The sequence below is a fragment of the Chlorocebus sabaeus genome, chromosome 22 (genome assembly GCF_047675955.1).
Source record: "Chlorocebus sabaeus isolate Y175 chromosome 22, mChlSab1.0.hap1, whole genome shotgun sequence".
NCBI lineage: Eukaryota > Metazoa > Chordata > Mammalia > Primates > Cercopithecidae > Chlorocebus > Chlorocebus sabaeus.
In genome coordinates this window covers 96,795,128-96,919,138 of record NC_132925.1, presented here as the reverse complement: position 1 = coordinate 96,919,138, position 124,011 = coordinate 96,795,128, and the positions used below count along the sequence as shown (strand labels likewise).

The 124,011-nt window shown below is 44.9% G+C and overlaps 1 protein-coding gene across 1 annotated transcript; it reads left to right on the top strand.

Annotated features, from left to right (window-relative positions):
• Positions 1 to 32,835: 32,835 nt before the first annotated feature.
• GASK1A (golgi associated kinase 1A) lies at positions 32,836 to 112,416 on the top strand. The gene is made up of 5 exons (XM_007983838.3): positions 32,836 to 33,205; positions 85,445 to 86,731; positions 108,124 to 108,246; positions 109,998 to 110,101; positions 110,742 to 112,416. The coding sequence occupies exons 1-5, from the start codon at positions 33,203 to 33,205 to the stop codon at positions 110,950 to 110,952; spliced, it is 1,728 nt and encodes a 575-aa protein (XP_007982029.1). The 5' UTR covers positions 32,836 to 33,202; the 3' UTR covers positions 110,953 to 112,416.
• Positions 112,417 to 124,011: the final 11,595 nt, after the last annotated feature.

The following is a 124,011-nucleotide window of genomic DNA, read 5'->3' as shown; positions in this document are numbered from 1 at the left end:
TTGTCTACCTTTTTGGCTGTAGGCATCCTGGTGATGTGAAGTGCTGTCTCATCGAAGTTTTTATTTGCATTTCTCCAGTGACTAATGACATTGAGAGTCTTTCAATGTGCTTATTGGCCATTTATGTATCCTCTTTGGAGAAATGTCTTTTCAAACTGTGCACATTTTAAAATTGGTTACTTTTCCTTTTATTTTTGTGTTTTAAGAGTTTTGACATCTGGATACTAAATCCCTGTCAGATACATGGTTTACAAATATTTCATCCCATCTGGTGAATTGTCTTTTCACTTTCCTAATACTGTCCTTTGAAGCACAACAGTTTTGAATTTTGGTGAATTTCTTTGTATTTTCTGTATACAAAATTATGTCATCTGCAAATAGAGTTTTACGAACTCTTCCTTTCTAATCTGAATGCCTTTTACTTTTTTTCTTGCCTAATTACTCTGGCTAGAACCTTTAGCACAATGTTGGATACAAGTTGCAAGAGTGGACGTTCTTGTCTTATTCTTGATCTTATGGGGAAAGCATTCAATCTTTTACCAGTAAGTATGATGTTAGCTATGATTTTCTTGTAAATGCTCTTTATCAAGTTATCAAGTTGCTAATTTGTTGAGTTTTTGTCGTGGAAGAGTGTTAAAGTTTGTGAAATGATATTCTGTGACTGATAAATTTGGTTCTTTCCTGTATTCTATTAATGTGGTATACATTACATTGATTGATTTTGGTGTGTTGAACCCCACCCTCCATTCCTTGGGTAAATCATAGTCAGGAATGTACAATCCTTATACTGCTGGATTTCATTGGCTAGTCTTTGGCAAAGACTTAGTGACATTATGATTCATGAGTGGTTATTTTGGGTGGTGGGTTAGATATGCATTCTCCAAATCCAATACTATGTTCTCTAACTATAGTATGTATATTATCTTTCCCAAGGAAGTTACAGGCTTTCTGACAGCAGGAATAATATAATACTTTTCTCATTTATGCCATAACACTTTATGCAGAGTTATTTGATGTTCTTTGTTTTTCACTTAATTAAGAGATTCTCTCCTAACTTTATGCCTCCCAATTATGTCTCCATTCTTTCCCTACTGTATCTGAGTCCTCTGTTTCATGTTCCCATCCTTGTTTGTTGTTGGTATTTTTACACTACCGCTCATTCCCACAGCCCATGACCTTCCCTTTTTGATTTCTCCTATCTTCTTAGCTATCTTCTCATCTTGAACTCTCTTTGGACTTCTAAACTCTGATAAGGCTTTCTCTTCCCTCTCGGGATTCAGAACTTTTCCTTTTCTCACTTTATTCCCTAAATGCTCTAAAGGCATTTCAGGTGTGATGGCTTATATCTGTAACCCCTGCTACTTGGAAGGCTGTGGCGGGAGGATTGCTTGAAGGTAGAAGTTTGAGACCAGCATGGGCAACATAGTAAGACCCCCATCTCTGAAAACACACCATTAGCCAGGTGTGGTGTTACATGCCTGTAGTTCCAGCTGCCCAAGAGGCTAAGGCAGGAGGATTGCTTGAGCCCAGGAGTTCAAGGCTTCAGTGGGCTGTGATCACCCTACTGTACTTAGTCCTGGGTGACAGAGTGACACCTTGTGTCTTTAAAGAAAAGCATTTTATAAGGACACAAAAGCTGTTTAATAATAGGACATACTAATCTTACTTGCTGATTAGTTCAGGCAAACTATGGCCCATAGGCCAAAATCTGGCCTACCACTGGTCTTTTTGTAGATGACCTGTGAAATAAGAATGGTTGAAGTTTTAGTGGCTGAAAGAAATCAAAAGAAGAAAATTTTGTAACACATGAAAATGATTTGAAATTCAAATTTCAGTGTCTATAAATGAAGTTTTATTGAAATACAGTTATGTTCATTCATTATGTTTTGTCTGTGTCTGCATTCACATTACAATGATAGGGTTGAGTACTTGCAACAGAAGTTGTATGGCCTGAAGAGCCTAAAACATTTACTATCTAGTGGTTTACAAGAAATGTTTGCTAACTTCTGGTATACTTCCCTCTAGCATTGCTGAGAGGTGAGTATTTGTATTCCTTCTTCTCTAATCAGGTGGAAAAACCTCGGCTGAGAATGAGCATCTGAGGTCAAAACAAATACTTTCTGATAAACACAAATCTTGTGGCATGGTATCAGGTGAATATCTGAGAGGGGGACCTGATATTCAAGATAATTTGCAGATCAAAGGGCAAGTTAGCGAGACATAAAAGAGATATCACAGGGGATGAATTGAATAAAAACGAGAAAAGTTCTGTGAAGGAGATAATCAGTAATGAGAAACTTCATATAGAAAATACAAACCATCTACAAAAGAAATCAGAAAGAAATACTAGTGTTAGTTCTCAGCATGAAACGCATCTGCAAGGACCAGGTATACAGATAAATCTGTATTTTCTATAAATTTGATGTATAGGATAAACATTGCAGTCACAGTTGAGACTTTTTTCAGTGTCAGAAGAACTACACTAGAGCTCCCCCAAATGCCGTCTTCACTTCTCTCCTCCTTTCTGTGATCTTTCCTGGACTTACATAGGCCCTTTGCCCTTTGTAAATTTCATACTGCCTTTTACATTCAGTCTTACTTGCACCCTCCTCCATTTTGCATTTTTACCTTTCTGTAGATGGTCACAGCATGCTTGCTGCTCAATTTTATACCCTGTGGTGGACATAGGTTTCTGTTTTTGTCTGTTGTAGCAAGGGCAAGAAGCAACGATTAGGTGAAAAAAGGCCAGGAAATATGAATATATTTCCACTGTAAATGAATATATAGCATGATCATTTGAGTACATTATAAGAATGGCAGAAGTGAGTGAGTTCACTCAGGAAGAGAAGGATTCAAATAGAAACTGAAGATATTACTGCCAGAAATGGACTTTTTAGAGAGGTGTTTATGCCTTGACCTTATCGGAGGCTGTAACATAGTAGTAAATGGGAACCGGTCCTCAGTTTTACTTTTTCAGGGTTGATTTCATCTGGGGTGCAACAGTCAATGAATACTAGCCACTGGGTTCATTTGACATTTCACAGGAGACTGAATTGTTAAACAAAAAGTCAGTTTGTGACTGGGCATGGTGGCTCAGACCTGTAATCCCAGCACTTTGGGAGGCTGAGGCAGGAGGATCACTGGAGGCCAGGAGTTCAAGACCAGCTTGGGCAACATAGCAAGACCTCCATCTCTACAAAAAATTAAGAAATGAGATGGGTGTGGTGGTGCACACCTATAGTCCTAGCTACTCAGGAGGCTGAGGCAGGAGGACCACTTGAGCCCAGGAGTTTGAGGCTGCACTGAGCCATCATCATGCCATTGCTCTCCAGCTTGGGTGACAGAGCAAGACCCTGTCTCCAAAAAGTCAGTTTGTTATTTTCCATATGGGGACATCTTTTCTAGGTCCAAAAGAATAATTTACTGTCTACTTTTCATGTGTCTGTCTTGTCTTCCCTCCATAACTGGGTCAAGCAGTGTTATTTATGAAAAAGGTATATAAGCCTTTGTAGGTTGACTGCTTCTAGATGACATTTTCAGGAACAGAGTGATGAATTACCTCCCTTTCCCTTGTCTCCCCTTTGCAAATGTTACCCTTTGTTGTAGGCAAAGGTTGTGCTTTGCAAAGGTTACCCTTTGTTATAGTCAAAGGTTACCCTTTGTTATAGTCAAAGGCTATGCTTGGCCAGAAGCTACAGTTTAGAAAAATGTAAGCGAGCTAGATGTTGGTGACTTTGAGCCAGAATAGTCACAACCTACTTAGAGACCATTTTATCCAAGGTTAGAAAGTATGAACTCAGAACAAGGTCTTGTAGCTGAAAGCAGCATTGTCACTTAGAGAAATGGTTTAGAGGAGACATACTGTGAGCTGAGAAAAGAAAGAACCTCAGTTAATGGAGTCCACAGATTTATTCAAACAGCAAAGAGGTTTGGGAACCGCAGGATGAGGAGCATCAATCCAGAGAACAAGAAGAAACATCCCTGGAGGTCCAGGCTATGGTATTTATGGCCTGAGTGCATTATTGGTAACTACATTGCATATGATGGATGATGGGTAATGCATCCATGGACTGTTTCTAGATATCTGACAAAAAGGGAACTTGTCCTTGAGATCCGTTCAGAAGATTGAGAGGTTACCAGGCCAAAAAGAAGATAAAGGAGACTTGAGTACTCGCATGAAGCAGTCTCCCCCACCTGTATATTAAGCTCAGACCAACTGGATTATGTTAATCTCATATTTGTAATTACCAGCCTACATGGAACTCCTTGTGTCTGGGGCATATTGGGCCATCCAGACATAGTAGGGAGCTGAAAGTATTTAGTGTGATGTTGAGGGTTACTCTAAGAATTAATGTTGAAGAGGTGAACAACATTTAAATTACTAAGAAGCTGGTATGTCATGCTAATGAGATTGACTTTATTCTTGCCAGGGGAAGCTGATCAGGAGTTTAAAGCAGGGCTATATGTATAGTCGATCTGCTTTCTAGCAAGGTCATTGACAGCATGGGAAGAATTAAGGGTTGGTGAAATAGGAGCCAGGCAAAATAGACCAGCAGTTCCAAAATGGGAGTCTGTGGACTAGGGGAGTCTGTGATAAAATTTCCACTAATTTGAAGATAGAAAATAAAGGAAATGTGGTAGAAATCTATGCATATATGAGGCTTATATGTATACATAAGATGACCCACAGTTCTTGGAAACTTACACATTGTTGTTCTTTCTCTTTTTGGCATAAAAATTATCTTTTTTGAAGTAATCATGAGCCTTGTATGCTTTTGTTACAGTTACGCATTTGTTTTTGATGTCCTTTATTGGAAAATAAGAAGATGACGATGCCATTTTTCTGTTCCTTCTGTCCACCATTCATGTTTTAAAAACTGTTTTGTGAAATAGAAAAGATAGCTAACCAGTCTTGTATTAGTCAGGATTCTCCAGAGGGACAGAACTAGTAGGATATATATATATATGTGTGTGTGTGTGTGTGTGTGTGTGTGTGTGTGTATAGACACACATGGAAGGGAGTTTATTAGGGAGAATTGGCTCACACAATCACAAAGTGAAGTCTCACAGTAGGTAGTCTGCCAGCTCTAGGGAAGAAAGAAGCCAGTAGTGGCTTAGTCTGAGTCTGAAAACCTCAAAAGCGGGGAAATTGACAGTGCAGCCTTCATTCTGTGGCCAAAGGCCCAAGAGCCCCCAGCAAACCACTGGTGTAAATCCAAGAGTCTAAAGGCCAAAGAACCTAGAGTCTGATGTTATAGGGCAGGAGGAACAGAGGAAAGCATCCAGCACAGGAGAACAATGAAAGCCAGGAGACTCAGTAGGCAAAGATCCTACATTGTCCCCCCTGGTATGTTTTAGTTGTGCTGGTAGCCAGTTGGATGGTGCTCACCCACATTGAGGCTGGGTCTTCCTCTCCCAGTCCACTGACTCAAATGTCAGACTCCTCTGGCAACACCCTCACAGACACACCCAGAAACAGTACTTTACCAGCTACGTAGGCATCCTTCAATCCAATAAAGTTGACACCTAATATTAACTATCATAAGTCTGCTAAGCTTTTCTGGATCATCTTTGGAAAATTGAGTGGAGGTTAAACCAGAACTTTCCATACTGCTTCTGGTTAAGGATTAGTCTCCCACTCCCCCCACCAATCTTTCAGAGACAAGTAAATGCTTCTGTTGCACATGACTAACACATAGTTCATGCCTCATGTGACCCATTGATGGGTTCCAAACTGGTATAAACCTTGTGTGAAATGAGTTCGCTGATCGTATGCTTGGATGTTCTGGCAATGTAAAATGCTATATACATTTTTAAACATTTATTCTCAATTTCTGGACTTAGAGGCCAGTGAGAAAGAGTCCACAGATGGACACTAGCCCACAAACCACCCTTTGAATTGTAGGGCATTAGATTGTCTTTATGGATCAAATCAGGAGTCTGTCAGGTTAGTGGGTTGAACAATTGAAGAGAATTTGTTGGCCCTACAGTCAGAGTACCTTGGGGCAAAAGGCACTGCTTTTCCTGAGATCTTTGGGAGCTAAAGGGAACTCCATTAAGCCCTGGAGAGATAAGTAGTGTGATTGGACAAGAACTTGGGAGTGTAAAATTCTCAGAAGAATGACTGGAACCACCAAGAACCCTTCTTAAATAACATTTTTGCTTGTTTGATTGTTTTGATACTGAGTCTTGCTTTGTGGCCTAGGCTGGAGTACAGTCGCACAATCTCTGCTTACTGCAACCTCTGCCTTCTGGGTTCAAGCGATTCTCCTGCGTCAGCCTCCCAGGTAGCTGGAATTACAGGCACCCACCACCATGCCCTGCTAATTATTGTATTTTTAGTAGAGATAGGGTTTCACCATGTTGGCCAGGCTGGTCTTGAACTCCTGACCTCAGGTGATCCACCCACCTCGAGCTCCCAAAGTGTGGGGATTACAGGCGTGAGCCACCGCACCCAGCCTTAAATAAGGGTTTTTATCATGTAATTGTGTTTTATGTGAACTGTAATTTGTATTTCCCAGGTTGTTGCACTGTAGTAAAGATAGGCTCTTAAATGAACCTGGAACATGTTGTGTAAGGGCTGCTGTGAAGAAAGTCTACAGAGTGAATTAAGGCAAAGTTGGCTAGGAGTCAAGCTTAGAAATCTCCAGTTTGGTACCCCTGCTCCCCGCTGGAGTGTCCAATTTGGTTTCATGGCTGAAATCTCGATGTCCAGTTGTGATAGCATTAGTAACTCTGCCTGCTGCTGGCAACCTTGAGTATCCTTAATGGGGTGCAGTGCACAATAGGCAAATGGTGGTGGGAGGCAGATTGTAGCGAATGTTCAGAGTAAATTGCTGGCATGGCCTGCCATTTGCTACTGAGACCCAGATGTTTCGACTCCTCCTTTATGTGAGCAGTAGGCCTGTTTTAAGGAACAGGGCTGTCCAGAAAATCCTCAATAATAGAAATAACACACAGTTACACTACCATTTATTACATCCTTACCATGAACCAGGTCCTGCGATACAGACTTTATATGCTTTATGTCAGTCCTACAATAAGTATGAGGTAAGGGGTTATTACTGTCATCATTTTACAGATGCATAGTGGGTATGAGCGGTCAGAATTCAAACCCAGAGAACGATGCCATGATTCACATGCTATTGTGATTGCATCACCTTTCTCATTCAGGTACCCCTATTGATGCTTTGTAACCTAAACTAGGCTCTTTGAGGTCAGGGATCCCAAGCTTCTTGTTTCTCCTTCTGTCCCTGCACTGCTGAAAGATATCCCAAGATCCTGCTCCCACACATGTATGGGCTATAGCCAGCTACAGTTTCTGTCTTCCCATGCTCAAGATTGGGAGTGGCTGAAGATCTGGCTCCTGAGCCTCTCTGCTGAGAGGTCAGAAACTGAAAGAAAAAATGGGGGTGAGAGAGAGAGGGCTTGGGGAGAACAACTGCAGCCTTGATCACAGCTCAGGGTGGGGAAGAGGGTTAGCGTCCAGCCATGTTTGTTGGGAATGGGTGGTACCTAAATGAATGTATGTGTGAGGATCACATTGTATATGTAGCAGAGTCAAGTGTTGAGATATGCAGGTGTGCGAAGAAGGTGGTAACCACTTGGACTTCCTAAAACTTGAATTAGTTTTAAGCAATACAGTTGGATCTCAGTTTCATTTGATTATGACACTGGTATTTTGTAGGCTGAGACTACATAATTCATAGTGTGTTCATGTATTATGAATCTTATAGCACAGTGAAAAATTTATCACAGTATTGTACCAATAAATAATAACTAAGCAAGATTTAAAGAAAAATTTACCTCCATACCTCCAATTCTGATACTCCAGTATATCCCCATTTTTATTTCTCTATGTCCATTGCTAACCCTTGTCCATATGTATACATAATTTAATCGTAACAGATAAAATGTTACATGTCTTTTTCTTTTCATTACTATTATCTTAAGTATCCTCCCTTTCCCCCAATTCTTTATACCCTATAATTACTGTTTGTGATAACCCTTCTTGATAACCCGTGTGAGTACGTTTCTTTAGTCCCTTCTCCAAACTGTGAATTGCTTTTAGGGTAGATACTGTGTCCTTTTTTTTTTTTTTTTAGACAGAGTCTCGCTCTTTTGCCCAGGCTGGAGTTGGAGTGCAGTGGCAAGATCTGGCTCACTGCTGCCTCGACCTCCCAGGCTCAAGCACTCATCCCACTCAGCCTCTCCATTAGCTGGGACTACAGGCATGCACCACCACACCTGATTTAATTTTTGTATTTTTTGCAGAGATGAGATTTTGCCTTGTTGCCCAGGCTGATCTTGAACTCCTGAGCTCAAGCAATCCATCCATCTCGCCTTCCAAGGTACTGGGATTGCAGGCATGAGCCACTGTGCCCGGGTGAGACTGTGTCTTAATCACATTCCCCGCCCCAATATCCATCCAGTTGGTGTTAGTTCATTTTTATTAAAATGCATTGATGGGCATTAGGACATTTCTATCTGTGAGCTATTGCAAATAGTGGTGTTGTCAACAATGTCATGAATATAGTGTTTTTTTCCCTTTCTTTTGAATGATTTGCTTGAAATAAATTCCCAAGAATGAGATTAACCAAATCCAAAAATGTAATTATTTTATGTTTTAAAAACATGCTGCAATATTGCCTTTTTAAAAGATTGTACCAATTTACTCTGCTATTAGAAATGTATGAATACAGTACTTAATTTCAATCTTATCAACAATAATATTAATTTAAAATTTTAAAAGTTAATTGGTATGATTGTTTTTATTTATATTTCTTTTTTTTTTTTTTTTTGAGATGGAGTCTCTCTCTGTCGCCTAGGCTGGAGTGCAGTGGTGTGATCTCGGCTCACTGCAATCTCCACCTCCCAGGTTCATGCATTCTCCTACCTCAGCCTCCCAGGTAGCTGGGACTACAGGCGCCCGCCACCATGCCTGGCTAATTTTTTGTATTTTTAGTAGAGACAGGGTTTCACCGTGTTAGCCAGGATGGTCTCGATCTCCTGACCTTGTGATCTGCCCACCTCGGCCTCCCAAAGTGCAGGGATTACAGGCATGAGCCACCTCACCCAGCCTTATGGTTCTTTGCTATAATTAGTGAGGTTGAATTTATTGTTAGTTTACTAATTTTAATTCCACAGTGAAAAATTTCTCTTTGTGTCATGTGCCTTTTAATATAGTAAATTGTTAATGTTATACTGAAGAATTTGAGATATTTAATGCAATATATAAAAACTCATTGTTGGCCAGGTGTGGTGGCTCACAGCTGTAATCCCAGCACTTTGGAAGGCCAAGGTGGGTGGATCACCTGAGGGCAGGAGTTTGAGACCAGCCTGGCCAATGTGGTGAAACCCCATCTCTTCTAAAAATACACACAGACACACACACACACACACACACGCACACTAGCTGGGCTTGGTGGCATGTGCCTGTAACCCCAGCTACTTGGGAGGCTGAGGCAGGAGAATCGCTTGCACTGAGCTGTGGAGGTGGCAGTGAGCCGAGATTGCGCCACTGCACTCCAGCCTGGGTGACAGAGCGAGACTCCATCTAAAAAAGGAAAAAAAAAAAAAACCCCAAAAACCCATTGTTAATCAATCTTCAGAAAAGTGATACCTACTCATTTCTACTTTATGCTATATTTAGCAAATATAACTTGATTTAAAAGCATCTAACCACCTGGAATTTTTTTTTAAATACGTAGAAGTATTCCCGTAAGTAAGTATTCTGAGACCCGTTGATTTATGATGGTCCTCATAATCATGTGTTTAAATTCTAACATAAAATAGGATTGATTTCCAGGCTTTCTATTTTGCTCCATTAATCACTGAATCTTTTTTTCTTTCTTCACAGCAGTATGTTAAACTATTAATTATTAGTTGCTTAGAGATTGTTTTAATTTCTGGTGCGACTATTATCCATTCATTGAGTGTATTTCAAGTACATTTGTTTCAACATTCCCTGTACTTTCTTAAATATTTAAAATACTTCATAATTTTAAAGTATAAGAATACATACCGTGTAACCATCACCCAGATTTCAAAAAATGTTAATCTGTTAGGCACTCATTTATTTTGCCACACTCTTTTTCTTTTTTCCAAATACTTAAACATTTTTAGAGCACTTTTAGGTTCACAGCAAAATTGAGAGGAAAACACAGAGATTTCCTGTATATCCGTTACTCCAACACCTGCGTAGCTTCCCCAGTTATTAACATCTCTTACCCGAGGGTACACTTACGGCAATTGATGACCCTACATTGACACATCATTATCACCCAATGTCTATAGTTCACCTTAGTGTTTGCTTAGCTCTGTCGCCCCGCCTGGAGTGCAGTGTCACGATCTTGGCTCACTGCAACCTCCGCCTCCTGGTTTCAAGTGAGTCTTCCACCTCAGCCTCCCCAGGAGCTGGGACTACAGGCACGCACCACCATGCCTGGTGAATTTTTTGTATTTTAGTAGAGATGGGGTTTCACCATGTTGCCCAGGCTGGTCTCGAACTCCTGAGCTCAGGCAATCCACCTACCTCGGGCTTCGAAAGTGCTAGGATTATAGGTGTGAGCCACTGTGCCCAGCCTTGTTATAATCATTATTATATATGTATAAATTTTAGTACCATACAGAATATTTTCACTACCCTAAAAAAAAATCCTCTGTCCGTACGCATTTCTCATGGTTATATTGAGCTTATCAAATCTTAACATTGAAAAAGTGAGAGGGAACATTGTGTAACAGCATGAATATGAAGCATTATTGTGAAGTTCTTTTTCTCCCTATTTTACTGACTGACTTCTCCTTTACTTCATCTTTTGTTAAAGCCAAGAATCATGTTGATTACTATGGGGATAGATCTCCACTGAGGAAAGAGCACAAAGACCCTGCCTCACAATTATGAAGCTCAAAGAGCACTTGCCAGTTGTGAGGTCAAATTTGTGACCCAAAAAACTAGTTTCTTCTTCCATCCAAACAGAGGTAGATTTATAAAGTGGATTGGAGGGAGAGTTTGGGGAAAATGATCCCTGCTACCTCTCTCCCTTCCTGGATAATTCTGGGGAAGAAGTGGGATGGGAGACCTAATCCTGTCATGTCCTCAAGTGAGGTGACTGAACTGAGGGCCAAGTTCCCACATCTTTGGAGTTTGCTTATTATGAGCATCAGAACCAGGCTACGCTTCTGCAAAGATGTTGGGAAGGAATGGCAGGAGAGGCTTTTTGTTGTTGTTGTTGTTGTTGTTGTTGTTGTTTTTGTTTGAGACGGAGTCTTGTTCTGTTGCAAGGCTGAAGTGCAGTGGCACAATGTCGGATCACTGCAGCCTCCACCTCTCAGGTTCAAGTGATTCTTCTGCCTCAGCTTCCTGAATAGCCTGTAATAATACAGGCACCCGTTACCACGGCCAGCTAATTTTTGTATTTTTAGTAGAGATGGAGTTTAACCATGTTGGCCAGGCTGGTCTCGAACTCCTGACCTCAGGTCATCCACCCGCTTCAACCTCCCAAAGTGCTGGGATTACAGGCAGGAGCCACTGTGCCCAGCTATGAGAGACCATTCTTTGCCTGCCATGTCTTAGCCATGATTGTTTCTGCTAAGTGGAGCTTGGCATGGCGGGGTTACAGTGTTTCCAGTAGGCATAAGGTAGGCTTTGGAAACAGGATCCTAAAGTGGTTTGGAAGACCCACAGACTTCTCTGTAGTGAGAGGAATCTATTAGAGCTGTTGGAGTAGTGAGAACGAGCGGCTTGCCTCAGTAGTATTGCCTATGCCAAGAAACTGTGCAGATCTAATTGGGACGTGAGTCTAATAAGCCACACCACAAAAGAATCTGCATTGCAGGCCATATTAGTCTGTTTTCACACTGCTGATAAAGACATACCTGAGACTGAGTAATTTATAAAGAAAAGAGATTTAGTGGAGTCACAGTTATATGTGGCTGGGGAGGCCTCACAATCATGGCAGAAGGCTAAAGGCATGTCTTACATGGCAGCAGCCAAGAGAAAATGAGGACCAAGCAAAAGGGTTTTCCCCTTATAACACTATCAGATCTTGTGAGACTTATTCACTACCATGAGAACAGTATGGGAAAAACCACCCCCATGATTAAATTATCTCCCACTGTGTCCCTCCCATAACACGTGGGAATTACGGGAGCTATAATTCAAGATGAGATTTGGGTGGGGACACAGCCAAACCATATCACAGGCCATCCATGCCAAGGAGCCAGCCACCAGACCAACAACTTGAAGGAAGGAGAAGCCCTGAAATACAGTTTGAGCTGGAGAGTTATTGAGATGATACATAAAACAATTTCTTGAGAGCACCATATTTACTGGATTAGACTTCAATAAAGTTTTTTTTTTTTTTTCCTCCAGGCAGAATGAGATCTCAGAAGTGTCTATGCAGTTATAACAAAAATGGTAGTTTACTTTTACTGAGTTTTGTAGCACAATGGGAACTGAAACAACATTAATAGCAATGCTAGGAAGTGAGTTACGTTTTTATGAACTTCACTTCACCCCAAAGTTGCAGATAATAGGGATGTAATAGACCAGTTCTGTGTTTTAAAATACCATTCAGAATGTTTCAGCTTAAGATGATGAGTTGAGCACAGACATCCAACTCTCTAACTCCCCACCCTTGTGGCCTGTTGTTGACCTGAAAAGAATAAAAGACTACGTAAAGAGGAGAGTGAATCTCAATATACCACTTGTCTGAATCTGTTAGTGCTGCTATAACAGAATACCTGAGACTGAGTAATTTATAAAGAACAGAAATTTTATTTCTCACAATCATGGAGGCTTGGAAGTCCACTAAGGGCACTAGAAGTTTTGGTATCTGGTAAGGGTGTGGTCTTTGCTTCAAAGATAGTACCTTAACACTGCATCCTCTGGAGGGAAGAAATGCCGTCTACTCAGAAGGTGGAAGGGCAAAAGGGAACCAAACTTCTTCCATCAAGCCTCTTTATAATAGCATTAATCAATTCCCTCATGACCTACACACCTCCCAAAAGACCCCACCCCAGCATTGTTCCTTTGGGGATTAAATTTCCAACACATGAATTTGTGGGACACATTCAGACCATAGCACCACCTTATTGCTTCTAATTAATGACTTTCTTCAGGCTGGTGTAGATGGGTCTGGACTGAAGTCTTCTTTGAGAAAGACTCAAGACCTTTGCTGAGGAAGTTTACAGTAATTAGAGTATATCCACGCAAGATTTTACGAATGTCCCTGAGTTTGGAGGCACTAGATAGAGCATGCTAAGTTACTGTGGAGGAATCAAATGAGAGTGTCAATATTTGTTGCAAAAGCCCGCTAGCAATAGAAGCTCTGCTAAACAAAGCCTAAGAAGGTTAGGCCTTTTCTCTAACATGGAGCAATAGTAAAAGGAAAGAAACTACATGCAACAAGGCCTGAGGTCAGTATGTGGTGGATCGGTGGCCTCAAATACAAGAGAAACCACTGTGCTTCCTCGGTGACAGTTTTTACCAAATTCTTTTTTTCCTGGGAGTGGGCCAGATTTCTTTGTATGCTTTGTAATTTTGTTGTTGTTGCTGTTGAGAACAAGACATTCTGAATATTAACTCCAGAGTGGTAACTCTGGAAATTTGATTCTTTTACTACTTAAGAATTGTTTATTTTTGCTTGTTGAGTGCTGCAGCCATCCATTTGTGTCTTTTCTGAACTATTTTTGCAAGATGTGTATTCCTTATTTGTGGTCACTGAAGTTTCTGATCCATTATCGGTGGTCAACCAGTCACCAAAACAAGACTGCTTACCCACCCCCCAACCCCCAGGCAGTCTGTTCCTTCACTGAGCAACCTGGTTGTTTTAAGTATCTGATCAGGTTCCAGATTTCTGAATTAGTTGATTCCAGTTGCTCTTTCCAGCCCAGTGTTTGCTTTGGCGGAAAGACCAACTCCTAGAGCTTCCTATGCCTCCATTTTGTGTGGTCACTTGTCCCCAATAATGTTTTATAGTTTTATGTGTAGCATTTTAAAGATCTTTTGATGGATTTATTCCTAGACACTTGACATTTTAATGCTATTATATATTGCACTGTGATAGGCAGAATAATGCCTCCCCCCAAATATATCCTTGCCCTAATCTCTAGAATCCATGAATATATTGCCTTATACATATTATACATGGCAAAAGAGACTTTGCAGATTTGGTTAAGGCTAAGAACCTCAAGATGGGGAGATTATCCTGGATTATCTGCATAGACCCAGTCTAATCACCTGAGACCTTGAAACTGGAAATCCTTTCCTGACTATAGTCAGAAAGGTATGTGACTTCGGAAGAAGACGAAAGTGATGCAATGTTACTGGTTCTAAGAACGAAGGAAGAGAATCACAAGCCAGAAAAGGTAAGAAAATAGATCCTCCACTAGAGGCTCCAGAGATCAATACAGCCCTGCTGATATCTTGATTTTAGCCTGATGATACCTGTGTCAGACTTCTGATTTATTGAACAGTAAGATAATAAATTTGTCTATACATTAAAAAAATTTAAAGCAGTAAATTTGTTATAATTTGTTACGGCAGTGACAGAAAATAAATACAAGTAGATTTTTAAAAATTTAATTTGGCCAATATTACTGTTATGTAGAAATATAATTGCCATTTTTATATTGAGTTTATATCCATCTATCTTACTAAATACTAATTCTCATAATTAATTTGTAGATTACTTTAGATTTATATCATTTGTAAATCACAGTTCTGTTTCTGTCTTTTAAATCCTCATACTTTTTATTTGTTTCTCTTATTAAACTAGCTAGAACCTCTGTTACCATGCTGAATAGCAGTGATGATAGTGAGCTTTCTTGCCTTATTCCCAATCTCAATAATTTCATTATTAAGTATGATCTTTACTGTAACTTTTCATTATTATTATTATACTTTAAGTTCTAGGGTACATGTGTACAACATGCAGGGTTGATACATAGGTATACATGTGCCTTGTTGGTTTGCTGCACCCATCAACTCGTCATTTACATTAGGTATTTCTCCCAATACTATCCCTCCCCCAGCCCTACTGCAACTTTTAATAGATATTCTTTATAAGATGAAGGAATCCCTCTGCTTCTAGTTTTAGCAAGGTTTTCCCTCCCTCCCTCCCTCCCTCCCTCCCTCCCTCCCTCCCTTCCTTCCTTCCTTCCTTCCTTCCTTCCTTCCTTCCTTCCTTCCTTCCTTCCTTCCTTCTGTTTTCTTCTCTTCTCTTTTTTTGAAACAGAGTCTTATTCTATAGCCCAGGCTGGAGTGCAGTGGTACAATCACAGCTCACTGCAGCTTCAGTTTCCCAGGCTCAAGCAGTCCTCCTGCCCCAGCCTCCCAAAAGTTGGAACTATGGATACGTGTAACCATGCCCAGCTAATTTTTTATATATATATATTTTTAGTGGAGATGAAGTCTCACTATGTTTGTTGTCCAGGTTGGTCTTGAACTCCTGAGCCCAAGTGATCCTTCCTCCTTGGCCTCCCAAAGTGCTGGGATTAGAGGTGTGATCCACTGTGCCCAGCCAGTAAGGTTTTTGCCTTCATTTATAATTAGGAAAGAGAAGAAGGTTGAATTTTATCGAACTCTCTTGTGATGAACATAGGATTTTTATCCTTTAATCTATTAATGTAGCCGATTACATTGATTGATTTGTTATGTTAAATCTTTCATCCCTGAAATAAACTAATATTTGTAATGATATATTAGCTCCCTCTCCCCTTTTTAAAAATTGATGTCTGATTTACTATTTGTAAATATGTATACTGTATAGTATTAGATAGCAAACTTCCCTGTATTTACTACTTTATCTGCATCTCCAAATTTTGTTACCTTCATAACAGATATGTATACTATATTGTATACTATAGAGTATTTTGGCATCCAGGCTCACGAATGATATTGGGCTCTAAATTTTCTTTTTATACTGTCCTCATAGGGTTTTGTGCTATCAAGATTGTGATAGCCTCATACAATGAGTTGGGGAGGATATACCTTTTTCTTTCTTTCTCTGGAAGACTTTATATAAGATTGGCATTGTTTCTTCCATGTTAATTTTGTGGAAGCCCAGTTGAATGCTCCTGGGGATGGAGATTTCTTTGTAGGAAGATTTTAATTATTGATGCAGTCTATTTCATAGGACGATTTCAGATTTTTAAAATCTCTTTCTATTGTATTTTTCTGAAAAAATTTTCATTTCTTGTTTAAATTATAAATGTAGTGACATAAAGTTATTCATATCATCTTATTTTCTTTTTAATTATTGTAGAATCTGCAGTTATGTCTTTTTCATTCATGATATAGGTTATTTGTGACCTCTCATTTTTCTTGATCAATCTCATTAGAAGTTTATCCATGTTATTAGTCTTTTCAAAGGACTTTAAATTTCACTTTAATCTTCTTTATTGTATGTTTGTTTTCCCTTTTATTAATTTTTTGCTCTCATCTTTACTAACTTCTTCCTTTTATCCTTTGTTTTTGCTTTTCTTTTTATAACTTCTTGGGCTAGTGTTTAACTCTTTTTCCACCTTTTTATTTTTTAATATATGAATTTAGGCTGTTAACTTCTCTGTATTTACTACTTTGTCTGCATCTCCAAATGTTGTTATCTTCATTTTCATTCAGTTCCAGAAATTTTCTAATTTATATTATGAATATATTCTTTGATCCATTTGTTATTTAAAAGTGTATTTCTTAATTTCCAAATATATGAGGATTTTCTAGTTATTTTCTGTAACTGATTTCTAGCTTGGCTGAATACTTTGTAAATAATATACTCTTATGATTTCAATCCTTTGAAATATGTTGAGACTGTGCAATGGATGCTTAATTTTAAGAAATGTTCCATACTTTAAAATAACATATGTATTTTGCAATTTTTGGTTGCAGTATTCTATAAAGATCCATTAGGCCAACTTTGTTTTATATTCTTCTCATCTCTTATACCTTGACTCAATATTTGTCTGGTTGTTCTATCTGTTATTTTAACCTCTCCTATTGATTCTGGGTGTGTCCATGTTTCCTTGTTTGCTTGGTAAACTTGGAGGCCATGTTTTCAAGTCTGTAGAGGGCCTAATGAGTTGGAGCTGTCATGACTGAAATGTCAGTAGATGGGTAGGCTTCATGCCACTGTCTGTGGTCCTGAAATGTGCTCAAGATCCGTTTTTAATTTTTTCTCTTAACCTGGGGCAGCAGTGCTTCCTATGGATTCTTGCAGGGATTCTGAGACTGGGTAGGGGAAAGGTAACAAGTTGGGGAGAAAGGAGAGAGGAGAGAAACAGACAAGGGGTCAGGAAAGCAGAGTTGCCAAAGGATTACCAGGGAGGAAAAAGAGAGATCATTATTTTGAAATGTTTTCAAATATTCCTGGTTGCCAAAAAGGGAATTATTACTTTTGCGGAGAAGGTTTTGAGGGCTTTGCCCTATTGCTTCCCACCATGCCTTCAAATGCTGTCCTTTTGAAGATGGGTATTTTGTATTCCTCAAACACAGCGGAAAACTCAGCCTCTTGCTCTGTGAAGTCCAGAGGTGACCCTGCTCAGACTCCATGCACAGCATCCTGTTCTCTTTGACTAGAATTCCTCTCTCCAACCCCCAATTTATAGTCCATCTGGAGAACTACTCATCCTAAACACTCTTTTGACTAGAAGCCCTGGAGGCCTTAGCTCATTAACTCAGGCAAGTTGAATTCCTCTTTCTCCTCCAGGTATCAAGAGAAGCCTACTAATTCCTTTCTTATAGCTCTGGTTATATTATTCATGTTCATAACTGTCTATTGCCCACCTAGAGATACTTGCGGGCAGAGGACTGGTGTTCTAGTCATCTTTGTCACCCTAGCCCCATACACAATTATTGGCACATAGGAGGTACTTAATACGTATTGAATCAAGGAGTGAGTGAAATGATTTCTGAAGTCAGTAGATATATCATATATTGAATAGTTGAATCACTTTTTAGTTTGCTCAAAAACATTTATTAAGCTCATTCTCCATGCCAAGCATCATGATTGGTGCTAAGATTACATCTTTGAATAAACTGTCCTCATATTGTTCAGGAAAACCCATAAGTAGATAAGCAGCCATATATGGTAGAAGACAGGAACTGTGGCAAGAAATATGTTTTTATAAACCCCACATTGAGAGTTCAGCTGGCAGTAAATCGGAGTAGGGTGGGGTTTGTACAGGTTAAAGTATATAAAATGCCATGACAAGAGGTTGAATTAGAGCCTCATTATGAAATTAGGAGGCCCAAAATACAATGGGCACATATCCACAGATCTTGTTGAGGAACAGATGGAGGGATCAACTGTGCTCACTGTCCTTATTTATCTTATTTCTCTCTTCACCCCTCTGAAGCCAGGACATTATACAGTAGCTAAGACTGACTCACAGCTGAATCCAGGCATAGAATGACTTCCATATGGAATGTTGGCCACTTGGTGGTGCTATTTGCTTCTTCAAATTCTCGTTATATTTCTTTCTTTTACCCTTGATTCTGGGATTAGCCTGGATGTGTCAGACCCTGCCTGCCAGGCTTAGAGCTCAGTGCATTTCTTCCCTTTTATTCCTGCTGACGGGATTGCTGGCCATGACTGGTGAAAAGAGATATCAAGGAACCCATTACTATGAGTTCTCAGGATTCATCTTCAAATCTCAAATGATGTGGTCAGTTAAACCAAATTAAAAAAGAGCTCTTGTTAAAAGCAAGTTAAAAACAAGCTCTTGACCTTGCGAAGAAATGATTGGTATTAGGAAGACTGTTGAGCTGATACTGCCTTTCATTCATTCTCTACCCTGGTGCTTGGATACAGGAGCAAAGTAAGAAAATAATCATAGCTTTATTGAGGGCTCTATGAGCAAGGCTTGGTGAGGATGGAAGAGAAAGGGGCTATCATTTGATTAGAACCTACTAGGTGTTGAGCTCCTTACATTCATTGCCTATTTAAAACTTTCTAGCAACTTCATGTATAGGCGTTATCCTGATTTAAAAAAAATAGATGTGGAAACTGAACCTGGAGAAGGTGTGTAATTTGTCCAAGGTTGCAGAGGCAAAGGGGCAAAATTCAGCTTTAAACCCAGGACTGTTTCCACAGCTCCAAGTTCCCTTTCTTCATGGGATTTGTAAGCTGGAGCCCCTGCCACTGTAGCATTTGTAATTTACTTTGGAGAACAAGATTCCTGAAAGTATGTTTAATAAAAAAAAGATGTCCAGCTCTGTGCGGCGGCTCATGCCTATAATCCCAGCACTTTGAAAGGTCAGAGCGGGAGGATAGCTTGAGGCTAGGAGTTTGAGACTAACCTGGACAACATGGCAAGACCGTGCCTCTAAAAAAACAAAATTAGCCTGGCGTGGTGGCATGCACCTGTAGTCCAAGCTACTCAGGAGGCTAAGGTGGAGGATCGCTTGAGCCCAGGAGTTTGAGGCTGCAGTGAGCTGTGATGGCGCCACTGCACTCCAGCCTGGGCTTATACAGACTGAGACCCTGTCACAAAAAAAGAAAAGAAAAAAGACATCAACAACTTAATATTAATGAAAGAGATATCTTTGCTGACATGTAAATGGTCACAATATATTGTTAAGTGAGAAAAAGCAAGCTTGAGACTAGCAAGGTAGTATTTAGCAGAGGCAAATAGTGAGATTTATTGTACCCTCCACCCAGATCAAGGTAGCACAGATGGCTTCCTCAAAGTTTTCTTACAGTCAGTCTCCTCCCAAGGGTTAGTTACCATTATGATTTCTATTACTATAGGTTAGTATTATCTATTCTACATATAAATAAAATCATTTAATATATACTCTTTTATGTTTAGATGCTTTCACCACAATATATCTGTGAGAGTTATCCATGTTGTTGTATGTAGCAGAGGCTTTTTAAAATTGCTGAATACTCTTCCATTGACTGAATATACCACAAGTTGATGGATATTTAGTTGGTTTTAGATTTGGAACTATTGTGAATAAAGCTCATATGGACATCCTTTTATATGCCTTTGGGATAACTTATTCAGTACTCCTTTTTGGAGATATATATATGTATATGTAAATTTATACATATACACAATATATGTATATGTATGCTAAACATATGCCTACACTATAATAAAACAATTCCATTCCCATATATATGTATGTGTATATATGTAAATATATAGCCTGTATGAAAAAGCAAGCTTGAGACTAGCATAATCAATTTGGTCATAATATACACTTTTTTTGATCATAATATATGCATATGTAATATACACATACATATATATGGGAATGGAACTGTTACAGGGTAGGCAATTGCATTTTTTACATTTTAAAGGGTTGTGACAACCCTGCATTGAGCAAGCCTATCAGTGCCATTTTTCCAACATCATGTTCTCACTTTGTATCTCTGTATCACATTTTGGTAATTCTTGCAGTATTTTAAAGTCCTTCATTGTTATTAAATCTGTTATTACAATCTGTGATCAATGATCTTAGTTGTTAGTATTGTAATTGTTTTGGAGCACCGTGACCTTCACCCATATAAGATGGCAAACATATTCAGTAAATGTTGGTGTGCTCCACCAAGCAGCCATTTTCTCCATCACTCTCCCACTCCTCAGACCTTAATCATATTTAAATTAGGCCAACTAATAACTATGAAATGGCCTCTAAGTGTTCTGGTGAAAGGAAGAGTCACACATCTCTTACTTCTAATTAAAAGCTAGAAATGATTAAGCTTAGTGGAGATGGCATGTGAAAAGTCAAGACAGGCCAAAAGTTGGGCCCCTTGCCCCAAACAGCCAATTTGTGAATGCAAAGAAAAAGTTATTGAAGGAAATTAGAAATGCTACCCTAGTGAATTCACGGAAGTGAAATAACCTTAAGTTTTAGTGGTCTGGGTAGAGGATTAAACGAGACACAAAATTCCCTTAAGCCAAAGCCGAATCCAGAGCAAGATCCTGACTCTCTCCAGTTCTATGAAGGCTGAGAGATGAGGAAGCTGCAGAAGAACAGTTTGAAGCTAGCAGAGGTTGGTTTGTGAGGTTTAAGGAACGAAGCTGTCTTCATAACATAAAAGAGCAAGATGAAGCAGCAAGTGCTGACAGAGAAGCTGCAGCAAGTTACCCAGATCTAGCTAAGATAATTGATGAAGATGTCTACACTAAACAACAGATTTTCAATGCAGATGATACAGCCTTATGTTGGAAGAAGAGGACTTTCATAGCTAGAGAGGAGAAGTCAATGTCTAGCTTTAAAGCTTCAAAGTGCAGGCTGACTCTCTTGATGAGCTGATGCTGCAGGTGACTTTAAGTTGAAACCAGTGCTCATTTACCATTCAAAAACAATCCTAGGGCCCTTCAGAATTAAGTGAAATCTGCTCTGCCTGTGCTCTGTAAATGGAACAACACCTAGATGACAGCACATCTGTTTACTGAATATTGGTTTACTGAATATTTTAAGCCTGCTTTGATATCTGTTACTCAGAGAAAAAAGATTTCTTTCAAAATATTACTGCTCATTGAAAATGCACCTAGTCATCCAGGAGCTCTGATGGAGATGCACAAGGAGATGAATTCATGTTGTTTTCATGCTTGCTAACAAAACATCCATTCTGCAGCCCATGGACCAAGGAGTAATTTCAACTTTCAAGTCTTATTATTTCAGACATACATTTTGTAGGACCATAGCTGCCATGGATGGTGATTCCTCTGATGGATTTGGACAAAGTAAATTGAAAACCTCCTAAAAAGGATTCAACGTTCTAGATGCCATTAAGAACATTCATGACTCATGGGAGGAGGTTAAAATATCAACATTAAGAAGAGTTTGGAAGAAGTTGATTCCAACTCTCATGGATGATTTTGCAGGGGCTCAAGCCTTCAATGGAGGAAGTCACTACATATATGTGTGTGTATACATATTGCTGGATTTATTTGTTCATACTTTGTTTTAAGACTTTTGTGTCTATGTTCCTGAGAGGTAAGGGCTTATAATTTTTCCTCCTTGTAATGTTATTGTTAGGTTTTGGTATCAGGGCCTCATCAAATGAATTGGAAAGTGTTCCTACTTTTCTTTCGTCCTCTGATAAGGTTTGTATTATTTCTTTCTTAAATATTTGGAAGAATTAACCAGTGAAGCCACCTGGGACTAGAGTTTTCTTTGTGGGAAGGCTTTTAATTTTGAATTCGATATCTTTAATTATATTCAAAATTTCTATTATTCTTTTGCTACTTTTGATAAGTCGTGTTTTTCAGAGTATTTGTTCATTTCACCTATCAAATTTATTGGCATGAAGTTGTTCATAATACCCTTTTATGTTTTTAATGTCTGTTGTAAATCACTCTGCCAGGTGGGATGGAACCATTCACCCACCCATGCATCCAAAATTGGATTGGGTATCAAAACTGATGGTGCCACACATGTACAAAGAGGATATGAGGGAATTTTTACTTAAATATTGAGGCTTTCTGGGGAGGGCCGGGAAGGCACCCAAGTCAGTCTGAAAGTAGGTTAAAAGAACAAGGAAGGGAGAGTGGCTTGAAGTTTAATTGTGGTTATGGGGTAGAATTGGGGTGAGGGTTCCCAGTGTGCCTGCAGGGGCTTACATGGTTTCAACTTGCTGCTAGCACCAAGGGAGGAAGCCCACAGGCATTCTAATAGGCTTGTCCAGGTGTGGGCAAGAGGGTAAGAGGAAGAGGTGGGAATCAAAAGTGTTGGCTGTCAAACGTCAATAGTGGAGTTAGACTATTACAGTGTCTGTAAGATCTGTAGTGGTGAGGAGATAATAAATGTTTATATTCACGGGAATAATACTTACCTAGTTGCCTGCACTTGGAACACAAGACAAATAAGGATAAAAATGAGATACTGATATCTTAACTCTTTGGGCTTGGCCAGTGAATTAGTCTTTAAATGTGATATATCTTTTCTGGTTATGCTGTGACTGTTTGCAAGTGAGAACTAGTGTTAGAATTCCAGAAAAAGTATAATTATTTATACTATTCAGTTATAAATAAGTAATAAGCTTAAATAATATGTTTTATCTAAATTCTTCTAATTGCTTGAAAAAGTGGAGAGAGAGAGTCATTTTGTATTTTCTTTGATAAGAAGCTTATAAATGATAAATGGCTTGCCCACAGTACAACCTTCTGAAGCAGTAATTTTAGACCTAAGATTTTGAAACACAGTGTCAGAAATATATTTAAAATATTTAAATAATAATTTAATTATTTTAACATTAAAATAATTGCACATGTATATAGGGGATTGGTGTGAAAGAATTTCATGCTAGCTGTGAGGTAATGGTCATGTGCCTTGGGGTCTGAATTTTCTCTGGTTTGACAGAGTCTTTTACTCTTGTCTCTCAGGCTGGAGTGCGATGGTGCAATCTCGGCTCATTGCAATTTCCACTCCGCCTCCCAGGTTCAAGAGATTCTCCTGCCTTAGCCTCCTGAGTATCTGGGATTACAGGCAACTGCCACTGCGCCCAGCTAATTTTTGTATTTTTCAGTAGAGACAGTGTTTTGCCATGTTGGCCAGGCTGATTTCAAACTCTTGACCTGAGGTGATCCACCCGCCTCGGCCTCCCAAAGTGCTAGGATTGCAGGCACAAGCCACCACACCTGGCCAGGGATGCCACTGTGTTTTTTTTGTTTTTTGTTTTTTTTTTCTGACAGAGTTTTGCTCTGTTGCCCAGGCTGGAGTGCAGCGGTGCGATCTCGCTCATGGCAACCTCCACCTCCTGGGTTCAAGCGATTCTCCTGCCTCAGCCTCCCGAGTAGCTGGGACTACAGGTACCCGCCACCACGCCCAGCTAATTTTTGTATTTTTAGTAGAGACGGGGTTTCACGATATTGGCCAGGCTGGTCTTGAACTCCTGACCTTGTGATCCACCTGCCTCAACAACTCTTAAACAAGGTCCCAATCTTCCAGGAACAAGGTAAGTCACCAGGAGAAGTAAAGAATAGTGGGATTATGAGGCCCTAATTCATTCACCTATAATTTGCTGTCCTTTCCTTAGAGTTCTCCAATTTGCTCCTCTTTGCCAGTGTGTCTGATCTTTGGTTGACTCAGATATGATTCCTCTCTAGCCAAGGAAAGGACAAAAATCCATTTTCCTCTTTCCCCTAGTCCATAAGTGATGGAGTCTAAATTTTTAGCCTCAGTTTATCCATCTATAAAATGGAGAATGTAATAAAATGGAAAATATAACAGCTACTTAATGGGGCTGTTAAATATATTTAAAAAATTAAATGTACATGAAAATACCTTGCACTATACTTGGTGCATTGTGGATGCTCAGTAAGTGTATCAGTTGCTAGTTGAATCCATCTGTTCTGAAAGTGGATATGACTGATATATCCAGTGGGCTTCCTTTAATCTAGGGTGACCAACTGTCCTGGTTTGCTCAGTACTGTTCCAGTTTAGCATTGAAAGTTCCACGTCCCAGGGAACTCCTGCTTGGGACATGAAAAGTTCCAGTTTTTGGTGCTGGTTGGGGAAGACTGGGAGAAAAGTACATAAACTACATTGCTGACCAAAAAATAGGGGCTGAAAGCAATACTAGTTTTAGTGTCAAATAGATAAGGTGTAGATTATCTGCCTTTTGTAGCTGCTCTTTCTTATTTTTCCTTTGACCACCGATGTTGACAACCATGATTTGTGGTTCACAATAATGGAGTATTCATTGTAGCTTCACTCCAAGTGATGTGACCTAAGGGTCCATCTTAAGTGTGTTGTAATTGTGAGTGTTAACAGTCTGTTTGATTTTGTCTGGATCAGCTGTTGAACTTTGTGTTGTGATAGTGCTGGTTTAATTTTTAACATTGTGAATATTATGGCCATGTTTTCTAAGAGTTCAGATATTGAAAATAAGAATTATTATTATACTATTGCCAGCATGACCCAGATATCACTGCAAAAAAAGACTAAATAACTTATTTTAATGATAGATGGAAGGGCACATCCAGCCAGATCAGGGAGGTGAATAACGGAAACAAAGCATATTGTACCCTGTTACGGAAAGAATTTGGGATTGGGTGTGGTGGAGAAGGAGATAATGAAAATGCAGATAGAGACTGAATCTCACAAGTCTAGGATAAGAAATTCAAATACTTCTAAATCAATCAAAAGTATTTTTTCCCTTCTCTTGCCCAAAAGACATCAATGTTCAGTCGAACATAGAGGCCACTGAATTAGCTTGGGCATACCACATGAATGAACAAACATGCATTATTTTATTGTTCCTTTGATTGCTCTATGAAACCGAGTAAGGTTTTTTCCCTGATTATAGAAGTTGCAACTAAAAAGTCCTGTGGGCTCTTAGAGGGGGAAACTGCTGTGTTAGCCCCCTAACATATAGAGCTGATTCTGTCAAATCTTACCAATGATCATACTTTCTACCATACATTAAGTGATGTGTCAAATCATAGCAACAAAAAATGTCCCTACCTGTTAGGTAGTTTGATTTGAAAAATGAGGTTTCAAATCATTTTCTTGATTTCTATTAAGATCTTAATAAAACTACAGAAAACATAAAAGACAATTGGTATTGTGTTCAACTACAAACTAGACTTTACTCAGCAATCTGCCTATTCAGCACACAGTGCAAATACAAATTTTGGCAAATTCCATTCAGTCTATAAATTTCTTACCAAAGAAAGAAAAAGAAAACACCTTACCTACTAAATAACCTGCATATCTTATATGCAATACTGCTAAAAAGGCATATAATTTGCTTACTTGACATTGAACCTTTTATAATGAAAATTTTTGGCCACTTAAAAATTCCTCAAAACCTGCAGAAACACTTAATAAGATTTTCGACTATATAGAAGTGGAAAACACCTCTTTAGACATGGCTGTCATTGTTGTCAACCATAGAAAAGATACTAAAATGTTGGCCTGCCATAAAATAATATTTTCCAAGTGTGGGACAAAAGGATGTCTGTTTTAGTAGGCTTGGGCTGCCTTAGCATAGACTGGATGGCTTAAAAAGAGAAGACTGGAAAGCAAAAGAGAAGCAGATAAGCGATAAGCCTGCCTTTCTTCATGGTCCAGGACATGTAGCCTTCTTGCGTCCAAGGATCACCAGACACCTGCAAGTTAGCTCACTGCAACCTTGGTGTTATCAGTACTGCACAAAGCCCTCTTCAGCATAAACACTATTGTATGAAATCTCCAGCAAGCCCTTTTTCTTTGCAGTCAGCTCTTCTCATGTTGATTTACTCATTGCTTTCTTGGAATGTATTTTCATACTTTCTCTAACAAATCTGTCTTTGTTTATTTAAAACTGTCTTGGTGAATTCTTTTCCCTCTCCATGTCATGGGCCCAGCTAGTCATTGCCCACCCATGACACAAGAGAAATTTATTTTCTCATGGTTCTGGAGACTGGAAGTCCAAAATCAAGGTGACAGCAGGGTTAGTGTCTTGGCGAGGGCTCCCTGGGTTTGCAGTCCATAACAATGTTCTTCTTCAATTTGGAAATATATTGAGGATGAGAATGGAGAAAAGATTATAGTAAACACGTTTATACACCTTTATATGCTGTTTCTCCAAAACTGTTTGATGCTCTTTGAAGAGACCAACAAGGAGCCTGAAAAAGGATGAACTGACTACACCTGAGTCGTTCGATGGGTATGCGTAGGTTGTTTCAAAAACTTAAGTAGCAAAAAATGACTTGAGCTTTAGAAGATGATTTCAGAATTTCAAAAACTGTCACCAGGAAAGGGCAGCCAAGATAAATAGGATTTAAAAATTTTCGTTATTAAAGACTGTAACTTATTTAGAATACAACTTTAATTTCAAAATATAAAATTACCTTTGTGCTTGTTCTTCACATGATGCATCATCAGAATGTAAAGCCAAGCAATACTGCACAAGCACACACAGTGCTTCTGTTTGCTCACGTCTTATTGGTCAGAGTTAGTCCATGGCCAACCCCAACAACAGTGCAGTAAAGATATATGCTCTGCTCGCAGCAGGGGGAAGGGGAGTAAAATGGTTTGGCTGTGTCCCCACCCAGATCTCATCTTGAATTCCCACATGTTGTGGGAGCGACCCTGTGGAAGATAATTGAATCATGGTCTTTCGCATGCTGTCCTCCCCAGCCATGTGGAACTGTACGTCCAGTTAAACCTCTTTTTCCTTCCAGTCACGGGTATGTGTTTGTCAGCAGCGTGAAAATGAACTAATACATTAAATTGGCACTAGTAGTCTGGGGTGCTGCTGAAAAGATACCTGAAAATGTGGAGGCAACTTTGGAACTGGGTAACAGGAAGAGGTTGGAACAGTTTGGAGGGCTCAGAAGAAGACAGGAGAATGTGGGAAAGTTTGGAACTTCCTAGAGACTTGTTGAATGGCTTTGCCCAAAATGTTGATAGTGATATGGACAATAAGGTCCAGGCTGAGGTGGTCTCAGATGGAGATGAGGAACTTCTTGGGAACTGGAGCAAAGGTAACTCTTGTTATGTTTTAGCAAAGAGACTGGCAGCATTTTGCGCCTGCTGTAGAGATTTGTGGAACTTTGAACTTGAGAGAGATGATATAGGGTATCTGGCAGAAGAAATTTCTAAGCAGCAAAGCATTCAAGAGGTGACTTGGGTGCTATTAAAGGCAATTTCATAAGGGATGCAGATCATAAAAGTTTGGAAAATTTGCAGCCCAATAATGGGAGAGAAAAGAAAATCCCATTTTCTGAGGAGAAATTCAAGCCAGCTGCAGAAATTTTCATAAGCAACGAGGAGCTGAATGTTAATCCCGAAGACAATGAAGAAAATGTCACCAGGGCATCTCAGAGGTCTTCACAGCAGCCCCTCCCATCACAGGCCCTGAGGCTTAGGAGGAAAGAGTGAATTCGTGGGCTGGGCCCAGGGTACCCATACCGTGTGCAGCCTAGGGACTCGGTGTGCTGCGTCCCAGCTGTTCCAGCCATGGCTGAAAGGGTCCAATGTAGAGCTTGGGCTGTGACTTCAGAGGGTGCAAGCCCCAAGCGTTGGCAGCTTCCACGTGGTGTTGAGCCTGTAAGTGCACAGAAGTCACGAATTGGTGTTCGGGAATCTCCACCTAGATTTTGGAGGATATATGGAAATGCCTGGAAGTCCAGGCAGAAATTTGCTGCAGGGGTGGGGCCCTCTTGGAGAATCTCTGCTAGGGCAGTGTGGAAGGGAAATGTGGGGTGTGAACCCCCCACCCAGAGCCCCTACTAGGGAACTGCCTAATGGAGCTGTGAGAAGAGGGCCATCATCTTCTAGATCCCAGAATGGTAGATCCACCAACTTGCATTGTGAACCTGGAAAAACTGCAGATACCCAATGCCTGCCCTTGAAAGCAGCCAGGGCGGGGAGCTATACCCTGCAAAGCCACAGGGATGGAGCTGCCCAAGGCCATGGGAGCCCACCTCTTGCATCAACATGACCTGGATGTGAGACATGGAGTCAAAGGAGATAATTTTGGAACTTTTAAGATTTGACTTCCCTGCTGGATTTCATTTACATGGGGCCTGTAGCCCCTTTGTTTTGGCCAATTTCTCCCATTTGGAATGACTGTATTTACCCAATTCCTGTATCCACATTGTATCTAGGAAATAACTAACTTGTTTTTGATTTTACAGGCTCATAGGTGGAAGGGGCTTGCTTTGTCTCAGATGAGACATTGGACTGTGGACTTTTGAGTTAATGCTGAAATGAATTAAGACTTTGGGGGGACTGCTGGAAAGGCATGATTGGTTTTGAAATGCGAGGACATGAGATTTTGGAGGGGCCAGGGCAGAATAATGTGGTTTGACTGTGTCCCCACCCAAATCTCATCTTGAATTCCCACATGTTGGAGGGACCGTGTGGGAGGTAATTGAATCATGGGAACAGATCTTTCCTGTGCTGTTTTCGTGATAGTGAATAAGTCTCACAAGATCTGATGGCTTTATAAGGTGGAGTTTCCCTGCACAAACTCTCTCTCTCTTTGCCTGCTGCCATCCATGTAAGACATGACTTGCTCTTCCTTGCCTTCTGCCACGATTGTGAGGCCTCCCCAGCCATGTGGAATTTTAGGTCGATTAAACCTCTTTCTTTGGTAAATTGCCCAGTCTTGGGTATGTCTTTATCAGCAGCATGAAAACAGACTAATATAGGGAATAAATATTTGCTGAACAATAATGTAAATTACCTCAGCCCCCTTCAAATTCTTCTGTGGGCTCCACCAGTGACTTCCATTTGCTTCTTATTGGCTGTTCCTTTTTGCAAGGGAGGTTGTGAAATATATAATTTTTTGGCCAAGTGTGCTGCTGCCCCTTAAAATATAGGAGTTAAGTGAATGAGAAAAAAAGAGAGAATGTAAACTGGATGCTAACATTCTCTGCTGCAAAAGAAGTTTTTTTCTCATTCGTCATTCTTGGATTCAATAAATGTTTTTGAAAGTTTACCATCAGAAAAGTCCTGTCCTTGATGATGTAACTTATATGAGCGCACTACATGGTTGCAGGAATCCAGGGAGTTAGGCTGGGCTGGGATGATGGTTCTTATTTGTCAGATGAGGAACTTGAAGTCAGTGGAGAGGAAGTAGCTTTGCTGAGGACCCATGCTCTGTGAGTGGCAGATTCAGTTTTGAACCTCAGTATTCTCTGTCTCATTCCTTTATTCAGAAGCATTTATCAAGTAGCTACTTGGTACCAGGGAGATGAAGACAGAAGGCCCAGAATGGTTCTTTCCTCTAGGGAGGGAAAGTCACAGGAGATAATATTTGAACAGAGGAACTTCAGGGGACATGCTGTGCTGAACCTTCAGGATGGAGAGGACTGGTGCAGGGAGATATGTCAGGTTGGAAATAGGAATGTGTCAAGAAAAGGCTTTGAGATGGAGGAAACTGCCCTGAAGGAGGTTTATGAGTGTGTAAAAGGTCTGAAGAGGTAATAAGAGGTCAAACCTTGAAGAAGTCTGAAAGCTATCCTGCTGAGGAATTTGCACTTAATCCTGAGAGTTATGTGGAACAGGTCAGTGGCAGACCAATGTTTATGTTTTGGCAGTGATGTGCAGGATGGATTGGAGAGAGCAAAAGTAGAGCCTGAGATGCTAGTTGAGTTTCTGAGAGTAGTGTAAGTGATGACAAAAGTTTGAGCCAAAGAACTGGCCATGAGGAGGAGAAAGATTCCAGAATCATTTAGAAAGGCCATTTGGATATAGGAGCCAAGGAAGAGGAATTGCTTAGTTCAGCAGTTCTCAGCCCTGGCTATGCTTAAACAATATAAAGACACTCAAGCCTTGGAAATTTTGATTCAGTAAGTCTGGAACGGAGCTAGACATGGAATCTTATTAGAGAGTGGGCCTGTTGGGCAGCTGCCTGACCAGTTTATAAGAAACCCTAAAACGTCCTTAGAGCAAGTTGGAAATCTCCTGCTAACTGGTGAAAGATAGACTCACTCCTATTGAACTTGGAAGCACCCTCTCATGAAAATAATAAAATATTCCTCTCTAGCACCAACCTGTCTCAGTTGACTGAGTTGAGTGTTTCCTACTTGCAAGGTCCGCAGTGTAACCAGAGGCTCTGCCAACAACCTGGGAGCAGCCAACCACCAATCAACCAAAATTTGGAAAGTAACAAAACAAGAAGTGTTGTTTCCTAGAAGGGAGGGATTTACTGGTTATCTAAATTTAAAACCCTTTAATACAGTTTCCAAGAAGTTGCCTAGTTCAGGAAAAAAAAAAAAGAATTACAAGGTGGAACTTTGAATTACAAAGAGGAGTGGAGTGTATAATCTTAAATAGGTCAGGGAAGGCTTCACTGAAGAGGTGACACTTGGGCAAAGACCTGAAGGAGATGAGGGAGCAAACCATGGGGATATCTGGGGCATTCTAGGGAGAGGGATAACAAGTGCAAAGGTCCTGTGGTGGGATCATGCCTGTAATATACAAGGAACAATAAGAAGGTGAGTGTGTCCTGGAGCACAGTGAGAGAGAGTGTGCAGAGATAATGTTAGAGAAGCAATGAGGGCCAAAGTGTGAAAGGACTTGTAGACCCCTGTAAGATGTGGCATGTTACACTGCAGGAGATGTGAAGCCTATGGTAGGTTTTGAGCAGAGAAATGACAAAAATCTGATTTATGACTCTTTTCAAGTAATTCTTCTTAAAAGTAATTTTATTCATGTTATTAGGATGGACCAGGATATGCTATAACAACAAACAATTCTTTACAACTTACCCATGTTCTTGTGTGACATTTTATTTGGCTGGGCTAGATCCTGCAGCAGCTTTTCCCAAGTGTGTTCCATGAGTCATCGGAGCTGCTTCTTTTGAAAAACATTTCTGCTTCCAGTAATCCTGGAAATACTGGGCACTCTCTTCCTAAGTTAATGATTTGAGAGCACCATTAAAAATATGTAAAATTGAAATAGAATAGAAAATGTCAGAGTGCATTACATGAAGTAATGTTTTATAAAACGTTCTTTTAGTTACATTTTTACATATATGTTTTTAATATACATCTTGTGTGGAGTCAGTCAGAAAATGAGACTCAAAAGATCACAGCGTCTCCCTAAACATCTAAATACAAACCTGAATGGTTTGTACTGTCCTCCTCCCTCTTCCCTCATTTCCCAACCAGGGCTCAAACTGTCTGTCCTTTCAGTACTCCATATGCACCGACAAGCTGCAGTTTGCAGTGCTACATCCTGCCTCCTGTTTCTGCCGTATTAAGTCTTCCTCTTCGTTTCATGTTCTAGCAAATAGACTTGGATTTGCTAAACTGTTTACTGGCTATCTGGTCTCAGGAGAGTTACTTCACCTCCCTAATCCTGACTTTCCTCATTTGCAAAAGTTTTCCTTTTAGGATCGTTTGTGATGATTAAATGAAATAATGTACAGAAAGCATCTGGAATGTTAAGGACTCAATACTTGCCCTTCATCTGTTCCTCCCGCCCATACACACATACACAATTTAAGGGGACCCTCTGGATCTTTGCTTCCTTTTAGAAGCACTGCCATCAGTGACAACCTCAAGTCATTCTGGGGCAGATGACTGCTGGGAAGATGCCTGTCTTCGTCTAACTAATGATGCTTCCTGTTAGTTTCAATATTGGAGGCTAATTTTTCAGCCTGGCCCCCAAATTCTCTCAGGACACCCTACTGCTGAGTCTGCCTCACCTCCATCTATTGCCTACAGGCTCTTAAGAATCCTGGGGTCCAAACATTGGGCCACTGGGGGACACAAGTCATAAAGACGTCTGGGGACTGGTCGATGGTCACCCAGCTGTGAATAGTGGGGCTAGCCCTGATTTTCGGACTACAGACCCCCCTAAGCCCAGGACACTCCCCAACAAGGAGCAGATACACTCTCAGGTCTTGCTCTGACTGTTCCACTGTTGGCAGTAGGTGACTCTGCAGTAGGTGACAAAGGCACTGTCTGTACATCCAAAGCAGAGAGGTGTCAGCCACTTACTTCAGTGACTTTAACAGTGATTAGTTCTCAAGGACAAAAACTCTTCATTGTTAATTAATGTAGTGGTCAACGGATTTTCCTTCCAAATCGTCTTGGGGACCGAACCCAAACAAAGCGAAGAAGTGACAGTAAAAAAAGACTTGTCCTTCTGACAAGCGACAGTAAAAAAAAAGACTTGTCCTGCTTGGCAGGAGAGGGTGGCAGTTTGGGCAACACTCAGCTCTATTGCCGAGTTGCAGCGAACTCACCGAGCACCCTCACACCTTAGAGGCATCCCTCACCGCCCAGTCTTGACGCATCACCTGGCAGGCGGGCAGGCAGGGCATGGACCTTTCCTTCCTAGCACCTGGGCCCCTACTCCAGAAGACTGCGGCTGGCCGAGCCCCCGGCAGGGCTTTTATTGTGAAAGGAGCTCCCCCCTCCCGCGCTTTCGGGGGAATGGGGAGGCTGGGCCGGGACGCGCGGCAGGGACTTTGCAAACTCTGCAAACGTCCCCAATAGACCGCAGAGGCTCGCGGCTGCGGGTAGGCTCCCGCAGATCCCCTCAGATCTCAGTAGATCCGGCGTGCATTCCCCACCCGCGGAGTATCCCGGCGTGCAGCGATCTCCCGAGAGTTGGCGCGGGGCCACTTGGCTGCAGGGAAGGTGTGCACCTTGAGTCCGGGAAACGCGCCCCAGCCGAGTAGCCGCGCATCCTGTGGAGCCTGGCGAGCCACGGCGCCGGGGGCGGCCAAGAGGAGGCTGGATGAGTCTGCGAGCCGGCTGAGCGCGTCGAGGAGCCGGCCAGGACACCGCTGGGGACATGGTAGGACTCGCGGGAAGAAACGCGCAAGCAGAGGGTGGGGCGATCACCCGGACAGGTGGCTGCAGGCAGCGCGCAGCGGCCCTGGGCGCACGCAGCCTGCGCGGTCTCCCGAGGCTGGAGTTGTTCCCCGAAAGTTGCATGGGGCGGCGGCGGCTTTCATTTCTGCACCAGAACTGGGGGCAATGGGCTCTACTGCCGCTCTTGGCGGGGCGGACGGTAGTAAGGGGGCTTTTATTACGGATCCTCACACCTTAACCGAACCGTAACCCACTCACAACTCTGCGCAATCTTCATGAAATCCACAGGGCAGGGAGAGGGGAGCATTCCCTGAGGAACCCACGGCAGCCTCTGATGAGAAGCTTTTGAAGTCATTTTAATACTCTCCAAAATGTATGTGATTATGTACTATCTTTTCTAATTTAGCTATGTATTGACATTAAAAATAATATCCTAACGTTTATTACTATTGAGTTAAATTGGCTTTAGTAAGTTTCCAATCCGCCTCCCTCTACCTCCCCGACAGGAGGACTTTCGGGCAGTTGTGGAAGCACTGGTGGGTCTGGGATGTCACGATGAAACCAGGGTCTTGTGGACGTGGTCCTTCCATTGATCAACCTCACAGACACTAACAGGCAGAAAAGAAAAACCCATTGAGAATATGGCCCAGGCGGCTTAGCTAAAGAACACATGCAACCCCAGGAAAGGGGCGTCCCTCAGGCCCGGCCACTGGTTAGTTGCTCTGCTTCTCTTGCAGCAGAAAACCCCTGCAACCCCAGCTGGGCTCCTGCAGTTCACCAGGCTCCCCTGTCTGCTTCCGTGCCCTCTCGCCTCTTCCCTTCCCTTCCAAGCTCACAGAGGGCAGATCGGAACCCCACCGGAGATGCTTCGTGGGGAGTTTCGCTGGGCCTGGAGTTTAGAAGGCTGTCTAGAGACTGCGCTGTAGGATGGAGGGTCTCTGAGAGAACAGCTCCTTTGCGTGCAGGGAGGCCTGGCAGGTGGCTGGAGCAGAGGTGGAGGGCTGGTCATCAGGCGCTGGGGGCTCAGGAAGGGTACCTTTGAGGCCAGGGGTGTGTGTATGTTTCACCCCTCCTAACACCTATCCAGCTTCAGGTTTTTTCTCAAAGCTGCTAAGAGAAGGAAATGGTGGAATCTTAAGCTTCAAAAGGGGGAATAATTGGGGGTACAGATGTGAAACGAAAAGAGTGGAGATATCCTATTACAAATTCCCTGTTTAAGAGCAAGAGTGTTGCCAGAACAGAGGCCACAGCCATCCACTCTGAGGGGCATTAGCATTGTGCTGGAGTCTCCTGGCTTTAAAGGCAGCTGTAGCAGAGGCTCTGTGGTCTGCGGCTGAAGCAGAGTGCCTGGAGGAGAGATGGTACCTGCCTTCTGCTCAGGCTGCCTAGGGGAACATTGGTGTGTTTGCCCCACTGCCAGCGCAAACTTCCAGTTCTGTGAGTCAGTGCCGCTTCCCCGTTTCATGTCCCTGGCTCTGGGTCCTGGTATTGTGTTAGGAAGAGGACTTGTGTCAACATTTCGTAGTCTCAGTGTTCACTTGCAGAGAGAGGGGCCTGGGGGCATCCTCTGGCAGTGAAATGGCCTTGGAGCTCTGAAGGCTCTCCTTTGTTTCTCCCTCTGAATGAAGGCTCCTGAGGTCCAGAGGCCACAGGGCAGCCTGGCACTGGCTGGAAGCCGCATGGGAGGAGACAGGGGGCTAGGAATCCTTTGAGGACTTTAGTTTCCTCTTCTGTAAAATGAGAGATTGGACTAGATGTTATTCAAGGTGCCATTTAGCTCCAAAAATGGGTGATATGTGAATAACTTTGAGATTGGATCTCAATTCTAGTGTTGAGCTATGCTTAGCATGAACAACTAAAAAGGTGTGGGGAAGAAATGGTTCTCAGCCCTGACTCAGGCTGCCCCCATCCCCCAGCCCAAATCCAGATGAGACCCAGACCAAGGGATGTTTTCAGGCTCTGCAAGTGAGCCCAGTGTGCTGCCAGGGCTGAGAACCACAGGGCAAGAAGGCTGAGAGAATGGGGGAAAGCTGGGGCTCAAAGCTGCACTTCCCAAGATATCCTTATGTCCATAGAGTGGTCATTCCTTGAGATAGTCCTAAAATAGTTTTTGGGAAATGATAGATGCTATGTCATTTCCCATTATATGGTATCGCATGTATCATATGCTATATCTCTTTGAGGGTCCTTCCGTAGAGTATCCTCTTTTAATTCATTACACTGAGATTTGAACTTCCCCAGCTTTTTTGAATACGGTATCCTTTATTCAGTAATTCCCTAACGCCATCCTGTTATTGGTCCCAGGTACGTATGATGGGAAACTCTGGGTTAGAAGTATACAAATAAAAGTCTAGAATCCTTAAATGTCCTTTTGGAAAACAAAAAAAGAAAGAAAAGAGTATTGAGCTGCAGTATCTGTGTGGGCATTTTTGATCATCCTGCGGGGTCAGGGGTCATTGCCATGGCTTGGTGTGTATTTTTCTAAAGCTAAGAGTGGAGCACTTGTCAGTTTCTTTCCTCGCGATGGTGGTGGGAGGTTTGGTGTTTGCCAAGGACTCTGTACTTGATGAAAAATATTGATAGAATCAGATGTATATGTGTTGGGTTAAAAATTAAAAAAGAAAAAATATTGATAGAGAAAGTTGAAACTATTACTGCCAATTAAAAAATGTTTTCCTCCTGATTTTTGAGAAAAAATATACAACTTCTACAGGAACCATGATTATCATTTTGGCATATTTCCTATTCTCTTTGAGTATTATTTTAAAGAGCTGAGATTTCAGCACACATGCACTTTTGCAGTCTGATTTGTTTTACTTCAGTTTATATCAAAACACGTTTCCATGTCTACATCTCTAGAAAAATCTTTCATAACCGTACATTTAATGCTCAGTACGATGATTTTGATAATCGTCTCCCTGTTTGTGGATATTTAGGTCACTTCAGGATTGGGGCTGATTTCAGTGGCATGTCGCCACCTTCTCATTATCCATGGAAATGAGGACCTGAGTGCCCAGCTAAGTGGAAATCAGACAAATTCACAAGAACGAATTGCTCCGGCCTCTTTCTCTATCCAAGCTTTTACTGTAACTACCCTCCCAGGGCCCAGCATGCTGTGGGAGGAGTTTCCTCTTGCCTGTCTTCACTCTGTGCTGTAGGCAGGTCATCAGGCAGGCAGCAGTGGGGGAAAGGGAGTCCCAGGGGAGCCCACACAGGCCAGTCCTCCTTGGGAGAACCAAGAACTAAAATCCCTGGAGGTTAAGACTCAGAGGAGAAGGAGCTGAGGCTGGAAAAGGGATGTGGCCTCTTTAGGGTCACTTAGAGCCGGGCTAGGGCCCAGGTCTCCTAGGGCCCAGGTCCCCCTCCACTCCCCATGCAGGTCCTGTCACAGGCACTACAGCCCCATCATAGACTTGGATGTAGTGTGGCTTGGAGTGGCAGAGGAAAGGCCCGGGGTTTGCAGTCAGAATGGGGTTTGTGCTGGGCTAGGTTACCGTGTGGCTCTGGGTAAGTGCTGCCTTGCTCTGAACCTCAGCCCCTTATCTGTAAAAAGAGTCATTGTGAGGAGCAAATGGAGTCATGGAGGTGAAAACACTTGGTGTCTCAAAGGTGCTGTAGGATTGGGGGCTTTACAAAGGACCCACAGAAATAGGTTTGCTTTTTGTTAGGGTCTAAAACAAATGGTAAGGAAGTCACAGGTGCCTTTCATTCAATACCAGTCAAGGGGATGCTTGTGGGACTCTTCTCTAAGTAAGGATCTAGTATAGACGGAATTTATCCTCAGGTAGTTTTCTTGCTTCTTTAAGTCCATCTTCTCATCAGGCAGGAAAACCCAGCCTGCAGATGTTTGTCCAGTCTGTCTCCCACGCGCCTCCTTGCACAGTGTTGCTGACTGGATGAGAATGTAGCTCCCCAAACAGCCGCAGGCCCTTGGAGTCTAATGCTGGGGTCCCCTCATTGAGTCCCTCTGCACTGAATGAGTCCTAAAAGTTATCAGGCTCAGCTGAAGAAGAGGTTAAACTGGTATTGGAACCTTGAAATGCAGCCCATGGAGCCTGTGGGAAATTTGATCCCCTCTCTCTTCTGGGGTACAGCCCTTACTTGTAGCTCCTGCTGCATACCTAACCCAGGCTTTGTGCAGGGCTGGGCAGGGAGCAGAGTGTTTTAAACAATCCCCTGGCCCCAACCATACCAAACAGGGGTTGGTCCAAAAAACAGGGATGTAGGGTATGGTGGGAACAGGTCTCACAAAGAAATGAGTTCCTTAGTTGTTTTAGGGACTAGTGACAGAAACATGCTTCAGCTTGGCCTCAAAGATGCTGACAAATCCCTCCAAGTAGGTCTGGGAGGCCCAGTATCCGCTGCCACCTAAGGTACTAGTAGAGAAACAGAGTGCATCAGTTTTCTTTGAGGCATGGTTGCTGTGAGTCACCTGGGGCTGTCTTTGCTTGGATCATCTTGTGATGTGACTGCTAAAATGTTTCCGCCTAGGGAGTTTAGGGCGTGATCCCTTCATTTTCTGGATGTGTCTGCACAGGCCTGCGTGTGAAGGACCACTTGGCCTGACAGTGAGAATGACAGGGAGACATGATTGTGGGAAAACCCCAGGCCACCCTTCTTTATGTGGATTTCACTTCCTATCTCTCTCTCTCTCTCTCTCAGACACACACACACACACACTCACTCTCACACATCACACACATACTCATACGCACACACGTGCACGCACACACACACTCACTCATGCACACATACTCCTGGGAGTGGCCTGGGATCTGATCCTATTCCCCAGAGTCCAGCTGAGTGGAAGATGGAAAGTCTTTTTGATAGCATCTGGTGAATCCTGGGGTCAAGGAGGTTAAGAGTAGAAGGGAAGCAGGATGAGGGCTGATGTGAAGGGTGAGGAAACAGCAGGTGTGTAACTGAAATGCAGATTCAGTCACTCACCACTTGTAAAGTCCAATTAACCAGAGTGAGGTCTGGTATAAAGAAAGTGACTTTATTCTAAAGCTTAGCTTAGAGGAAGAGGTACAGGCTCCTGCCTTTAAGGATACCGCTTTGCTTTAGAGCAGAAAGCAGGGTCCTTTAAAGGGATACTTGGCATGAATGGCATGCAGGGGAGTGGGCAAGCAGGTGGGGGTCTCCATGACTCGCTTGGGTGCCTTATCTACCAGGGAGTTGAGCTAGCACCATCACAGGCAGATCTAGGTTGTAAGGTCGTCGTTGTCTTGAGATACTCTGCAGGTGGGAGAGAGTTTTGGAGTGGGCATAATTTAGGTTGTAAATTGACTGTTATCTCTCGAGGCAAGCTCCTGGTGGAAGGTAGCTCAGGCTCTGGAGCTTCTAAGTAAGCACAGAGTTAGATAAGCTTTTCATGTAGGGAGTGTTTGGTGAAGGGAAGGTAGAGCTTCTAACTGCATTTCTAAAGAGCTAAGTAGGAAGCAAGGATTCAGGGAAAAAGAGGAAAGAGAGAAGAAGAAATAATTTTAAAAAATTTATTCTCTTTGTCTTAGACAAATGGGGGTACTCGGTTATAGGGGCCTCACTCTGATCTCTAGGCCTTCATGAGCTCTGAAGGAATGAGTGTCTCCATGGGCAGGGGCTGAGTCTTGCTCCCAAGTGGCTTTGGAATTCCTGAGTGGCATATCAAGAAGGCCACAAAAGGAGGATTCACGTTCAATGTGTAAATGTGTGTTAGTGCTCCCTCTGTCTCCCTGCCGCCTTGTCATTCATTTATTCATCAATTCATTTAGAAAATGTCTTCTTTAAGCCAGACATTGTGCAGGGCAGAAAACAGAACAATCAAAAACACATACTCTGCCTCTGAGGAGTACACAGTCTATTGAGGCTGCCTGTGCATACGTGTGTGTGTGTGTGTGTGTGTGTGTGTGGGCAGAGGTGGTGGGGGCAGGTGGTAGGTGATAGGTTCAGGTGAGAGGGAAGCACAAAGAAATGCTTCAGCCCTGTAGGCCAGATGTTGTGCTGAAGATACAGAGAAAGGATAGACCCAACCTGAGGAGTGAGTGGGGCAGAGGGAGGCTCCAGGACAGGGAGTATCTGAGGAGGATCTGGATTCTGTCAAGGGAAGAAAGGAGAAGCCACTGTACATCTGTTAGAATAGTTAAAAAGTGAAACAAAACACCCTGACAACCTCAAGTACTGGTCAGGATGCCAGCAACAGGAACTCTCCTACATGAAAGTGGGAAACAGTAGAAAGCAGTTTGTTAGTTTTTCATAAAAAGTTAAACATACACTTACCATATATCCCAACAATCCCATTCCTGTGTATTTATGCAGGAGGAATGAAAACACATGTCTACAAAAAAACGATGTTTATGTTTATAATAGCTTTGTTTATATGTTTATAATGTTTATAATAGCTGATGCAAATGTTTATAATAGCTTTATTTATAATTGCCCCAAACTGGAAACAACCCGAATGTCACTCAACTGTAGATTGGATAAACTGTGGTATGTCCATACAGTGGACTACTCCTCAGCAATAGAAAAGAACCATAGGTCCATGCAACAATGTGGAGGGATGTCAAAGGCATTATGCTGAGTGGGAGAATCCAATCCTACAGGGTTACATACTGTGGTATTCCTTTTATATGACATTCTAGAAAGGGCAAAACTGTAGGGATGGAAAACAGATCAGCAGTTGCAGGGGTTAGGGGTGGAGAGGCTGTTGATTATAAAGGGGCAGCACAAAGGAGAATTCTGGAGTGATGGAAGTGTTGTGTCCTGACTGTGGTGGTGGACATGCATATCTAATACATGTGTTAAAACTCGTAGAATGATACAGAAAAGTTTCAGTTTTACTGTATGTAAGTTAAAAATATATATATAACAAAAAGAAGAGGGAAAGGCATTCTAGCCGAAGGAACAGCACGTGCAAAACCCCTGGAGGCAAAAATGAGCTGTTAAAAGTTGGCTGGGAAGGAGCTGGGCTGGGACCACAGGGGAACTTCCTGGAGATGGGACTGGGGCCAGGGCCTGGCTCTTGGATGTGGGTGCTCTCCCCACCCAGCTAGGGGTTTGTGTTATTGTCCCTAGGGCAGAGGGGACAATGGAAGGGCTTTTGAGCTTGGAGAGGTGGGATTGCATTTGCATTTTAGAGAGCAGTTTTGGGGACTGAGAAGAAGGAGTGTGATCCAGGGGGCCAGGATGGAGGTATGGATTCTGTAGCAGGCTGGAGGAGCAGGTAGGAGGATGTTTGGGCAGGAGAACCTCCAGCCCTTGGTAATCTCAGATGTGGAGGCTGAGAGCAGGTCAGGAGTGACTCCAGGTTCTTGTTCAGGCATCTGGATATATGGGTCTCCGTCAGCCTTCCTCCTTTCTCTTCATTTTTATTTAAATTTAGCTTTTGGTGTTTCTTTTCTAGTCACACTTAGAAATTGTTAGGAATAATGCTCAAATCCTAAGGAAATTGAAGACGCAAACAAAAGATTCTTAACAAAGCAATTTTACTTCTGTGCAGAGGGTTTCCTCCTTGGCCAGTTGCCATGAGAGCACACCTGAACAAAGGGGCACGAGAGCCTTTATTCCTGACGCTAGTCCTGCCCCTGTACCCTTTCCTCATTGGCCGGGGTCGGGTCATACAATCTAAACTAATCCTGGTTGGCTAAACATTTGATTTTTTTTAGATAGGGTGGGCACGTAAAAGAAAGTGGAGAGGAAGGGGAAGTGGTGTCTGTAAGGAGCTAGAAAGTAAGTCCTCTTTCCAAATAAGGAAAGGAACGCGAGCTGGTACTGATAACGCCTGGTACTGTGGCGTGCCTGGGCATCTAACAAAGGCAAAAAGGAAAAAAAAGGAGAAAAAAGCAGGGGGGTGGGGAGTGGGTACTATGAATTACAGAATAAAAGATTGATCAGATTATTTGAAGAGAAACCGCATCATATCCCACCAAATGATCATATATAGAAGTCACTTAACAATGATACTAATCATTTTAGTTCTATAAAATCACTTATGTTATATTCTTAAAAGCAATGGTGAAATGTTAGATACTTCTCCTTTAAGCCTTTGAACTGATTTTGTACATATTGCCTTGATAATCACAAGAGTAGGATAGAGAGAGGCTGGGTGTGGTGGCTGACACCTGTAATCCCAGCACTTTGGAAGGCTGAGGCAGACGGATTACCTGAGGCCAGGAGTTTGAGACCAGCCTGGCCAACATGGTGAAACCTCGTCTCTACTAAAAATACAAAAATTAGCTGGGCATGGTGGCATGTGCCTGTAGTCCCAGCTACTCGGGAGGCTGAGGCAGGAGAGTTGCTTGAATCCAGGAGGCAGAGGCTGCAGTGAGCTGAGACTGAGCCACTGCATTCTAGCCTTGGTGACAGAGTGAGACTCTAGCTCAAAAAAAAAAAAAAAAAAAAAAAAAGGGATCGGGGGTAGGATAGAGAGAATTCCAATGATAATTGTGTGTATAGGTTTATTTATGTCCCCCAAGCCACCTTGCCTGTGGTCCCTGATGCTCTCCTGCGGCCGGTATAGACACCTGGCTCCCTTCCTTCTGGCCTCCAACCCAGCTGACCACCACTGCTGGAGAGTGGGTAGGGCTGTGGCCGCTGCATCCCTCCTAGCTCAACTTCTCCGCCCGCCATGGGCTTAGATTTCTGCTAAGTGGCCGCAGGAAGGGGCTGTGTCACATGCTGTTTACTTGTGGGCAGTTTTTGTTTGGCTTTTGAGGGTGTTTGCTTGCAATGAGCAAACAGCCTCTTCAGAACCAGCTGGAGGATTCAAATCCTCCCATCTTGGGGACGCAGGTTCGTGGTTCTGTAAGAGCCAAGTTGGATAGGGATTTTTCCAGAAATGCCGTCAGCCAAAGAACTGGTCAGAGACAGCAGAGGGGATAAGAGTAGAAGAGAGAAAGGGAGGGAAAAACGAGAAGAGTCAGAGCCAGAGACACAGGGATGCGAGATGAAGAGAGTGAGGCACAGAGGCAAATGAGACCAGCTCTGTGGAGAACCTTCACGTCTAGGCGTGGTTCTGAGCCAGGCAGGCGCCCCTTTCAGCTTGTGAGCGTGCCATGCAGCGGGGCTCCTGGACTGCACGGAGCACACTCTTCTGAACTGGCTTTCGTCAATGTTGTTGCCCTTTGGCAGAGCAGCGCTGCTTTCTGCTGGCCTGGGTGGACTGAGGGCCGACTGCCACTGCCTCTCTGTGCTTCACATGCTCCAGGGCTGTCCCTAGTGTCAGCTCTGTGCTGCTGCTGGGGAGGCATATCAGCAGGACAAACCCAGTGGTCCCACTGGCCAGTCTTGCTTCTAGCCAGACTGGCTTTGCAGCAGTGTTGTGAGTTGACTTCCAATGCACTGGGCACTAGGAAATTCTCAAGATATTCTGGCAAAGTAACTGTAGTGTTTTTAAATGCTTGGTGGTATCTTTGAGGTGGGAAGGGAAGACCCCATACAGCCAACCCATAACATTAGAGGGGCATAATTTCAAAAAGTGCAGGAGCCGCAGTCCCTTTCATTCTTATCTACAAAGGAGATGAATGAACTGCAGCGAAGGGATAATGTAGTAACTCTTACTGGCCAGGTGGAAGGAAAGGGGGAGACGTTGGTAGGGGGAGAGGGTTGCAGGGAGGAGCAAGGAACACGTTTCCTACAGAGCCTGGGAAAAGGCGCATTAATGGTTGGGGCAGGTCCTCACGTTTGCTTCTGTCTCCGGGTCTGTGCAGTCTCTTTCTTCTAGATGCCCCATTCTGTCTGTCTGGACTTCCCTTTTAGGGTTCAGAATGCCATTGATCTTTCTTTTTGGTGAATGTAGAGTGGAGGTAGGATTCTTAGAAACTTGTTCTTTTGCATATTGTCACTGCTTCTCTTCCTGACCTAATCATAGGGGAACGTTTTCCTCGATTTTCCTTTTGGGCCTGATAGGGTTTTGCAACTCTCTTGTTTTATCTCTGTCTTTTGTAAATTGTAAGAGCAATACCTGCTTATTGTGGAAAATCCTACCTGCTTTTGGGCCTCTTTGGAGGAGTCTCTGTGTGGTGTTCCCAGACTTAGACTCACAGCATAGACAGATGCACCTGCTGGGAGGTCTGCATGGTCAAGGGTCCCTGTGCAGGGCCAGGTGTGTTGGCTCATGCTTGTAATCCCAGCACTTTGGGAGGCTGAGGAGGGAGGATCCCTTGAGTTCAGGAGTTCAAGACCAGCCTGGGCAACACAGGGAGACCCTATCTCTACAAAAAGTTAAAAAGGTACATGCCTGTAGTCCCAACTACTTAAGAGGCTGAGGTGGGAGGATTGCTTGGGCCCAGGAGGTGGAGGGTGCAGTGAGCTGTGATCGTACCACTGCACTCCAGCCTGGGTGACAGAGTGAGACCCCGTCTCAAAAAAAAAAAAAGGGGTCCCTATGCATACACCCTTGGGGATAACTCCCAACCAACTTCTCAGAGTGCTGCTCTGCCTGCTTCTGGGACAGCAGCGGTGGTTGTCTGTGGTGGAGGGAGGACAAAGGAAACCCACATTTACGAAGTTTGTTTATCAGAGAGGCATCTGCCTGCCATGTGCCCAGCCTCCATTTGAGCACTGAGATGAGAATGAGCATGACTTACACCCTGGGCCCCTCAGGAATTCCGAGTCTTGGGGAGGATGGGGGCCAGACTACTTGCCTACTTAATGACAGTGCGTCGACTGCATCCCAGGTGTGAAGCTCTGAGTCCCAGTGTGATGTTCTGAGAGTCCCAGGTGTGATGTTCTGAGTCCTGGGAGTGTTGTTCTATGTTCCAGGCATGTTGTTCTGCGGGCCAGGTGTGTTGCTCTGTCAGCTAGGTGTCACTCTTTTTTATTACTGAGGAAACTAAGGCTCAGAGGAACCACATGCTTTGCCTGAGCTCTTGTGGCTGGGAAATGGTGGGGTAAGGGGCTGGACCCAAACCTGAATGAGCTCGAGGCGTGTGCCTGGGGCGACTATGGACAAGTAAGCAAATGATGGGTGCGGTTATCTCACTCTTTTCACCCCAGCTGGTTGGGAGGAGGTCTGGGAACCTCTGAAGTCTCTTGGATCTGTCTAGGTGGAAGCAGTGGGGGTGGGGCCAGGCCAGGCCACTGGCTGGGGAAAGTTCCTGTAAGGATGTCGTCTGAGGTCTTGGGAGTCTCCTGGGGACTTCTTTTCTGTAAGTCTCCTTTTCCTGCTTTCTTTTTTTCTTTCTTATTTTTAGTAGAGACAAGGTCTCACTTTGTTGCCCAGGCTGGTCTCAAACTCCTGGCCTCAAGTGATTCTTCCCTTTCAGCCCCCTAAAGTGTTGGGATTATAGGATTATAGGCAAGAGCCACCGCGCCTGGCCAATCAGTCTTTTTCTTGCTGTTGTCTCTGCTATTCATACCCTCTACAGAGTCACGCAGATATACACACACACATCCACCCACTCCATGCACTTAGATGCATTATTCACACACTCACACATAAACCACATGCTCACATTGACATTCACAGTGTCACAGTGAAACACACACTCACCCACACACTGGTAATCTGGCATACACACTCACACACCCTCACACACTTGCATAGCCATAGAGCAGCTGCAGAGGTGCTGCCTGGGCTCTGAAGCAGAGGTGTTTGATGGAGTAGTGGGACTGGAGCCAGGCTCAAGCTGTGCCCAGACTATGGTGGGGGCTGCGGTCACGCTGCCTGGGTGCCTGGGCCCAGCGGAGGTGGAGGCTGCAGGCAGTTTGAGGGCTGGAGGCTGTAACGGCCAGTGAATGGGCCATTTGGATGTCTGTGCCTGTGCTGGAAGGAGAGTGAGTGGGACACACAGGGTTCTTTCTCAAGGACAGAGTGGCTCTGTTGTCTGTCCACATAGAGGCTCAGTGTGTGCCTCCTGGGGGACCTGGACCCCAGCTCAGGGACTGGCTACTGGCAGGGTTGCTTCCTGGATAGCACGGGTGCTCATTCCCAGCCTCCCTGCGTGCCTGGCCACTGTCTGCAGGCCCTGGACCTAGTGGGCTCTTATAGTTACTCACCACATTCTGGCCCCCCACCCCCACCCCTCTGCCCAAGATCCTGTTGCAACGCAACTACAAAGATGCTATTGTATTCCTTTCTTTCAGAACACTCTCCCCTGAAACTCTGGTTAAAATCCTCTCATCTCCCTTTAGGCTGACTGGGCAGGGATGCCTTGTGTAGTCACTTCGCTGGGAGTCTGGAGAGGCTCCTGGCTCCTGGTTCACACTCACTTCCCTCCCTGGCGGTGGCTGAGTTTAGACTGTAATTGTAATATCTTACTTGGTGTGGCTTTGAAGCATGAAGGGTTCAGAGGTTGAGTTGTAATCAGAACTGAATTCAAACCCTGCTCACCACCTTGGGCATGTCAGTGAACCTTTAACTTCTTAGCCTCAGTATCCCTTGACAATACCAGGGCCTCCTTGTGGGAATGTATGCTCGGTGCTTTAATGAGCATGAGGCACCTTGCACAACAGTCAGCACATAGTCCCTGCTCAGTTAATGGGAGCTGTGATTACATTGTCCTTGGACAACAGACAGGCCTGAAGGCACAGCAAGGCCTGGGCTTCTAGAACTGTCAGGAGGATCCTTCAGTGCAACACGATGATTAGGAGTGGGGGATGCCTTAGACTCTGGCTCCCCTCAGAAGGAGTCTGGGATATGTGCCAAAGAGGGGCTGCCTTTGCCTCATCCCCGGGGATCCATCCCTATGACGGTGAACTGGAATTAAAGGAAGGGGAAAGGGATGCCTAGTTCAAGAGTTCTTGATCTGGGATCCAAGCAAGTGATAAAAGAAAAACTTCAGCCGAATTAAATTTAAAAGGGTTTAATTGAGCAATGAATGATTCACAAATCGGGCAGCCCCCAGAATCACACAGATTCACAGAGACTCCAGGGGTGCCTCATGGTCAGAACAAATATATAGACAAAAAAGGTAAAGTGACGTACAGGAATCGAAGTAGGTACAGAAACAGTGAGATTGGTTACAGCTTGGCGTTTGCCTTATTTGAGCAGTTTGAACATTCGGCAGTCTGCGAGTGGTTGAAGTATGGCTGCTGGGATTGGTGAACACTCCGCCGTTGTTACTGCCGCATACTGTTAAGTTAGGTTTTTAATTTTGTCTGACTATTAAGCTAGGTTGCAGTTCATCCACAAGGACTCAAATATAGAAGTACAGAGTCCTTCTCAGGCCATATTTAGTTTGCTTTAATGCATGGAATTCAGGGGAGCACTAGGTTAAAGAAAGTTACATCTTTATTTTCACTCATCTCTAACTGGAATTCAGTGTTTCTTCGATAATGAATGTAGGCACCAGCCACAGTAGTGTTGGCAGGACCTGTGACTTTGTCATCAAGAGAAGTCACAGATATTTTATGTAATGACAGCAGAAGCAGATACTTTGAAATATAGTTTTTATTCATTACTGCTTTGAAAGTGCGTTTGTTTTTAGATATACTGATAGATACTGGTTTTTAATGTGTTAAGGAAGCACGTGTAGAATTATATCACACATTTGTTTTTTTAGAAGATCTGGATAATTATTTCAATGTAATTGACTATCTTGGTAACCCTGTATTTTTCATTTTATACAATAAAAAAACACATCTTGAGAAGAATCTTTAGCTTCACCAGGTGGCCAGAAGGGTCTTTGGTATTAAAAAGATTCGGAACCCCTGCCTCTGCGTAGATATTCATCAATGTGGTCTGTTTCTGGGGGAGTGACAGAAGCCCCTTTGCCTAAAAGCATCTTTCCCCAGCCTCTACTCCGCGGCCATTAAAAAATAATCTTTAAAAAAATTAAAACCTGGTGTGTGCCAGGCACCGTGCTGGGTGTTGGAAGATAATTTCCCCTCAGTGATAATAACATACTGTATTTACAACATATTGTATTATATCATTGTAGCATAACAACCCAATAACAACAATGCCCAAAGCATTAGACTTTGTAGCTTTCTCATTCATCATCTCCTGGAATTCTCATCCTTTAAATGTTAAGACTATTGTGTGAGACCCATTTTAGAGATCCGTAAATAAAGGTTCAGTGAATCTGAGTCATGGCCAAGTCATGCAGTTCATAAATATGAAGGACTTCCAGATGGGCCCTCCAGTCACAAATGTGATTTTTTTCCACTCAATCAACCTGAAAATTCCCACACTTGGACTTAGCCCTTGCATTTTGATATCTAGTCTTTGGAAATTTTTTGTTAAAAATAAATATCCTTGGAAATTAGTTTGGTGCATCAAGCATTGTCCCAAGGGTCTGGGTCTCAGGGACATCTTGTACAGAGGAGAAGAAAGGGCAATACTAGAGAATGGGCCCTGGGAGGGAACTAGGTCTGGATTTGGGGAGGCCTGGGCAGAGGACAACCCCAGGGAAGGCATGGAGGCAGAGCCGGGCCTAGAGGGATGGGGAAGGCCAATGCTGGGGAGGAAGCACTGATAGGGAGGGCAAGCTCTGAAGCCCAATTTGACTCTCTTTGTGTGTTTTGCTTGGGGAGCCTCCAAGACACATGCATGGAGACTCAGCCTCAGTCTTCTAAGCAGCATCTTCATGGGAGGGCTGAGGGAACCTCCATTTCTGGAGGCCACCGATGCAGTTTTCTGCTTGGGACTGGGCCGAGAGGGCATGCGATAGACAAGCAGAGCATTTTCTTTGTGCCATGGACACAGAGACCTGTTCCTCTTCTCAGAATCCAAGAGGGTCCATCAGACACTGCGAGGCACTTCTCTTGTCTTTGACTGAGAAGTCAGAGACTCTCTAATTAGGCTTTCTCCCTAATTCTTGGAAGGCAGCGGCCCCAATGCATATCATTTCCCCCAACAGCATCCAGCACAGTGTAGATGTGGAGGATGTGGGCAACAGATGTTTCGACTGGTTGTTAGCCTCCTACATCTTATATTTAAATATCTCCAGAGTTGTCCAACAGAACTTTCTGAGATGGTGGAAATGTTCTATCCTGTGCTGTCCAACATAATAGCCACTACTTGCAGGTAGCAGTTGAGCCCCTGAAATGTGGCCAGTGCAACCAGGAATGGAAATTTTAAAATTTTAATTAATTCGAATGTAAATAGTCACATGTGGCCAGTGGCTCTCATATTGGACATTGTAGCCTTGGACCAAGAGATATAAACTGAAGTGCACATGGAGGCCAGGCTTCTAGCATAAGTGAAGGAAGTGGGCTGGGTGTAACGAAAACAAATCTGCCTATGTTTTGTTTTTTTCAGGTTTAATTGAGCTATAGTCAGAGAAGTGTTCATCTTCTGTAAGAAAAACAATAAGGCAAATGAGATGCCAAAGGCAACTGTCCTTCCTTGGTGTTGGGAGACAATAGGGAGTTGTGGGGCCTGTGGGGAACTTCAGGGAGCATATCATTGAGAGAGGGTGCCATACTCTACGCCAGCCGTATAGGGACCTGGGCCCAAAGTGTAACTAGAACTTCCCCTTTTTCAAGGGAAGCTGGAAATTTGAATTTTTATGTGAAATATCCTGGATTTTAAATATTGGTTCAAATTTATTTAAAACACTACAAGCCAAGCAAAACACATCTGCAGGCCAGATTTGGCCTGTGGGTCCTGGTTTATAAACTCTTCTCTAGGTCTCATCCTGTATGAGTCTCTACCGCCTCCTGGAGACTAGGGTGGATGGCCGGTGAAGAGCGAGGTGGATTCTGACCTGAAGTATTCCTAATTGGCTCGGCCTACCCTGTTGTCACGTGTTTAGTCAAAAGAGTGGAGAAGTGCACAGGGAAGGCACAGACTTGCTCCCCTCCCCTTCTTCTCTGAGGTTGCATCTTGGCCTCTGAGCAGCCAGGGAGCAGAAATCTCTGGAAGGTTGGAAAGGTATAGCCCAGAAAGAAACTTGCTTTATTTTTCAGCAGCAATCCCCATCCCTCTTGATCCCAGCCCCACTCCCAGATCTGAGAGCAAAATATGTGGCTGTTAATACAAAGGCAGCCAGAGAAATTTTCCAACAAATGACAGGGTCTCCAAAATTCCATCTGGCCTGTGGTGTTCCCACACTGGCGCTCTTGTGAGCTGGAACAAAATGCTAATTCAGCTATGGATGTGGAGAGGGCTCCTGGGGCCAGCAGGGCTGCAAAGCCCCAACGTATAATCAACATGGAGACTGGACCAGGGCAACCAACAAACCGGGGGACATAAGGGACACTCCGTTGACATTCCTGCCTATGGGGCTCTTGCTCTGAGCACAGTGCCAGGATCCCTGCCATGGAGTTGATCCCATGGGCGTTGCTAGAAAATTACCATCATGGTAATAGCAACAATCCTAATGACAGCTAACATTGACTAAACTTAACTGCGTGTCAGGCTCTGTTTTGAATGCTTTATCTACAACACCTCATGTCACTCTCATAGTGTTTAGTAGAGTGATTTTATTTTTATGATTGACAAGTCACATTCTTTTCCCGTCAGAGTGTCACCACCATAACAGGGCTTTTGTCTCTTTTGTTCATGATGTTTCTCTTCTGCCTGGAACAGTGCGTGGCTCAGGAAATACCTGCTTAATGAACTAATGAATGGACCACCCTATGAAGGAGGTACTAGGTGCTGTTATGACCCCCATTATACAGATGAGGAGATCAAGGCCCAAGGTCACACAGCAAGGACACAGTGGAGTTGGGATCAATAGCCCATGTGTTATTTGCAGCTATGCTAGGCTGGTGATGGCAGGAGGCCAAGGGGACCTGGCTGTCTCCCCTCTAGGCCCAGAGATGAAACTTGTCAAATAGTTTGGGGACTGGAGAAAGGTCATGGTCCTGTGGTCAGGGACTGAGGGGTGCTCCCTGTGACCATTTGGGTGTAGGATACTCAGTTCCTGGCTCAGCCTGTGCCCCGTGGGCTATGGGTCATCCACACTGAGTCTCAGGACTTGTGGTCTCCTTGGAGAATGTGCACAAACTCTGAGAGGCCATTTGTCTTTCTGATGACAAGTAGGTCACTCTGTCCCTGGAGCAGAGAGCTGGCAGCTGCATGTGCTAAGAGCCCTGTGCAGAACTGCACATCCCGTGCACCCTTCATAGGCTGAGCAGTTTCAGAGCGGAGGCTGGAACCTGGGCTGGAATCATGTCCAGGCCGAGGTGCCCTGCGATGAGCAAGCCCACCAGCCAGGGTTCCTCATCTGGGACAGGAGATGAATGATTTTTTCTTCCTGCCTACACTCTACCCTCTGCTACCTGCACCTTGGGTGACATCTGCAACTCCATTTCAGAGAGGCAGAGGAACATAGTTTTGTGTGTGAAGTGTCTGGGGTCCAGTCGCTGGGTCTGAGGGTGAGAAGGCCTCAGTAAGTCTTGCTGATCCCACCTCTGGCCTCTGCTCCCTGCTCTTCAGAGCTCCCTTTTGGCCTGACTTTCCGTGTTTCAAGTGTCGGGTATTACATGTTCAAGCTACTACTTTCACGTGCATGAGACACAGAGAGAGAGAGGTGAGTGTGGAAAGAGAAAGAGAGAGAGATCTGGGATCCACAGAGATAGAGAGAATCGTCTTCAGATGGAAAACAACACATGCACCTTCTTTTTCAAAGGTGTATCTCCCAGGGGCCTCTCCTCCATGGGCTGTTCTGGCCCTCACTGGGTGCAGATTCTTCCCTCCTCAGTTGTACTTGGAATAACAACTGCACAATGGAGGAGTTCTCCTCCTCTTCTTCCCCCTCATAGCTTATGTTTATTGAGCATCTATTGTGGGTCTAGAATAATGGTAAGCATTTGACAGTTATTTCATTTAATTAGTATAATGGCCCTATAAGGTTGTGTCTTAGGTTGGCTTCCTCCAGAAGGAGACCTTGAGACCAGGATTCCAGTGCAAGCAGTTTATCTGGAAGACGTCACCAGAAGACAGCAGCAGGTAGGGAGGAAGCGAGACAGGGAAGACAGCCAGTGCAGGGTGCATGAGAGGGCAGGTTCCTGCTGGGGACTTCGGGGGCTCAGTCCTGCTGGGAACTTCTGGGAGACCTTGAGGAACATGCCACTCTTAGGAGTTGTCCTCCCCCACAGGTAAAGAGGATGGAGTCTTTATTCGCCAATTCCTGTCTACCATAGGTTGAGGGCTGCTCCTGGGGGTATTAGCTTCCCAGCAGGCACACTGCTGCTGACCACTTCTGAAGTCCTTTAAGGGGTCTGGGACATCGCCTTACTGTCCACTGTATGGAGGACCTTGGTTGTGATGAGCTCCAACACTGCAGAAGACGCAGCTGGGAAAACTCCTAATGGAAGGGGTCTCCACCCAAGAGCTGGTTGGATGAAGGGTCAGCTTTTGTGGAATATTCTGTGGGCCTCATATCCGAGAACCAGGAGAGGCTGAAGGAGAAGAAGTGGTGAGGGCAGGGCAAGCGATGGAGACGCACTGGGGACTGGGCCTCCTGGCAGAGTTTGTGGCTGGTGGGTGTGTCTAGGGTGGACTGGGAGCTTAGCTCCTTAGCCCAGTTTACCCTTTGCTGTAGCTTTTTCGTAGCAGGGTAATGTTAATAATGGGAGCAACCACCTTTTGAACAGTTACTATGTCCCTGTGACTTTTATAGAACTGCATACACATTAACTCATTAAACACTCATATCAACCCTAGGAGGTGGGTGCTAAGCTTTCCACCATTTTAGAAATGAGTGAAGAGCTAGGATACCCAGGACAGGTGTCTCAGCAGGAGTGTGCGGCGGGCGCACTGCCTCCTGCTATGACAGACTGCCTGTATGGGTGGCCCTCTCCTCTTTGTGGCTCTTCCTCCCACCTGCTCAATCCTGCTTCCTGTGACCTTAGGTGCTAACCTGGAGTTTTCTGGTGCCAGTTCACCTGATATCACTTCTCTGGTTATAACTGGTGCTGACTTGTTCCTCCATGGCTACTAGTGATGCCTAGATTTGGGTGGAGGGACCCTCTAATCCATGTCAGCTTCCCTAGGATTCACAGGGTGGGAAAAGCCTCTTTGTTTCTTACTGCCACAACTACGTCATTTTGTCTATTGGCTTTTGGACGTTTTTTTTTTTAAACCAATATGCATAGGAATACATTTTACATTGTGACCCAATGTATGTGCATGTGTGTGTGTGCACATGTACATATCAGTGTGTATAGCTGAAATTAAAGTCTCATGAAATGATATACCCTGATGACTTATTTTTTTCCTCTCTTCTTTTTCTCTTTTCTCCCTTTTCTTTCCCTTGTACTAATGGGTTCCAATCACAGTGTGACAATCTGATTGAACTACTCTCTCGTTTTCATGGAGCTGCCCCCCTTCTGGAACTTGGTTCAGGTTGGTGGGTATGAAGCCAATTTAGAAGGCAGTGCATGCATTGTTGCATTTTCAAATCACCACTCCTGCCCGTGTATTCTCCACATTCTGGACGGAGCTGGTGCACACTGGTGCTTCTCCTCCACAGGTAGGTGCCTTCCACATGCAGCAAACCCTGGGGTGAAGGTGCTCAGCAACCTCTGTCCTGGATATAGCTGTCAGCCCCAAGCCTGCCTCCCCACTGTTCCTCCCAGGGCAGGGCTGTGGGGAGGAGCCTGTCTACTGAGGCTTCAGTGGCTGGCTCTCTCGCAGCCCACCCTGATGTACTCAGATTCCTGAGGTGGGCATGCTGGGCCTGGCCCTCTTGGCCCCCTTGCTGCCCAGGGACTCCTACAGTAGAGAGGCATCTTAAAGAAGCCATGCCGCCAATCTGTGCAGCAGCCAGTGTAGGGGTTGTGTTCGTTTCCCATTGTTGCTGTAACAAATGAACACACATTGAGTGACTCAAAACAACACAAATTTTTTCTCTAAGGCTCTGCTAAGAAGTCCAAAACCAGTTTCACTGGACTAAACTCAAGTTGTCGGAAGGGCTGGTTTTCTTTGGAGGTTCTAGGGGAGAATCCTTTTTCTTGCCTTTTCTGGCTTCTAGCAGCTGCCTGTGTTACTGGCTTGTGCCAGGAATTCCTCTATTTTCAGAGACCATCATTCCCGTCTCTGCTTTCATCATCGCTTTGCTGTCCCCTCTTCTGTATTCATTTCTCCCTCCACCTGCCTCTAATACAGACACTTGTGATCACATTTAGAGCCCACCCAGCTAATCTAAGACAGTCTTTCTCTTTCTCTCAAGAACCTTAATTTTATCACATATGCAAAGGTCCCAGGTCCCAGAGATTAGGTCCTGAACATCTTTGGAGTCAGTATTCAGTTAACTACAGGGGCTGTCCAGGCTCTGCCTTGAGGACCATGTGTTCTTACCCATCATCGGTTGGCCCAGTCCTGTGAGAGCAGTCAGGCTGGGGCTGTGTGCTCCTGGGACTGAGTTAGACCAATGTGGCCTTTCCAAGGCTTTCTGACTCCCATCTACCAAAACAAGAAAAATCAGTAGTTACTAGATATTTAACAAGTAACTGCTGTGTTCTACCACTTCCAGAGGTAGGGATTTGCTCTTCAGTCAGGTTCCTCTTTGAGTTTGTGGATGGGCAGCCAGAGTCTCAAAAGCAGAAGGAGATCGCATAAACAGGGGACTCAAACTGGAGGCCCCTGGGCCAAATCAACAAGATTCTCCAGGCTTGGCTTTTGATGCTAAAGAGAGAGATGAAGGAATCTGGGAAATCTTCTCCCAAGACAGCAGCCATGCCTACAAGACCATGCATTTCCATATAATTCTATTTCACACATCGGAAGGCGAACATTCCCTTGGCCCACGCTGCATATTATCTTTGTAACATTCCTCTGTCACATTTCCCAGTAGATGAATAAGATCAAGCTCAGGTTCTCAGGAAAGCAAGCAGGAAAATCACATTCATACTTTGTAAAGAATATCCTTCTCACTTTAGTTGTAGAGTGCTGCTCCCAAGGAATTAACTGTACAGTCATTCAACACATGGATGAGGTGGTGGACAATTTCATTGTCGTCGTATTTTGGGGCAAGGTGGGGCACGGAGGACAGTGAAGATTAATTTCTCCTGCTTGCTAGTTTTGTCTTTGAAAATCTGGCCTGGACTCATTTCCTTAACTGAATTTTACATTTCCATGAAGACAGGAAAAGCTTTGTTCTTTTGAGACCCTATGGCACCATCATGAACTGGTGGAGATGCCTGGGTGCCTGTCACAGAAAGGTAGAGGAGATTGAGTCCCCATTTCCCTGCCTAGGAGGAGAGCTCTCTCCTTGGCTCCTCTTCCCCTCCTCCACCCCTGCCCCGCCCTGTCCACCAGATGCATCATTCCAGACGCCTCAGTGTTGGGAACACCCAGTGCCAGATCTTCACCTTGGCAGAACCCTGAGCAGGGCCCAGACATTGTGGGCCTAGTCCAGAAAGCTGACCCCAGGTCATGTGCTGTAAGAAGTTCCACGTCATGACACAAGGGAAGGAGCAAAACCCTTCCAGCTGCTGCTTTTCTTGGTGGAACTTAATGATATGCAGTCCGGGAAAGCGATCATTCCTTCTAACGCTGGATACAGCTAAATCCAAACAGCACGTGGCCACATCTAGCCTGCAACGGACTTGGCCTGGCCAGAGCAGGGCAGGAAGCCAGAACAAAGAAAAGGAGCCAGATATTATGAAATATTGGTCTGTGCTCAGCAGGCTCATGCAGCCTCTAGCAAGCATGTGGACAAGAATGCAGAGCTTGCCTATTTGTTTGTGAACATGAAGCTGCAGACAGGGAGCTGAGGGGAAATACTGATTAATTTGATCCTTTTCAAAAGAGAAGAGCTGAAATCCAAGGTGAGGGCCTATGGCTACTTACTTCCAGGGACACTTTATTTTTCCAGGCGCCTCAGTGAGACATGAGAGGAGGTGAGAAAGGTGAAGGTGGGGACAGGTGGGCCTCTGCGGGTGTAATTAGACTGCTGGCAGTCAAGTTTGCTTTGGAGGAAGAATTTCTGAGGGGTAGGGAAGCTTCCTGTGAGGTGGGTCCTTGCCTTGCCCCTTCCCCTTCTCCTGCAGGCTCCAGGGGTCTGACCGGCTGCCTGTCTCTCTTCAACCACCTCTTTCCCACCTGCAGTTGTGGCTCCTCAAGGCTTCCTGGGTGCCCTGCCCTTTCTACTGTCACGTATGCCCTCCCTTCCCTTTGGGATGCTTTTTATTACTAAAAGCTACACAGCATAGAAAGCTTGCTGATTGGAAGTTTTGGAAATCAGCTTACTATTCTGGTGTTAATAATCGCTGGTCTCCTTTTAAATGTGAGTGGAGCCAGGTAGGTCCGCATTCAAACATTCTTCTTCCCAGAATCCTCCTTGTCAGATGGCTTAGTTTGTTTCTCAAGACTGACAATCCGAGAGGCTGAGTACGTGACATAATTTTCCAACTCTGCGGTTTTATTTTGTTGAGACAAAAGACTCAGCATGTGTCCTAAGACTGGAGGAAAAACTGATGGCATATCAATTTCTTAAGGGATTTTCAAGGGTAATTCTGATCTGGACTTAATTTTTGTCTGATTTGCTGTATTCAGAATCTGACTCTCTCATAAGTTGGGACTCTACTGTACCACAATTTTTTATGCTTGCTTTTGTGTTTTTATTGGTCTGAGTGATCTGCTGCTGTTTATCCTTTAGTATCGCGTTTCTCAAGCATTCTGTGGGCTCCTGGGGCTCCAAGGACCTCTGCCTTGGTTTAGAGCTGTGCTGTTCAATATTGCAGCCACCAGCCATATACTGAAATGTAGCTAGTCTGAACTGAGATGTGCTGTTTGTGTGAAATACACATTGGATATCAAAGACTTTACAAAAAATGTAAAATATCTCATTAATAGCTTTTATATTGATAACATGTTGAACTGATAATATTTTTATGTATCAGGTTAAATAAAATATATTATTAAAATCAGTTTCAATTGTTTCTTTTTCTTTTTTAAAAAATTTGGCCACTAGAAACTTTGAAATTTCCTATGTGGTTCACACTGTATTTCTATTGGGCGGTTCTGAGTGGGGAAAACATTGGTTTACAGCCATTTCATTCTTCAGTTCTTTTATGCTTGAAAATGAAGCTCAACAATTCCCACCTTCCTTGTTTCCAGACCTTTTTCTCTGATTTTCATTTCTGAATGTTTGAGAATGACAGGTGTTCATTATGCCTTAATTTTCTTATTCAAATGTGTTTGGACTCCATTTGATTAATTTATTTCTGCAATGAATCTTTAGGGCACTGATCTCAATCTTGGTGATCCTCCTGACTCACACAGCAAAACAGCTACTTTACTTAGTCCCATAATCCCTTCAGATTATGTCTAGTACACTGTGGATAAATATGCATTTTTAAAAGAGAATAGATGTGTTAAAAGTAAAACCTTAGAGGACAGACATGGTAGCTCACACCTGTAATCCCAGCACTTTGGGAGGCTGAGGCAGGCAAATCACCTGAAGTGAGGAGTTCGAGACCAGTCTGGCCAACATGGCAAAACTGCATCTCTACTAAAAATCAGCCAGGCGTGGTGGCAGCCACCTGTAATCCCAGCTACGTGGGAGGCTGAAGTGGGAGAATCGCTTGAACCAGGGAGACAGAGGTTGCAGTGAGCCGAGATGGCACCATGGCACTTCAGCCTGCATGACAGAGTAAAACTCTGTCTCAAAACAAAACAAAACAAAAAATAATAATAGATGATAGACAGACTCAAACTCAAGTCACTCCCTGCCAGAGTCATCTTGTGTGTGAAGGCAGTCTGCTATTAGATCAAAGGTCTCAAAGTGGGGCTCAGCCACTTCGGTGGGTACACTAGATGATCCACCAGGTGCAGCAGGAAAATATCAGAACTGCTGTTTACGTTTATTTTATCTAATTCTTTTATGATTTTAAATTTATTGTCCATGTTTTATAATGAATATTTTTATGTAGTATTACATGCTTCTAATTTGTAAATAGTGGAAAAAATGGTTTGTAAATACTGGAAGGATGTCCTCAGGTTTTTTACCAGTAAAGGTATATGACCAAAAAGTTTTGGGACTACTGGCCCAGAGAAGGTGATTTTGCTCCCTAGTGATAATTGAATCCCACTACTGCATCAGTGACTCTTTTGAATATACACACTTCATTCATTCATTCACTCATTCTTTCATTTAGGATCTATGAGGCTGTCGTTGTTTTGGTAACATTTACCTGCCCTCTGAGAGCCTGGATTCTGACTCTGTTATTTTCCTGCCTGCCTTATGGTTGAAGAACTTTGGCAGCCTTCAGGTGTTTGGGAGTGGCAGAATGAGTGAGGAAGGCCTTTTTTCTTAAGCTTCCTGAGGTGAGTTTTTAGTATTTAGCATGTCTTCAATGGGGAGAGATGTCTGGGTCAGGCCATGGAAAATAAAACCTGTTGACTTCAGGTGAAAGCTATTTCATTGGCCAAGGAGATGTTTAGCTGCTCAGAGCGAAGGCTAATGAATGACTTCTCACCTAGCAGTTGAGACTGCAGATGTCAGATCTTGCCAATAGTTCCCCCAGGTTAACAGGGGGATGACTAGGTTAACTGATCAGCTGTTTTATTGCTTAATTAAGACACAAAACATAAACTAGCTTATGAGTGATCATCACACAAGAGCCCACACCCACCCACCCTCTTCTCAGGAGAAGATGACTCACTGGATAGCTCAACTACAGCTTCTCTAGAGTTCCTTTTCATCATTTATCAAAAATGAGGGTGGAAAACTGGAACAGTGCTTCTCAAACTGTTCTCAATTTTGACCATTATTTATTCACTCCCCTCTCTGGAAGATGAGGATTTGGGCCTTTTACCACGTTTCCCCACCTCCAGTACAGACACATCATTCTCATCCATCCATTCCCCCAATATAATTAGGTAATAATTTTGGTGAGATCAGTGTTTACATTATGACTACTTAAAACCTATTCACAGCTATATTAGCTTCGTATTGGTGCCGTAACAAATTGCTAGGAACTTGTTGGTTTAAAATGACACAAATTAATTTTCTTACGGTTCTGGAGACTAGAAGTCCAAAGTAAGTCTTATATGGCTAGAATCAAGGTGTTGGCAGGGCCGGTTCTTTCTGGAGGCTCTGGGAGAGAATCCATTTCCTTGCCACCTCTATCCTTTAGAGGCCACCTGCATTCCTTGGCTTGTGGTCTCCACCTCCATCTTCAAAGCCACCAGTGCAGCATCTTCTCTCTCACTGACTCTGATTCCCTGTTTCAGTCATCACATGGCTACCTTCTTGCTTCCCTCTTAAAAGGACACTTATGATTACATTGGGCCCATCAGATAATCCAGGATAATCTCCCCATTTCAAGACCCTTAATTTAATCACACCGTCCAAATCCCTCTAACCATGTAAGGTAACTTGTTCACAGGTTTGGGGATTAGGACATGGATATCTTAATGGCTGAGTGCTATCCAGTAGTACCCCTTATCCTTGGTTGCACTTTCCACAGTTTCAGTTACCCAAGGTTACCTGCAGTCTGAAAATATTAAATGGAAAATTCCAGAAATACACAATTTATGTTTTCAATTGTGTGTTGTACTGAGTAGTGTGATGAAATCTTGTGGCATCCCGCTCTGTCCTACTTGGGACATGAGTCATCCCTTTGTCCAGTATATTCACGCTCAGACGCTCTCTGCCCATTAGTAACTTAGTAGCTATCTCAGTTATCAGATGACTATCGGAGTATTGCATTGTCCATGTTCAAGTAAACCTTATTTTACTTCATGATATGGCCCCAAAGTGCAAGAGTAGTGATCCAGCAATTGGAGTATGACAAAGAGACGCTGAAAGTGCTTCATTGAAGTGAAAAGATGAAAGTTTCTCGACTTAAGGAAAAAAATCGTAGGCTGGGGTTGCTAAGATCTGTAGTAAGAATGAATCTGCTATCTGTGAAATTGTCTTCTGAAGAAAGAAAGAGAGATTCGTGCTAGTTTTGCTGCTGCACCTCAAACTGTGGCAAAAGTTACAGCCACAGTGTGTGATAAGTGCTTGGTTAAGATGGAAAAGGCATTCAATTTGTGGGTGGAAGACATGAACTTCCAGGAATGTGTTCTGATGTATGGCAACTGGGTCTGGTACTGTCCAAGGTTTCAGGCATCCGCTGGGGGGCTTGGAACGTATCTTCCAAGGATAAGGGCTGGGGACTGCTGTATATGTTATGATCACTTTTCCTTTCCTGGGCACCTTTCTGTTTCTCTGTAGTTAGTAATCGTCTTTTTTGTTTCCTTAGTTTTTTTCATGTACTTACCACAAGTCAACTTCCTCTTAATAGACTCAAGCACACATCAATTTCACCTTCTTTGGAAACCCCCTGCCCAAAACCTTTTGACCTGACCCTTCTGAGCTGGTCGCTTTCTTGGTTGCTGCACAGCCGTTGGCTTAGGATGCTCCTTTCCCAGCATCCCACGAGTCTCTTTGCCTCTCTTGGGTTGCATCTTTGTTTCCTGCATCCTGTGTCTTCCTCTTTCTTGGCTTACCTCCTGGTTTTAGTGGAGTAATGTATCCAAAAGCTTGTTAAAAGTGGCTACAGGAGGGGTAAACCATGTTGAAATGTTATATGCCTGAAATTGCCTTCATTCTACCCTCATATTTGATTGATAGTTTGGCTTGAGTATAGAATTATAAGAAATAATTTTATGTCAGATTTTGAAGGCTTTGCTCAATGGTGCTCTAGCCTCTGGTATTGTAGTAAAGAATTCCACAGCCATTCTGATTCTTGATTACTTGGTATAAAACTTGTTTTATTTTTTTCTCCCTCTTTCTCTGGAAACTTGGAGGATATTTTCCCCAGTGTTCTGAAACATTACATTGATGTGCCTTGGTTTGTCTTAACCTGGTTTTCTAATAACAGAGCCTGAGGCTGGAGGCTTATGTGCTGTTATTTGGGAGTACAATCTCAGGAAACACCCAAAGAGAAGCAGGGAAACAGGAGAGATGATATGGCGATGTATTATCAAGCTGGTTGCTGCTACAGGCAATTGATTGTGTGATCCTATGGACCTATCCAAGAAGCTGCATACATTGAATTCAGGACCACTTGAATTTACCCACTGCCTTCAGTCTCCCAATGATCAAAGCTTTGCTCCACTTGACATAAATTTCCCTATACTTCTGGATTGTGTACCCCTCAGTATCACACACCTGGTAGTCACAGGGAAGCAGGTGAGAGGCACAGCACAGCCAAGTGGTGAAGCTCAGGATAGGTGACCCCAAGCAGCCATTGCTATGGAAGCTTTTGCTTTTAATGGCTGCAGCAACCAACTGTCTCCATGACCGTGGAAACAGGACATACTGTTGCTAGGGAGTGATCTCGTCAAAATGCAAGTGTGTGGGACAATTGCAAATAACTGAATTCTATACCACTAAGGTTTCACTTTTTAGCCATTGTGTTGGATACCTGGGGGGCCCTTTCAATAATTCAATGTTCAGCATGTAAATGTTCTCTTAAAACTCCTGTTTGCAGTATAGTCCCCACGGCCCTCAACTGTCCCACATGTCTCCCAGCATGTAGATTCCCTGGTTTTCTCTCTCCATAGAACAATCTTCAGTCTTTTGCTGGGTGCAGGAGGGGCATCTGCCTGACTTCACGGTATGGAATAAGAGATCTGGGTGTCTAGCTTCTTCTTAAGTTAACTTTCAGCCAATGCTTTTGTTTTTTATTCATCTTTACTGCCTCCTCTGGAGGCACCTGGCAGCACCAGTCCTTGACCTGTTAGGGGCTCCCTTGGTGTAAATCATGTTGAGTTTTGACCTGCCTTCTAGTTTAGGATTCAGCTTTCATGAGTCTGCTAAGGCCATTGCTACTCATTCACCTGCTTTCCAGCTTCCTGAATTTTGCTTTTATGGTTGTCTGCTTTCCTGTTCTCTTTTTCCTCAGGGGTTTGTTCTTTAAAAATAAGAACACTTTATTATTATTTTCATATTTCAGGAGGAAAGAAAGAGAATGGCAGGTGCTTAATCTACCATTTTTAGCTGAACAACAGCATTACTTTTCTAAATCGAATTGTCTGGTTCCAAGCCTGTCCTCACCCAGGTGACCTGTTATCAGTCAGACAGCCCAGCTCAATTTACCTCTAGGAGCCTTGGTTGACTTTTAAAGCAAAGGCCTTTTTATTCTATCCTGGGGCAGGAAGAGGTTGGCTTCCAGCTCTCCAGGTTTGCTTGCTTGCTTGCTTGGAGAAGGGAGGCAGGTGGAGAAACAACTCATTCTTTTAGGCTTCTATAATAGCAGGGTCAAAACTCTGGCTAATAAACTGATGGAGTTAGCTAGACCTGGGTTTGAATCTAACTCTGCCACTTAGCTATGAGGCTGTAAGATACCAACATAAGCTGTCTATGCCTCAGTTTCCTCAGCTTCCCAATGTGAGGAATGATACCTCCCTTCCAGGGAGGTTGCAGGAAGTAGAGGAACCATCGTGTCAGGTACCTGGCACAGGGCCTGCCATGGGAGATGCTCAGCAATGCTGGCTACAGTTGGTGTTCTGGAGTCTCTCAAGGGAGGACCTCCATGCCTCCATGGTGCCACGTGCATCCCCAGACGTGGCTGACTGCTTCCTTCCTAGTCCTCTGAAGCCGGAGGTCACCTGGCTGAAAGGGGCTCTATGCCCACGGTTGTCAGGAAATGCCTCATGAGCATCCCAACTGCAGGGCCTCTTTATTTCCCATTCAGTTTACAGACTTCCTATCTGATAGACTCACCAAAGAAAAAGGAAAGATTTAATTTTTCCGTCTCAGATTTCAACTATAGCTTTGTTTTAACCTTCTCAAGTGCCAATCTTCTAGGTATTTTGTGTCTGAGCCCTGATCTTCTGCTGCCAGGCATCTGCCCAGGAATGCTTTCACCCTCGCCAGGACCCTACAGGTGTGTACAGAGCAGCCATGCTTTAGAAGTCAACTGCAAAAGCAGAGCAGGGAGTCAGAGGTCACTCTTTTGGTCACTTGAGCAAGTGGTGGCTCCGAGGAAGCACCTTGGCATCAGTCCCTGAAACCTCTTCACATGCTTTCTTCTCAGTCGTGGTTTACCAGTGTTCAGAGTGCTGTGACCCTAACTGTTAACAGCCCATCCACAGATGGAGAGAGTGCGGCAGGGGCAGTAACTTAAAGGAGATGCCGGAGTTACCAAGTACCTCAGAGATTTAATAATCATGAGATTTAATGATAACGCTAAGTAATAACTATAAAAATGTATGCAAGATTCTGTTCTCAGCACTTTATATACATTAAAATGTGTTGAATCCTCACAGCAATTCTTTGAGGTGAAGGAGGAACCATTTTCATACTCATTTTTCAGATGGAGAAACTGATGTGAAGCTATATGCTCATTAGTGGCAAAATTGGGGATTGGACCTAGAGAGTCCAACTCCTGTGTATCCTTCAGTGCATCCTTCCAGATGCTGCCTTTCTGAAGTGAGTGTAAGTGTTTGTTGAAGGATAACACAATTCATCATCTCCTGTGCCTCAGCTGGTGTCAGGAACCCCAGCCCATGTAATGAAGATACAGATCAGGTATTTCTCAGGTCTTTAAAATCCTTCTGCTAGCACTGCTTCCCCCAGATTATCTGGGAGTATTGAAAATGGTTCTGCATAAATCCCTCATGGCCCAAGCTAATTCTTTCCCCATGTGCCCTCAAGTCCCCAGGGCCAGAGTTGGCTCCTGTGTGCTGGGAAGGGCTTGGTCTCTGCAGGCTGGAGGCCAGAGTTGGAATCCCAGCTCTTCTACTTAGATGGTATGTCACCTTGAGCAATTTCGAGGTCTCTTTTTCAAGTTCCTCAGCCATAAAATGGTATGATATTTGCTTCCTACGTGCTAGAGTCATTGTGAGAATATCTGGAGGCAACATCCTTCTAGCCATAACAGTGAAAAACATGTAACAAACTCATGGTGTCATCAGACGTTGGTGGAGTCCTCAGGTGGTGGCACCCAGAGCTACTGTCCAGCTTTCCATGCTTCACCAGCCCTGTCCCACAAGCTTGGAAAGATAAGTGGCCTGAATGTAGGCAAGGCTAAATTTGCCAGAATTGGCATGGGGGAAATGATTAGATCATTACCTCTTCGCTTGAGACAGTGAGTTGCTAGAAGGCAGGGGCCAAGCCTTCTTCACAGTGGTGTCCTTATTTCTTGGTCCAGTGCTTGGCATTAGGGGAGGTCAGAATAGAAGGATAGAATTATAATGCAGCACAATTTGTCTGGGGAGCAACCTCACCCCTACACTGTTCCTTTGGAGGAAGCTGCCTCCTGCCCCAGGGTGCTCTGGATTCCCACACTGGTGCCCTGAGGGTCTCCAAAGTGCCTAACATCACATGCCTTTCCCAGTATCCTTCACTCCCTGTTGTCTACCAGATACACGTTGGCCTCCAGGCAGTTATAGATAGCAACTGAATACCTACAATAACAGAAACCACTCTGGTGAAGGAGGGAGTCTGAAAAGGTGAACTCATACTCAGATATTACCCAGCCAGAGCCTTCTTCCTGCTAGGCCATACTCTTCAGTAGAACCCTAATGCTTTCAAGGCTTTTCAAGAAAGCTGACTTCTTGAGGCTTTCTCAAATCCCCGAATTTGAGAAACAACATTATAGCATTTTATGTTCTCCCATGAAATGCAATAGAGTAGGCTGCAAGAGTTAAAATTTCAATTTCTATCACTGTTCTTGAAAAATAATTTTTACCTTGGCTGAAACCTTTGCTGAAATGATTTTTTGAATTGCTTTTCTTATTTCATGAGGGTGGAGAATTCATTTGGATTATAGATTTCTGCAATCTCTAAGTCTGACATTCCTTTCTTTATTGCCTTAAAAGCTAATATTTTCTGGGTCTTGTCTCCCCGTGTACCACTCCCTCCCCATGCCCATCCCAACTGAGAACCATCATTTTCTAAGGCTTCTTTTGGTTTTTATTCCTTCCCCAGCACTAGCTATTGCCATTTGTTCACCAAGGAAGTTTCCATCACCTAATAAGATTACAATATCCCTGATATTATGCTATGGAAGCTAAGCAGCAGAACCTGGGCAGACAGCCATGGATGTGTGGCTGGCTCCTCCTACTGTATTTGCTTGAAGTAAATGAGATTCAAATCTGAGCCTCAGAGGAATTTCAAATTATACCCTGCCATGGACCTTTAGCCTCCTACCTCCCCCAGCTCCCACCTCTCCACCCCCCAACAAATCCATTAAGGTCAAATATCTATAGTGCTTTTAAGTGTTCAAAATAGTTTTCTTCAAATGTGCCAAGAGGGCATTTGCTTAGGCAGATTAAGAAATGGGCCGGGTGTGGTGACTCACGCCTATAATCCCAACCCTTTGGGAGGCTGAAGTAGACAGATCACGAGGTCAGGAGATTGAGACCATCCTGCCTAACATGGTGAAACCCCATCTCTACTAAAAATACAAAAATTAGCTGGGTATGGTGGCATGTGCCTGTAGTGCCAGCTACTTGTGAGGCTGAGGCAGGAGAATCACTTGAACCCGAGAGGCAGAGGTTGCAGTGGGCCAAGATTGTACCACTGCACTCCAGCCTGGTGACAGAGTGAGACTCCATCTCAAAAAAAAAAAAAAAAAAAGGGTTAGGAGGAGATCACAAGAGATTTTTATGGCAAATAGGAACGTTTTTCTGTATGTAAGAACCCATTGTGTGGGCTGTCATTTACAAGGCAGGGCTGGCTTCTAGGATTTAGCACACACTGAATTACAGCAAGTCAAGGCTGTGTGAAGCCATGGAAAATGGTTTCACACTGCCCCTTCCAGTGGCTTCACACACCCCTTCCTGTGACTTTCCACTGCCCTGTCCTGCGACTTCTCACAGCCCATTCCTGTGATTTCCCATGCCCCTTCCTGTGGCTTCACCAAGCCCCTTCTGTGACTTCACACTTCCTCTTCCTATGATTCACACAGCCCCTTCCTGTGGCTTCACACTGCTTCTTCCTGTGGCCTCACACAGACCCTTTCTCTGACTTCACATAGCCCCTTCCTGTGACCCCACTGCTCCTTCCTGTGACTTCACACTGCCCTGCCCCTCCCTATGACTTCACACTGCCCTGCCCTTTACTTGCCCTGCCCAAGTAAATGAGGCTCAGATTTGAATCTCATTTACTTCAAGCAAATACAGTAGGAGGAGCCAGCCACACATCCATGGCTGTCTGCCCAGGTTCTGCTGCTTAGCTTCCATAGCATAATATCAGGGATATTGTAATCTTATTAGGTGATGGAAACTTCCTTGGTGAACAAATGGCAATAGGAAGCCACAGAAAGGGGCTGTTTGAAGCCACTGGAAGGGGCTTGCGAGGTCATAGGAAGGGGCAGTGTGAGGTCACAGGAAGGGGCTGTGTGAGGGCACAGGAAGTGGCTGTGTGAAGCCACTGGAAGGGGCAGTGTGAAGCCACAGGAAGGGGCTGTGTGAAGTCACAGGTAGGGGCAGTGTGAACTCACAGGAAATGGCTCTGTTAAGCCACAGGAAGGGGCTGTGTGAAGTCACAGGTAGGGGCAGTGTGAACTCACAGGAAATGGCTCTGTTAAGCCACAGGAAGGGGCAGTGTGAAGCCACAGGAAGGCGCAGTGTGAAGTCACATGGAAGGGGCTGTGTGAGGTCACAGGAAGGGAAGTGGAAAGTCACATGAAGGGACTGTGTGAAGTCACAGAGAGGGGCAGTGGAAGTCACAGGAAAGGGCAGTGTGAAGTCACAAGGAGGGGCAGTGTGGAGCCACAGACAGGGAGGGGCTGTGTGAGACCACAGGAAGGAGCTGTGTGTAACCACAGGAAAGAGCAGTGTAAAGTCACAGGAAGGGGCAGGGCAGTGTGAAGTCATAGGGAGGGGCAGGGCAGTGTGAAGTCACAGGAAGGAGCAGTGGGGTCATAGGAAGGGGCTATGTGAAGTCAGAGAAAGGGTCTGTGTGAGGCCACAGGAAGAAGCAGTGTGAAGCCACAGGAAGGGGCTGTGTGAATCATAGGAAGAGGAAGTGTGAAGTCACAGAAGGGGCTTGGTGAAGCCACAGGAAGGGGCATGGGAAATCACAGGAATGGGCTGTGAGAAGTCGCAGGACAGGGCAGTGGAAAGTCACAGGAAGGGGTGTGTGAAGCCACTGGAAGGGGCAGTGTGAAATCACAGGAAGGGGCAGTATGAGGTCACAGGAAGGGGCTATGTGAAGTCACTGGAAGGGTCAGTGAGAAGTCATAGGGAGTGGCTGTAGGAAGTCACAGGAAGAGGCAGTGTGAAGCCACAGGAATGGGCAGTATGAAATCGCAGGTAAAGGTTATGTAAAGTCACAGGAAGGGGCAGTGTGAAGTCACAGGAAGGGGCTGTGTGAAGTCACAGGAAGGGGCAGTGTGAGGCCACAGGAATGGGCAGTAGAAAGCTACAAGAAGGTGCAGTAGGAAGTAACAGCAAGGGGCCGTGTCAAGTCACAGGAAGGGGCTGTGTGAAGCCACAGGAAGGGGCAGTGGGTGGTCACAGGAACAGGCATTGTGAAGCCACAGGGAGAGGTATTGTGAAGCCAAAGAAGGGGCAGTGTGAAGCAACAGGAAGGGGCAGTGGGAAGTCACAGGAAGGGGAAGTGTGAGGCCACCAGAATGTGTGGTAGGAAGTTACAGGAAGGTGCTGTGTGAAGTCACAGGAAAGGGCTGTGGGAAGGCACAGGACAGGGTAGTGTGATATCACAGGAAGGAGCTGGGTGAAGCCACTGGATGGGGCTGTGTGAAGTCACAGGAAGGGGCTGTATGAAGTCACATAAAGGGGCTAGGTGAGGTCAGAGGAAGTGGCAGTGTGAGTTCACAGGCAGGGGCTTTGTGAAACCACAGGAAGGGGCAGTGGGAAGTTACAAGAAGTGGCTTTTGGAAGTCACAGGAAGAGGCAATGTGAAGTCACAGGAAAGGGGAGTGGGAAATCACAGGAAGGGTAAAGTGAAGCCACAGGAAGCAGCAGTGTAAAGCCACAGGATGGGGCTTTGTGAAGTGACAGGAAGGGGCAGTGTGAAGTCACAGGAATAGGTTGTGTGATGCCACAGGAAGGAGCAGTAGGAAGTCACAAGAAGGGGCTGTGTGAAGCCACAGGAAGGGGAAGTGTTAAACCACAGGAAGGCACAGTGTGAAGTCACAGGAAGGGGCTATGTGAAGTCACAGGAAGGGACTGTATCAAATCACAGGAAAAGGCTTTGTGAAGTCACAGGAAGGGGCTGTGTGAAGACACAGGTAGGGGCAGGGGGTAGTCACAGGAAGGTACTGTGTGAAGCCACAGGCAGAGACAGTGAGAAGTCACGGGAAGAGGCAGTGTGAAGCCACAGGAAGGGCAGTATGAAGTCAAAAGGAGGGGGATTGTGGAGCCACAGGAAGGGGCATTGGAAAGTCACAGGAAGTGGCTGTGGGAAGTCACAGGAAGTGGCTTTGTGAAGTCACAATACGGGGCAGTGGGAAGTCAGAATGAGTGGCTGTGTGAAGCCACTTGAAGGGACTGTGTGAGGTCACAGGAAGTGGCAATGTGAGGTCAAGAAAGGGGCTGTGTGAAGCCATAGGTAGGGGCGGTGAGAAGTCACAGGAAGTGACTGTGTGAAGTCACAAGAAGAGGCAGTATGAAGTAGGAAGGGGCAGTGTGAAGTCACAGGTAGGGTTCTGTGTGAAGCCACAGGAAGGGGCACTTTGATGTCGCAGGAATGGGCAGTGTGAAGTCATTGGAAGCGGTGGTGTGAAGCTACAGGAAAGGCCAAGGGGAAGTCACATGAAGGGGCTGTGTGAAGCCAAAGGAAGGGGCAGTGTGAAGTCACAGGAAGGGGTTGTTTGAAGTCACAGAAGGGGCTGTTTGAAGCCACAGGAATGGGTGGTGTGAAGCCACTGGAAAGGGCTTGTGCGGTCACAGGAAGTGGCAGTTTGAGGTCACAGGAAGGGACTGTGTGAAGCCACAGGAAGGGGCAGTGTGAAGCCACAGGAAGTGGCTGTGTTTAGCCACAGGAAGGGGCAATGTGAAGCCACAGGAAGGCACATTCTGAAGTCACATGGAAGGGGCTGTGCATAGCCACAGTGTGAAGTCATAGGAAGGGGCTGTGTGAAGTCACATGAAAGGCCAGTGGGAAGTCACAAGAAGGGGCTGTGTGAAGCCACAAGAAGGGGCAGTGTGAAGTCACAGGAAGGGGCAGGGTGAACTCAAGGAAGTGGCTGTGTGAAGCCATAGGAAGGCATAGGAGGCCATAGGAAGGCAGAGTGTGAAGCCAAAGGAGGGGGCTATCTGAAGCTACAGGAAGGCGCAGGCTGAAGTCACAAGAAGGGGCTGTGTGAAGACACAGGAAAGGGCAGTTTGAAGCCATAGGGAAGGCACAGCGTGAAGTCACAGGAAGGGGCTCTGTGAAGGCACAGGAAGGGGCAGTGTGAAGGAATAGGAAGGGGCAGTGTGAAGTCACAAGAAGGGGTTGTGTGAAGTCACAGGAAGGAGGCTGTGTGAAGCCACAGGCAGGGAGGGGCTGTGTGAGGCCACAGGAAGGGGCAGTGGGAAGTCGCAGAAAGGGACAGGGCAGTGTGAAATAACAGGGAGGGGCAGTGCGAAGTCACAGGAAGGGGCTGTGGGAAGTCACAGAAAGAGTCAGGGTGGTGTGAAATAACAGGGAGGGGCAGCGTGACATCACAGGAAGGGGCAGTGGGAATTCACAGGAAGGGGCTATGGGAAGCCACAGGAAGGAGCTGTGTGAAGCCTCTGTAAGGGGCTTGTGAGGTCAAAGGAAGGGGCAGTGGGAGGTCATAGGAAGGGACTGTGTGAAGTGACAGGAAGGGGCATGAGAAGTCACAGGAAGGGGCTGTGTGAAGTCACACTGTGAAATCACAGGAAGTGGCTGTGTGAAGCTACAGGAAGGGACAGTATGAAGCCATAGGAAGGCACAGTGTGAAGTCACATGAAAGGGGCTGTGTGAGGCCACAGGAAGGGGCTGTGTGAAATCACAGGAAGGGAAGTGGGAAGTCACAGGAAGGGGATGTGTGAAGTCACCGAAAGGGGCTGTGTGAAGCCACAGGAAGGGGCAGTGGGAAGTCACCGAAAGGGGCTGTGTGAAGCCACAGGGAGGGGCAGTGTGAAGTCACAGGTAGGGGCAGTGTGAAGCCACAGGGAGGGAGGTGCTGTGTGAGGCTACAGCAAGGGCCTGTGTGTAGCCACAGAAAGGGGCAGTGTGAAGTCACAGGAAGGGGCAGGGCAGTGTGAAGTCACAGGGAGGGGCAGGGCAGTGTGAAGCCACAGGAAGGGGCTGTGTGATGCCACAGGAAGGGGCACTGTGAAGTCACAGGAAGAGGCAGTGCAAAACCACAGGGAGGGATAGTAGTGTGAAGCCAAAGGAAGGGGCAGTGTGAAGCCACAGGACGGGGCAGTGGGAAGTCACATGGAGGCACTGTGTGAAGTCACAGGGAGGGGCTCTGTGCAGTCACAGAAAGGGGCTGTGTGAGGGCAAAAGAAGTGGCAGTGTGAGGTCACAGGAAGGAGCTGTGTGAAGCCATGGGAAGGGGCATAGGAAGTCACAGGAAGTGGTTGTGTGACGTCACAGGAAGAGGCAGTGTGAAGTCATAGGAAGGGGCAGTGTGAAGTCATAGGTAGAGGCTGTGTGAAGCCACAAGAAGGAGCAGTGTGAAGTCATAGGAAGGGGCTCTGATGACAGGGAAACAGGCTGTGTGAAGCCACAGGTAGGGGCAGTGTGAAGATGCTGGAAGTGGACCTGTGAAGACACAGGTAGAGGCTATGTGAACCAACAGGAAGGAGCAGTGTGACGTGACAGGAAGGGCAGTGTAAAGTCACAGGAAGGGGTAGTGTGAAGCCACAGGAAGGGCTTGTGAGGCCACTGGAAGGGGTTTATGAAGCCCCAGGAAGGGGCTGTGTGAAGCCACTGGAAGGGGTTTGTGAAGCCCCAGGAAGGGGCTATGTGAAGCATTATGAAGGGGCTGTGTGAGGTCACAGGGAAGGGCTGTGTGAAGCCACTGGAAGGGGCTGTGAGAGTTCACAGGAAGGGGCTGTGTGAGGCACAGGAAGGGGCTGTTTGAAGCCACTGGAATGGGCAGTGGGAAGTCACAGGAAGGGGCAGTGGGAAGCCACAGCAAGTAGCTGAGTGAAGTCATAGGAAGCGGCAGTGGGAAGTCACAGGAAGTGGCTGTGTGAAGTCACAGGAAGAGTCTGTGTGAAGTCACAGGAAGGAGCAGTGGAATGTCACAGGATTGGACTGTAGGAAATCATAGGAAGGGGTTGTGTGAAGCCACAGGAATGGGCAGTGGGAAGCCACAGGAAGGTGCAATGTAAAGTGCCATGAAGGGGCTGTGTGAAGTCACAGGAAGGGGTTGTGTGAAGTCCCAGAAAGGGGCTGTGTGATTTCACAGGAAGGGTCTGTGTGAAGCCACTGGAAGGGGCTGTGTGAGGTCACAGGACAGGGCCATGTAAAGTCACAGGAAGTGTTGTGTGAAGCCACAGGAAGGGGCATTGTGAAGTCACAGGAAGTGGCATTGCGAGGTCTCAGGAAGGGGCAGTGTGAAGTCACAGGGAGAGGCAGTGTGAAGTCACAGGAAGGGGCAGTGTTAGGTCACAGGAAGGGTAGTGTGAGGTCACAGGGAGGGGCAGTGCGAAATCACAGGAATTGGCAGTCATAGGAAGGGGCAGTGTGAAGTCGCAGATAGAGGCAGTGGGAAGTCACAGGAATGGGCAGTGTGAAGCCACAGGAAGTGGCTTTGTGAAGTCACAGGAAGGGGCAGTGTGAAGTCATAGGAAGGGGCAGTGGGAAGTCACAGGGAGGAGTGTGAATTCATAGGAAGGGGCTGTGTGAAGTTACTGTGTGAGTTCACAGTAAGGAGCAGTGTGGGATCACAGAAGGGGCTGTGTCAAGCTACAGGAAGGGGCAGTGTGAAGCCACAGGAAGGGGCAGTGTGAAGTCACAGAAAGAGGCAGTGTGAAGTCACAGGATGAGGCTGTGTGAAGTCACAAGAAGGGGCTGTGTGAAGCCACAGGAAGGAGCAGTGTGAAGTCACAGGATGGGGCTGTCTGAAGCCACAGGGAGGGGCAAGGGGAAGTCTCAGGGAGGGTCAATGTGAAGTCACAGGAAGTGGCTGTGGGAAGTCACAGGAAGAGGCTCTGGGAAGTCACAGGAAGGGCCAGGGTGAAGCCACAGGAAGGGGCTATGGGAAGTCTTGGGAAGAGGTAGTGTTAAGCCACAGGAAGATTCAGTGTGATGTCACAGGAAGGGCTGTGTGAAGTCAATGGAAGTGGCTGTATGAAGTCACAGGAAGGGCTGTTTGAGGTCACAGGAAGTGGCTGTATTTAGTTAGATGGAAGGGCTGTGTGAAGTTACAGGAAGTTGTTGAACAAGACAGCAAAAATCACAGCAAAATCCCAGGTTTCTTCCCTGTGCTTAGCACCCCACTATACTCACATCTTTATCCCGAGATTCTGGATTCTTCCCTCATCCTTGTGTGTGAAGAGAAAAGTACGTGGACTATCAGAAAAATTTAAATCTTGCCTGCCGCTAATCTGAATTTCTACCATTGTAATGTTATCATATTAGCACATATGTTGTAGGATTTTGAGAGTTCCTGGCACATGGTATGTGCTCCGTAAGTGGTCATTTTTATTGGGATCTGCTGTAGTCACCTCACAAGTCAGATGTTTTCAGTTTCCTGACTGATAGTCTGGAGAATTCTTGACATGGAACTGGGGCACCATCTGGTTCTGGAATGAGCAGGAAGCATAGAACCTGCCTGGTTTAGATATCAAGCCCTAGACTAATTGGAAGATAACAGATTATTGGTAAGCTGCTTCTGATACTACCTCTCAAATATTCCAGATTGGAGTGTATCAAGTGTGGTGGCATTTTTCTCATTGATATTCTTCTATTTCTCAAATAAAGAATAAAGGAGGACAAGAGACATAACAAAGCTGTTTTCATTTTGAATGAAAAACATTTAGCCTGAAAACATTTTTATTTTTCCTTAATTTGTCCTGATACAAAAAGGTTGCAACCTGCCTTTGACTTCATTCAAGCCCCACTCTATGGATGAACTGGCCAGTCTTGAACAGATAAGCCTCCTTTGACAGAAGGCCCACTCCTAAGACCTAGTGCAGTCTTTCGGAATTAGGGCTGCAGCAGGGGCTTTAGGTGGCAGCTTCTTCCTAGGGTGGCACAGCAACTAGGTCAGCTAGCTCTGAAGCCAGACCGCCTGGGTTCCTGCCCTGGTGCTGCCCTTGCCAGCAGTGTGAACCTTTGACCTCTCTGTTTCTTTATGTGTTGTTTTCCTCACCTGTAAAATAAAGATGATAACAGTAGTATATACCTCATAAGACGGGCATGAGGATTAAATTATAAGTAAGGTTTTCAAGCAGTCTCAGACATGTAGCAAATGGTGAATCAATGTTAGTTATCATTCCTTTGGTTTTCTTTCTTTTTCCTGGAATTGGCTGAGCCAGAAATTATAGGGGCAAAAGTCCGCTCTTGTCTTGAAGTTGCTGATGTGTGAGGAAAAATCAAAGTCCTCTGATGGAGCCTGGCCTGGTGGTAGCTTTGGAGACAGGATGCCTGTTATTCTGCCCACAGTAGAGCAAACAGCCCAGTCTCCCAGGACCCAGCAGATCTGACTGGAGAGGGATGCTGTGTCTGTTGCCTTTGCCCCAGAGGCCGGTTCAGCTCTCCCTGCCAGGGGTCTGACTTTGGGAAGTCAAGGAAAGCAGGGTTGCCTGCTGAGTTCCTCCCAGGGCTGGGACTTGTGGTTTTAATCCAGCCCTCTGAAAGTCTGCTCATATATTCCCTTTCACCCCAGCCATAGTTTTGTTATGACAAACTGCACTTTAAGAAATGGAACAGAAACTCCAAATTCCCAAATTTTTGCCAGTTTAACTCAGAGCTTAAGTAGTGATTAATCAGACAGGGTGGCTGTTTAGAAGGGGGCAAAGGTCGGGGAACAGAAACTAAGGGGTTGTCATACCTTTAGTGATGACTCCAGAGTTAGACCCAAATTCAGTTTTTAACACACACACACACACACACACACACACAATCACATGGTTCCCTCTACCCCTTCTCCCACCCAGAAAACTCTTAAAAAACAGTTTACAAGGGCTTGGTGAGTTTTTTCTCTTTGGGTGGGGAGAAGAGCATGTGATCTGTCTTCTCCCCATCTTTCCTGCCCAACATGTTATCCATTGTCCATGGCAGTTTGGTGGAGGACCAGATTTTTGTCATCCTTTTTTGATATCTGGTAGTTGAGGAAAGATGACTTAGCCTCTGTCTCTGCCAGCTGGTCCCCGTGCAGTCAGCCAACTGCAGTCATATTTGTAAGCAGTGGAGGTGTCAGGGTGTAGAGTGGTGCAGGGCGTAGAGGCAGTCTGGAGAGTGGTGATCTAGTGCCAGACTGTCAGGCAAGATCCTCACTGGATTTCCCCAAAGAAGAGCTTTCCTTTCCCTACAAAATGAGGAAAATCTCCTGCTGCCTATTACAGTACAAACTATAAACTACAAGTTCAGTCCTTTCCTCCAAGTGTCCCTGTTTCTCAAGCTGTCTCTGAGCAAAGTTCACTTGTACTAAATGTTTTCAGAAAAGTCCTTCTTAAAAGACCTCCATTTGACAGAAGCCTCCCTCCATACCATCTTACTGGGGAAACTGGTTCTAGAGATATATCTGTGACTGCGTTGCACCATCATCCTCATCACAGCCTGAGCCCCATTTGTAGAGACAGCACTACACTCTTATTAACTGAGGGAGGGGTGCTAGGTTTCATTGCTAACCTGCCTGCCTGTTTTCTGACCAAGGGCACACATTGAGCCCTAGAGATGCCACCAAAAGGTGTGTATTAGTTGGGTTTTGCTGTAATCATGCTGCATAGCCAATAGCCTCAAAGTCTCAATAGCTAACCAAAACATATGCCTATATTTTGGTAATAGCAGTTGGGTAGGCTGGGCCCAGTGAGCATGGCTGGAGGTTGAGTTCAGGTTTGCTCCAGGTGCTTCACCTGGGGCAAGCTCTTCTCATGGTGAGGACAGATTTGCAAGGAGGCAAGCCAAACCACAAAAGCACATTTCAAGCCTCCCATAGGACATGGTATATGTTATGTCCACTCACATCCTGGTAGCAAAAGCAAGTCACATGGCCAAGGTCAAAGAAAGTAGGCAGGGAAGTAGACTGCATCTGCAGTGCGACCATGGTAAGGTGGGAAAGAAGGAAGAATTGTAAACAAACAATGCCATTAAGGACACTGCCCTTGATGGTTAGAACTTCATGGTTGAGAAGTGAACTTCCCGGTTGAGAGCTGTTTCCACCCTTATGGAGGCAATGACAGGGAGTTTGGTAGTGGCTCCTGTCCCCTGCCCCACACAGTTCCCCAGCTTCTCAGTGGGCTGGGCTCCTTCAGGCAGAACTCTCCTGGTTTCCCTTCCCTCAATTGCTAGGCAGCCCCAACTCCATTCTTGTCGGAATCTCAGTCTTCTCCTTTAACTCCCTGACATACTTCCCTTCTGGCTCCCACCCTTTCCCTTCTCACCTTCCCACGTGACTTTAAAAGGTCAAGAAATTCTTTCCTGTTCCATCCTGGTTATCTTTGGAGGCAGCTTCAGCAGACAGTGAGAACCTTCTCACTGCCCAGGTGGCCTCCTCCTGGCTGACGCTTGTGGTTTTACAATGAAAGAGCTTCTCTTTCTGTCTCTACCTTCTGTTATGCTCCCAAATATCCCCGTTTTTACTCTGACTTTACAATGAGCCAAAACCCAGGAAGAGAAGTGTTTTCAGACCCCAGAAAGGTAGACTGTATCCAGAAGTGGGGACAGAAAATTCCATATCCCACCACTCATGTAAATATACCCAACCATGTAGTGGGTTTTTACATATTTTGACTCATTTATTTATTGTGCCAGCTCCTGGAGGGAGAAGATATCTCATTCTCCCCATTTTACAGCTGAGGAAACAGAGCAGAAAGGTTGTGTGAATTGCCTATTGCAACACAGCTCAGAAGAGCAGAAGCAGAATTCAGAGGTGTCTTCCACAAAACCTGTGTGTCTATTTATCTGGCTATCCCCCTGTGTTCACTGCTCCTCCTCTGCAACTGTGGGTGGATGGGACTGCTAAGCCCGTGGGCATCTTCTCTGAGGAATTAAGGAGGGGTATTTGTGAAGGGGTGGGAGGTAGGGGCTTGACCGGGAAAGAGAAAGAGGGTAGCTGTAGAATCAGACAGTGAAGGTAACTCCATTTCTCTTTCCCTCCTGCCATGATCATTGCAGGGCAGAAGAGACAGGGTGTGTAACTTGGATGGTCGGAATTGAGGGGAGGAGGTGGGTTCCCCCACCTGCTCCGGCATGTCTGCAGTGACAGGGTCAGTTTGGGTCTCACCGGCAAACTTTGTAGTAGATTCTGCATCATTCCCCTTTATGTTTTCTCTAATGTACTCTTTATTCTTCAGCTGAATATTTCTCTTCAGATGATGTTTTCTTTCAGTCTGATCAAAGCTGCTTTTCTTTTCCCAAAACTTTACTTGGGTGGCCCTGCCTGGGACATCTGCTCATGGCCGTTTCAAACTTTTCTCTCTGCACAACTGCACAACCGCCAACTTTCCCCACGTTTTCTGAAGCCAAGTGAGGCTGAAAGAAGGATCAAAACAGCCTGTCTTCTTGAAACATTTTTAAAAGATGATTTATTTTTCCCTAGTGGTATCCAATACTTTGAGAATACAGATTAGGAATTCAACACATTTTTCATGGTAGAAGAAAAAAAAAACCCAAAAAACCCAAGCCAATTTGTCCATGGCCATTTTCCTTTTTAGTGTTACTTTAGTATTCTTGCCAGCTATATGGCCCTGGGCAAACATTGGCACTCTGGACCTTTCTGTTTTCTCAGTTGTAAAATAGGAATTATATAATTCCTATTTCTCTAGGTTGTTGTGAGGATTAAAGGAGATAGTAACTTATATATGATGAAAGGGTAAGGGCAATAAGAAGGAGTTGGACCCAAAAACTTCCTCTCTTGGCGGCGTCTCCTCTATAGAAATGTTTACATTCTTTCCAACAGCTGCATTTATTGGATGTTCACTGCAGTATTGTTTGTTATAATAAGAAACTGGAGATGATCTAAGTATCTTCTGTTGAAGGATGGGTAAAGAAATCATGGCACATTTCCACTGTGAAATATTATGCAGCAGTTAAAAAAGAGTAAAGTACCTCTATATGGATAGATATGGAAAAAGCTTCAGGGCCTCTTACGTCAATCAAAGCAAGTCACAGCATAGTCATTTCCTCTATGCTGAAAATAATTACCACGTGTAGTCGGCTGAAAAATTATCCCCAAATGCTGTGCGTGTTACCTCATTTAGAAAAAGGATCTTTGCAGATCTGATTTAGGATTTTCAGATGGGGAACTTATCCTGAATTACCCAGGTGAACCCTAAATGCCATCACAAATATGCATATAAGGAAGAGGCAGAGGGAGATTTGACACAAACAAAAGAAGAGACCGTGGAGGCGGAGACTGGAGTGATGTGACTACAAGACAAGGGATGCTGACAGCTACCAAAAGCTGGAAGAGGCAAGGTATAGATTTTCCCGTAGAGCCTTTGGAGGTAGCACGGCTCTGCTGACACCTTGATTTTGACCCGGTGAAACTGATGTGGAACTTCTGGCCTCCAGAACTGTGAGAGAATACATTTATGTTGTTTTAAGCCAGCAAGTCAGTGGTAATCTGTTACGGCAGCTACAGGAAACTAATAAACTGTGACATATGCATATATTATAATGCAAAGAAAAGCAACAGCCTGAGAAGATGCACACCCTAATTGCTAACTGTGGCATCCTCTGGGGAGGGGAAGGAGATGTTCGATTTTGCCCTGATTTATTTGGTATTCCATGGGTTTTTAACAGTGCATATCTATGCATGTAGTACCTGTGTGTTTTTTAAAATAGCAATAGAGACCAAATTAAAAACATATCTAATTGGGACAGAAATTTAGGATCTCACTTCAGAAAAATCATCAGATAAAGGTATCTTAGGGGGTGACAAGGCATCATTTGTTTTATAGAAAAGAGGCTCAGTCCTATCGAGCACCCTTAGTTGCAACCATATTGAATGCCTCTCAAAAGGGAGGTTGGCTTATTTACCCACTGACTTTTGTCCCCTATTGGTTGAGGGCTGTCACCAAAGGTGTTAATTTCCCCTGAGCTTCCAGGCACAGCAGGCAAGAAAGCAGGAGCAATCAGGTCCTTGAGGTGGAAACTGGCAGTGCACAGGAGATTGTCTGCTGTGGGGGCAGCTGGAGTCAATCGGGGGCCACGGGGACATAACACAGGTGTGTTCACTATATTCTCTTATTTTCTGGTTTTTTGATGCTCTGGTGTCTGGTATGGACTCAGGGAAGGACTGCCCCTCCCAGGGTTAGCTAATTCTTAAGAAGAGAGAGTAATCAAATGGCCTGTGAGCACACCTTTCGTGTGCAAACCAACCAATTCTGAGTCTATATCACTCATCTTTTATCAGGTTTCTGTCTGTACTCTGCCCTATCACCTATAGCCTAGAGTCTGCTGAAATTATTCAATTTCGTTTGCTTCACTTTCCTTGCTCATTCTGTACTGTGAAAACCACAGTAAAGGCTTCAGCTGCATTTGCCGTCTCAATTTGCCTGCCCATCTCAGCTCCTGTGGCCCTGTGTGGCCCTGTGTGGCATGCTGCACCTCCTGTTTCTAGTGGATTGTGAATGTAACACAAATTTATTTCATGGCAATTATTTTTGTGTCTGTGTGTCTTACCATACTGGCTTGAAACAAATTCTGTGTACATTTTAAAATAATGGAGCACAAAACACATCTGCTGTGTTGGGTCGTGGGTGGGGGTGGCTGGCATTCCAAACAGAAAAGAGCCTTGGAGATTGGAGGAGCCCTCTTCACCAGCAGACTTGCAGTGCCACAGGCCAGGGAACAGTGTTTCCACCTCCCTGATAACCCCTCTTATCTGACAGCTCATTTTGCAGAGAGCTTCTCATGTGCCAGGCACTGTGATAGTCTGGAGATGCAATTGTGAACCCATGTCGTACCTGCATGGATCAGCCCATCCATTGAGAGACAGACATTAAATGATCAAATCCAGTACAGAGTGAAAAGGGGTGTGCTTGGGGAGGAACAGTGTGTTATGGGAGCACATGGTGAGGGCATCCAATTCATTGAGGAGTCTCAAGGGAAGGCTTCCTGGGGGAGGTGGTGTCTAAGCTGAGACCTGAGCAATGGAAACAGGAGGAGGGGTCTATTCCAGGCAGAAGGATCAACAGGTATAAAGGTCTGGAGACAGTGGGTCTGGTGCTGTCCAGAATTGAAAGAAGTTTGGTATGGCTAGAGCCCTTCTGGCATTTAGATCTTCTCTAAAGAGATTTTGAAGGGTATGATCCAGTTTGTGGCAAGTGGCCTGCAGAGGAACAGGAGTGGGAGCTAAGGGGGCGGTTGCAGGTGTCCTGGTAAAGAAGAAGGCACCTGGGCTCAGTCACAGAGGGTCTAATGAGAAATGGACTGGTTCAAGAGCTGTTTAGGGGAAAGAATTTGCAAGATTTAGATGTATGGGGCGGAGGAAAGGTGGAATGAAGGTCAGGCCCAGATTTCTGGCTTGGGTATCTGGGTGGACAGTGCTACCTTTTAGCCAGATTGGAAACAGAAGGAGGGGCATCCATAGGAGAGGGGATGAGATGGTGCATAAATTATAAAGTGGAGAACTGCTAGGTGACCCTGTGGTCCCTCCCTCTCTCCTTGACTCTTAGAAGTCTAACTGGGATAGGTGGATCACCTCACTTCCTGGTCCATGTCACTCCAAAGGGCTTCAAGGGTGGTCTTTCCAGAAGAATGTTGCTAAGTGATCGGCCTGGAGGCTGCACTCAATTCACACAAAGCTGGTGAATAGATCTTGTGGAAATGTGCAGCAGGAGCAAAATCCTTGGAATTCTCAGGGCTGTTTGGGTGCTGTGTTTCCCAAGCACAGAAGTTAGAGAAAGGTCGTTGCTCTGAGGGCCGATTAGTCACTACATTCAGTAAGGGCACACTCCTTTCTTCTTAAAAATGTGCCATTGAGGACTGCTGATATAAACACGGCAGCATAAACTCTGCATCCTCACCTTATCCTGGAAGCTAGCAGAAAGCAACAAAGAAGGTGGAAGACAAAATGCAAATTCCTTTTTTCAGCTAAATTAGGAGGCAGTCACCAAAATACTTGGGAACAGCACAAGCAGCAGCCAGTTTCGTGCAGGTGCAGTGTTGGAGGAAGTGAGAAAGAGTGGAAGAGGGAGCCCAAGTTGGCAGATCTCAGAAAGCACCAATGAAATATACCTGAAGGTGAGTGACACGCCTGAGGAGTAGAATCACCATCTCCCACTTGTCTGCAGAAGAGGGTGTGGAAATGGGATGGGGGCAAGTTTAGTGGCTCAGAGGATCCAGCTGGACAATTGGGATTAGAAAAGCAGAGGACACTGTGATACATAAAGAGCCATGCTAACAAGCCATATTTCAGGATGCAGCCTGGTCATGGGGTAGATGAGAAGAAGAGAGTATCTGCTTTATGAAAACCAGATGATTTCAAATTCCACCGGAATTTGAAAGGAACCTATTTCAATTGACTGGTCCAACTCATACAATAAAAAGAGTTCAGCATCTATACTGAGACACTGTGAGAAAAAAGGAGACAAAGAACAGCAATGTTTCTTAACAGATGAGGGCTGGTCACCTGAAAATGTTACCTGGAAACAGTGGAATTTTGAGCACTCTTATCACAATGAATTTTTAAAACTTAAAATACCCTCTGTGAATAAATACCACAAAGCAGAAATGCAAGAACTCAAGAAAAAATGGTAAGATGGAAAGATGTGAAATACGAGTTGGAAAGAAGTAGGGAAAAGTGGAAAATAACAGAAAGGGTGAATAAATATTAGATAAAACACAATAAGTCAAATAGAGTATAAAAACAAGAACAGTGAACAAAATGAAATGAAAATAGTTAGAAAGGATTAAAGAGAAGGTAAGAAACATATAAGAAAGATAAAGGAGAGCCACCATGTACATAATTGAAGAGCCTAAAGAAAAAAGTAAAAATAAAGTCATGGAATGGAACAAATATTTAATATTTAGTTCAAGAGAATTCTGATGAAATAAAAAGACTTGTGTTTACCTTTTCTAATAGGGCATACTGCGTGCCAAGAAAAGCTGACCTGAAACAGTCAACACAGATAGATCTTAAGAATGTTACTGGATATTAAAGAAAAAGAAAGAATTCTTAGGGCAGCCAGGCAGGGTAAAAAATCAGTTTAATCTTAGATTTCCCTTAACATTACAAAACAGTGGAGCAGAACCCATAAGCTATTCAAAGAAAGAAACTGTGAGCCAAGTATTTTCTATCTAGGCAACTTTACTTCACGTATGAATGCTGTAGAAAACAGTTTGAACATGCAAGAAATCAGAGAATATTGTTCCCATGTGAACTTCAGTCAACCAAGAAATAATGGGAAACTGGGGCCAAGGGGACAGGAGTGTGCATAGAATATATTTAACTGAATAACTAAGACCTGAATAAATGTAGGTATTAGAGTGATGGAATCGAATGTATATGCTTCCTATTGTACCAATGCAGAAATAACACAAATATAAACAATTGGAAGGGGGATGAAGGCAAAAGGTGGGAGAAAGAAGTAATATGCTGTTTACTTCATTAATAATAGCAGAGAACTAAAGAATATCATTTAAAGCTGAGAAATATTAGAAATGTAAACATATTTAATTGTACAAAGATAAACATTAAAAAAGGTAATACTAGTAATGAAAATTGATTGGTAGAGGAAAGAGAGGGGGAGGAGGGGGAAGAGGAAATAATTTTAATATTGTTCTTTTTAGGGGATTAAGAGCTACAGTCTAAAGAACGAGACAACTAAGGGCATACAATAATAAAGGTAATAATTAGGACCCAAATCAAAATTTCCTAAATATTACAAGAAATATACACCAAAAGACAAAGTCATAGTAAGTGAAAAGAAAACATAGTATAAGACTTCAAATATTATAAATGTTGTTGATGAAAAGGTCAAACTGTAAAATATTAAAGAGATTTGTTCTGAGCCAAATACGAGTGACCAATGGCCTGTGACACAGCCCTCAGGAGATCTTGAGAACAGGTGATCAGACTACAACTTGGTTTTATACATTTTAGGGAGACATAAGACATCAATCAATACATTTAAGATGTACATTGCTTTGGTCCAGAAAGGAAGGACAACTGGAAGCAGGGGTTCCTAGGTCATAGGTAGATTCAAAGATTTTCTGACTGGTAATTGAAAGAGTTAAGTTATTGTCTAAAGACTTAGAATCAATAGAAAGGAATGTCTGGGTTAAGATAAGGGCTTGTGGAGACCAAGGTTTTATCATGCAGATAAAAGCCTCTAGGTAGCTGGCTTGAGGGAATAGATTGTAAATGTTTCTTATCAGACAAAGAGGCTGTTCTGTCAGTCTTAAGGTCTGTGTTAATGTCAATGCTGGTCAGCTGGGCCTAAATTTCAAAAGGGATAAGGGTATAATGAGGCATGTCTGGCTTCCTCTTCCCATGATGGCCTCAACCAGTTTTTCAGGTTAACTTTGGAAGGCCCTTGGCCAAAAGGAGGGGTCCATTCAGATGGTAAGGGGGCTTAGAATTTTATTTTGAGTTTACAATACAGAAAATATAACATAAAATATTACAACAGAACTAAGACTAAACATGTATGGCATATCAAGTAATGTAAATTAGCTAAACCCGCCATAAAGAACACAGAGCTCCCTTGGTGGAAGTGTATGTGGGTGTGGGTGGCGGTGGCAAATGCAGAGCACACAGAGTCATCTCCTAACCACCCACCCCATGGTAGAACATGAAGGAAGCCCCAGAGCAAGTTTAAGAACCATTGTTCTGTCCCATCTCTGGTAAGCAGGAGGAGATTCCAGATGCAATCCAGGTTTGGGGAACACAGGTTGTCTAGAGGACCACACAACTGACAAGGAAAATATTCTCTAGGCTTTGTCTCCCTGCCCTGTGTTCCTGAAGGCCCTGGCTGAAGTGAGAGGGACATCAGAAGCATGACCTCACCTGATTTCCCCACTGTTTATGTAGCTTGCTGGTCCCCACCCCACCCCTCCTTAAGCAAGGTGTCCAAGCAGGGCTTTGTGGCCCTGGGACATCGGCTCACCTGCTGGCTTCACAGAAGCATGAATGCATGGGGTGTCGGGTGATGGGGGAAGATATTTTAGCACGTGGGTGCCAGAGGCGAGAGGGGTTTTCTTTACTGTCTCCTCCCCTCCACGTGTGGGGGAGGAAAGGTTAGCTTAATTGGTCCCTCCAGCGGCAACTTCAGCTAGATGGAAAGTGTCCATTGGCCCTGAGTCACCCTGCATTGGCGTGTCCCACTGAGTCTTGGGGGATCAGTTCAGAGCTGCAAGGGAGGCTTTGGTTATCATGGTCTTACTGTTCAGGCCAAGGTGGGTGATTGGGTCTCCCAGTGGTGACTGGGCAGGGGCAGAAAACCCTCATCTCAACCCTTTTCTCTGAAAGCCACCCTTAAGGGCCTACATTGACTTACTGGGCAATGGTGGTGTGTGGGTCCTCTTGTGCAGCTTTATTCTGCTACAGGTGCTTGTCATGGACAGGAGGAGGTTCAGGGGAGACCACAGCGGAGTCAGTTCACCTCCACTGTCCACCAAGAGTTAGCATCACTGGGTATTGGGGGAAGTGAGACCTCAAAGGCTATTTCATCCAACCCAACCCCTTGTAGATGAGGAAGCTGGTCCAGAGAGTGGGTAAAGGTGGCCACACAGACTGCAGCCTGCTGACTCCTGTCCAGCGTTCCTTCCACCACCACACACTGGCTTCCTGTGGCTGAGGTGTTTGGCAAAAGTGGGGCCGAGAGACATCAGTGCACCATTCATGGAGGCACTAAGAGGGAGATGCTGGCCTCCTGTCCAGGAGGCAGAAGGGGTTAGGACAGGGAGGGAACCAGTGTGGAGGAACTGGAGGTAGGAGGCAGCCACGGGCGCTTTTTAAGGCTGGGTTGTAACTGAGATTTCCCACTTCCACTTCCTTTTGATTATTATCTGATGTTTAGGGTGCTGAGAAATGCGTTTGGCTCCTGCAGCAACTGTCACTGACTTAGAAGGGACTGAAAATGCAGACAAATTAGGAAATTCATGAGGGGCGGCATTCCTCCAGGCCATGCGGTTGGAAGGAAGGGGAAGGTCAAATGGGTACTGAAGGAGGAAAGGCTCTTTTGTGACTTTTTTTTTTTTTTGAGATGGAGTTTTGCTGTTGTCACCCAGGCTGGAGTGCAATGGTGTGATTTTGGCTCACTGCAACCTTCACCTCCCGGGTTCAAGCGGTTCTCCTGCCAGGTTCAAGTGATTCTCCTGAGTAGCAGGGATTACAGGCACGCGCCACCACACCCAGCTAATTTTTGTATTTTTAATAGAGACAGAGTTTCACCATGTTGGTCAGGCTCATCTCAAACTCCTGACCTCAAGTGATCCACCCACCTCAGCCTCCCAAAGGGCTGGGATTACAGGCGTGAGCCACCGCGCCCGGCCAGGAAATGCTCTTTTAATTGTAGAGGAAAGGGAACTCAGAGATGATCTGAATTAGGCCTTTTTGGCTGCATGTAGCAGGAGTACCCACGATCCGCAGCTCAGGTGTAGAGGGAGAATGGGTTACGTGGATGCTGCTCAGTCCCGAAGAGCCCCAGGCAGTGGCTACTGCTGTTCCTGGGCCAGGCTCAGAACTGGAACCGCAGCGCAGAAAGCTGGGCAAGGCTCTTCCTTCTGTTTTCATCTCTGGTTTGTCTATGCAACTGTTTCCTTCTCTCTCCCTGCAGACTGGCTCTCAGCAGAGTATGGCCCACTGCTGTCATCTTTGGCTGGGTGGCAATGGGCCTCTGCTCTCTATTTCATGAGCAGGACAAGTCAGCCTTGCTGATTTATCACAAGCCCATGCTCCTAGGACTGGGTTGGGGGTGAGGATCTGTTGGTCCATTGTGGGTCAGGATCCAGGATGGCCCCATCAGCTTAGGTCATGGATTGGGGTCCCTGGATAGATATGGCTCGGGTAGATTGTGGGGGATAAAGGTGGCACTTTTGAGAGAAAGAAGGAGGCTACTGATGATGGACTTCACCCACATGTCCACTGCAGATCCTGGATAATACTCTTTTGACACCCACAAGGGAGCTTCTCAGAAGAGCAAGCACATGCAGGGAAAAAAGTGGAATCTGGTTTGTTTTGTGGGTGTTGTTTCTTTGACACCTTTAAAATTCTGTTTACCTGTGTGCCTTTTCTGTGCATTCCAGCACATTGCCTCACACTGCATACAGTATCAAAAATATCTAAGGAATATCTCATGGATTTAATAAGTAAACCTAATTTGGGGAGTTTTTTTGGTGATTTGGACTAGATTTTCCATTCATTTTGTCAGTCACATATCTGTTGAATCCCACTATGTACCAGGGCTCTGCCTGTAGGTCTGTCACATAAAGGCTCAGAGACTCCCAGCTGCAGGCTGCACTGCTCCAGACACCGTGTTCCTTCCCTCTTGTGGCTCATGATGCCCTAGAGCAGTGGCTCTCAAGCTTAAGCCCACATCAGAACTACCCAGAGAACTTCTTAAAACATAGGCTGCTCAGGCCCCTGTTTCTGATTCAGTAGTTCTGGGGTGGGGCCCTGAGAATTTGCATTTCTGATAAGTTCCCAGGTGTTACTGATACTGCTGGTCCAAGGACTACGTGTTGAGAAATCACTGCCCCTAGGGTGTGTCCTTGCTAACATGTGCAGAGCTGTTGCTGCCACATCTGTGTGCAACCAGCAAAGATGGTGAGAGAGAAAGGCCAGGGCAGCCAACTTCCTTTGAAGCATGTGGGGCTGGCAAAAGTGGTTGGCTCTCATGACATAGTCAGGGACTTGGTCATGTGGTCACACCCTGTTGCTAAGGAGGCTGGCAAAGTCATCTCTGACTGGGTTTCCATGTGCCTGGAAAAGGGTAAGGGCATGTGTGTGGGGACATCAAGAGATCTGCCAGAATGGGCCCATGGAGACAAAAAGAGAAGGCCAGATCTTGGTGATGGGGACAGACATGAGAAAAACCGCTTAAGGTGCATGGTGACGGTGTTGTAATGGCAGTTTATTCGAAGGGAGAATAGGGCAGAAGAGCATGGGTCTGCAGGCCTCAGCAGAGGCTGCCCTAGAAGGAGAAGCAAGCCAAGCTTGGAAGCAGGAGTACGGTTGGCTGGAGTTGCCCATTTCCTTTCTTGAAGGCAGCCAGCTGTCCCTCCACTTGAGCTGTGCTCTTCTCAGTCTCTCATGAACTGGGCGTCTCCTTTGCTTCCCATCCCCATTGTTTTGTGGGTTGAGCTGTTGAATTTCCCAGGTCTTAAGCTTTTTTTTCTACCCTGTCTCCCAGGCATCTTGGCTCTGGAGAAGGCTGCGTGGCAAGAGGCGGCCAGTGATAGCGTTCTGCCTCTTGATGACCCTCTCTGCGATGGCTGTCACCCGCTTTCCCCCACAGCGTCCATCTGCCGGCCCAGACCCTGGTCCCATGGAGCCTCAGGGGGTAACTGGCACCCCTGCAACCCGTATCCGGCAGGCTTTGAGCTCCAGCCGGAGGCAGCGGGCAAGAAACATGGGCTTCTGGAGAGGCCGTGCTTTGCCCAGGAACTCCATCTTGGTCTGTGCTGAGGAGCAAGGCCATAGAGCAAGAGTGGACAGAAGCAAGGAGTCCCTAGGAGGGGACCTCAGGCATCCAGGGAGGGTCAGGAGGGACGTTACTTTGTCAGGACATCCAAGACTCAGTACTCAGCATGTTGTGCTCCTGAGGGAGGATGAGGTCGGAGATCCAGGAGCCAAAGACCTGGGTCACCCCCAGCATGGCGGTCCCATCCAAGAGACACAGAGTGAGATGGTCACCCTGGTCGGTCCACTCCCAGGGAGCGATGTGGCAGCTTTACGGGCTTGGAGAGCTACTGCTGGGCTGACATTCTGGCCCCATACAGCAGAAGGCAGGGATCTGCTGGCAGCTGAGAACAGAGCCTTGACTGGTGGGCGACAAGCAGAGGATCCCACCTTGGCCTCAGGGGCTCATCAGTGGCCTGGCTCTGTTGAGAAGCTGCAAGGGTCAGTATGGTGTGACGCTGAGACGCTGTTGAGCAGCTCGAGGACTGGGGGGCAGGCTCCCCCATGGCTGACAGACCACGACGTGCAGATGCTCCGGCTGTTGGCGCAGGGGGAGGTGGGGGGCAAAGCCAGGGTCCCCGCCCATGGGCAGGTGCTACAGGTTGGCTTCTCCGCTGAGGGTGCCCTTCAGGGCATGTCCTCTCCCAGGCTCAGCCAACTCTGCTCCCAGGGGCTCTGTGGCCTGATCAAGAGGCCTGGGGACCTGCCTGAGGTCCTGTCCTTCCACGTAGATCGCGTGCTGGGGCTGCGCCGGAGCCTACCTGCTGTGGCCCGCCGCTTCCACAGCCCCCTCCTCCCCTACCGCTACACAGACGGTAGAGCGAGGCCTGTCATCTGGTGGGCGCCCGATGTGCAGCACCTGAGTGACCCGGATGAGGATCAGAACTCTCTGGCCTTGGGCTGGCTGCAGTACCAGGCCCTGCTGGCACACAGCTGCAGCTGGCCAGGCCAGGCCCCATGCCTGGGCATCCACCATACCGAGTGGGCACGCCTGGCGCTCTTCGACTTCCTGTTGCAGGTAGGTGGGGTTGGGCAGTGGGGGTAGAGAGCTGCAGAGGTAGGGGGTTCCGGGTGGAGAGGCCTGAATTGCCCACCTGAGGTTGGATGGTGACTCTCCCCCAGGTCCTGGTTTTTTGACCACCAAGCACCTGTTTTTGTAATTTTCTTTCCTCTATTTATTTATCCAGTGGTTACCAGAGCCAGCTCATCAGCTCATAAGAACTGATGGCTAAAATTTTCAGGAATTTTGTACCTAGTTGTGAAACACAGGCATTACGAAAAAATTGAGTTGTAGAAACAATAATAAATTATATTAGCAACGAAGGTAATAACTACTCAGAATGCATTATTTCCTAGTATTTTCCTATCATCTGTGCTTTTGCAGCTTCGTGTCTATGTAATAAATGCTGGCTAACGGTGTGCCACTGCACATCTCTCAACAACTCCACATTTGCTCATGTTGGTAGCTTGAAATCCATCAGGGTGTGAATATCTGTTTACACCATGGAAAGCAGCAAATGCTACAAATCAGGACTCCCCTCTACTCCTGGAGAGCTGATTGTTCAACATTTACCAGCACACCACTGTTTATAACTTTACATCTTTGACTCAACAAGGATTCAAGATGGTCGTATAATTTTTTAAAAAGTGAGAGAGGGAGAGACGGAGATAGCGATGGAGAGAATGGGAGAGGGAGAGAGAAAGGGAGGATGCTTGGGCACTGAAGAATGAGAAGGAAGTGCGCTGGCTGAGGCCCCTGACCTGTCAGGAGTTAACCCTGGAGTTGCTGGATCGAGGGATAGTGTGGGAATCCCAGGGAAGGGGTTGGACTGTCAGGGTACACCGGCTGACTGGGGGACTACAGGCACCAGCCATTTATTAACTGGTCTGTTAACAACCAGTGTGGCTGTTCTGGTGCCCATGAGCTGGATGTCTGCCATAGATATACATGTGGGGAAACATGGCCAGACAGTAACAAAGACAAAAAACAGATAAAGCTCAGTGAGGGTGGATGTGTGCACCAAATGCACATGGAGCCAGCCCCCATTTCTATAGAGACCCCTGTTGAAGAAAAGGGTCCTCAATGTCAGCCCTTAGGGTTACGTGCAGAGGTGAGTGGACCAATGTGCGGTATTTTCATTCACATGGGTTTGGGTTTCTATTTTAGAAAATTCTTAGATAATATGTAATACTTCAGAGATTTACCATAAAAATCCAGCTTCCCTTGAAAAATTGGATGGTTTAGTAGTACTGGTCCTTCATTCCCATACAGCAGGAAGCAGCCTGAGCTGAGCATCTGCTGCCCCCTGTGGAGGCTGCCGTACTCTCCTTTTGGCCACAGGCTCTACCTCTTTATTGTCCAACACTCACCTACTGTCCTCCTGGCCTCTTGAATGTTACCCCAGTCTGCCTACAGATAAGTCTGTTTCCAGTCACGAGACTAGCTGCTTTCCTGTCGTCCTCCCAGCTCTTCCAATCTATGTCCCCGTTGCTGCTATGTGGAAGGAGGAGCTATGGACCCTGATGGTCAAGAGCATGGGCCTTGGCATCAGACCGACATGGGTTTGAACCCCCACCCCCAGGCCACTTCCCACTGTGTACTCCTGGGCAGATTACCTAGCCTTTCTCAGCTCTACTTTTCTCACCCCAAAATGGGGCTGTGCACCCCAACCTCATCCCCTTGAGCCTGACCATTTAGTACCTGGTATACTCCTGGTTGCAGGCACCTGCATCTGCAGGCTTGCTCGCTTGCTGCACTGGAAGTGCTGGGGAATGAGTACACTCCAAGTAGCGTGGCCAACTGTGCAGGCTGGGAAGGAGGGGTTTCCCAGTTCATAGATCATAGGACTTTCAGGGCTGAAGCTGGGACAGTCATGAGCAAACAAGGAAGGTTGGTCATGCTGTCTCCAGGAGCAGCCTCCAACTGTAACTGAGGAGAGTAGGTGTATAGATGCCCTGTATGCATATTCTACACACCTCTCAGTTAATCTAGCAGGATTGGACCCCAGTTATTCACAGTGGTAACTGCTGACTCTTTTCCCCACTCTACTTGTGTTTCTTGGAGTTAGCTCACAAGTAAACTGCTCTCAGTTGAATCCTGGTCTGTCCTCTGGGGATCCCAGCCTTCGTCAGATAATAACATTGATCACACATAGTTTCTGGATGCAAGGTCATTCATGTAAGGTACTTAGAACAGTGCCTGGCAGATGGCACACACTCAATAATAAGCAGGTACCATCCCACTTTACGGGAATTTACTCATCTACTCTTCATGGCAACTTATGAGTGAGATACTACATTTAATCCTATTTTAAAGTTGAGAAATTGAGGCCCAGAGAAGTTAGGTTACTTGCCCAAGGTGGCAGCTGGTGGGCTGAGCAGCAGCCTGGATGGTCTGACTCTGGAGCTCAGTCTCTGAATCACAGTCACTATTCAGCTGTCCATGAATGAGGGCAGGAAAAGGGGATGCTTGCAGGGGTGTCCTGGGGCCTTGATCTCTGAGGTACAGCTCCTTGCAAAGCCCCAGTCCAGCTGATGTGCTCGCAGCTGCTCTCTGCTCCACACAGAGCCCCTCTGTTCACCTCTCAGGGTTGCAGCGTGGGACTCTTCCTCAGCTGCCAAGCCCTGCTGTGGGGACAAGTCTCTGTAGCCAAAACACACACAGGTTGGTTGTATGGGCAGACATGACTCGGCTGGACTCGTGCCACTTCTTCCCTGGTTTGCTGAATGCCAGTCCAGTCAAACACCCCCTGTCTGGCTAATGCCACCTTCCTAGAAACCACTGGCAAGTCAGAGAGAGGCAGGGCTATAGAGTGTGGGTTTTCCTGCCCAGGAACCATCTGATCAGGGGCTGGGTACAAATTGCATTCAGCCCGCTCTGGGGTAGGTTTTATCCTGTATAAACCCTTGTTTTCCTGTGTACATCTCCACATCCCATTTACTTAGGCACAAAACACAAGCACTGCACACATACACATCTCTTATACACCCTATAAAGCCTACCTATGCTTCACAAATCCCATATAACACTCTGTATTATTAGTGATTGCTGAAATAACACTGTGTATGTAACAAGCCTCCAAAACTCAATGGCTTACAATGCCAGCTCTTTATTCTTGCTCCAGGATCTGTGGGTCAGTTGGGTTCAACTGAGCTGAGCTGCAAGCTGTGGGTTGGGTTCAGGTCTGCTCTCATTCTGGGGGCCAAGGCTGAAAACAAATTCACACAACGATCATTTTGTTGTGGCTGGGTTTATCATAGTTTTACAGCCTTCTGTGCCAAACCTTGACACCTCAAAATATCTAGCAGAGACAAATATAAAACCCAGTCAAAAGGGTATGCTGACAATCCCAAAGCCATTCTTATTTTTATTTTACCAATAATCTCAGGGCCAGTTTGTTTATTAAAAATTTATTTAAGTCACATGGACTTGAAAAACACTTGGACTTATTTATGAACGTTCTTGTATTTATAAACCAATTTGGTAGATACAATATGTGTAAATACATCTAAACATGCATTCACACACACACACACACAAAGATCCAATAGTTTTTTTGATATTTGTTTTGATTTGTTTTGTGTTTTGAGACAGTATCTCACTCTGTTGCCCAGGCTAGAATGTGGTGGCATGATCACAGCTCACTGCAGCCTCGACCTCCTGCACTCAATTGATCCACTCACCTCAGTCTCTTGAGTGGCTGGGACTACAGGTGTGCACCACCATGCCCAGCTAATTTTTAAATTTTTTTGTGGAGACAGAGTTTTGCCATGTCGCCTAGGCTGGTTTTGAACTCTTGGGCTCAAGCAATCTGCTTGCTGTGGCTTCCTAAAGTGCTGGGATTATAGGCATGAGCCACCACATCCGGCAAGATCCAATAGCTTTTATGTCAGAATTCTAGCCATGACATAGCAACACAAACTCACTGTTTTATGAACATGTTCACATGGCTAAACTTTGCTTGCTCCAATAGGTAACACAATCAACGCTGCAAACCAAAATTTTGGGTAAAGCAGTTTCTATGGCAGCTTGTTTTTTTAAAGGCCACCCCTGCCCCCGACTCCAGAGAACACTGGGCCAAGCAGCACCACAGCACATCACGTACTAACGAGATCAGATGAGATCGGGCACATTCAGGGTGCTATGGCTGTAGACTTTCCCTGGCTTCATCAGCCTACAACACATTCAGACCAACCCTGAAGAGTGCACCCAAGCGGGCTGCACTTGGGATCAAACTTTGACCTCCCATGACTGTGTTCACACACACACACACACACACACACACACACACACACACACACACACACACAGAGTCACTAAAACATAATTCAACCGCTGCAACAAGCAACAAGCCCTAAGAGTTTCCAAACTGAAACAATTAGGATGCTTTCCTCTCTCAATCAATTGGGTTTGTTCAACATGAAAATGGATATTCCTTCAGCTCCTAAATTGAGAGGAGCCAATCCTGCTGTCTGGTACCCACAAAAGCCACTCACTTGTCTGGATGCACATGTCGAATCTCAAAGGCTTCCTAGACAATCAGGAATGCAGTTGGGGCCAGTGGTGATGAGGCCAGAGAGAGAGCCCAAAGCCAACCACTGGGCCAAATGTAGTCAAATGTAGTCAGGCAGCAGCTTCAGAGGCTTCTGAAACTCTCCCAGCCTGTGGCAGCTGACCCACAAGCAAGGTGTTTCTGGTCAGAACCAAACTTTGTTACTGAACACCAGGGTTTCAGTTTAGGTCCCACTGCTTGCCTCACAGAAAGCCAATCATTGAGACAAGTGTTGCCAGGGAAGAAGGCTTTATTATTTTACCAGTGATGCTAGCCAGAGAGATAGAGCACCAAATCTCAAATCCATCCTTCCTCCCTGACCAAAGTTAAGAGTTTATATAGCCAGGAAGGAAAACAACAGGCGCAAGGAAGAGGAGTTGGTTAACAGGCAGCAGGCCGTCTAGCGTCATTGTAACCAGTGGGGGAAAACAGGAATTAGGGGTATGGAAGAGGAGCCGGTCGACAGGCGGCAGGTACATTTTATTGTACAAATGTACGTTTCTTAAGCTTCAGTTCTGTGGGCATCCAGCTGGTTGGAAAATTGGGCCAGTTTCAAATATGAAGGAATGTTACTCCAGTGATTAGTTTATAGTCAGTTAACTCTGAGTTAATTAAATAGGAGATTATCCTGGGTGGGCCTGACCTAATCTTTAAAGAAGGTGAAGCACCAGAGAATCTTCTGCTGGCCTCAAGGAAAAAAGTAAACAGCCATGTTATGAACTGCCTATGGGGAGAGGAGACATCTAGAAGGACCGTGGCAACCCTGAGGACCTCAGTCCTCCGACTGCAAGCAATGGTGTCAGCTGGCAACCTGAATAGCTTAAGAGAGGACCCTGAGCTAGAGTGAGATCCAGCCCTGGTCCATACCTTGATTGTAGCCTGGGGAAACCCTGAGCTGAGAACCTAGCAAAAATGTATAGGTTCCTCACCCACAGAATCTGTGAAATCATAGATATGTTCTTTTAAGCCACTGAGCTCATGGTAATTTGTTACATAGCAATAGAAAACTAACACGTGAGGTAAGGGAGGTTTCCAAGGTGCAGAAAATTAAGAGCATGCTCACTCTTGGGTGCTGACCCTGCGATTGCACAACACTGAAAGTGAGTACCTCAAACCAGGCAGCGATTCAGGGCAGACCTCCTTATGCTGCTTCAGCGGAAGAAGTGGCCAAAGAACCTCAGTCAAAATCTGGGGAATCGAAGTCCTCTGTCTTCAGACGGGTCCCTGGCTGAAAATGGAGTGATGGTTGAGGAGAAGCCGTCTCCCAAGATGAACGGGACCCCAGGTGATGCCAGGGTCCCCAGCCACTCTGAAAGTGTCTTGAATAATGACTCTGAAACGTGCAATACAAATCGTCATTTAAATGCACTAAGTACAGACAGCCCTTGTGGCAGAGAAGCTGCTCTGGAGGCAGCTGTCTTAAATAAAGAAGAGTAAATGTATTTTTTATAGAGGGTGAAGGATGCTGGAAGGTAAGGATTTAGGAATATCTGGAGAGAAAGAACTTGCAGTTATGTACATTTTGTCCTTTCTGTAAGAGAAAAATGAGGACTTTGGAAATTCAGATCTCTCTTTAATATCAGAGATTTAAACAATACATTTTAAATTTTAACCAGAGTCAAAATGCTATAATAAAACAAAAAAGAGAACGAAAATGAAGAGCATTTGACTCCCACTCTTAAAATGAGGTACACATAAAGTTTAATAAACTGGTTATGACAAAAGCCTATAATTGTGTTTCTTGAAGTATAAAGAAAACAAATTTTGGCAGTCTTGAAGTATATATAGTTTAAAATACGATTTTTAGTATTTGGCACGATATGTATGCCATTATATTTGATTTTGCATTGCTGTTTCACAATGAAGCTTTCCTTAAGGTTTGATGTTTATGACTATGAAAGAAATAAGGCACAACCACAGTTTTTCTTTCTTAAATTTCATCACTGTTGATGTGGTTCTTTTGTGTTAAAAAAAAAAGTGCAACTATCAAAACTAAAAAATTATACAGTAATATTGCTGTTCTGCTGATTTTAAATATACAATACATCATACATACTTATGAGCAAGTTAAATGGAGATAAAGTTGAAATAGAAGATGCAAATGACCTTTCAAAATCAACACAATGTGTTCTGAAACTTTTCGTGACTCACACCATGCATCTGTGATCAATGAACTATGTGGTTTTGAGTCGGATGTAGACCTTTAGTACTACTACTTGAGCTAAACTTCTGCATGGTTCGTAATTTTTGAAGTGTGTATTATGCATGTTATCGTCCTTTCTTCCATTCTTATCAGTATGCGCCCATTTGCAAAACAAAAATGCTAATAATCAGTAATAGTCCTAGAAAAGATGTTAACTCTGTTTAGTCGTTGACTGATCTTGCGCTAACCTTGCAATTTTATGATTATTGACCTCTGTTGCATTTATTCTAAAGCCCCCCCAAAATTATCTAGCCATTTCGAACATCAATATTACACTGGTGTATTCACTGCTGTATGCACTGTTGTTCTTTGTTGCTGTTTTATGCTTTCATATTAGCAAATATGAAATTCTGTGAAAAAAACCCTTTGATCTTAAAAACACACACACACACACACACCCCATTCTGTAGCAGGAAACAAAATGCTTGTTCTTGAGAACTTTCCCATTGAGAATTTAGTAGAAGCAGGTATATTCCTATCATTTTGATGTTTTTGTTAATGTTTCCAAACAATGTACTTTGAAATCAGAATCACTTCTTATCATTTTCATATACTTCTGATGCTCTTCATCACATTAGTGATCAGAAATGAGGTGTAATCCCCAACCCCTGCCCACAAGAACTAAGTAGGATCTTACTGTAAGTTGAAGGGAGTTTGGCCCTGATGCATGGATTGTGCAAGAATGAACTGCTGTTGGGTTTGATTGACTGTCGACGGATTGTGGTGTATCTGAAGGCTACTGAATGCAACTTACAATGCTTAATAAAAATCTTTATTCTTTTAGTATATATTAAAAAAAAGAAAGTGAGTACCTCTTGATTTTTTTTTTTTTTTTTTTGGCTTAAATCTTAGTCCTGCTTTTGTTTAAAAGCCTTTTAAAAGACAAAAATACTATCCATATTCTTTGCCCCATTTTCTTTTCTTTTTTAAAACATCTATTTTTCTTGCTACCAGCACAGTCTGCCACCAGGTAGGTTTTTTTTTTTTGATTTTTTTTTTTTTTTTTGAGACGGAGTCTGACTCTGTCGCCCAGGCTGGAGTAAAATGGCCTAATCTTGGCTCATTGCAAACTCCGCCTCCCAGGTTCAAGTGATTCTCCTACCTCAGCCTCCCGAGTAGCTATGATTACAGGCGCCCACCAACATATCTGGCTAATTTTTGTATTTTTAGTAGAGATGGGGTTTTGCCATTTTGGCCAGGCTGGTCTTGAAGTCCTGACCACAGGTGATCTGCCTGCCTCGGCCTCCCAAAGTGCTGGAATTACAGGTGTGAGCCACTGTGCCCAGCCTAGGTAGGTTTTATTTATTTATTTTTAAAATTTTTATTTTAAGGTCAGGGGTACATGTGCAGGTTTGTTATACAGGTAAATTGTGTGTTGTGGGTGTTTAGTGTACAGATGATTTTGTCACCCAGGTAATAAGCATAGTACTCGAGAGGTAGTTTTTCGATCCTCTCCCTCCACCTTCAAGTAGGCCCCTGTGACTGACTGTTGTTCCCTTCTTTGTGCGGCCCCTGTGATTCCTTTCTTTGTGTCCATGTGTACTCAATGTTTAGCTCCCACTTATAAGTGAGAACATGTGGTATTTGGTTTTCTGTTCCTGAGTTAGTTTGCTTAGGATTATGGCCTGCAGCTCCATCCATGTTCTTTGCCCCATTTTCTGTTGGGTTGTTGGCCTTTTTCTTAATGATTTTAAGAGCTTTTTATAGATTAAGGAACTTAGCCCTTTGTTTTCCATTGTAGTATATAATATTTCCCTTAGATTGTCATTAAGCTTTGTTTGTAGTCTTTTTGCAGTGCAGAAAGTTTTAAAAATGTACATTGTTAAAATGACCAGGTTTTTCTCTGATTTCTAGGTTCATGTGTTATATTTTAAAAGGCTATTCTCATTTCAGGGTTATTTTTAAAATTCTCTCATGTTTCTGATATATCTCTGATCCATCTGGAAGTTATTTTGGAGTAAGGGATAAGGTACAAAACAACTATTTTTTTTTTTTTTTTCAGATGGCAACCCAAATGTCCCAGTGACATTTGTTGAATAATCAATCTTTCCCTCAACTTGAAAGGCTACCTTTACCATAGAGCCAATTTCCATACGTGTATAGGTCTATTTCTGGACTCTTTTCTGTTCCAGGAAAGGGTCTATTTATATGCCAGAGTCACACTGTTTGAATTACTGAGCTTTATATTTTATGTTAATAACTAGTAGGACTTGGTCCTTCTCACTGCTCTTTTTTAGAATTTTTTTGATATTCTTGTATACTTTTTTGCTTGTTACTTCCTTCCCCTTCCCAGATCCTTTTGAGATTTTCTTGAAATCAAGTTGAGTTTTTGTGGATTAATATAGAGAGCGTTTACATCCTGAAATACAGTCGCTGTAGCCGAGAACAGGTTATGCCTCTCCATCTGTTCACGTTCCTCAGAAGCATTTTGATGTTTTCTTCAGCTGGGTCATTTCATCTGTAACAAATGGGATTCTATCTTTTCATTTCCTCTTTCTTACTCTTACTTCATTACATGTACTGGTGTCACAGAGCAATGGTAAATATTAATGGAATGATGGACATGATATGTTTCTTACAGATTTGGGACAATTTCTAGTGTTTCACCATTAAACAGCATGCTGGCTTTTGACCAAAGACGTGATGAATTATTCATTATTCCTGCTTTATTAAGAGTTTTTCAGGCCAGGTGCAGTGGCTCATGCCTGTAATCCTAGGACTTTCCATCCTGAAGGCCCCAGGCCTGTGACTCTTCCCAGTTTGGGGAAGCGTCTCTGTGCTGGGGGCATGCGCCACCAGGGACGGCAGGTTGCTCTTCTGGACTCTATCAGACCCAGATCAGGCACTGCTTGAGGAACCCTCTTGGCCCCAGAGACATGACATGTTTCTTACAGATTTGGGACAATTTCTAGTGTTTCACCATTAAACACTATGCTGGCTTTTGACTGAAGATATGAGGAATTATTCATTATTGCTACTTTATTGAGAGTTTTCAGGCCATGTGCAGTGGCTCACGACTGTAATTCCGGTTTGAGTGGGCCAGGTGGGAGGACTGCTTGAGCCCAGGAGCTCAAGACAAGCCTGGGCAACATAGGGAGACCTTGTCTCTAAAAAAAAAAAATTAAAAATTAAAAATTAGCCAAGTATGGTGGCATGTACCTGTAGTTACAGCTACTCAGGAGACTGAGGGGGAAGGATCTCTTGGGCTTAGGAGGTGGCAGTTGCAGTGAGCTGTAATCACGCCACTGCACTCCAGCCTGGGTGACAGAGCCAGACCCTGTCTCAAAAGAAAACAAAAACAAAAAAAGAGTTTCATTGTCAGGAATGGATGTGTAATTTTATCAAACACCTTTTGGGTATCGTGGAAGAGGTCACCATATTTTCCCCCCTAATTATTAAAGTGGGGACCTTTTGTGACAGTGTTCCAATGGTGATTCATCTTAGCTTTCCTGGTCAGAACCTACTTTGCTGTGGTGGATTCATCTTTTAACAGCTGCTGGGTTTTGTGTTGATGTTTAAAATTTAGGAGGCTCCACAGATGTCTTTTTAGATGAGCCGTAGTCCTTCTCAATCCAGCTCCTCAAAGCCCATCAGCTGGTCTATTCGCTGGCTTCCAAAGATGGTGCTGAGACTTCTGGCCTCAGCCAGAAGTTTGGCTTCTTCAAACCATGGGGTTTGGGCAGATGAAGCAGTCTAGATGTTCCCTCCCTGGAGCTTCCAGGGAAGATGCCATGTATGTGGAAAGGCAAGGAGCACAGCAAGGTGAGTCTTTAGAGGAGAGTGAGAGTCAGTGCCGAGTAACTCCCTCCTCTTCCACACTCTGACCTTCCCAAAGCCTCACCAAATTCTTCAACAGTCAGCCAGCCAGTATGGGAGCAGCCTGCCACCCTCCTTGGAGAAACCTTTTGGAGTATGGGAAGGGGAGTTGGCTCTCCTCCTGCCTCCAACTACGCTGCAACTCTCTGACCCCCAGGCAGTGAGCCTGCCTAGCCAGCAGCCACCCTTTCCACCGTGAAGGTCCCAGGCCTGTGACTGCTCCCAGTTTGGGGAAGCATCTCTGCTCTGGGGGCATGGGACACCAGGGACAGCAGATGGCTCTTCTGGACTCTATCAGACCCAGATCAGGCACGGCTTGAGGAACCCGAGTCTTGGCCCCAGAGCCTTCACCCTGTACCTTCCCACCCCCACAGCTGGACCTGGTATCCCTCCTTGGCAGACCGCAGTATCTTGTCCCATCCAGATGTCCTGTTTGGGAGGTCACAGAGACAATGACCCTACTATATCCTTCATGCTGGCAGCCAGTCATGCACTTCAATTTGTTCTTGCATCCAAAAACCTTCAACTAAGTCTCTGGTTATGACAAACATATTCTGGGGGCTGGATCACATTACTCAGCATTTGTGACTCATTATTCAGCCTCATCTTTGAAATGGGAACAATAACAGTATCTATCTCTTGGCTGCTAGCAGGGGTCAAATGACTTGTGATAGGTAAAGCACTAAGGATAATTCCTGGCACAGAGTAAGGGCATTACAATGGCTTAACTAAAATTAAACAAAAACTTCAGTCCACATGATTATGTAACACTGCCAGAAAACCCAAACTCTAAAGGTTTATCATTTTTTCTTGGTATCTCTTCATTTTTTCAAAAAGGGGAAAAAAATCAAATCTTGAAGGAATATGGGAATGAAAGTTAAGCTTGGTCTTGTTTGGCTGCTAGTCTTCTACTGTTTAAACCTAATTTCTCTTCTGTAGAAAAAACCAACCAGACAGCACGGCAGAATAATCAAACTGGCAAGTGTGCCAGCCAAGCCCTCACTGTGAAACATTCAAATGGGTGTAGATTCTGGGAAACCAGCACTGCATGCATCACATGGGCCAGTATTTCTTGTAGCTTCCTCTGGAAATAAATGCTGCTGCAAGTTTAAATCTGCATAGAATGGCCTTGAGACGGGAGCAGGGAGGGTTTGGTGGGAGCAAGGTGGTTTGGCTGGCCATGCAGCTGGTGTGAAGCAAAATCCAGAGCAGTTATTGCACTTCAGGCTTGCTAGAGCTGTCCTGACATTTGCTCTCCTGGCCCAAGGTAATTCAGCTGGTGGGTTTCTGTCTCACAGATATGTCCATGTTCCAAACACTAGACTTGTGCATGGAAGAGATACTAGACCGTCATAACTTCCTTTATGTCAGACTCTCGTTCTCAGGCCTGTAGTGCTGGGTGAGTGGGGGGTGAGGCCAGCGCTTTTTAGGAGAGAACCACTGACCTGTCCCCTCCAGGGCCAGAGACTTCTGGGAACTCTCCATAACATCTGCCTCCTGCATTACATCCTGTGTGATCCTCAACACGGCCCCATGGGAGTATCACCTCCCCATTTTGTTGATAAAGAAACTGAGGCACAGCAAGATGAGTAATTTCCTGAATTCACACAGCCAGGACATAGTGGAGGCAGTATTCATCCCCAAATTCATCTGAACTTCAAACTGGGGGTCACAAACTAAACCATGGCCCACAATGCCGCCAAATTTACTCCTCACCTGTTTGTAGAATGGTTTAGAATGATTTTAGCACTTTTAAGTGGTTAAAAATATTGAAATAATAATATTGTGGGACATCTAAATTTATATGAAATTCAATTTCAGTGCACATAAGGTTTTACCTATGTTCCAGTATGTTGGTAGAAGAGCTGAGGCAGGACTGGCTTGTCTGTCATAATATAAAAGAGTCTTGGGAGATGTCCTGGGTCCAGGGTCTAAAATCCCTCATGGCCTTTGGAACACCAAGCTCTGTACCAAAGGGTGGAAGGGGAAGGGGTGATCACACCCAACACCAGGCCGTGGGGGCTACAAAGTCCGGCGGAGTCAAAGGAATGAGAAAAGACAAGTTAAGAGGGCATAAGGTGGGTCCAGGGGGCCAGCGCTGGTATGGAGACTGCGAAGGCCCTGAGCTCTGAGAGCCCACACTATTTATTGGTGATCAAACAAAGAAGCAGGTGGTGAAGACATTGAGGACGTGGGGTAAACAGGTGAGGGCGTGAGGATGTGGGGGTAGAAATGTAGCGGCGCATCAAGAGTAGCTGTGATGGTTTAGCATTTTCTTTGACACATATAGAATATACTCTGCTGCTTGAGATAATGGAGAGCATGTTTACGAGCCTGGGAGAGCAACCAACAAGTCTGTGCATATTGCAGAGGCTACGAGGAGTTTTATGCCCTGAGCCCTGGATTCCATCCAAGTCATGAGGGGTTTTATGCCCTGGGCTTAGGTTTGTGGTGCGGCAGGGTAGCCTTCCACCCTTTGACATAGAGCTTGGTGTTCCAAAGGCCACAAGGGGTTTTAGACCCTGGACCCTGGACATCTTCCAAGACTCTTTCATATTATGACCGACAAGCCAGTCCTGCCTTAGCTCTTCTACCAACATATTGTAATATAGCCATGCCTATTTGTTTATGTATTATCTATAATATATAAGATATGCACTACAGTGGCAGACTTAAGTAGTTATGACAGAGACTGTATGGCCTCCAATGCCTAAAATATTTATTCTCTGGTCCTTTACAGAGAAGTTTTCTGATCTCTGCAGTAAACCACTGTGTTGGTAGCCTCTGGTGACTCTTGCTAAGGATGGGGTGCATATGAAAGCATGGAGTAGGCTCATATATGGGTGGTGATGTGGTTTGACTGTGTCCCTACCCAAAATCTCGTCTTGGATTGTAATCCCCATAATCCCCACATGTCCAGGAAGAGACCAGGTGGAGGTAACTGAATCATGGTGGTGGTTTCCTCAGTGCTGTTCTCGTGATAGTGAGTTCTTATGAGATCTGATGGTTTTATAAGTGCCTGGTAGTTCCTCCTGCATTCATTCGCCTTCTTGCCACCTTGTGAAGAAGGTTTCTTGCTTTCCCTTCACCTTCTGCCATAATTGTAAATTTTCTGAGGCCTCCTCAGACATGCAGACCAGTGAGTCAATTAAATCTCTTTCCTTTATAAATTACTCAGTCTTGGGCAGTTGTTTATAGCAGTATGAAAATGGACTAATACCGTAAATTGGTACCACAAAGAGTGAGGTGCTGCTATAAAGGTACCTAAAAATGTGGAAGTGACTTTGGAACTGGGAAACAGGCAGAAGTTGGAACAGTTTGGAGGGCTCAGAAGAAGACAGGGAGATGTGGGAAAGTTTGGAACTTCCTAGAAACTTGTTGAATGACTGAAGAAAATGCTGATAGTGATATGGACAATGAAGTCCAGGTTGAAGTGGACTCAGATGGAGATGAGAACTTGTTGGGAACTGGAATAAAGGTGATTCTTGCTATGCTTTAGCAAAGAAACTGGCGGCATTTTGCCCCTGCCCTAGAGATGTGTGGAACTTTGAACTTGAGAGAGATGATTTAAGGTATCTGGCAGAAGAAATTTCTAAGCAGCAAAGCATTCAAGATGTGACCTGGATACTCTTAGAAGCATTCAGTTTTTTGCATTCACAGAGATGGTTTGGAATTGGAACTTATGATTGAGATGGAATCAGAGCATAAAAGTTTGGAAAATGTGCAGCCTGATGATGTGGTGGAAATGAAAAACTCATTTTCTGGGGAGAAATTCAAGCTGGCTGCAGAAATTTGCATAAGTAACGAGGAGCCAAATGTCAATGCCAAGATAATGGAGAAAATGTTTCCAAGGCATGTCAGAGGTCTTCACAGCAGCCTTCCCATCACAGGTCCAAAGGCCTGGGAGGAGGAAATGGTTGTGTGGGCCTGGTCCAGGGCCTTGCTGCTTTGTGTAGTCTTAGGACTTGGTGCCCTCCATCCCAGCTGCACCAAAAAGGGGCCAAAGTACAGCTCAGGCCATTGCTTCAGAGAGTACAAGCCCCAAGCCTTATTGGCTTCCACATGGCATTGTGCCTGTGGCTACACAGAAGACAAGACTTGAGCTTTGGGAACCTTCACCAATATTTCAGAGGATGTATGGAAACACCTAGATGTCCAGGTAGAAGTCTGCTGAAGGGGTGGAACCCTCATGGAGAACTTCCGCTAGGGCAGTGTGGAAGGGAAATGTGGAGTCAGAGCCCCCACATGGAGTCCCCAGTGGGGCACTGCCTCATGGAGCTGTGAGAAGAGGGCCACCGTCCTCCAGACCCCAGAATGGTAGATACACTGACAGCTTGCACTGTTGCACTTGGAAAAGCTGCAGACACTCAATGCCAGCCAGTGAAAGCAGTTAGGAGGGGTCTCTACCCTACAGGGCCAGAGCTGCCCAAGACTGAGAGACCATCTCTTGCATCAGCATGAGAACAGACTAATACAGGTGGTATGATACTAGCTTCAGTGATTTAAAATGAACTGGAAGGCTGTGAGATCTCTGGTGGTATGCTGCAGGGCTCTCTAACCCTGTCCTAGCCAACATTTTTATTAGTAGCCTGAATGAGGACATCTGGGCTGTAGGGGACCCAGCCAGTCTCTTGTAGTCCTTCCTCACAGAGCCCTGATTTGATTCACCTTCCACTTATTCCTGGATTCAGAGGCAATGGGTTCAAGGATCAGTGCATTAACATCTTCCACTGAGTGCTATTGGTCCAAGAATGTGTGCCTCTTAATTTGGCTGAAGGGAAGGCCTTCTATTCCATGGTTGTTGAGGGGAGAGATTCCTTCTCTCTCTCCCCTTCTCTCATACTCTTTTTCTTTCTCTCCTGCTGGACAGGAACAAGGAAACATATTCCCACAGCAACTACCTGCAGGCATCCTAAGACAACACTGGGATGCTGTTAACATTGTGGGTGGTATGTGGAGGGCAGAAAGCAACCCAAGTCCTTATCATGACAATATGGTGCTGCTAAATCCACCTAGCCTGCCTTTCCTCAAGACTTCCTTCTGTAGATAATCTCAATCTTCCTTATGGCTTAAGCCATTTTGAGTCAGATTTTCTGTTACTTGTGGCTGAAAACACTCCCATTGGTATAGTAGCTTACTGGTCTGGTTGGCACATAACCTAAAATTGGCAGGGGAAGGAAAAGCAAATGAATGTGACAACAAAACCATCCACTCCCATTGGTATAGTAGCTTACTGGTCTGGTTGGCACATAACCTAAAATTGGCAGGGGAAGGAAAAGCAAATGAATGTGACAACAAAACCATCCAAAGAATATCCAATGGGTTGCAATGAAAGATTAAAGGAGGAAATGGAATAGTGTTAAATGCAAAGTCTTCTACTGAGGGCCTGTGAGTCAGTGGTATAAATGCACGTTAATGAAGCCCTGGCTGAATGGACATATATGAGACAGAGACTTGCTAATTTTGGACATGCAAAATAGGTGTCAACAATATGATGAGATTGGCAAAGATGCGAATCTAGTCTTAGCATCTGGAATCAGGGAGGCAGTGTTTCTGTGCTACTCTATAACTTGATTCTCAGCTGTTGTGTCCAGTGCTAGGTACTAAAGTATGACAAGAATATTGACCAACAAGAGCTTGGACATGTGACAGCAATAGAGACTGTGACAGGTTTCTATCTAGGTTTGAATTCCCCAAAAAAGAGACTCTGACTAGAATTTGAATAGAGCAATTTATTTGGGAGGTGGACCTAGGAAACCTGGTGAGCAAATGGGGAAGTGAAACAGGGAAGGAAGAAAAGCTAATGAAGGGTACAGTAAAGAGCAGGCTGCCACCATGAGCAAGTGAGGCTGAACCCAGTTGAGGGCCCTTGACAGACTTTGTAGAACACTGCTGTAGGGTATCATTCCCCTGGGAGGTGAGGGGCTATGATATTTGTACACTAACTGCCATAAGTCATTGGTTGAAGCTTGCTCTTGGGGGCACTGATTTTCCAGCACTTTCAGCCTGCTGTGTGGGTGGGTCAAGCCTGTTATGGGCAAGAGTACCTCTACATATGGGGACTGTATGGTTGGGACTTCTGTAGGTGAGCCCCAGGTTCATGGGTAGGGGCATCAAAAACATCTACCATAGTTTCAGAACCCAAGTGTGTTTTAACCTGGAAGAAGGAAAATTCAGGGGGTGCATCATTTGAAGGGAGTTTGATTCCAAGCAACAGAGACTAACTCTGGTTAACATAAGCAAGGAAAGAATCTGTATTTGGTAAGACATTAAGGGCTTCAAGGAATGGAAGAAAAAGGCCTGAGAAGCCTGAAGAGTCAGGGGAAGGATGGAGGGTATATGGTTAGAGGAGCTTGGACCCCATCTTCACTTCATGGCTGGGTGTGCAGGGTATTTGGATTGATGATGCCACCAGACTGTATCTAGCAGGGAAGATTGGTTCTCTTATAAGAAAATCAGGAACTCTAATGAGCGGTGTGCATGCCAATGTATTTAGAGGGAAATTTCTAATGTCTGCAACTTACTTTGAAATGCATAAAAAATAAGAAATAAGATGATTTAATGGATGGATATAGAGATGTATCAATGGTTAGATATGTCATAAAATAAGTAAAATATTCGTGGTAGAATTTTGGTGATGGGTATATGGGTATTCACCATAAAATTATTTCAAATTTGCTGTATGTTTGAAATTTTCCATAATAGGGTATTAGAGGAAAGAAGGAAAATTGGGTATTGGTTATCCAAATTTCAGGAGGCCAAAGCAGTAAAGAGGGTCCTCCTCAGGAAGTCTTGCTAATTGGCTCACTGCATAAACAGGGCTATGGTTCTTTGCCAAGCTGGACCAATCTTCTGGGCTTTGTGCATTGGCCTCTGTGCATAAACTTGCTTTTTTACTAGAATCAGTGGATATATTTAATCCATTTGGTCTACTGCTACTAATGTGGCCTCACAGAAATGCCCTCAGCCTGTCTAGACCTGAAGTGTGATTTCTCTGTTTTCAACTGTATAAAACAGAGAAAATAATGTTTGGGGACAGTACTTGGGACTATTGAATGCTGTCTCATTTCTCAACATCTGGTTTTGTGAGATTATTGGTGACTAGGACTATAGTTATATTCTTGTTGGTTGCACTGGGATTACCATTAACATCTTGATTTATAACAATCTAGGTCAGATTACCAGCAATTTAATAATGTAAAAAGACTTTCTTTCTATATAAATCTGTTCCCCTCCCACTTTTATGCTATTCTTGTCACAAATTACATCTTTATACATTTTCTGCCCATCAGCATAGATTATAATTATTGCTTTAAGCAGTTGTTTTTTAAAATCAGAGAGGAAAAAAGAAGTCCAGCCCCCCCACCCAAAAAAAACATTTATACTGTCTTTTTATGTTTATCTATATAGTTATCTTGAACAGAGCTTTTTAGTTCTTGATATTAATTCAAGTTACTACTTAGTATCCTTTCATTCATCCTGAAGGCCCCCTTTTAGTATTTCTTGTAGAACAAGCCTCCTGACAATAAATTCTGTTTTTGTTGTACTGTTAATGTCTTCATTTATCCTTAATTTTTGAAGGACAGTTTTGCTGTATATAAAATTCTTGGTTGACTGACTCTCTTTTTTTTAATTTAATTTCAACACTTTGAATGTTACTCCTCTGCCTTTTGGCCTCCATGGTTTTTGATAAATCTGATACCAAACCACTCTTTGAAATAATCCTTTTTATGTGATGAGTGACTTTTCTCTTGCTGCTTTTAGGATCCTCTCTCTGTCTTTGGCTTTTGACAGTTTTATTCTAGGTGTAGGTCTCTTTCTGTTTATATTAATGGAGTTCACTGGACCTCTTGGATGTGTAGATCAATGCTTTTCACCAAATTTGGGGAGGTTTTGGACATTAATTCTAATATTATTTTCATATCCTCCTCCCTTCCTTTTAAAACTCCTCTTATATATATGTTGGTACACTTGATGGTGTTACGTGGGTCTCTGAGGCACTGTTTATTTTTCTTCATTTTTCTCTTCTTATTCCTCATACTTGATAATCTCAGTTGACCTATTTTCAAGTTTTCTGATTTGTTCTTCTGCCTGCTCATAACTGCTATTTGATCCTCTCAGTGAATTTTTAAAAGTTGTAGTACATTTCAACTCCATAATTTATATTTGGTTTCTCTTTATAATTTCTATCTCATTATTCATGTAGTCTTTATGGTGAGGTATCATTCTCATACTTTACTTCTCTAGACCTGATTTCCTTTAGTTCTTTGAATATTTGTAAAATAGCTAATTTAAATTTTTTCTCCAACATCTGGGCTTCCTCAGGAACCATTTTGATTGATTGCCTTTTTTCATGCATATTGGCCATACTTTGTTTCTTTGACTGTCTCATATTTTTTGTTGAAAACTGAGTATTTAAATAATATAAGGTGGCCACTTTGAAAATCAGATTCTTCTTGTCCCCAGGATTTTTGTTGTTGCTGTTTGTTGTAGTTTTTTTCGTTTGTAGTTATTTTCTTTGTTATTTGCTTGTTTTATTTTTATGAACAAATTCTATATTCGTCTGTATTCTTTATTGTATATGGCCACTGAAATTTCTGCTCAGTTGGTTCAGTGATCAGCTGATGATCGAGCAGATTTTCATGAATTTCTAGAGCCAGTAAGTCTCCTAGTGTTTGCCAAAGGGTCTGTGTGTGTGTGTTGAGGTGTCTCCAACATGTATGTATGCAGTTGATAAATCTGCTTTTGCCTTCACTCATGCTTGTACAGTCTCAAGGTCAACCAGAGGTGAGAGCTTAGGGTCTTTTCAAGTTTTTCCTGAACATGTGCACAGTCCTACACATGTGCATGTGGACTTCCAGATTTCCAGGAACATACTGGAGCTTTTCACAGCCCTTGGACATTTCATTTCTTATCTCTTCCTTTTTAAGCTTTTTGGTTAATCTATTGTTTGTCCCAACTGTTATCCATTGTCTCAGACAGCCATGCTCTTGAAACATTTGCCAGTAAATGTTTTCAACAAATGTCCTCTACCCGTCCAGGAGAAGGCTTTTAGTACTGGGCAACCAAAAAAAACCATGCCTTTTAGTGGAGTTTACCAGGGAATCACCAGACAGTTCAGATAATGACAATTTTCTTGAAATGAGGTCTGTTCTGCTCCCTTCATACTGAGTTTCCAGGTTCCCAGGCTGATGTCTTCCTCTCCAGTGGTGTTCCTAGGCTTTCTAATTCAGACTAGCCATTCTGCAAAGATGGGATCAAAGTGTCCAATCTAGGTCTTCCCCACAGCAGGCTCTTTCAGGAACTTAGTACATTTTGCAGCCTGAGAGTTAGATACCTATGTGATTCATTGTCCTGATTGGTAGATCCCAGAGGTCCTCAAGGCCTCCCCACTGACTTTCACCACCACCTGAGAGATTTAAGAAAACAACTAAACCCCTGGTCCCATAACCTGTGGGGTTTGGAGCCCTTCCTAGGATTTGGATAAATCCCAAGTAGTGGATGGACTTCTTCTGTTTGATGTGCCATGAGCACTACCTTGACTTGCCCCACACCAGACCTGAACTCAAAGCTCAGCATCCACCAAACATTTCACAAGGGCGGCAGCTTCACTGCAGGATGGAGAACTTATGGGAGGGTACATCTCACAGTCCCAGCTTTCTGCTGCTCCCTGCTTCCCTTCACCTTCTCTATTCCTCTGTCCTCCTCCTTCCACAGCAAGAAATTAACTTTTCTTCTTGTCCCATGCAAAGCAAGTCCTCCCACACCCAGACCTCCTGTAATTTCACCTTCCACCCTAAGCACTCATCAAGGTATTGCATCAAGCCAAGTTTCCTTTGTAAAAGGAAAATAGAATGAGTTTTCCCAGGCTTGCACATCCTGTGTGTGATGGTGATTCCCTGCTGCTCAGCCGCGCTCACTTCATCTTTCATCCACTCCCTAGCATCTCCCAAGCCTTCTCCAGACCAACTCCTCACTTCAACTATTCTCCCTTTCCTGTCTTTCTCCCCACAGCAAGCCCTCCCCTAACCATCCTCAGAGGACTCTACCACTTCTGCTTGTATGCCTCTCCATCCTCAATCTCTTTGTCCTAGATACTTACAGCAGATACTATGCTCATGTAGGTCAGGGATGGGGTAGACCACGATTCTTCCTACTGCCGACTTGCAGGCTGTGACTTTCCTTCTGAAGAAAGCATCCCGGAAGCAAGTGAGTGGGAAGCGTGATTCTAGGAATCCTCTGATCCACTCTAAAATGCTGTGGGTGTCATCTGTATGTATCTATTCAGGGGAAGGGTGGCAAAGCTCCTCAGAACTGACCACACACCACATTGAAGATGCCCTCCTCTTTCCCCGGCTTGATTCAGGCCTGCTGCAGGGTGAAAGAGCTGTCCAGTTGGAGCTGTTGAGATGATCATTAAAGGACTTGCACCTCTAAAGAAAGGAGGAATCCCTGATGTAGCATTTGCTGCTTAAAGAAAAAATAGAGTGATGTGGAATCTCCCTGGGTAGACAGGCAGATGGTCAGCATTCGGAGCCCCAGTGGTGCCAGGCTAGAGCTCAAGAGCAACAGTGTAGGTCAAGTTGTGGGCACTGGCTGAAAATCCACACTGGCCTGCGGCATGAACAAACAGCTCCTGGTGTGCAGAGGGAGCTGGCCAGAGGAGGAAAGCGGAAGCCCCATTTAGTAATGACCAGCACAGAGAACCACTGAGGGTCACCCCTGCTGTGGCCCCAGCGTCATGTAGGAAACAGTAGGTCAGGTGGCCTCCGTGCTGTGCCTGGTGGAGGCAGGCCCCCTGCCCTGCCTCACCCTACCAAAGGCTGGGTGTCTCCACAGGTCCACGACCGCTTGGATCGCTACTGTTGTGGCTTCGAGCCTGAGCCCTCAGACCCCTGTGTAGAAGAGAGGCTCCGAGAGAAATGCCGGAACCCGGCTGAGCTGCGGCTGGTCCACATCCTGGTATGTCTCCACACCATCCCCTTGTCATCCCAGAACCAGGTCTTCCTGTGTCCTTCAGAAGATGCTAACAAGTTTCAAAATTCATTTGATGCTGGGGTTTCCCAGTCGTTCTTTTCAGCAAAACCAGTGGTTTGAATATTTCCAGGAGTCTGCAATATGTAAACTGACAAAATGGAGCTTTAAGAATGTGCCTGAGGAGGAGTGTGGGGTGAGGGCTGGAGCCCCATTTTCACTGTCTCCACTGCCCATAAGAGACTTCAGAGAACAACTAGGGCTCCTGGAAGTAGAGTTTGAGAATGGTGTGTCTAGTCAACATCCTCGTTGTGCCAGTAAATGAGGAATTGCAGTCTGGAGGGAAAGGAATCTCCAAGGCCATATGGTAGCAGCATTAGGGCATGAACCCAAGACCCCAGTGGCTCACAGGCTGGTGCTGCTCCTATCAAAACTAGAGTCCAGGGTGGGAAGCAGTGTGCTGTGGCCATTGGAGAGGGCAGAATAACCACTTCTTCTGCATAAGAAGCAACGGCTTCTCTATCTTCTCTTGCAGTGAGGCATAGTGTCCCCACAGCCTCCCTTTCCTCTTGGAGGGTAGCTGTTAGCATGGTGTCCAGGGATGGGCTTCAGGGAGGCCACATCACCCAGAGGCCAGGATTGCTTAGTGGGGGTGCTGGCAATTCTCCTCCTCTACCCCTAGAGCCATCTCTCCTTTTCCCTTGTCAAAGGTAAATATCCACGGGAGAGACAAAGCTTTAATAGCCATTGTTAACCCCTGGTGAGCAGGCATTTCACAGATCTTTTAGGACAGCAGTTTCTAGAGGGAAGAGCCACCCAGCTTTGAGCAAAAAGTGATCCTGACATGTGGAGTGGGATGAGAAAGGAGAAGAGGCAGAGAGAAGGGAAGCTGGGGTCCTGGAAACAGAAGTTCATAGCTTAAGCCTAGGCCGCTGGAGAGGATTGTGGGAAATTCCCATGGGCTTTTGGAGGCTATGTGGGAAAGGAGTGCATGCATGGGAGTGGGGACCAGAAGAGATGGTCTCCCATTCACAACCACACCATATTCTTTAAGGTACTAAAGAATTCTCTGGTGCTGATTTTGGTTTTCAAAATGTTTAGGAGCTGCTAAACTCTTCTGTAGAAACAGAGTGTGGTCACTGCTTTTCGAGGATAAAGGACATCTCTGTGTGCTCTCAGTGATGCTAAGGGGGATGCCCAGGTGCATAGGCACAGGTGGCACAAAGGGGTGACTGAGTGTGTATACATGTGAGCAGCACATGTGTGATGCCTCTCACAGCGATGGCTCTGAGGAGCAGGCTACCTCAGCACCTGCCGATTCCCACCTGTGCTCCTCACCCCTTCAGCCACCAAAACAGGATCAGTCCTTTGGCCTTGCAATTTAGCAGATGGTGCTCTGTCTTAGCCCTATGGGTCCAGGTTTGAAACAGCCTAGCTATTTACTAACTGTGATTTTGTGCAAATTGCTTAACTTAAGATGCCACCATTTCTGTAAAATAGGGCTAACACTAGTGCCCGCTTCCTAAGGTTACTGGGAGAATTCACTGGCAGGATGCCTGAAAGCACTTAGCACAGTGCCCAGCATAGAGTAAGTGGTCAGCTGTGAGGACTGTTTGTTAGCATGGACTGTGGGACTGACAGCTCAGGGCTCTCAGCCCCTTAATCTTGACCAAGTCCATAGGTGCCAGCCGTAGTTGCACCGTTACCCACCTCTGTCTCTGTCTACCCTCTTCCCTGAGGTCCGGAGCAGCAATCCATCTCACCTGGTCTACATCGATAACGCTGGCAACCTTCAGCACCCTGAGGACAAGCTGAACTTTCGGCTGCTGGAGGGCATAGATGGGTGAGGGTCAAAAGGGTCAGGTGGAAGTTCACGGGACTGAGACCTGATGGCCTTGCTGCAAACCTTGGGACCTTGAACTGTGGCCCTGAGAAGCCCACGGTCCATCAGACAAGCTGTTGGATCAGAACTTTAGGTGGTGGTTGGGAGCCCTGGGAAAGCTGAGAGGGGACACAGTTGGCAGGGCCTACCCCAACATCCAGAGGGCCTCCTGTGCCTACAGAATACTAGCTGCATTGCTGGGGTGTGGAGAGGCTAGTCCTTCCCTTGTTCTGGGTGGGAGAGCTAGGCTGAAGAGTCTATCCCTCCCTGCTCACTCTTGGCAGGCAGCTCTGCCTTCCCAGGATTCTTTCTGGCTCTGCATTTGCCAAATGGAGCCTGGGATAGCAGCATTTGTTCACCTGGCTTCTCTGTAGGATGGGACCCATCTAAAAGGTCTATCCCCTGCCTTCACAGCAAAGCTAGGCAAAGGGTCCTCTGTTAATGAGATAGCAGGTGCAGGCCTGGGGAGTTTGCAGGGTGACTTTGCCAGAGTTCCTCAACTACGCAAGCTCTGGCCATCTGGCTTCACCTGTTATTGAAATTCTCTGAGATCACTGTTGCTTTTTCTTTCTGTTACGGGGTTCTGGGGCCTTCGCTCCAGGTTTCCTGAGTCTGCCGTGAAGGTTCTCGCATCAGGATGTCTACAGAATATGCTGCTTAAGTCGCTGCAGATGGACCCCGTGTTCTGGGAAAGCCAAGGCGGGGCCCAGGGGCTGAAGCACGTCCTCCAGACCCTGGAGCGGCGAGGACAGGTGCTGCTGGGACACATCCGAAAGCACAACCTCACACTCTTCAGGGACGAGAACCCGTGAGCCTCACACCAGCCCTGAGTCAATGAGCATCCATCCTGATGGCCACATTTTCTTGGGCTCACTCATCTTGAGGACAAATGGGAAAAGCCAGAAGCCAGAGGGGCACAAGGATGTCATGGGATATTTCACCTGCCCGGGATGGTGGAGGTAGCATGGGGTTTTCAATCTCAATGCATCCCTTTCCGCTTTCTCGGCTCTGGCTATTTATTCCCCTGCACCAACAAATACATTAAAAAATGTTCTGGAGCTGCTCAAGATACCGTAAACATGTGTGATGCACGTGCATATGCAGAGCTGGAGAACTTTGTGTGTGTGTAGAGGTGTGTAGGTATGGGTGGCATGTGTGCGTGCCTGCATGCAATACATGAGACAAAGCCAATAGAGGTAAAATCTTCATAGAACTGCACTTGCAGCCCAGAGTTGCTCCGGCTGACAGTAGACTCAGGCCTAATAAATGACACATAGTGTGTTTGTCTTTATAGACTTTAACTTTTCAATTATTACTCAGTTATTTTTTTTGGTTTAAAAAATTATAAAAGTCTAAAAGTAATACATGCTCAGTAAAAACAAGTTCATAAATAATAGAAGCATATGACAAAAAGCGTAAGTTCCACAAACTCTCTAGCAGTGTGTGTGTGTGTGTGTGTGTGTGTTATTCATGGTCACACTACTTGCACATTAAAAAATAAAAGTGCGGTCGTGCTTTGTTTGTCAACTCACTATATTTTTACTTTATTAACTGTATTCTGTATCAGCCATCTGATTCGACCCAATCTTTATTGGTGACTGCATGAAATTCCAAGGCAGGGATGTGCCATATTTTCTTTAGCTGGTCCCATAATCATGAACATTTAAGTAGCTCCAATTTTTCATCAGTTACAGACATTGCTGCCGTGAACATGACTGCGTGGCGTGCAAATATTTCTGCGAGTCAGATTTCCGTAAGGGATTTCTGGGGCAAAAGGTATGGGCATTCAGTATTCTGAAAGAAACTGCCAAATTGCTGTCCGAAATGGTGGTGTCAATTTACGTTTCTCCCAAGAGGGTAGGAGAGTGATTATTTTTCTACACCCTCACCAACACTTAACATTCTCAGACTTTTGGTTTTTAGGAGGAAAACCTATTTTAAACTGCATTTCTTTAATCATGAATGAAGTCATCTTTCCACTTATTTGCCAGACATTTGTATTTTCTTTTCTGCATTGTCCTTTTAAGATGCTTGCCCTTTGCTTGTTAATTTGTTGGAAATCTTTGACTCTAATGAGTGTAATCAATCTTTTCTCTGTTGACTTGGTGTAAATGTTTTTTTCCGGCCTGTCATTTGTCTCTTAACTTTGTTTATAGTCTTTTGCCAAGTGTAAAATGTTAATTTCCACGTAGTCAAATTTATCTTTCCCTTTTAAGTCTTTTGAGTTTCATGCGTTCTTAGAAAGGTTGTCACCACTTCAAGATTATTGATATAACCTCCTGTGTTTTATTCTAGTATTATATAATATTTCTTATATATTATATAGTATTTACTATATATTTTCATATACTTCTTATATATTCCCTGTAAATTCATATATAAAACCTATATTTTATGTGGATTTAAGCAGAGAATGGTGTGAGTTAGTGATCTAACAAGTTTCATTTCCCTTCAAATGGATAGTTAGTTGCTATAACATTATTTCATAGTCTATTCTTTCTCTACTGCTGTGAAAGTATACTCTTATCAGATACTAGGTTCCCACATGCACGGAGGTCCATTTGTGAACTCTGTTCTGATATTATTTTTCAGTTCCTGCATTAGTATGACAGTGTTTTAATTAAAGTTACTTTATTCTTTTCTTTTTTGCTGTCTGGTAGACTGAGTTCCCATATTTTTCTTCTACTTTAGTTTTTTCCTTTGCTATTTTTGTGCATTTGTCTTTCATGTGATAATGTCAATCTATGAAGCATGCTACCCCTCTCCTATTATCCTCAAAATCCCATTGGTGTTTTGGTTGTGATTATATTGAATTTATAATTAGTGGGAATCTGACTTATTTGAATATTGAGTGCTCTCATTCAGGTTTATCAATCTACCTGTTCTTGGTTTATCAATCCACCTATTCTTTGATAATCTCTAGCAATATTTTTTTGTTTATTGAGACAGGGTCTCACTCTGTCACCCAGGCTGAAGTGCAATGGCAAGATCTCAGCTCACTGCAGCCTCAGCCTCCCGGGCTCGGGTGATCCTCTCACTTCAGTCTCCTGAGTAGCTGGGATGGCAAGTGCACACCACCATGACCAGCTAATTTTTGTATTGTTTTGTAGAGATGGGATTTGGCCATATTGCCCAGGCTGGTCTTGAACTCTTGAGCTCAAAGCACCCGCCCATCCCAGCCTCCAAAATGCTGGAATTACAGGCATGAGCCACTGAACCCAGCCTCTAGTAACATTTTAAAGTTTTCTTCGACAAATAAGCTCATTTTAAAGTTAGCTTGTAATTTTTACTTCTATTGAGAATGAGTTCTTTTTCTTGATTAGATTTTTCTGGATAGATTTTTAGGTGCATATCTTATAATTTTTAAGTAGAAAATAATACTTTCAAATAATGATAATTTTACATTTATATTTCACAAGTGTGTTTGTGTACTCCTCTCATTTATTTATATTGTCTTATTATTTAGGTTGGGAGCTTTCTGGAGAGCAACAATAGTAGGCATCCATATCTTATTCCAGACTTTAATGGGAACACCTCTGTGTTTTCTATTAAGTTTTGCCAGGTTTAATGAAATCATTCTCATAAATATCTTTCATCAAGTTAAGGAAGTTTCTTTATATTCTTAGCTTACTAAAATAATTTTTCAAAAATCAAGAATGGGGATTGAATTTTATTAAATGCCCTTTTCAATATCTATTGGGCATTTAGTTTTTCTCCTTTATTTTCTAATGCTGAATAATCTTTACATTCTCAGAATAAACCTATCTGGCTGAGGTATGTTAGTATTTTGGGAACTGCAGAATTTAACTTGCAAATATTTTATTTAGAATCTTTGCATATACATTCATAAGGTTTTCTTTTTTGGGCACTCCATGGCTGTCTTACAATTAAATTTAAACATACCTCATAAAATAAATTCAGAATTATATTATCTTTTTAATGCTTTGTAACAGTTTAAATAAGAACCATTTATTCCTCAAAAGTTTTATAGCACTCTCCCATAAAACCATCTGGGCCCTGTGCCTTTTGCTAGATCTTTTACAACCTACTGTAGGAGATAGGTAGCAGGGGCCTGCAATAAACCAACATGCCTGGCATATTCAGTGGGCGTGGAAATGTAGTGTCCTGGGCAAGACTCAGGCCCTTGGAAAAGGGAGTTTGGATTTAGAGAGTTCAGGCATTTCTCTTAAGGTCACCAATGTTTTTTTTGACTTTGATTTTTTGTCTTTTCTCCTCTCTTCTTCCTGTGTTCTCACTTCTTTCCAAGGATACCCTTATCAAGTGATGCTGCTCCTCCAGGCCTCAACCAGTTTCTGTTTAACAGTCTCTGCTTTGCATTCTGCCTGGCAGACCTACACTCAGCCAGAGGTGGGAGTGAGACACTTGTCATCCTAGAAAATGTCAAGGAGAAAGGAATACAAAGAAACATTTCATTGCAAAGCAGAGTTGGAGCTCTCACATCAGGATAAGGCTCATTCTACTTTGTGACTTAAACAGCCCCTTTGAAATAAAACAGATCTAATCCTGTCTCACCACCGAGAGACTGAACATGCAAGTGGACAGTGACCAAACTACATATAATAATAAAACTCTATCCACCACCTCTGTAGCAGCTCAGAGAACCAACCACAATGTCTGTAGCATCTGCCCAGTAGGGTGAGGACCTAGTCAGTGACTGCCAGCTTCCTTCCTTTTGTCCCTATTTCCAACTCAGGATCAATCAGAGAAAGCCAAATATGCTCCCCTAATCAATCACTTAGGATGCCCCACTTCTAGTTTGCCCTCCTCCAGTGTCTCTCATGCCAGCAGCCTCCAATCAGGGTGCACCTGGAGCCTTCCCTTCCTTTCTCACTATAAAGCTTTCCCAGTCCCTGCCTGTCTCGGAGTCCCTGCCAAATGCAAGTGATGGTGTTGACTCCCTTGCCATAGCAAGCCTCTGTCTATTCTCCCTTGGGTGGTCTTTGTTGATTTCCATACTGCCTGGCTGTGAGGATTAAACAAAGTTAGCCGGTAATCCAGGTGAATGCAGTGGCCCAGCACCTTGAAGAGCAGGCAAACTGAGCCACATCCTGAGAGCAGATTTCCTTTACACTGAAATGGGGCAGAGGTGGCCGCCTAAGAAAGGAGGGGAAATCTGCCTGGCAGGGTTGCCTGGTTTTGTGTGTGTGTGTGTGTGTGTGTGTGTGTGTGTGTGTAGAGTTTCTCTTTGAAAAGACCACGCCAGACCCTTCCTGTCAGTGAGCAAGGCCCCAGCTTGCACCAAGCCCTTTTGTGTGCTGCCGTGAACAGGTCTACTCAGCATAGACGGGGGGCATGTGGGCAGATATGGAGTGGCCCCTCTCAGCCTGCCCAGTGCAACCACTTGTAGCACTGTGGCATAGGGCCAGCTCTCCCTCCTTAGCTTATCTGGCAAGGACACCATTTCCGGGCACTCCCATCAACACTGACCTCTTCCTCCCTGGGGTTGGGAGAAGGACAGGCTCCCTAGGATAGGTGGTTTACATGGATCAAAGCTTTTAACCTCACAGCAACCACATGGAGAAGTGTGATTGTTACTATCTTCATTTTACAGATGAGGCACAGAGGGGTTAAATAACATACCTGAGGTCACCCAGCTTGTAGGTAGAAGGGTGGGACTTCAAACCCAGCAGGAACTGTGCTGGCAAGTCTCGCCTCCAAGACCACCACTTTTCCCACCACGCTGCCCAGCCTAGCCACCCTGACAGTTCCTCTTCTGCGAATCCCTTTGGATTCAGAAGGATTAGCAGAAGAACTTTCTGTTAATGATGTAGCAGGGCTGGTTCTCTGGACCGGGGAGCCGCAAACTGCAACTCCTGGTCAAGCACATTCACATGCATTTGGCTCTTTGCTTGTTAAAGTCTGCCTAATCTATTAGCTGTGTCTTTCCTGCAAACTGGAAACTTCATCCACTTTTATCCTTTTCAAGAAAGCCTCTTCACCTCAGTGCTTGCTGTTCACCCAGCCGTTCCCTCTGGAATGAGAACCATGTGCCAAGTGAAGCAAACAGTTGGAAATCAGGATGTTCCCACTCACCTTACAAGAGTCTGTAGGGTTGGAGCTGCCATGGGTCTGCAGTGGGTGGGGTGGGGTGGGTGGGGGTTCTGCTCCGCTTCAGGCAAACCGGCCTCAGAGGCTCTGCTGAGGCAGTCACGATTGCCAGCCTCCGTGCTGCCAGACAGGCCTCACCCCAGGTCCAACCTGCTCCTCCTGCATCCCCAGCTGAATGGGCTGTTCCAAGAAAAATGATGGTTTCCAAGCTGGAGGAGCTGACGATAGTAACATAGGTTCACAACCTTCTAGATGCAATTCCAACAGTTCCCGAGAGCATGAAAATCAAAAGCTTTTTTGTATGTTTGATGCCAAAACTAATGTCCCACTCTGTGAATATTTATACAACTTACTGCAGAAATAGCGATGTGTTTTGTTACTGGGTGTAACCCCGGACTCTGCTGAGGGTACTGCATAATGCACGGCACGTGCACCATATTACCTTTCTAAATCTGAAAGATTCAGAATTCTGAATCACATCTGGCCCCCAGGGTTTGAGTATGGGATTCCGGACAGACCTGTAATAAGTCATACTACAGGCTTTATGCAGATTATTTCATGAATGACTTACAACAACCCCAATTTGATTATGGTTACCCTACGGATAAGGAACGAATGACAGAGGTAGCGGGGAGGGAAAAGAAAGAAGTGGCTTGCCTGAGGCCACACAGATGGGAGCCGAAGATTTTAACCTGTGATGCTGGACAGATGCTTCAGGGATCCTGAGATCTTTGACTTCAGAAGTTTCCAAGGTGGAGGCTCTGGGTGTGGGGCATCTTGGTCATGTGGCCACAGCAGTATCTGAAGGCTCTGTGATCCTGAGGCTACCGCCCTGTTCAGTGCAGCCCTTCCTAAACTTTTGTCAAAGAGCCCTTCTTTTGTTTTTTTGTGGCCTTTGTATTGCTGTTGTTATCTCCGTTTTACAGATGAGGCACAGAGGCCTTAAGTAACATCTGTCAGCATTCCTCAAGATGCACTTTGAGCCATCCTGACTTGGCTCAAACCCCTCTGTTCTGCAGACAAGGATCCTGAAATCCAGGGACAGGAAGGCCTGGCCAAGGATGCAGGCAATGGCTCTTCCCTGGAGGGGTGAATGCGATGCTCCTCCTCCCCTAGCCACGGCCCCCACCCTAAGTGGAATGTCAGACGCGGGTTCCCTGAGTTGGCTCGGGAGCCAGGAGATTGGAAGGAAGCCAAGCAGCCCCTTGGCCCATTCATCCCCCATGAGGCTGGAGAGGATGTGAGGAGCTGGCCCACGTGCCTCAGTGGGCTGAGGTTTAACTGACTTCTGCCACACTGTAGGCCCGTGCTGGGCAGACTCTTATCAACTGAGTGGAAGTAGGAAGCATGAGTGCTTCTCCTCCTCTGTCTGCACCTCCAGGCACTCTGTTTCAAAGGCACCAGAGAGCTTGTGGCTGATCCAGAGAGTGAGTGCTCCGACAGACGAGAATGGCAGTGGGAAGAATGGGCAGAAGTTCCCATAGCCTAAGCCATCTGGATGGCAGGGCTCCACCCAGGCTGGAGGGGCTGCCCCTCCTGGCAGGAGCTGGTCTCTTCCTTGTGCTCTAATTCCTGCAGTGTGCAGCTCACATGCTTGGAGCCCTGAGCAACCTCCTCAGTGCAAGAGCTCTGGGCTAGCTCCACCCCAGCTCTCAGGCATCATCCCGGGTCCCCTGGCCTGCCGCTGAGTCTGAGAGCCTGAGCAGACTCTGAAACCATCCATCTGTGGCTGCAGCTGCGAACTTGAGCCAGCATCAGAATCATCTGGAGATCTTGTTGAAACACAGATTGCTGGGCCCCACCCTCAGAATTTCTGACTCTGTGGGCCTGGGGCATGGCCTGAGAATCTGCATTTCTATCAAGTTCCAGGTACTACTGGCACTGCTGGTCCAGGCACAACATTTTTCAAGTCTTTGCTGTTAAGGAAAAGGTGGAGCCTTTCTGGAGTTTATGAAAATGCCAGGCAATTTGGAAATTGTGATGGAATCATTCTATAATGTATTTGAGAACTAAGCAAACAGCTTATTCTAGCAAACCTGAAGTATGTAAGTCCCTCCAAAAGGAGAGTTTGGAGACAAGATAGGAAGACTCAGGAGGGATAGGAGTTTAACCCAGCTTTTAATCCAAAGGAAGAAATCTCTGCAAAGAAGGCAGCCATTGGTTTTGGTTTGCTTAAGGACAAGACAAATACCTGAGGTCCATGTGAGAAGAAGCGTCAGGCCTGTAACTGTTTTCTCAGGCTGCCATGACAATCTACCACCAATGGGTGGTTCAAAACCATAGTTCTGGGGGTGAGTCAAAATCAAGGTGTTGGCAGGTCCATGCTGCCACCTGAGGCTCTGGAGAGAATCTGTCGCATGCTTCTTCTAGCATGTGCTGGCTGCTTGGCATTCCTCCTGTTTTGTTTGTTTGTTTGTTTGGAGATGGAGTTGCACTTTTATTGCCCAGACTGGAGTGCAATGGCGACATCTCAGCTCACTGCAACCTCCACCTCCCAGGTTCAAGTGATTCTCCTGCCTCAGCCTCCCAAGTAGCTGGGACTACGGGCATATGCCACCACACCTGGCTAATTTTGTATTTTTGGTAGAGATAGGGTTTCTCCATGTTGGTCAGGTTGGTCTTGAACTCCTGACCTCAGGTATCCACCCGCCTCGGCCTCCCAAAGTGCTAGGATTACAGGCGTAAGCCACCACGCCTGGTCTTGTTTTGTGTTTTGGTTTGTGGCTGCATCACTCCAATCCCTACCTCTGTTTTCACATTGCCTTCTCCACTCCATGTGTGTCTGTGTCGAATCTCCTGCGGCCTTGCTCGTACAAGGACACTTCACTTGTTATTAGATCTAGGGCCCACCTGGATAATCCAGGGTAAGAGCCTCCTCTCAGAATTTTTAGATATCACTTTCACCAAATAAAATAATATTCAGTCTTTTGCATTTAAGGTAATAATTGTAGATTCTGGGGAGTAGGAAGTGAATATTTCTTTGGAGGGCCATTCTTTCAGCCTGCCACAGTGAAATACTGTAGTCTGTTCATATCGGCTTTTAAGAGCTTATGTTGTAAAGCACAGCCATTATTTAAAAAATTAAACTATATGCTGGGTGCGGTAGCGCATGCCTGTAATCCCAGCTACTCGGGAGGCTGAGGTAGGAGGATCCCTTGAGCTCAGTAGTTCAAGACTGGGCAATATAGCGAGGCCCCACCTCATCATTTTTTTTTAAAAAAAGCATATCCCAATTGAAGGGTATTAAAAAAGAGGAAAAAAACCCTATATATAGTTACCATTAAATAAATTACATTGAAACAGAAGTAATAAGTATTCAAAATATACCACTCAAATTATTTTACTATATTTTGCTTTCATCTACGATCTCGAGGTTATTTACATCTATTATATATCTGTACAGTGGAAACACTGTGTAAGTGTGCACTACTATGCATTTCTTTCCAACTCTGCATTCAGTGATGTCACACTGGTGGCCTGGAATCTGCCACGGTAGGAGTATTTATACCGTGGAAATCGGTAAATGCTACAATTCAGGGCTCTTTGCTTTGGAGAGCTGCTGGAAAGGATGGTCCCCCTGAGGAATGCCAGAGGAGTCTCCAGATTTCAGGTCCACTTAGGGAAGACAGCTGGGTGGGGAAGCCACACCTGCTCCTTGCAGGAATCCCAGGCAGAAAATGCTGCCCCCTGTTGGTGGAGAGAAATATGGTCATTGTTCCTCAACAGGAGTGCCTGGGTGACTCCAGGGAGGCAGCTGCCAGGAGCTGTAGCTTACCCCAAAGGGGCTGGTGGCAGAAGCAGGTGGTGTGGGATGAGGGGATGCCCAGGCCACATGATGTTTCAGAGGGTATGAAGGGAACGATAAACCACTCTGCTTGTGAGAACCCTGTCCCTGCATCCCTGACTGGAACATGTCACCCTTGCATTGCCTTGTGAATGGGCAGCATTGAGCTTGTCTGAGGGAGGAGGCTCACTCTAAGACAGCCATAAGCACCACCTGGCATGTTCTGAACATTTACAGTGGTCTCACACCATGCCAGAAGCTTTAGATACTTCCTCATCTCAAACTCTCACAACTCCACAAGGTAGGCATTATTGTTCCCACTTGACAGATAAGGACTCTAATGCTCAGAGAGGTTGGGTCACTTGCCCAAGGTCACACAGCAGGTAACTAGTGGAGCTGGGATTTGAACCCAGGTCTGTTTGGCTCCAGAGCCCTTGGTCCCAACCACTATAGCGTCCTTCCTTCCTTCTTACATTCATTCATTCATTCACGTATTCCACAATTATTATCAAGCAAATTTCCCACAGAGAACGTAGAATTTGGAAGGAGTAAGAGGCCATGCTGTGGTGGCCCCACGTTCCAGATGTTTGGGGACAGGCCCAGTCTTCCATATTCCATCTGGCTGTCAGAGTCTGTGTCTTGGTGTTGTGTATGGTAAGCACGTCTCCTGTAACTGAGGATCCAGAAAGCCTGGGAGGGTAGACAAAGCACTGTTGGCAAAAGGGGGTCAAAGGAAGATCTCTGCCTACACAGAAATGCAGGAGAGACCTCTGTGAATATCTGGAGATATTTTCACTTGGCCTGGGCTTATGGGTGAGTAAACAGCCACCACCTGACCCTCTGAGGTGCGCTGGCCGGCTCAGGTAGACTTCCTCCATCCCACTCCTGGACTACCCATTTTCCTTTTGCCCAGGCAGGAGGTTTTGGCTCTGAAGCCTGCCTTGCTACCAACACTGGTCTTTCCTCCCCTCATACATGCACCTACTGTGCCCCAAGGTCTCTTCAATGGGGAGGAGGCCCGGGGGATTTCTTATGATCTCTCCGAGGAACTGTGGAGTTCTTCCTCCTCTGTTGCCTCCCTCTCCCAACCCTGGACCAGCAAAACTGCTGCCTGAGGCCTCTCCTGAACTATCTTGGGTTCTGGTTAGCATTGCTCAGGGGTGCTCATTTGGGGGGGCTGGAGATATGGCATTTGGGTATAGGCACTGAAGACTTTTGGGGTGCCTGAGAGCTCAGCCTCTGGGACCTCTGGGTACGGCACATTGGGTGGTTTTGTCCAAGCAACCAGGGAAGAATCACTGAATCTCCAAGGCAATGTAACCAGAGAGGAAAGTGTCTCTAGGTGGAAACTCAGGGTTCAACACATCTCACACAGCAGCCGAGGTAGCAGCACCCAGTTTGTGCAGGAAAATAGCAGTAGCGGTCATGGGTCCAGTGGACTTGGAGGAGGCTGGGTAGGGGAGAGTGCTGGACTGCAGGACTCTGGGAGGCTGTGGGGCAGAGGAGGAAGCACCTCTTGGGGAGATGGTGGAGTGAGGCCCAGGGAACCCCAGAGGTGGTGTTGGTTGGAGGGGTGCTGGTGATGGGAGGGGCTTGGCCTGCAAGAAAGAAGCAGGCTTACTCGTAGATGAAGAAGGAGCCACATGTGAGGTGTGATCTGAGAAATGCTAGGAAAGTCTAACTTGGCCCTGCTGACCTACTGCTAGTGTCCAAAATTCCACTGTAGGACCTAGCTCCTCGTAAGGATTCCTAGGGAACATCTGGCCTTTTGAGGCAGGTGCAGGGAGAGAGTAGAAGGTGGAGTGATAGGTCCAACACAGACATGTCCCCTGACCCAGAGCAGGCTAAGCTGGGTGAGCTCTGGAAGGTCCCTAGTGCCCGAGGGAATGGAGGTCCAGGGCCCCTCAAAGTGTAGGTACAGGTAAAGTCACTTAAAGCGGATGGATATGAGGATATGGATTTTTACAGTCTCCTGTGTGTGTGTTCCCAGCCACATTTGCCATGGATCATTGTATACCACAGACTCTGCATAACAGGACACAAGGCTTTGCCCTCCCTGTGTCCATGGGTCAAGTGAGTGGTGCGCTGGGCATCACCTTGGGTATGAGGAGCATGACCCGGGAAGCCGTGCCTAAAGGGAATGCTAAGGGTGCCCTGCTTCTTGGACATCTGATTGCCTGGTTCTCACGACTGCTGCTTCATTTAAAACACACACCCACACACAACAGTGGGGTAGGATCCCAGGCATCTTGGATGATTTTCACATCGGGAATGAATGGATGCATCCTTTCTCTGCCCTGCCCACATGGAAGTTCTGCTGCCCACATGAGGGCACATCTAGTTCTGGTGGGTGACCATGGTGAATGTCAGGGATTGGGCTGCCCAACCTCCACCCCACCCTCTTTCTACGGAGCCTCTTGCACTGCTGAGACTGAAAGGCTGCACACTCCATTACCCAGGCTCCCTTGCAGCTGGGCTCTGGATGCAAATTAGACTCTACCTTTCAGATGCTCTCCTGGGAGGGCTGTCTTCCTGTGTGGACGTCCTCCTGTGCCTTTTAGCTATTTTCAGTTCACAGGCAAAGTGGTGGAGATGAGAGGTGTCCTAGAGCAGGCTTCAGTATCCACTTGCCAGCTTTCTGGGTCCCAAGGGTGGGAGGCTGGCAGAGTGGGGCTGGACTATGATTCCAGTGCCCAGTCACCAGCTTTGTGATGGTTGAGAGGTGGTTGTGACACTGGTAACAGCATCCTCATCCCTACATCCCAGCTCCATTTGTGGTTCTTGAACTCACAGCCACAGCAGCAGCCACTGGGGTTGTGGTGTTTGCAGAATTGTTCCTTGAGGCTGACTCTAGAGCACACTCCCCCAGCCCTTCCAAGGATTTGCTAAACACTTTCTGTTTTGGAAAAAATCATAAATTCACAGAAGTTGCAAAGATAGTACAGGGAGGTCCTGTGTACCCTTCACCTAGATTCCCCTGTAGTTACATCCTCCTTAATTGTAGTGTGATATCAAAACCAAGAACTTGACATTGGTACAATATGTGTGATTCCACAGTCCTGTTATCACGTGTACACTCATCAAACACCTCGGCAATCAAGATAAAGAACTGTTTCATTGCCACAAAGATCTCCTGCACTCCTATATAGTCACACCTACCCCTTTCACACTCTCCCATTCCTAATCCCTGGCAACCACAAATCTGTTCTCCATTTCTAAAATTTTCTCATTTCAAGAGGAATGTTACATAAATGGAACCATCCAGGATGTAAACTTTTGAGGTTGGCTTTTCTTCCACTCAGCACATTGTCCTCGAGATCATCCAAGCTGTTGATGTATCAGTAACCCAATCCCTTTTGTTGCTGAGTAGTATTCCGTGGTACAGATGTGCCACGGTTTGTTTAACGATTTGCCCATTGAAGGACATCTGGGTCATTTTCAGTTCTTGACTATTGCAAACAAATCTGCTTGGAACATTTGTGTACAGGCTTTTGTGTGAACATCATTTTCATTTCTCTGGGGTAAATGCCCAGGAGTCCAATTTCTGAGTCATAGGATAAGTACATGTTTAATTTCTTAAGAAACTGCTCATCTATTTCACAGAATACCATTTTACATTCTTACCAGCAATGAATGTAAACCCAGTTGTTCTGCATGATTGCTGGCATTTGGCATTGTTGCTGTTTCTTATTTTAGTGGAGGCATGGTTGAGTCTTCCCTCTCCACCAGTGTCTCTATATTTGAACTTGGAAAATGGGAATGATTTGGGGATACTGGGAGATATTAACCTCACAGTTATACAGTAATCCACCCCCACCCCCATTTTCCATTAGTTGGAAAAGGTAGTATTGCAAAATATTGTTTATCAGAAATTCACATTGAACTGGGTGTCCCCTACTTTTGTTTGCTAAATTTAGCAACCCTAGGAAAAGGCTGACCTACCCAATCAGTCAAAAGGCTGAAAGTACAACACTCAAAAACGCATCATTTGATTATTTCCACTAAATGTAAGCTCCCA

Excerpts from the sequence above, each read along its gene's own strand:
- GASK1A (XM_007983838.3), top strand. Across the intron at positions 86,732-108,123 it reads TCTTCGACTTCCTGTTGCAG|GTCCACGACCGCTTGGATCG; the intron begins GTAGGTGGGGTT and ends GTGTCTCCACAG. Across the intron at positions 108,247-109,997 it reads TGCGGCTGGTCCACATCCTG|GTCCGGAGCAGCAATCCATC; the intron begins GTATGTCTCCAC and ends CTCTTCCCTGAG.